A 125,792-nucleotide genomic window follows, 5' to 3' on the forward strand; every position below is an offset into this window, starting at 1 on the left:
AATCAATCAATCAATTAATCAATCGTTTGTTTACAATTCATTAATTCATGTAATTGCATTTTTAGAACAGCTCCAGAATACAATCAACACTTCCCTTAGGTTCTTTGAGGCATTTCTTCTCTTCCGTCTTGGCAATTGAATACATAAGAATATGAAAAACAGAAAACACATAGAAAAAATGAAAACACACACTCTAAGTACTAAACACCGCTAAGCTGAATAATGATAACAAACTCTACAATTTAACCTAGAGTAAAATTGAGGCGCTTGACAAATTTTTGGCCATAAATATGGGCCAACCAACCACAACCAGGTGACCCTATCTGGTGGGTCCCTAACATTCCTAAGGTTCAAGTATAGAGCATGGGAAATCCCCCACTCCCCCAGGTCAGCACAAGCGCACCATCCCAAGGCATCACACTAGTGAGAGGTAGCAGTTGAATTGTTAAAAGGTTTAACATTAGTAAGAAGCAGCAGCTGTGTGTTGGTGATGGTGCGCTGATGGTGGAATCTAATGGAGCACCACTATTACATCATGTACAGACTCTAAAAGTCTCAGTCATCGCACATGTTTATGTAAAGGCATTTACAAAATGCCGCAGGCGGGTGACCGCCAATAGATACTGCTGTCTGCGCTAATGCTTCAACCTCTGAACCTGTCCCTTGTTGTGAAGAATAAAACAGGGACATGTCTCTCGGATCTCCACAGATCAGCACCAAGCAGGAAATCTTCTCATCCTTCCAAATAGGCTTTTATGAAATAGATACCAGAATTGTCAAAGACCCCTTGATTTACAAATGGGAAGTAAAAGTGGGAGAAGGGCCGTCTTAACAGCATTGTAGTCCCTGAGCAAAGCAATGCATTTGGGCCCCTGAACATCCAGTGATTTGCTGTTGGCACTCTGATTGCTGCACAGCTTTAGCATTCCTCCAATCAGCAAGCTGAGAGCCATGCAGTGTCTTGCAGCAGACTGGAGGAAGGTAGAGGCGCTCATGAGAAACACACACCAAAATATCACAGGTTCAGTATCAGCCAAGGAATAATGCAGAAAATATAAAATATATATATTTATTAATAGTGATATAAAAATACTATTTCATAATGGATATTCACAATTGATATTCCTTATGATTTTAGCATGATATATAAGAAACAAAAGTTTAAAAATTACATGAATTTATCTGAATCTTAATAGTATATTAATATACTTGAGAAATCACTGAACTATACGATTCAAGAAATGTGTATCAGAATGTTGCAGTCTCTTATAGAAACACTGTTGCCACAGCTGTTAAACGTGATTCCTGAATGTGTCACATTGACTGCACGTATTAGTGATAGTCAGCATAAATTGATATGTGAAATACCTCTCCACAAGGGCTGGTGAACCCGAGCGTCCCCGGGTAAGTCCAAAAGTTGCCCAGTAGATAAAGAAGCTGGAGGGTACGTAGAATATCTGAATCTGTCGGCCGGCTGCACGGCTTGTTTGATTACCCTGCTTGTTTCACCTTGCAAGTGCTGTGCAGGTAAATTGTGAGCGGCAGATGTATAGCTGCTGGATCGGGTGGTATCTTAAGCCCGGGTATATGTGTGCGTTCCTTCCGAGCTACCTGGACGTGCACCGTCCGCCGGTAAAGACCGAGGTGGAGAACGCTGGAGATGATTGCCGTAGCCGTGCGGCGTCTGCAGCTGATCGTGTGGCCACGTAGAAAGCCGTCCGCGGCTGCTGTTGGTGAAGCCGGATGAAATGGCTGTGGCCTGAATGCGTCCTGAATACAGGTGTTTAGTGATTTGCAAAGAGGGGAGGAGTCCTGGCGCGTTTCGTCACGTGACCCGTGACTTTTTCAAAGAAAAAGTCACGGGTCACGTGACGAAACGCGCCAGGACTCCTCCCCTCTTTGCAAATCACTGAACACCTGTATTCAGGACGCATTCAGGCCACAGCCATTTCATCCGGCTTCACCAACAGCAGCCGCGGACGGCTTTCTACGTGGCCACACGATCAGCTGCAGACGCCGCACGGCTACGGCAATCATCTCCAGCGTTCTCCACCTCGGTCTTTACCGGCGGACGGTGCACGTCCAGGTAGCTCGGAAGGAACGCACACATATACCCGGGCTTAAGATACCACCCGATCCAGCAGCTATACATCTGCCGCTCACAATTTACCTGCACAGCACTTGCAAGGTGAAACAAGCAGGGTAATCAAACAAGCCGTGCAGCCGGCCGACAGATTCAGATATTCTACGTACCCTCCAGCTTCTTTATCTACTGGGCAACTTTTGGACTTACCCGGGGACGCTCGGGTTCACCAGCCCTTGTGGAGAGGTATTTCACATATCAATTTATGCTGACTATCACTAATACGTGCAGTCAATGTGACACATTCAGGAATCACGTTTAACAGCTGTGGCAACAGTGTTTCTATAAGAGACTGCAACATTCTGATACACATTTCTTGAATCGTATAGTTCAGTGATTTCTCAAGTATATTAATATACTATTAAGATTCAGATAAATTCATGTAATTTTTAAACTTTTGTTTCTTATATATCATGCTAAAATCATAAGGAATATCAATTGTGAATATCCATTATGAAATAGTATTTTTATATCACTATTAATAAATATATATATATTTTATATTTTCTGCATTATTCCTTGGCTGATACTGAACCTGTGATATTTTGGTGTGTGTTTCTCATGAGCGCCTCTATTTTCATTCTATAATTTGATTAACCACACAGGAGTACTGCACATCTCCTTATAGTGGCGTACGTGTTTTCCCACGCCATAAGATCCAGGTTCAATTTATATTTATTTATAATAGATCATTACATACAGGCGCAGCAAAAGAGTTTTTTCTTTTTGTTTGGAGGAAGGTAGAGATTGCAGCACTCTGATTGGTGGATAGCTCCAGTCATCCACCAATCAGCGTGCTGACAACTATTCGCTGCCTGGCTGCAGGCTTGAGGCAGATATAGAATGCTGCACTCTGATTGGTGTATAGCTCCAGCCATCCACCAATCAGCGTGCTGACAACTATTTGTTGCCTGGCTGCAGGCTTGAGGCAGGAAAGAATGCTGCACTCTGATTGGTGTATAGCTCTAGCCATCCTCCTGTCAGCAAGTTGGGATGCATTCTATACCTGCCTCCCATGAAGCTCCGGAGGTACCATATTGGGAGGCAGATGCCTTCTGGTCCATCCTATGCCTGCTGGGAAATCCCTAGAATTCTAGGGACCTGGGCACCTGCCCAGTGCCCCTATATGTTAAGATGACCCTAAGTGTGAAGGGCTTAGGTATCCCAACTATATGTGAATGCAATGTGACAATGACGTGACAAATATGTGACCCCCAGATGCCATTGCAGTGACAAAAACAAAACGATATAAAATTTTAAGTTCAGGAAAACATTATCTCTGCAACATCCATAGATATTCTTTATATTTATTGCAATAGTTAAACACTCATGTCATGTATTATTGGTTGCATAGATAGAATCCCTTTATTATTTCCACACTGAGCACAATGGGTAATATCTAATCTATGGATATTGAGCATTACTGTATAAATTCTACATAAAGTATCTGAATCTGTAACATTATAAAGATACAGTATATACACAGTAGCTTTAGTGGAAACATGGAAACTTTGTGTCAGTACTTGTACATTAAACCTAAGTATTGTGGCTCACAGTATGTGTCTAATGCAACAAATGCTGAACTTCGGCCCCCTCTAGTGGACATACAGTACTATGCATTATTTCATCTTTCCACTGTATGTTTAAACTATAAATTGTAACCTACAGTATAAGAAATAATGTCAAAATACAGCTTCACACTAGACAACGTTCAACCGTGTCTTTATTTTAGTGTTAACATAACATTTTTGTCACCACGTCATACACGTGCTGTATAGGAGATACATACTGTATACAGAGAAAGAGGTGTGCTGTACAATGTATTATGCATTGTGAGATATAATTATATCATTCATTGTGACTATGTATATTGATTACAGTATGTTGTGTTTAGTAGATATCGTGTTATGCTGTATGTCTGAATAGAACGTTGTTTTCTACTAACATTCATTTAAATGTTGCACCAGCACATTACAGTACCATGCACTTTGTATTGGGGGCACCGAATTTGAGGGGATGCAAGTTGTCCCCCTCCCCAGCACTGGGGCATCATCTCCTAGTCACCGGCATACATACAGCATGTGCCCACTCCCAGCATCACTGCTGCAGCCTGTGTGGGCACCGGCGCTCAGTCTCTCTTGGGCTGTGGAAACCTTGGGCAAGTTTTGTAGTGTCCCAGCCAGTCAGCAAGCTGGGACTTCTATACCGGGCTCTGCATGGCCCCGCCCATCACGGATCTCTTCTACATTACTGGCTTGCTCTGGGTGACGAGGACAGATATCATCTTAGAGAGCTTCAACTGCATCCAAGGTTCATATGTCTCCTGTTTAAACTGATATTTTCATGAAACTTATATAAACTGTAAATATGCTAATAACCTGCCGTAGAGACTTAATAGTGGAAAACATTTCTACCATAGAGACTTAATAGTGGAAAACATTTCCTTGCTTATATTTTACAAGGCTGTTAAGGCTAACAGCAGAAAAAAAGTTTTTTTGGCGCTGAGCAGAACTGTGTATGTTTACACCCTGGGATTAGCTGCCACCTGGTGAGGAGGTAGCCAGCCTCCTCAAACGACAAGACAAATACAGAAAAATACCAGGTCAGCGCTTAATACCAATGATTTACCCAAGAGTATATAAAACACTTTAATAAACAAAACTAAAAAAACATATACACAATTAAAAAATTGTTTGACCAAAGCATGATAGTCATACAAAACTGAGGTATATAATACCTCTAAATTAGCAATAGTATACACTAATTGTAAACAGTAGAAGGCAGTCGCAAAACCTTAAAAAGGAAAGACCCTGAATTTGATTTTATCCGTATTTAAATAATAGCCCACAATATAAGCACAGATGAATCCTACAAGACCATACGTATAGGTGTCCTCAATTGGTATGGGTTTGATCACAGCTGGAGAGTGTTCAGCAATTGAATAGTCCACTGAATAAATAGTCGGTGCAGAAATATAAAGTTATATAATGACTGCTACTCACAGTGTGTATAGAATTGTCCTTGCTGCACCACTGTTGTTGTATAGAGCCGCTCTATATCACCCCCTGCACGGGTGAGACATCCGTCAGCGACACGGTCCGTCAGCAGCACAATCAGGCAGGGAACCGCTCTCCACCGCACGGCACAATGTAAATACACTGGTCCGCCGTACAGCACACACGGCACAATTAAAGTGGTGCTCAGCAGGGCAGGATGTGAGGAGTTCCCAGTGCAGTGGAGGAAAGTAGATGGTGCAGTCTCGTTATAGATGAGCAATTGCCGGCAAATGCTATGAAACAATCAGCTGCTGTGAAAAGAAGACTTTGTTCTTGTGGGCAATGTGGGTGTTAGCGACCCCTTCTCTCTGTACCCTCAACGCGTTTCTCCGCACCACAGGCGGCTTCTTCAAGAGGCAGAGTGTTCAGGCAAACAGACTGTAACAGTGTTATAGAGTATAATCTGCAGCTGTCGGAATAAGAACATTGCACGGCTTACAGTATATGTCATTAAATTTAATTGCTAAACAAACTGTATTTCTAAAGCGTGCCAGCTTTCCTGGTTATGTTTTTAGGGAAGAAACCCCACGTCATTTTTAAATTTTGTCTAACTCTTCTTAACATTCACAGACAGAAGCATGTACGCAGGACTGCCATCAGAAATTCTGGGGCCCAGGACTCACAAAATGGGCAGCCCCCCAACCCCAAAAAATAAATAAATAAACATAAAAAATAATTATATATATATATATATATATATATATATATGACAAGAATTACTCTCCCACTGCGATATTTCAAATAAAACACTAAAATTTATTAATTATATGGCAGCCTGTATCCTCTAAGTTCCCTGTTAGGAGGAACTAAATGTGTGAAAATATGAAACAAAATAGAGGAGATGGCGCCAAGGGAGTTATATCAACGCCTACCTAAAAACGGACCCTTACAGTACTCTCCGGATAAATTACGTCAGATAACAAATACTAACATAAAAATTTATTAAAACAACATATAAACCCGACACAAATGTTCATAAGTATACAGAGTTGATACATTTACATTTGTCACACAATTTGAACAATCAGTTTGTAGTGATGAGGAAAAAGCGTAGATATATCACTAAGATTTCCTCCTTCTCCTTATTGTAGATTCGGACGTAACATCATATAATAGATAGCAGTGCAGTAGTGCAGTGCTGATAGCCAAGTCTCTGTATAATCAGAGACTTGGCTGTCAGCACTGCACTACTGGAGGGTCTACCACGTGTTCTAAATTGGTTAGACATTATACCCATTTGAATTGCCTTCACTCCTGAGTCTCTGAGTGTCAGGTTCAAGCTGCTGACCGATGAGGTTCCTTATGCTTGTGAACGAGTTAGATTCTATACACATATGAATCTTCCCCATATTCGAATATCTGAATGTCAGACTCAAGCTGATGATATATGAGGTATGGTCCTCGCTGTATCAATCAAGTTCCATTGAAATATTGAAACGTTGTTCATACATCTTTGAATGACCTTTTATGTGCTGACAATATGTTCTGAAATGAAGAGATTATACCCCTGATGAAGTCTTGGAACAAGACAAAACACGTTGGGGTTATTTATCTATCTATTATCTGATGTTACCTCCGAATCTACAATAAGGAGAAGGAGGAAATCGTAGTGATATATCTATGCTTCTTCCTCATCACTACAAACTGATTGTTCAAATTGTGCGACAAATGTAAATGTATCAACTCTGTATACTTATGAACATTTGTGTCGGGTTTATATGTTGTTTTAATAAATTTTTATGTTAGTATTTGTTATCTGACGTAATTTATCCAGAGAGTACTGTAAGGGTCCGTTTTTAGGTAGGGCGTTGATATAACTCCCTTGGTGCCATCTCCTCTATTTCTTTTTATATATATATATATATATATATTGTAACACTGTAGGGGAACCGGACCCCGTTTCTGGGGTAGATGGCAGCTGACAGCAGCTGAGAAGTCATACAAGTCCAGTTTTTAGGGTGCAACTGGCCACAACCAGTTTTATTAAACAGAAAACAAAACAAACATCAAAAGAAAATGCCTTGCCTGTCCGGCACTAACTAAACACAAGACGTCCGTAACTGTCTCTAAACAAAAAAACACAGAGTTTTCCAGTCAACACTGTTTGGCTCACTTGTATAATGAAGCGTGTTTCTCTCACAGAGATCCTGCAGTCTTCCCAGGCAGTCTGCACACACTAATCAGGCTAGCAGCCCTATAACCCACTTACACAGCTGAAACCCTGATTAGCCCTCTGTGAGGCCAAAGACCCAAACTGGGCCCAATGTCTGGAACTTGCCCTATCTCTCTTTCAGGGCCCTTATCCAGCTTTTCCAATAAACTAAGGAGGTTCTGACAAAACAAAACATTTTCCTAATACATGTAAGACAAGAACCTGGGACAAACATATCTGCCCTCAAACACTATTCCAGTGTTCTTGTCACAATATATATATAAATAAAAACATACAAAATAAATATACACACACACACACACACACACACACACACACACACTTTCTCTCTCCCACTCACTCTCCCTCAACTTACCTATCAGAGGCTGACCGGAGCTGTAACAGCCTGGTCACATGTAGCTCCACCCCCTCTGTTCATGTAGCCCCGCCCCCTTTTCACGACAAGATCTGGCACTGTCACAAAGGGGGGAGAGAATGCTGCAAGCTTCCATTGAAAAGTCTCTGCCAAAATGGCCGCAGACTCAGTGGAGACAGTTATTAAAGATACTAGAGGAGCCTCCTCTAGTATCTTTAAGAACTGTCTCCTCTGAGGCGGCGGCCATTTTTGGAGGGACGTTAACAATAGAAGCTTGCAGCGTCCTCTCCCCCTCCTTTGACAATACCAGAACTCGGTAATGAAAAGTGGGCGCAGCATCGGTGGCATGAGTAGTCCGGGACCTCTCTACTCTGTTAGAGAGGCCGGGCCCGGGACATCTGTGCCCGCAGCACCCCCCTGATGGAGGGCCTGCATGTATGGATCTCACTGATCTGAGCTGGTCTATTTTTGTGGAGGGGAGATTTTGTTAATGTTTACAACTCGTACCTAAGTATGCAGGCTTTGCAATTGCTGGTTGCAGAATAGCAGGAAACATGCGAGTTTATGTGTCCCCGCATCCTATTACATTGTGCGAGTTCTAAAAAAGTGCAAGGTTAGCGTTAAACTCACACTTGAAGAACTCGCACCCTTATTACATTTGGCTGCATGTGTCTCTATCACTGCTTACTCTGTGCACACGCAACGTGGGATGCATGCGCCATGGGAGGCACACCGTGGGGCGAATGCAATGTGCATCTTTTAGTGACTTAGATGTAAACGCAGTTGAAAAACATCGGCCAAATTGTGCCAAAATCCGCATTGCGTGTGAACTCAGAATCCCATAGCAGCACGAGATTAGACATTTTGTTGCAAAGGGATTGATGCCAAGGGGCCTGATTCACAGTTGTGCGCAAATGCATTCACAGCGTCGAATGTGTGGGCAGCAGCTGCGTGAAATTTTGCAAATGCCGCAGCTGCCTGGATTTGTACAGAGACGCCCACTGGCGCCTTTGCTGATACCAGCAGCTGCGAACACACACACAGCATCCGTCGCATATCAGTCTATTTTAAAAAATCTGAGTATCCCTATGGCTGCGCTGAACGGCCGCAGGAAGTAAGATGTCAGAGACGTTGCAGCTGCGTATGGATCAAAGCCTTAGGCATACCCCCAAATTGGTCGTGACACATCTGTATTATTGCCACCGCTCCCTATTACCATCTGGGAGCGCAAATCGTTAACGACATTGAGTGTACACACTGGACGAGATTGTAAAATATCTCGCTCGGATTGGCCCTTCCCAGGGTTTTGGTGTGAAAGGTGCAATAGAAGTTGGGACTAAACAGAAAGATTTTGTACAAGTAAAAAAAAAAAAATGTTCCCGTTATTTTTTTACTAAATGTTATTCGGAATAAAAGTTAAAATACAAACTCGCTGGGGGGGGTTGTTAATTGATTTTAACACCAGTAGGATGAGCAACTTCCTCTCTAAATTTCCCAGGCTTCCAGTCAGCTATGCGCATTGGGGGGAGAAAATGCTCGTATAAGCGCTTAGTAATATACAGATGGGTAATACATTCCTTATATGTCCACAATGATGTTCCTTATTCCTCTGTCTTCAGTGTGGTAGTGGAAGATGCTTCCGATCTAGTCCCAATGTATAAAACAGAGGAAAAACAAACAATGTGTAGAAATGCTTCAAGTCTGTTCTTAATGCATATAGCCCACTGGACCCACAAGACAGGGGAATTTCTTTAAGAAACTTATAGTCCGTACCCCAACTCACAATCGAGTATTATATATTGTGCATGTAGCAGTTTCTTTATCCTAGGACTCGTATACCCTTTACCACCAGGTCCCAGACTTGTAATAATATCTCCCAGAGTGTATATATAAAAATATGTGTGAGTAAGGGTACGCATCATCTTAAACAAGAGTAAAGAAACCTTTATTGAGAGTGATAATCCATGATTTAGAAGTGAGTTGGGTACGCACTCCCCTTCCTCATCTATTTCTTGTGGAGGATACACCGGGTTCTGCTATAGAAACCTTTTCACACTATTGGAGGGGTTTTGTGCTGTGAACTAGGGTACGCCCCACACACTTCCTACATTTTTGTTTGGGGTAGTAGGGGTTGACCAACATATGGTTACAAAACGTCTCCACACATTGTATGTTATTCTCTTTTTATATACCCACGTGATATTGAGAATTTTGTGAGGAATAAAAGAAGGGATTGAAGAACAGGAAGCATTTGGGCCCAAGTAAAGAAACCTTTTGAAGCTTGTCCTCTCCCTCCTCGGAAGTGAGTTGGGTACGCATTTTCTCACAAAATGCTGGGTTGATGTCCCATGTGATACTATTATTCGATATACACTCTGGGAGATATTATTACAAGTCTGGGACCTGGTGGTAAAGGGTATACGAGGCCTAGGATAAAGAAACTGCTACGTACACAATATATAATACTCGATTGTGAGTTGGGGTACGGACTATAAGTTTCTTAAAGAAATTCCCCTGTCTTGTGGGTCCAGTGGGCTATATGCATTAAGAACAGACTTGAAGGATTTCTACACATTGTTTGTTTTTCCTCTGTTTTATACATTGGGACTGGATCGGAAGCATCTTCCACTACCACACTGAAGACAGAGGAATAAGGAACATCATTGTGGACATATAAGGAATGTATTACCCATCTGTATATTACTAAGCGCTTATACGAGCATTTTCTCCCACCAATATTGTTGTATTTGTTTTGACTGGGTGTGGTGACACCCCTGAGGGGGATAATGGGGGTCATTCCGAGTTGTTTGCTCGCAAGCTGTTTTTAGCAGCTTTACACACGCTAAGCCGCCGCCTACTGGGAGTGACTCTTAGCATCTTAAAATTGCGAACGAAAGATTAGCAGAATTGCGAAAAGACTTCTCTGTGCAGTTTCTGAGTAGCTCGAGACTTACTCTGCCAGTGCGATCAGTTCAGTGCTTGTCGTTCCTGGTTTGACGTCATAAACACACCCAGCGTTCGCCCGGACACTCCTCCGTTTCTCCAGCCACTCCCGCGTTTTTCCCAGAAACGGTAGCGTTTTTTCACACACACCCATAAAACGGCCTGTTTCCGCCCAGTAACACCCACTTCCTGTCAATCACACTACGATCGCCTGAACGATGAAAAAGCCGTGAGTAAAATTCCTAACTTCATAGCAAATTTACTTTGCGCAGTCGCAGTGCGAACATTGCGCATGCGCACTAAGCGGAAAATCGCTGCGATGCGAAGAAATTTACTGAGCGAACAACTCGGAATGACCCCCTATATACGTTAAAGCTGCTTTTCTTTTGCGCACATCTCTAAGATAACTTCCCTTTGTTTTTCTGGTATGCGCATTTGGGGCCCCATAGCACAGTTAGTCAGCCCCCTTCCGCCCCACCCCACTCGACTGCAAATGGCACCCTCCCACCCTTGTGAATTGCTACGAGATCCCTTCCCCGACTACTTAAAGATCCCCCTCCCGCCCGTGGACTACCTGCAGCGGGTGGGCACTCACCAATGGGGCGCCGTTTTCTGCGGTCTGCTGCTGCCTGCAGAACTGCTGCCACATCTGTTGCTCTCTTGGCAGGCTCCATCTAGAGGATTTGGAGGTGGACGCTGAGAGGAGGAGTGGTGGACGCTGAGAGGAGGAGTGGTGCCCGTGGTCCAGTGATGTCCCTGCAGACTCGGCCACGCCTCCTCCCAGAATTAGTTAGGACTCAGGAGAGGCGGGGCCAACCGGGTGAGTAGCAGCACAGCACACTTCTAAGGTAAGAGCAGCCAGCGGGGCTCAGCAGCTAGGTGCAGGGGAAGGGCTGGGCCCCAAAGACGGCTCGGGCCCCATAGCAGCTGCATCCCCTGCACCTATGGTAGCTACACCCATGCTTCCAGTACGATGTTATCTCTGAGTAATTGGTCACCATAGACAATAGTGGATAATTGAGAATTTGCTACAATGTGAAAGAGGAACGTGATGTCACTGCTAAATATCTAACTTCTATGTTACTTCTTATAAATGAGCCCCTTCAATAATAATGACCTGTATGCTGTACGCTTACTTGGAGCTCACAAATCTCCCAGTTACACAAAACAAGTACGAGGATATAAAATATACGCTAAGCACTAGTACTGTACTAATGAGAAATGAGGATACAGTTATTCTAAGGACGGGTGTGGTATGAAAGGGCGACAGTGTCTAGGTTGACCAATATTGGTCGACAGTAACTAGGTCGACAGGGATTCTAGGGCAACAGGGTTTATAGGTCAACATGGTGTAGGTCAAAAGGTCAACATGAGTTTTTTTTTTGGGGGTGTCGTTTACTCCGTACAGTGGGCCTAATTCAGACCTGATCGCTGCTGCAAATTTGTTAGCAGTTGGGCAAAACCCCGTGCACTGCAGGTGGGGCAGATGTAACATGTGCAGAGAGAGTTAGATTTGGGTGGGTTATAGTGTTTCTGTGCAGGGTAAATACTGGCTGCTTTATTTTTACTCTGCAATTAAGATTGCAGATTGAACACCCCCCCCAAATCTAACTCTCTCTGCACATGTTACATCTGCCCCCCCCCCCCCCCCCCCTGCAGTGCACATGGTTTTGCCCATTAGCTTACAAATTTGCAGCAGCAATCAGGTCTGAATTAGGCCCAGTGACCGGGAACCCCAATTAGTGCACCGTGTTCCCTCGCATGCTTCGGGCAAGGTGACTCACTCTGCTACCGCTGCGCTCGGCACATGTTACTATTCCCAATCATAGTACATGTGGATCAATAAGTATGAAAAAGTTCAAAAAAAGAAAAAAAATTGTGAAAAACTTACGTCAACCTTTTGACCTGTCGACCTAGAGACCCTGTCGACCTAGTTACTGTTGACCAATAGTGGTCGACCTAAGTGTGGTTGACCTAGGGGGGATCCGGTCTGAAGATCGACAGTGTCTAGGTCGACAATGTTTACGTCGACCACTATAGGTCGACAGTCACTAGGTCGACATGGATGGAAGGTCGACATGGTTTATAGGTCGACATGTGCTAGGTCGACAGGTCTAAAGGTCGACATGAGTTTTTCACATTTTTTATTTTTTTTATTTTTTCATACTTAACGATCCACGTGGACTACGATTGGAATGGTAAAGTGTGCCGAGCGAAGCGGTAGCGGAGCTAAGGCACCATGCCCGAAGCATGGCGAGCGAAGCGAGCCATGCGTGGGGACGCGGTGCACTAATTAGGTTTCCCGGTCACTCTATGAAGAAAGCGACACCAAATTCCCCCCCCTCATGTCGACCTTTAGACCTGTCGACCTAGCACATGTCGACCTAGAAACCCTGTCGACCTTCCATCCATGTCGACCTAGTGACTGTCGACCTATAGTGGTCGACCTAAACATTGTTGACCTAGATACTGTCAATAAAACGGACCACACCCGACCTAGAGACCGTATACCTTAAGGACATGGTCGGTTTTTACTTTCTGTTGCTGGATGGGCTTACTCTGACACATGGCTTGTATACCACGGTGTATATACAGCTGTAGCCACATTCATCCAGCCTGCAACATGGCAACATGGCCGCTCAGGCAAACATGCCATGGGTGTAATTAAGGGCCTAATTCAGACCTGGACACTGCAGCGGCAGCAATCACACATTGAAGCCCAGTGAGGTGAGCGCACCCGCAGCAGGCACTCTCCTCGTGTGCAGACAGTGAGATGCCAAGGCATCTCACTTATGCGATCGTGTCTGCGTGATTGACAGGCAGAGGCGGTCGCGGGGCGGTTGGGGGCATGTCGGCGGCGTTGGGATGGCGTTGCAGCGGCATTTAAGTTGTGCGGTCCGGACAATGCAGGAATGTCCTGACACGCAGCAGCTGCGGCCAAAAACGTGGTGGTTAGTCACGTGCCTTCACCCTTTGCTGGGCGTCCCCTTGCATGTCCGAGATTTTTATCGTAGAGGTGCATTTTTTTCCGCACAAGTCTCAATCAGGCTCTTAGTACCCCGAGCTGCCACAAGTCACACCCACGGTCAGCTCTAAAGCCTATGGATCGCGGATGTGAATTAGTTGCATGCACACAGCAGCTAGTCGCAGCCATGGCAAGGTGCAGGCTGGATGAGCGTGGCTACATCTGATTGCTTCTTGCCACCTGTCATTGACTCCTATTGTGATGTAAGAAGTTTATCCTTTGCTGTGAGAATATCGGGTATATATGTTCTTTTCGGTTCCTAAACAGAAGATAGACACTATAAAGTCATTAGGTCTATAGTAAAAGTTCAACAGTCAAAAGGTCAACAGGGTCATAAGGTTGACAGTCAAAAGGTTATCAGGGTCACAAGGTCGACAGGGTCAAAAGGTCGACACACAAAAAATGTGGGTGTTGTTATGTGTTTTTAAACATTTTTACCCCAATTTGTTGAAATGCGTCCTCCTGCGGGCTCCTTTCGCTCGCCACAAGGTTACTAATGATGATAGTTTATGACATGGATAGTCAGTTTGATGAAGCGCGCCCCCTCACGGGCTCGCTTTGATTCGGGCTTGGTGGCTCGCACCGCTCCGCTTCGCTCACCACAAGGTTACTAATGGTAATGGTTTGTGAAATGGATAGTAAATGCAGCAAAAAGTTGTAAAAATGTTTAAAAAACACACAAAAAAACTGTTGACTTTTTGACCCTGTTTGACCTTTTGAACATGTCGACCCTTTGCCTTTCAACCTTTTGACTGTTGACCTTTTGACTGTCGACTTTTTGACCCTGTGGATCTTTTGATTGTCAACCTTTTAACCCTGTTGACCTAATGCATGTCGGCCATTAGTGGTCGACCTATTGACTGTAGACCATTTTATTGTTAATCTATAAACCAGATTCTTTTCCTACCTCCCAACTGTCCCAATTACAGCAGAACAGTCCAGCTGTCCCTCCCACAGGCAGCAATTTCCTGCAGGTGGAAAGGAGGGGGGGGGGGGGGTGGGGGCAGCTGCGGGAGGTTTTGATCACCACTACTCTGCTCTCCAAAGCAGCGAGTGATCTCTGAGCCGATGCCCTGCACATGCACATGGCATCTATTCAGTGCTGGGAAGGGAGCAGGGGGCTGTCATTCTACTCAGGAAACGCCCTAGAATGATGAAAAATTTGGTTAAGCTCACACGGATGAGGCCACGCCCTTCCTATTGGAGGCCACACACCCTTATTTGGTCGGACACAGCTATGCTGCGTGTACATCCCGACCTTCTAAAATGCAAAGTTGGGAGGTATGCCTTTCCACCTTGGCAAAGATGACCATTTAAAGCGCATGCTATATCTGGTACCATGAGAGTGCTGGGGAAGACTAGATGGGCCAAGTGGTTTGAAGAGCATATTGACTAGATAGGAAAGGAAAGGGTTAAACCTCAGAGGCTGGGGAAGGCCGTGTATGATATCAGGTGGTAGGTTTAATCCTATAGTGAAGCAAGGAGGAGTATAGTTTAAATCTTTATGGCTTGTTGGGAGGGAGTCAGGCTCTTTTACTTTTGTCTTGGACATCCCTGCAAGAAGAACATGGTAGTGATGATGAGGATTTGTTGTCGGTGGTGTAAGTGGATGATCAGGCAGGACGTCATGTGAGGCATCAGGGGTGACTGACTTTGATGGTTCAGGCTCCGCATCCTCTTTCTGCGAAGGGTAAGAAGTTCCTTCCTTTTCTTCTTCCTCCTCTTCGCTTGCATCTTCAGCCAGTAGCTGCTAAATATGCAAAGCAGGAAGCTGATCTGCAGTTGAGGAGAAGGCGGTTTGCTGTGAGTTATAGGAGGTGGAGGAAACACAGCAACTGGCTGGTTGTGGTGCACTATGACTATATTGCGATGTTGTGTGAACATTGCAACAGTTGTAGGAAAAGGATTTGGAATGGACACTATGTTGATATGTTCGTATTGACCAAAAAAGCCAAGAAACGATACATTTTTGGCTACAGTTTTTTTGGCGTCTTTGTGGCCTGGTATTTAGAGGATCAGACTGAGGAGCACCTGAATGTAATTAGGTGCATACACATGATCCACGACTTGAAAGGGGCAGATTGTAGGGTTTATGAAGAGCGGTTTAGGCTTAAGCAGGACTGGTGGTGGATTGACATTTCTAGGTCACACCAGGAGGAGAGAGAGGCCCAATGGGCAGGTCTGGGTACTACAGAGTAAGTTTCTAGTGCATTGTGAGCTAGTGTAGATGCTCCCCCAGCATGTAGGTTTGGGGGATCAGGGACACCTCCAGCACAGGTTCCTTCTAAGGGCAAATGTTTTGTGTTTCATAATTCCACATGCCCCCATGGGCAGAGGTGCCATTTTTGACACTTTTGCATGTGCTGCAGTGACTTCCATCCTGCACTGAACTGTTTTCATGGCGGTAGGCAAGTTATCCAGGCTGGGAAATACCGCAGCCAGCACACCCGCAGCTTCCACTGGAACTAAGTTGGGCTCTCAGCCTGGTCCGCGTCTTTGCTATGTCCAGATGGTTGGAGTGGTATCCAGATAGAGAGGTTTCAGAATCTCTGTTTAACGGTTTTCAGTTTGGTATTTGGTTGCCTGTTCAAGGGGAGGTTCTAGCGGATTCTCTAGGAATCTACAGTCCACTCGATCCTTCCCGGATGTTCTGCAGGACAAAGTTGAGAAAGAGATCCAGTTGTGGCAGATGGCGAGCAAGTTCGCTCAATCCCCGTTGGAGAATTTAATACTTTCTCTGGTGGGCGCCGTGCTTAAGAAGACTCGAGGCAATTTAGGCTTATCCAACATCTTTCTTATCCAACAACTAATGGTGATGAGCAGAGAAATTAAGCTAATTATCTACCAAAACAGAAAACAAGCAAAGGTCATCAGACGCAGCACTTATAAGCATTGGATTTCCAGTGCCCAAGAGCTTTAATCTCGGGCACTGAAAAACCCGCATGTTCAGAGAAAGTATTCACCAGTACCAACAGGGATGAATCCAAACTGGAAGTAGCCACTGGTTTGCTGACACAAAAAAAATCAAAAAGGCAAGCTGAAATAATAAATTCTAGTTATGAGAGTGGCAAACCAAGGAGAGAACCGAAACCAAATGAACCAACAAACTTAATGTAATGGGCCACCGCAGGTCATCAAAAATAGAAGCCAAAAAGCCCAACCTTTAATGGCTCTCTGCATCAAAAAATCTTCTTGTAAACTTCCAGTGACATTGCACTCACAAGAAAAATTACACACCAGTAATCACACTCCTTATGACCGCCATGGACTTACCAGAAATGTAAAGTCCCCAAACAAAGGACAAAAATATCTGATAAACTTGCTTACTTCTGCCACGTTTGAGTGAAAGCTTCCCTACACCTTCATGCAGAAAGGTAATGTATGCCCATCCTGGGGGCTAACGGCTGCTGAGCTAACCCCTCTATTCTGAACAAATAACCTGTCAACAATCAGCCGGGCAAATGTCACCAATCAATGCAGCAGAGGGTGCTAACTCCCTAAACTTACACCACTGGAAACGAGAAAGTGCATCCACAATGGAATTATCTATACCCAAGACATGACACTCCTCTGAGCAATTGTTGAATGGTTAACAATGCAACTCCATCTGTGTGAGGAGATGCAGAACCAGAGTTGACATAGTTTGCTACTGATTTCTACTGACCACAAACCTTCAAAGTAAGTGGCAATCCTAGTGGACTCCGCTACGTGGACCCAACCAAAAGCTCAAACCATTAAACTCAGCCAAAAACACATACCAAACCCTGAGATCCTCTGATTTTCAGAGGAGAACCAAATTAAATGGTGGAACTTACACACGCCAGTCGTTGCCCTATCAAGCTTACAGTATGTCAAAGATCTGATCCATGGGGATGACTCCACATGCAAAATTAAACAGACCCAACAAGTACAGTATTGTGCCTGCCGCAGGGTAACTTTCTCTTACACCAAAGCAAGCATGATAGCATCACAGAGTTTAACCACCTTCTCAGCAAAGAGATGGCAACAACTGTCCATTATGTCAATCTCAATGCCGAGATATGACAATTTCGTACTTATCCATTGCAATTGGGACACCAAATTTGATGAACAATGACTGGGAAAAAAAGAGATCTGCACAATGGGGGGACCCAGCTTATACACAGGAAGTCGTCAAGGTAGTGTGCAACCCCAGTCACCCCAGTGCCCATAGAAATGCTCCAGTACAAAAATGAACTAAAGGCCTCAAAAAATGCTCACAATATGGAGATACCCATGGGACGGCACTTGTCAATGTAGAATCCATTGTTGAGCCTGAAGCACATGAACAGAAATCAGTCAGGATGCACAGATAACAAGCAAAAGGGTGATTCCACATCATGGGGCCCAGGCAATCCCAAAAGAATGCCTGGGCCCCATAACCAAACAATTTCAAGAGCCTCAGAATGACTAATAGCACACAGATCCAAGGTCTCAGTTATGCCATCATTGACCGACCACCCAGCCAGGTGAGACAGATGCTGTATCTGCCGGTATTTCCTGGGAGCTTTTTGGGCATGATGCTGATTGGAAAATATAACAAATCAGGCAAAGGAAGAGCAGCAAAAGAATTGACCATAGCGTACATCCCAGCTGTACTTCTTTTTCCACCTTGTCCGTGAAAACGTCCATCAACTCATAGGCAGAACATAAAATCCTAGGGGAACTTCTAGCTACATCACCAAGCACTGAGAGTTGGAACCCCTCAAGAAACCTGATAGGCAAAAACTCAGCCACATCCTGAAGAGGGTACCAGTCCAGCCACTTCAATATGGCATCCTTAAGCCACAGGGAAGGGGCCCTATTGAACAGGAGCTGACCCAGGTGGCTTGGGGTCAGAGGAAAAGTCCACACAGCTGAGGGCATCATGGACAGGATCAGCGGCACCACGTCTTAACACTGGTGACTAAAATGACAGAGATGCTGACCCACAATAGCTGTTGTTATACGCAAATCATAGGCCCTTAGCAGGAGTGTGAGGGTTAGGTAGGTACAGTCCAGTTATACTGCCACATATGTCCAGTGGAACTGCCGTATAATTCCAGTGATTCTGCCTTATAATTCCAGTTGTACTGGCGTATAAATTCAGTCTAGTGATACTGCAGTATATGTACAGTGATATTGCCGTATATGTCCAGCGGTACTGCCGTATAAATCCAGCGATACTGCTGTATATGTCCAGTGATACTGCCGTATATGTCCAGTGATTCTGCCGTATATGTCCAGTGGTACTGCCATTTATGTCCAGTGGTACTGCCGTATAAATCCAGTGGTTCTGGCGTATAAATCCAGTCCAGTGATACTGCCGTATATATCCAGTGGTACTGCCATATAAATCCACTGATACTACCGTATGTATGTCCAGTGGTACTGCCGTATAAATCCAGTGGTACTGTCGTATAAATCCAGTCCAGTGGTACTGCCGTATAATTCCAGAGATACTGCCGTATATATCCAGTGGTACTGCTGTATAATTCCAGTGGTACTGTCATATAAATATAAACCAGTTATACTGCCGTATATGTCCAGTGATACTGCCGTATAATTCCAGTGCTACTGGCGTATATGTCCAGTGGTACTGGCGTATAAATCCAGTCCAGTGATACTCTGTATGTACAGTGATATTGCCGTATATGTCCAGTGGTTCTGCCGTATAAATCCAGTGATACTGCTGTATATGTCCAGTGGTACTGCCGTATAAATCCAGTGGTACTGTCGTATAAATCCAGTCCAGTTGTACTGCCGTATACAGTAATTCCAGAGATAATGCCGTATATGTCCAGTGATACTGCCGTATATGTCCAGTGATACTTCCATATATGTCCAGTGGTACTGACGTATAAATCCAGTGGTACTGCCGTATAAATCCAGTCCAGTGACACTGCTGTGTATGTTCAGTGGTACTGCCATATAAATCCAGTGATACTGCTGTTTATGTCCAGTGGTACAGCCGTATAAATCCAGTGGTACTGTCGTATAAATCCAGTCCAGTGGTACTGCCGTATAATTCCAGAGATACTGCCGTATATATCCAGTGGTACTGCTGTATAATTCCAGTGGTACTGTCATATAAATATAAACCAGTTATACTGCCGTATATGTCCAGTGATACTGCCGTATAATTCCAGTGCTACTGGCGTATATGTCCAGTGGTACTGGCGTATAAATCCAGTCCAGTGATACTCTGTATGTACAGTGATATTGCCGTATATGTCCAGTGGTTCTGCCGTATAAATCCAGTGATACTGCTGTATATGTCCAGTGGTACTGCCGTATAAATCCAGTGGTACTGTCGTATAAATCCAGTCCAGTTGTACTGCCGTATACAGTAATTCCAGAGATAATGCCGTATATGTCCAGTGATACTGCCGTATATGTCCAGTGATACTTCCATATATGTCCAGTGGTACTGACGTATAAATCCAGTGGTACTGCCGTATAAATCCAGTCCAGTGACACTGCTGTGTATGTTCAGTGGTACTGCCATATAAATCCAGTGATACTGCTGTATATGTCCAGTGGTACTGCCGTATAAATCCAGTGGTACTGTCGTATAAATCCAGTCCAGTGGTACTGCCGTATAATTCCAGAGATACTGCCGTATATATCCAGTGGTACTGCTGTATAATTCCAGTGGTACTGTCATATAAATATAAACCAGTTATACTGCCGTATATGTCCAGTGATACTGCCGTATAATTCCAGTGCTACTGGCGTATATGTCCAGTGGTACTGGCGTATAAATCCAGTCCAGTGATACTCTGTATGTACAGTGATATTGCCGTATATGTCCAGTGGTTCTGCCGTATAAATCCAGTGATACTGCTGTATATGTCCAGTGGTACTGCCGTATAAATCCAGTGGTACTGTCGTATAAATCCAGTCCAGTTGTACTGCCGTATACAGTAATTCCAGAGATAATGCCGTATATGTCCAGTGATACTGCCGTATATGTCCAGTGATACTTCCATATATGTCCAGTGGTACTGACGTATAAATCCAGTGGTACTGCCGTATAAATCCAGTCCAGTGACACTGCTGTGTATGTTCAGTGGTACTGCCATATAAATCCAGTGATACTGCTGTATATGTCCAGTGGTACTGCCGTATTAATCCAGTGGTACTGTCGTATAAATCCAGTCCAGTGGTACTGCTGTATAAGTCCAGTTGCACTGAAATATAATTCCAGTGATACTGCCGTATAATGCCAGTGATACTGCCGTATATGTCCAGTGGTACTGCAGTATGAGTCCAGTGGTACTGCCGTATAATTCCAGTGATACTGTCATATAATTCCATTGATACTGCCATATAAGTCCAGTGATACTGCCGTATATGTCCAGTGTTACTGCCGTATATGTCCAGTGGTACAGGCATATAAATCCAGTCCAGTGGTACTGCCGTATAAGTCCAGTCCAGTGGCGCTTCCATATAAATTCAGTGGTGCTGTCCAGTGCTGTATATTATTTACTCCAAATAAAGGGGTTATTAATATTTAATCCAAATAATTTAATAGGGTTTTCCCTGTGTGGTGTAGATTTACGCTCTCCTTTGCTGCATTTTGTTATATAACTCCAGAAAAACAATGGAGAACAAAAATTTGGAGGATAAAATAGGGAAAGATCAGGAACCACTTCCTCCTAGTGCTGCTGCTGCCTCTGCTGTTGTTGATCCTTGGAGTCGACCGTCATCCCAGAGGGGAAGTCGGAAGACCACTTGTACTACTTCCAGTAAGCAAATGACTGTCCAACAGTCCTTTGTGAGGAAGATGAAATATGACAGCAGACACCCTGTTGCAAAGCGGATAACTGAGGCCATAACAACTATGCTGGTGTTAGATGTGCATCCGGTATCCACCATTGGTGCAGTGGGATTTAGACAATTGATAGAGGGAGTGTGTCCCCAGTACCAAATCCCATTTAGTGTCCTCAAAAATGCGGTTGTACCCAGTGTCCACTTAACCACGGACATGTGGACAAGTGGAGCAGGGCAAACTAAGGACTACATGACTGTGACAGCCCACTGGGTAGTTGTATTGCCTCCCGCAGCAACAACAGCAGCAGCACCAGCAGCAGCATCTCACAAATGCCAAATTGTTCCTAGGCAGGCTACACTGTGTATCACCGGTTTCCGTAAGTCATCCTGTTGCAAAGTGGATAACTGAGGCCTTGACAGCTATGTTTGTGTTAGACGTACGTCCGGTAATCGCCATTAGTGCAGTGGGACTGCAGTGCCAACCCTAGATGGGCCAGGTGTTTGTGCTGCACACTTTTTGTTGCTTAGCTTAGCCATACAGCTACCTCATTGCACCTCTTTTGCTTCTTTGCATGATGTGCTTTTTGGGACCTAGTTTTTTTTAAGTGCCATCATGTCTGCCATTGCAGTGCCAACCCTAGATGGGCCAGGTGTTTGTGCTGCACACTTTTTGTTGCTTAGCTTAGCCATACAGCTACCTCATTGCACCTCTTTTGCTTCTTTGCATGATGTGCTTTTTGGGACCTAGTTTTTTTTAAGTGCCATCATGTCTGCCATTGCAGTGCCAACCCTAGATGGGCCAGGTGTTTGTGCCGCACATTTGTATCGCTTACCTTAGCCATAAAGCTACCTCCTTGTACCCCAACTTATTCTTCTTTGCATGATGTGTTGTTTGGGGACTATTTTCTTTTAAGTGCCATCCTGTCTGCCACTGCAGTGCCACTCCTAGATGGCCCAGGTGTTTGTGCCGCACACTTGTGTAGCTAAGCTTAGCCACACAGCTACCTCATTGTACCTCTTTTACTTCTTTGCATCATGTGCTGTTTGGGGACTATTTTCTTTTAAGTGCCATCCTGTCTGCCACTGCAGTGCCACTCCTAGATGGCCCAGGTGTTTGTGCCGCACACTTGTGTAGCTAAGCTTAGCCACACAGCTACCTCATTGCACCTCTTTTACTTCTTTGCATCATGTGCTGTTTGGGGACTATTTTCTTTTAAGTGCCATCCTGTCTGACACTGCAGTGCCACTCCTAGATGGGCCAGGTGTTTGTGCCGCACACTGGTGATGCTTAGCTTAGTCATACAGCCACCTCGGTGCAACCTTTTGGCCTAAAAACAGCATTGTGAGGTGTTCAGAATAGACTGGAAATGAGTGGAAATTAAAGTTATTGAGGTTAATAATACCGTAGGATCAAAATTACCCCCAAAATCTGTGATTTTATCAGTTTTTAGGTTTTTTTCAAAAATCATCCAGATCCAAAGCCAAAACCAAAACTCGAAAGGGTGGTTTTGGCAAAACCAATCCAGATCCAAAACACGAGCATGGAACCAGAACCAAAACACAAAACACAAAACACGCCGTCCTGCCCAGGCCCCGCCCACTGCCTAGAGCCTGCTTATACTGAAGAGGCCTTTCAGAGCCGACTGCAGAGATTGACTCACGAGATGATGATCATCTTGCTAGATCTTATCAGTGGGGTGACAGCTGGAAGTGGCTGCAGGGGATGTTTACGACATGGGACACACAGCCAGATGACACACACATACACCCCCCATCCCATTGCCCTGACCCGCCGCCTGCATGCCCGCCCGTTCAATGATTTATAATGTAAAAAAATGTTTTTACCAATACAAAATGGCTGCTGGTGTGCTCTGGTCTGAGCCCCCTGTCATGCCCGGGCCTGGGTAATATCTACCTACTCCCTCCCTCTCTTGGCACCACTGCACCCAGGAAGGACTCGTTTCCAATTCCTGGCTGTGACCCGGCATTGTGATGTGAAAGCTTAATTAATCAGTTCCTGTTCCCAGCATTATATTCTCCTGGCTTGTGTCTGTCCTAAGGGGGTCATTCCGAGTTGATCGTTCGCTATGGATTTTCGCAGCGCAGCGATCATGGCAAAACGGGGCTAATCTGCTCATGCGTATGCACCGCAATGCGCACGCGCGTCGTACAGGTACAACGGCCGACGTGCTTTTGCACAGGATCTAGCGACGCATTCAGTCGCTGTGCCGAATGCAAGGAGATTGACAAGAAGTGGGAGTTTCTGGGTGTCAACTGACCATTTTCTGGGAGTTTTTGGAAAAATGCAGGCGTGGACAGTTGTTTGCAGGGCGGGTATCTGACGTCAATACCACGTCACTCGTCGCAGCAATCATCGCACAGAGTAAGTAGCTACAGGGCTGGTCTTGTTTTGCACAAAATGTGTTTGCAGGCGCTCTGCTGCACAAGCGATCGCACTCCTGCTATGCTAAAACACACTCCCCCGTGGGCAGCGACTATGCGTTTGCACGTCTGCTAAAACTAGCTAGGGAGCGAACAACTCGGAATGAGGGCCTAAATCCTGTGTAGTTCCCACATTACTAAACATCTCCAGCTTGTAAAGCCTGTACAATAAACCACTGCTCATCAAAACACAGATCCTGAAGTTAGGCTGACCATCTTATCCCTCTTACCTGGGACGCTCATGGATTACACAACTTCTGTGGCTGATTTAAACCAGCTGAAATGTAGGCTTGAAGTCAGCCAGCCACAGAACCTGTGTAATCCATGAGCGTCCAAGGTGAAAGGGATAGTATGGTCACCCTACTGAAGTTCAAACTTGATTCTCCATATGACTGAGAGCTAGTGGAGTGTCTGACAGAGCATACATACACACGCTGACGGTCCGAGTACCTGGAGCCTACGCCCACCCCCCACCCCCCCTTGTACCCTTCAATCCATTGGCGCAGCTTACCGAATTCTTTAGATGAGCGAAGTGCAGGAAGAATGCTAGCTGAATGTAGGAGAGGGCGTGGATTCGTGGGACAGGGGCGTGGGTTCTTGTCCCGACACCCGTTTTTGACACATCATGGGTCCGGGAGATGCAGCCTGCACCCGGACACTGTAATTTCTTCAGTGCCAGCTTCTACATGGTGACAGAAGCCAGGTTGCTGCACCTGGCTTCTGTCACTGAGCAGGAGCCGGCACTTTGGTGTCACCCCTCGGCGGGTGACACCCGGGTGCCAGCCGCACCCCCCCCCCACCCTCCTTCTGACGCCACTACCCTGCAGGTGTGTGTTTCTGTGTCAGGGGTGCTAGCAGCCGCAGCTGGAGTGTGCGTGTGTGTGTGTGTGTGAGTGTGGGGGGGGGGGGGGGGGACTGGGGCAATATCTGATGTGACGGTAACCGCAGTAGAGAACTACAATAAATGATGGTGACTTATTTGATGGTGATGTCCTGCATGTGTGTGTATGCTCTGTGTGTGTTTATACGCGTGTTGTGTGTATGAGTGTGCATATGTGTATGCTGTGTGTGTGTATGTATGTATTCTACGTGTATGCCCTGTGTGTGTGTTTGCAAGTACGCTGTGCACATGCATGCTATGTGTGTGTGATAAAAATACATATATGCAGATGTGTGTGTTATTGTGAGATTATATATATATATATATATATATATATATATATATATATTAAACATTGCTATTTTTGTAGAAAAATAGGTTCAGGAACTCCCCAGGGTGGGCAGCGGTGGGGGGAGCTGTGAGTAGTTTGGGAGGAGCTACAGTGGGCGGGGCATCTTTGTAAGAAGAAAGACTTTTCCTGTGTAAGAAAAAAAGGGGTGTGGCCTTATTGTATGGTGCATGCCATTGCTTCAACAGGTATGGCCTTGCAGGAAAAGACTACCTTATACCCCAGTTTTGCAATCTGCCTGCCCAGACATTAGCCACCACAGGAAAAATAAAAATCCTGATCATGCTCCCTACATTATTTGGCATTTTTTATCCTTATATTAATGCCCCTTACACATTATTCCACACACCATAAAGCCTGTGTGGAAATGAGAGGTCTGTGACAATTAATATAGCTATGCCTCATTTCCCATGTCAAATATGTACTTTTTATACCCATATCCGTATTCATTCAATTTGTCTGTTTGTTCATTCTCCATTGCTGCTCACCTAATATTGTGTTAATCAATCTTAATATTGTTAATATATGCAATTGTGTTATATTATCTGTCACCCTTTAGATAATATATTCATGTTAGACCAAGTTTCCTATTGTTTACTAACACCACAGTGGACACTCAAAGGGTGAGTCATATTAGGTACTAATGTCCCTTCTTGTTTACTCCCTATTGTCCAACAGTGAGCTGACCAGACATGGTGGCTCTCTGGCTGATGTAATCACCTTGATAAGAATATGTATTGTATTCCAATACTATAAGATCCTACGACAAAGAAGTCACAGACATCCCTGCAATATGAAGCTTCTTGGGGAGGTTTAAGTAGAGCTAACTAGAGAGGTGTAGGAGAGACTCTCTGCTCCAAGTAATGTTCTGTTAGGAGTTTGTGGTGGGAATTGTCATGGGGAATTGGATTACAGAGGTGTGCTGTTTATAACCCATTCTGTTCAAAAAAACATTGTTTGTTTTTCATCTACCCCTGTGCCTCAGTAATTCGGAACCTGGTATCTTCACAGTGCCCATTACACATTATGCCGCACACTGCAATGCCCCTTACACAATATGCCACACACCGTAATGCCCATTACACAGTAACACACCATAATTGCCAAAACACAATTTGCTAAACACTGTATTGCCCATTACACAATATGCCACACACCGTAATGCCAATTACACATTATGCCACACACCGTAATGCCCATTACACAATATGCCACATACAGTTATGCCTCACACACAATAATGCCCCTTAAAAATTGTGCTCAACAGTAAGGCTTCTAATTACAGTACTTTTAAAATTACCTGCTCATCTCAGGGTTATCATGCTCGTTGCCAAGGGTTCCAGGCTCATTGCCAGGGCTTTCCCTGCTCACTGCCAGGGGTCTCATGCTCGTTGCCGAGGGGTTTCCATGCTCACTGCCAGGGGTCTCATGCTTATTGCCAAGAGGTTTCCGACTTGTTGCCAAGGGGTTATCTGCTGTTGCCAGTTTGTCATGCTTGATAACAAGGGGTATCCCTGCTCACTGCCAAGGGGTCTCATGCTCGTTTCCAAGGGGTTTTCCTGCTCGCTGCCAGGGGTGTCATGCTTGTTGCCAAGGGGTTTCCTGCTCATTGCCAAGAGTTTCATGCTTATTGTCAAGGGATTTCCTGCTCATTGCCATGGGGTATATCTGCTCGCTGCCAGGGGTCTCATGCTTGTTGCCAAGGGGTTGCTTTTTTTTAATGTAGATGGGCAAGTGCTGGTGGTTGTGGGGTTTGCATAAAAAAGCCCCCCTTAGTGGCTTGGGAGCATCGGGGCTGCAGGGGAGACTGCCGTGTAGAAAATGCCCACCCAAAATGGCCATCGCAGAGCAGGAGACAGATGCTAGAGGTCCTGGTGCAAATAGTTTATTTTTATCAATTAACAAAATTCAAAGTGAATGAACAGAAGATAAATTTGGTCTGCCCACCCTTTGTCTTCTGAACAGCATCAATTATTCTAGGTACACTTGCAGTGTTTTTGAACACAGTTTTTGAAGGAACTCGGCAGGGAGGTTGTTCCAAACATCTTGGAGAACTTACCACTTCTGTGAATGTAGGCTTGCTCAAATCCTTCTGTCTCTTCATGTAATCCCAGACAGACTCGATGATGTTGAGATCAGACCTCTGTGAGGGCCATATCATCAATTCCAGGGCTCCTTGTTCTACTTTACCCTGATGATAATTCTTAATGACATTGGTGGTATGTTTGGGGTCATTGTCTTGTTGATGCTGGAGTACAGGAGCTTAATACACTGGCACTTGAACAGTGCTCTGAGGCTTATTTTATAAGGTGGGAGTTTGAATTTGGCAAAAATTTGTGACATCATTTTTGGTGTACCTGTGCCCCACCAGCAGCAAGAAGTAGATATGTAGGGGGTGTCTATCAGCTGGGCAGAGGGTTGAGCGCTACAAAGTGTTCCAGCTGGACACAGACTAGGAGATGAGCAGGACTGAGAGAGATCTGTTTCTGAGATCCCAGTCAGACTGTCACCTGGAGTGTTGTATCACCTGGATAAAAGTGACACACCTACAGCAGGTAAGACAGGTACAGAAGCAAAGTGTAGTTATTTACACAGGATCCAGACCTGGAGAGAAGTGACACAGATGCATACAGAACAACGGTGTGTTATATTATACAATGGTGCATCGTAGGAAGCTCCTCCTGATCCTGATCACTGTGCTGGTGTGCTATGGCTTTTACAAGTATTTATGGATCCATGGAGAGGAGCGTCCTAGGTAAAGAATACTATTTACTATGGTAGCTAAATAAACGCTATATACTGTAGTGTGAAGTAGACAGAGCGGAGGTGAGACAGGGTGAGATTGGAGAGAGAGATAGAATAGTGATTAGGAGCGAAGGCTGATTAACAGAGACGTACAGATAGATTGTGAGATGTGTAGAGAGTGAATGATATAGAGGGAGAGAGAGAGAGAGAGAGAGAGAGAGAGAGAGAGAGACTAGAGAGAGACAGGAGAGACAGGAGATATAGGAGAGACAAGGCATACAGTAAATAAATGAAAGTTCTTTCTACGCAAAATATTTCTTATTGTATAAGGAATTTTCTGTTAAATGTTAAAGGACGAGGAAAACACAATTACCGATGTCAGCAGCTGAATGTGTGGACCTGAAGTCTTATATTTTAAATTCTACTATGAAAAAGTGAGTTATCTCTCTTATTTACTAAATATTTCGTTCCATTGGAATAATAACATAATGAAGTGCAATTTGTAATTCCTCATTATTGTGACACAGAACAGTGCAATTAACATCAGTATTTGGGGTTTTCCATGAGAAGGTAACCTGGTCAATCAATATCAGTTTTCAGTTATTTTGTTAGTAAATACCTAAAATCTAACGCTCCATTAAAGAAAAATAATTTTGACAGCACCAATTATTGTCTTACGACATATGCGTATGTTGATAGCTGACTCCTGAAGTCGTTTTGTTTCCACAGTTGCCCCCATTACATACAGTGTGTATCAGCTGCTTATGTTCTGCAAGTCCTTAGTGAGTCTGGATGCTATTTAAAGTGTCTACTTCAAGATGCATCTAAGAATTTGTTTGACATGGTAACTTTATGTACAGCATTTAACTTGCAAGAACAGAGCACTTTACTTGTCCAGCCCGTGACAAAAAATATACAGAGGTTTTCGTAGTGAGAGAAGGGTTCTGAGGTCCGAGGTACAGTTGGGTAGAAGTAAGCATTTGCTTAAGATCTTTAAACATCTTTTACTTTAAACATCATTTACTGGATTATACAGTTGCAATATCGGGATTTCAACCTTTTTTTATGCTGTCCCACCCGTGACAAACTGACCACCAAGATTGAGACCGACAGTTATAGAACCTGCACAGGCTAAATGTATTGTCATGAAAGGAGTTTGGCTTTACATTTATTGTTTCCAGTGAGTTAAAACTAAAATAAAGCCATAGTTAATTAAATATCAGTATTAGCAAACTTCAAACTTAATTGTCAATTGCTTTTAATAGTTAGATGGTCCAGATCGTTATTTCAATGTATGGAATGTAATATAGGTGTGCTGTGTGTATTGGGGGTAATATGGGGAGGGGGCTGTGTACAATGGAATGTAATATAGGTGTGTTGTGTGTATTGGGGGTAATATGGAGAGGGGTCTGTGTACAATGGAATGTAATATGGGGGTGTTGTGTGTATTGGGGGTAATATGGAGAGGGGGCTGTGTACAATGGAATGTAATATAGGTGTGTTGTGTGTATTGGGGTAATATGGGGAGGGGGCTGTGTACAATGGAATGTAATATAGGTGTGTTGTGTGTATTGGGGGTAATATGGGGAGGGGGCTGTGTACAATGGAATGTAATATAGGTGTGTTGTGTGTATTGGGGGTAATATGGAGAGGGGGCTGTGTACAATGGAATGTAATATGGGGGTGTTGTGTGTATTGGGGGTAATATGGGGAGGGGGCTGTGTACAATGGAATGTAATATAGGTGTGTTGTGTGTATTGGGGGTAATATGGGAAGAGGGCTGTGTACAATGGAATGTAATATAGGTGTGTTGTGTGTATTGGGGGTAATATGGAGAGGGGGCTGTGTACAATGGAATGTAATATAGGTGTGTTGTGTGTATTGGGGGTAATATGGAGAGGGGGCTGTGTACAATGGAATGTAATAAAGGTGTGTTGTGTGTATTGGAGGTAATATGGGGAGGGGGCTGTGTACAATGGAATGTAATATAGGTGTGTTGTGTGTATTGGGGGTAATATGGAGAGGGTGCTGTGTACAATGGAATTTAATATAGGTGTGTTGTGTGTATTGGGGGTAATATGGAGAGGGGGCTGTGTACAATGGAATGTAATATAGGTGTGTTGTGTGTATTGGGGGTAATATGGAGAGGGGGCTGTGTACAATGGAATGTAATATAGGTGTGTTGTGTGTATTGGGGGTAATATGGGGAGGGGGCTGTGTACAATGGAATGTAATATAGGTGTGTTGTGTGTATTGGGGGTAATATGGGGAGGGGGCTGTGTACAATGGAATGTAATATGGGGGTGTTGTGTGTATTGGGGGTAATATGGGGAGGGGGCTGTGTACAATGGAATGTAATATAGGTGTGTTGTGTGTATTGGGGGTAATATGGGGAGGGGGCTGTGTACAATGGAATGTAATATGGGTGTGTTGTGTGTATTGGGGGTAATATGGGGAGGAAGCTGTGTACAATGGAATGTAATATGGGGGTGTTGTGTGTATTGGGGGTAATATGGGGAGGGGGCTGTGTACAATGGAATGTATTATGGGGGTGTTGCTGGGACATGCATTGAGGTAAATGGCTGAGGAGACACTGGTTAGTACCAGAGCCAGAGTTACACACAATATATGAGCCAAAGGGTCAATGTGGGCATTATATACAAGTGCAACAGTATATACATGTGGGCATTATACACAGGAGCAGCAGTATATACATGTGGGCATTATACACAAGTGCAACAGTATATACATGTTGGCATTATACACAGGGGCAGCAGTATATACATATGGGCATTATACACAGGTGCAGCAGTATATACATGTGGACATTATACACAGGTGCAGCAGTATATACATGTAGGCATTATACACAGGTGCAGCAGTATATACATGTGGGCATTATACACAGGGGCAGCAGTATATACATGTGGGCATTATACACAGGTGCAACAGTATATACATGTGGACATTATACACAGGGGCAGCAGTATATACATGTGGGCATTATACACAAGTGCAACAGTATATACATGTGGGCATTATACACAGGGGCAGCAGTATATACATGTGGGCATTATACACAAGTGCAACAGTATATACATGTGGGCATTATACACAGGTGCAGCAGTATATACATGTAGGCATTATACACAGGTGAAGCAGTATATACATGTGGGCATTATACACAGGTGCAGCAGTATATACATGTGGGCATTATACACAGGTGCAGCAGTATATACATGTGGGGATTATACACAGGTGCAGCAGTATATACATGTGGGCATTATACACAAGTGCAACAGTATATACATGTGGGCATTATATACAGGGGCAGCAGTATATACATGTGGGCATTATACACAGGTGCAGCAGTATATACATGTGGGCAGTTTACACAGGTGCAGCAGTATATACAAGTGGGCAGTATACACAGGTGCAGCGGTATATACATGTGGGCATCATACACAGGTGCAGCAGTATATACATGTGGGCATTATACACAGATGCAGCGGTATATACACGTGGGCATTATACACAGAGGCAGCGGTATATACATGTGAGCATTATACACAGGTGCAGTGGTATATACATGTGGGCATTATACACAGGTGCAGCAGTATATACATGTAGGCATTATACACAGGTGCAGCAGTATATATATAGTTGGGAATTATACACAGATGCAGCGGTATATACATGTGGGCATTATACACAGATGCAGCGGTATATACATGTGGGCATTATACACAGGTGCAGTGGTATATACATGTGGGCATTATACACAGGTGCAGCAGTATATACATGTAGGCATTATACACAGGTGCAGCAGTATATATATAGTTGGGAATTATACACAGGTGCAGCAGTATATACATGTGGGCAGTATACACAGATGCAGCAGTATATAGTACATGTGGGCATTATACACAGGTGCATCAGTATATATATGTAGGCGTTATACACAGGTGCAGCAGTATATATATATAGTTGGGAATGATACACAGGTGCAGCAGTATATACATGTGGGCAGTATACACAGGTGCAGCAGTATATACTGCAGGAGATTTGGTGAGCTTTGAGAAGAGATAAGCCAAAAAGATTTGAGGGCGGGGGGGGGGGGGGGGGGGGGGGCATTGCCTAACCTGTCATAGACTTTTTGGTCCAGAGCTTTAACTATAAAAATTATTGGAATATTACAAATAAGATATTTCTAATATATTCTTTGCATTTTTTATATCCTTTATATATAGTCAAATATCTGCTTTATACGTTAGTATGACAGGGAACGCTCTGCCTCACCTGCCTCACCCCACCTAACTTCACTGGTGTGTTGTGTGTACTGGGGGTAATATGGGGAGGGGGCTGTGTATAATGGAATTTAATATGGGAGCTAGTATGGGAGAAGGGGGTCTGTGTATACTGGAATGAAATATGGGTGTACTGTGTGTTCTAAGAGGTAGTGTGGGGGATAGAGAGGGGGTGGGGTGTAAAATCAGGTTGCTGTATGCACTGATGGGTAGTGTGGGGGATGGAGAGGGGTGGAGTGTAAAATCAGGGTGCTGTGTGCACTGAGGGGTGTTATGGTGGAGGGCACTGTGTATAATGAAAGTATTATGGTGGTGTTGTGCATACTGAGTGGTATTATAAAGGCTTCTGTGTGTTTTAAGGGGTGATCAGGGACATACCTACTGTATAGTGGGGCCCGGGAGCTTCTAGACTTGCTATGAACCATTCCACTCAATCGCCTGGTGCCTACTTAGTGGCTGAGCGAGGTCTCTCTGCAGAACATCATTGACCTCTATGTGGTCCTTCATTCATTCCTTACTCCTTCTCTACTGCTTGGACTCATTCGCCTCTAATGATACTTGTTTCTGAGAGAGGTCCAACGCACAGCACAGGAGCATTCCTTCCATTACAGGTAAAGCTTTGGGACGTCCCATGGATTCCAGTGTCCCCATGGAAGAAAGATAAAATGGGATTTTTGTTCTTACCAGTAGAATTATTTTCTCTGAGTCCATGGGGGACACTGGACTCCCTCCCTTACACCCCTAGCTGGCTATGGGGTTATTCTATGGAACATATAGAAATACAGGTCTGCCAACCACTGTTTGGTGGATGGTTTCTTTGCACCTTGCTTTCTCCTCCTGTTCCCTGTCCATGGACTTTGTTAGTATTAACTGGCGGTTTACAGATACATCTTCCAGAAATACTCCTCACTACAGATAAACTTGCATTGCACAGAGCTCCTGTGAAGATTTTGGGTCCTGGAAAGTAATGCTTTTGATGGTTGTTAGTGAAAATAGAAAACTGTTCAAAACAAATTAAAATTCTATTCATTTTGTAAATGTTGATCAGATTCTTGCAGTGTTACCTGCACCAGGTCTTAAAAAAGTTAGAGACAGTTTTTTTATTGAGTTTTTTGCTATGGCAGATGTGTCTGACAGGGTTATTAGAGGAATGTAAAAGCAAAAAAATCTGTACTCAAAACAATAATATTTGTAATAAGATGAACATGTTAAATTACAAAAAAAATGATTATGTAACAATAGAAGGGCACTGTTTTTGTTTTACATACTGTGCATAAAATAAGTGTTACTGAAAATAATTTTGCACTGTGTCCCACCCATGACTTATAGTTGTCTCACCCATCACAAAATAAAACATCATGATTTTACATAAAACTAATACTTTTCTTCTTGTTTTCTCTAACATATTCTACACCAAGTTCTTACTACACAATGGGTAAATTATACATTTTATTCCACCTGCACATTCACAGAGATTGTATAAAGTTGCTCGCTATGGGAGAATGTGTGTCTACTTTCTTTCCCACCCATGACACAAGTTTGAAAAACAATAACGCCATACCAAACGATGCTCATAAAGAGCTACCATATACATCTACTTATACCATACACACTGTATGTATGCTACCATAATAATTAGAGATGAGCCGGTTTGGATCTCCAAGATCCGAACCCCCCTGAACTTCACGATCCAAGCCGAGAACCGAGTCCAGCTCAGGACTTCCCGCCAGACTCGGATCCCAGAATGAGGCAAAACGTCATCATCCCGCGGTCAGATTCTCCTGAGTTTTGGATTCCATATAATGAGCGGTGCATCGCCGCCATTTTCACTCCGGACTTGGAAAGTGTGGGAGATAGACCTCTGTCTCTCTGCTGGTGGTGGCATCTGGTGGGGTCAGTGTGTTCTCTCTAGGGGTGCTGTCCTGTCACTGTGGTGTCCTGTGCTGTTAGGGGTGCTGTCCTGTCACTGTGGTGTCCTGTGCTGTTAAGGGGTGCTGCAGCTGTACATGGGTTTTGCTGTCCTGTCAAGGTGCTGTACAGGGGCACTGTCCTGTATGCTGTAAAAATACAGGGGTGCTGTGAAAATACAGGGGTGCTGGTTATGTCCTATATGCTGTAAAAAATTCAGGGGTGTTGTAAAGGTACACTGGCCTTGTCTTGTATGCTGTAAAATTACAGGGGTGCTGTGAAAATAAATGAACACTGGCCCTGTCTTGTATGCTGTAAAAATACAGGGGTGATGTGAAAAGACAGGGGTGCTGGTCCTGTCCTGTATACTGTAAAATTACAAGGGTGCTGTTGTTAAAATAAAGGTATACTGGCCCTGTCTTGTATGCTGTAAAATTACAGAGGTGTTGTTAAAATACAGTGGTGCTGGCCCTGTACTGAATGCTGTAAAAATACAGGGGTGCTGTGAAAATACAGGGGTGCTGGTTCTTTCCTGTATGTTGTAAAAAAAAAATAGGGGTGTTGTAAAGGTATGCTGGCCCTGTCTTGTATGCTGTAAAATTACAGGGGTGCTGTGAAAATAAATGTACACTGTCCCTGTCTTGTATGCAGTAAACATACAGGGGTGCCGTGAACATAAAGGTACACTGGCCCTGTCCTGTATGCTGTAAAAATGCAGGGTTGCTAGGAAAATAAAGATACACTGGCCCTGTCTTGTATGCTGTAAAAATACAGGGGAGCTGTGAAAATACAGGGGTGCTGTAAAAAATAAAGTGGTGCTGGCCCTGTCCTGTATGATATAAAATTACAGGGATGCTGTTGTTAAAATAAAGGTACACTGGCCCTGTCTTGATGCTGTAAAATTACAGGGATGTTGTTAAAATACAGGGGTGCTGGCCCTGTCCTGTATGCTGTAAAAATACAGGGGTTGTGTGTAGATACAGGGGTGCTGGCCCTGTCCTGTATGATGTACAATTACAGGGGTGCTTTTGTTAAAATAAAGGTACAGTCTTGTATGCAGTAAAATTACAGGAATGTTGTTAAAATACAGGAGTGATGGCCCTGTCCTTTATGCTGTAAAGATATAGGGGTGTTTGTTCTGTTCTGTATGCTGTAAAAAATACAGGGGTATTGTAAATGTACACTGGCCCTGTCCTGTATGCTGTAAAAATACAGGGGTGCTGTTGTTAAAATAAAGGTACACTGGCCCTGTCCATATGCTGTAAAATTCAGGGGTGCTGTTATTTATTATTTATTTATTTATTTATTAACAGTTTTTTTATATAGCGCAACAAATTCTGTTGCGCATTACAATTGGAAATAACAATGATATAAAAAAACAATGATATAACAAAACTGGGTAATAACAAACAGTCATAGAAGTAGGAAGTCCCTGCTCGCAAGCTTACACTCTATAGGGAAATAGGCATGGATACACAAGGATAGGTGCTATCAATTGCTTAGTTGTCCACCAAATTGCAAAGGTTCTTGGTGGGCTGTATGATATTGTCATACAGCAATGATGAACCGGGGTCGAGAGGAAGGATGAGATGACATGTGAGGATATGTGTGGACTGTGCAGAGTGGATGCAATTTGATAGGAAGGTTTATGAAAGTTATGTGGGCGGTTCAGAAATTTGATACGCTTGCTTTAAGAGGTGAGTTTTCAGTGAACACTTGAAGGTTTGGAGACTAGAGGAGAGTCTTAATGTACGTGGTAGGGCATTCCACAGACTGAGTGCAGCCCGATGAAAGTCCTGCAATCGTGAGTGGGAGCGAGTAGTGAGTGTGGATGAGAGACACAGATCTTGTGAAGAGTGAAGAGGTCGGGTTGGGAGACATTTTTAGATAAGCAAAGTTTTGTACGTTGGTGTAGTTTGGTTAATGGCGTTCTGTGTGAGTAAAAGTATTTTATATTGAAGGGATGTTGTTAAAATAAAGGTACACAGGCCCTGTCTTGTGTGCTGTAAAATTACAGTGGTGCTGTGAAAATAAAGGGGAACTGTTCTGATCAGGAACCACTTCCAGTACCTAGTACTAGTGCTGAAGCTGCTGCTGCCAACAGTCATGACATTGACGATGCAATTCCATCAATGTTGTCTGCTAAGGCCGATGCCCAATGTCATAGAGGGCATGTAAAATCAAAGAAGCAAAAATTAATAACAATAAAAAAAAAGAAATTTTCTGATGAGAAATGTAAAATTGGCAATGTGACATTCACGACAAGAAGTGGCAAGGAAAGGCTAAGGCCTTGGCCTATGTTCATGACTGGTGACTCAGCTTCTCATGAAGATGAAAGCCCTCCTCCAACTAGAAAAATGTAAAAAAATTAAGCTTGTCAAAGCACATGAAAAAAACAAAGGGGTTCAGAGATATCACAAATCCCCAAGGAGAGTCCAAGTTTGTCCGCCGTTGCGATGTCAAGGCCTGACCATCCCAAGACTGTATGGGAAGAGGAGGCTCCTACCACCATTTGCACGCCCTCTGCAAGTGCTGGGAGGAGCACCGCCAGTTCAGTTGCTGATATTGAGATTGAGGATGTCACTGTAGAAGTACCCCAGGATGAGGAGGATATTGGTGTAGCTGGCGCTGAGGAGTAAGTTGGCGATGAGGATTCTGATGGTGATGTTGTATTGTTTGAATAAGGCACCAGTGGAGACAGTTGTTGGCAATGGGATGAAAAAGCCCATTGTCATGCCTGGGCAAAATACCAAAAAAGCCACCTCTTCGGTGTGGAATTATTTCTCTACAAATCCGGACAACAGGTGTCAAGCCATGTGTTTCCTTTGTCAATCCATAAAAAGTAGGGGTAAGGACATTAACCACCTAGGAACATGCTCCCCTATACGTCACCCGCAGTGCATTTATCATAAGTCATAGTCAAGTTCAGAAACTTTGGGTAAGAGCCTAAGCGGTCCACTGACACCTAATTCCCTTCTTCCTGTTGTATCCAAGCTCCTGCAATCCACACCACCAACTTCCTCAAAGTCAATTTCCTCCTCAGTCAGGAACGGAAGTAGTTTTGCAGGCCATGTCACTGGCATGACTGACGAGTCCTCTCTTATCCAGGATTCCTCCGGGTGATCCTTGAGTGGTATGCCTACTGTAGCTGCCGCTGCTGTTGTTGTTACTGGGAATCGATCGTCTCCCCATAGAGGAAGTCAGAAGACCACTTGTACTACTTTAACTAAGCAATTGACTGTGCAACAGTCCTTTGCGAGGAAGATGAAATAAGACAGCAGTCACCCTGTTGCAAAGCGGATTACTGAGGCCATAACAACTATGCTGGTGTTAGATGTGCATCCGGTATCCACCATTGGTGCAGTGGGATTTAGACAATTGATAGAGGGAGTGTGTCCCCGGTACCAAATCCCATCTAGTGTCCTCAAAAATGTGGTTGTACCCACTGTCCACTTAACCACGGACATGTGGACAAGTGGAGCAGGGCAGACTAAGGACTATATGACTGTGACAGCCCATTGGGTAGTTGTATTGCCTTCCGCAGCAACAATGGCAGCAGCACCAGCAGCAGCATCTCACAAATGCCAAATTGTTCCTAGGCAGGCTACACTGTGTATCACCGGTTTCCGTAAGAGGCACACAGCTGACAACCTCTTACGGAAACTGAGGGACATCATCGCACAATGGCTTACCCTACTTAGACTCTCCGTGGGCTTGTGATATTTGACAATGCCACCAATATTGTACGTGCATTACATCTGGGCAAATTCCAGCACGCCCCATGTTTTGCACTTACAAAAAATGTGGTGGTGCAAAATTATTTGAAAAACGACAGGGGTGTGCAGGAGATGCTGTTGGTGGCCCGAAAAATTGCAGGCCACTTTTGACATTCCACAACTGTGTGCCGAAGACTGGAGTGTCAGCAAACACTCTTGAACATGCCCTGCCATCACCTGATGCAAGAGGTAGTAACGAGGTGGAATTCAACCCTCTATATGTTTCAGATTATGGACTCTCCTGGGGACTTGTGATATATTCAGGCACGTGGAGGCCACACACACTACTGAGCCTCATTTTGACTTGTTTTAAGGACATTACATCAAAGTTGGATCAGCCTGTAGTGTGTTTTTCCACTTTAATTTTGAGCGTGACTCCAAATCCAGACCTCCATGGGTTAATAAATTTGATTTCCATTGATAATTTTTGTGTGATTTTGTTGTCAGCACATTCAACTATGTAAAGAACAAAGTATTTAATAAGAATATTTCATTCATTCAGATCTAGAATGTGTTATTTTAGTGTTCCCTTTATTTTTTTGAGCAGTGTATATACTGTATATAAAAGAAAAAATGACAGCACTCAAAACAATGGTCATAAATGAGTAGATGGTGCAAGGCAGTAAAATAACATAGAGGCACTCACTTTTCCAGCTCATTGGAAAAAGCAAAACAAGCCAGCACTCACGATTTTGATGAAGAATGCGTTTCTGTTATATTGTTTCTGTGCAGGGTAAGTACTGGCTGCTTTATTTTTACACTGCAATTTAGATTTCAGTTTGAACACACCGCATCCAAATCTAACTCTCTCTGCACATGTTATATCTGCCCACGCTGCAGTGCAACATGGTTTTACCCAATTGCTAACTTTTTGGGTTTGCTAATAACTCTAAATAACTCCCTGTGTACTGTAGCATGTGCTCCACAACAGATCCTGACCTCCTGATCTGACAGTTGCAGGATCCTTTGAAGTGGTTGCTCAGCTAACGATAGGGGTGGACTGGGTTGGGAAACCAGCCTGGGGAATTTCTGTAAGCAGCCCTAATGTAGGTGTGGTCTGTTGAGGGGGCGTGGTCTAGTGAGGGGACAGGGTTCATTTGTTCTACGTAATAAAATAGCATTGGCGAATCAAACCAGAATGAATTATATATATATATAGCAGCATGGTGGCGGCACTCTGCAAGTAACAACACAGTACACATACAGGTGTATTCGACATTTTGAAGAAAGTTACTTCGTCATCCTCATGATGAAGTAAATATCTTCGAAACGTTGATTACACCTGCATGTGTACTGTGTTGTTCTTTGCTGAGTTCTGCCACCACGCTGCGATGAGTTGGACACGCTGAGGTACCTAGGAGGGCACCGGACTTTATCCATGTATTGGGAGTGCTGCTTGAAAATTTGCACTATACATGGCGGCGCTGGTAATTTCCTTTTCTACGATCAATTACTCTGTATATCTATTACCAGCTGCCACTTGTGAGCTAGAGGAGTGCTTGTATAGTTCTCTTCCTTCTATGTACAAGCACTAAACATTTCTTACTTGTACGTCAACACACTGTAATTTAATTAGTGATGTGCACCGGAAATTTTTCGGGGTTTTGTGTTTTGGTTTTAGGTTCGGTTCCGCGGCCGTGTTTTGGATTCGGACGCGTTTTGGCAAAACCTCCCTGAAATTTTTTTGTCGGATTCGGGTGTGTTTTGGATTCGGGTGCTTTTTTACAAAAAACCCTCAAAAACAGCTTAAATCATAGAATTTGGGGGTCATTTTGATCCCATGGTATTATTAACTTCAATAACCATAATTTCCACTCATTTTCAGTATATTCTGAACACCTCACACCTCACAATATTATTTTTAGTCCTAAAATTTGCACCGAGGTCGCTGGATGGCTAAGCTAAGAGACACAAGTGGCCGACACAAACACCTGGCCCATCTAGGAGTGGCACTGCAGTGTCAGACAGGATGGCACTTCAAAAAATAGTCCCCAAACAGCACATGACGCAAAGAAAAAAAGAGTCGCACCAAGGTCGCTGTGTGACTAAGCTAAGCGACCCAAGTGGCCGACACAAACACCTGGCCCATCTAGGAGTGGCACTGCAGTGTCAGGCAGGATGGCACTTCAAAAAAATTGTCCCCAAGCAGCACATGAAGCAAAGAAAAAAAGAGGCGCACCAAGGTCGCTGTGTGACTAAGCTAAGCGACACAAGTGGCCGACACAAACACCTGGCCCATCTAGGAGTGGCACTGCAGTGTCAGGCAGGATGGCACTTCAAAAAAATTGTTCCCAAACAGCACATGATGCAAAGAAAAAAAGAGTCGCACCAAGGTCGCTGTGTGACTAAGCTAAGCGACACAAGTGGCCGACACAAACACCTGGCCCATCTAGGAGTGGCACTGCAGTGTCAGACAGGATGGCACTTCAAAAAAATTGTCCCCAAACAGCACATGATGCAAAGAAAAAAAGAGTCGCACCAAGGTCGCTGTGTGATTAAGCTAAGCGACACAAGTGGCCGACACAAACACCTGGCCCATCTAGGAGTGGCACTGCAGTGTCAGGCAGGATGGCACTTCAAAAAAATTGTCCCCAAGCAGCACATGAAGCAAAGAAAAAAAGAGGCGCACCAAGGTAGCTGTGTGACTAAGCTAAGCGACACAAGTGGCCGACACAAACACCTGGCCCATCTAGGAGTGGCATTGCAGTGTCAGGCAGGATGGCACTTCAAAAAAATTGTCCTAAAACAGCACATGATGCAAAGAAAAAAAGAGGTGCACCAAGGTCGCTGTGTGACTAAGCTAAGCGACACAAGTGGCCGACAAACACCTGGCCCATCTAGGGGTGGCACTGCAGTTTTCTAGCGAGAGGATAAGTGCTTCCATCCTCATGTGAATCTGAACCACTAGCCATGAACATAGGCCAGGGCCTCAGCCATTCCTTGCCACTCCGTGCCGTAAATGGCATATTGAACAGGTTTACGCTTCTTATGAGACGCTTTCAATTTTGATTTTTGGGACATTTTACTGAACTTTTGTTTTTTGGATTTTACATGCTCTCTACTATGACATTGGGCATCGGCCTTGGCAGACGACGTTGATGGCATTTCATCGTCTCGGCCATGACTAGTGGCAGCAGCTTCAGCACGAGGTGGAAGTGGAACTTGATCTTTCCCTATTTTAACCTCCACATTTTTGTTCTCCATTTTCTAATGTGTGTAATTATATGCCAGTATCAATAGCAATGGCCTACTACTATATATACGGCGCACAACTGAAATGCACCACAGGTATGGATGGATAGTATACTTGACGACACAGAGGTAGGTAGAGCAGTGGCCTTCCGTACCGTACTGCTATATATTATATACTGGTGGTCACTGTCATCAAAACTCTGCACTGTACTCCTCCTATATAATACTGCTGGTCCCCAGTCCCCACAATAAAGCAGTGTGAGCACAGATATATGCAGCACACTGAGCACAGATATGGAGTGTTTTTCAGGCAGACAACGTATACTGGTGGTCACTGTCAGCAAAACTCTGCACTGTACTCCTCCTATATAATACAGCTGCTCCCCAGTCCCCACAATTAAGCAATAAGCACAAATATTATTAATAAACGGAGAGGACGCCAGCCACGTCCTTTCCCTAACATTTCCAATGCACGAGTGAAAATGGCGGCGACGCGCGGCTGCTTAAATAGAATCCGAATCTCGCGAGAATCCGACAGCGGGATGATGACGTTCGGGCGCGCTCGGGTTAACCGAGCCATACGGGAGAATCCGAGTATGCCTCGGACCCGTGTAAAATGGGTGAAGTTGGGGGGGTTCGGTTTCCGAGGAACCGAACCCGCTCATCACTAAATTTAATAGCTGTGCTCATACTATTATATTTACCAGATATATATATGTATATAAAGTATATATAGTAGAGCTTGTTAGTGAGAGTACACGCTGAATACATGCAGCCACTCAACATGCGTCATGTACTGTATGTAGTGGGAAGTGCAGTGTATAAGTAACCATTGCACTTTGCACAATTTCCTAATAAGAAGGCAGCAGATACAGATAAATGGTCGGTAAAAAAAATATCAGCATATAGAGCTTCATATTTAAACAAAGAATATTGCGTTGTCGTGGTAAACATGGAGACTTGCCCAGTTTTTGTGATGGGATGTAGTTAATTGGTAGAGCAAATAGATTTGATTTAGCTTTTTCTTTGCTTGGAGATGAACTGTGAGGAACAACCAAATTCCCCCAGCACGCTGCAACTTACCAGCAAATTAAAGTCTCATGTTACATGATAATAACAATTCAGAGATCTCAGTTACATAGACTTGCACGTGGTAAGTCATCAAGTCACAGCAAGGCCTCTATGTTTAGGAGGTACTAACGCCACATGATATCAGCAGCCACTTTTGGGTTATAAATGAATGTTGTTTTAATGCTATATAATAATAGCACATACAGTACATTTATATTTATAGCTGAGAGCTAAGACACTAATTACTTTCAGCCAATGAGCACATTCCTCCCACTTGTACTGACATCACATATAGAGGGAAGCGCAGTCTAAAAGTCATGTTTGCACTTTGCTGAAAGATGCACAACCTAAGCAGAACGGAAGACATACACTTCATACAATAATTAAACAAAGGACAGTGTAGGGAAGCTTGGATTCTTGCCCAGACCTTGTGATGAGCTGCAGTTACTGTCATTTACAGAGCAAATAGACTTATTTGCTTCTTTCCCTTGCTGAGGTAAACTAAGCTAGACAACTAACTGTATGTGGCTGCAGAGGGTGTACGTGAGCAGAGCCGCCCATAGGCATAGACAAACTAGGCAATTGCCTAGGGCATTTGATATGCCTAGGGGCATCAGCAGCTTCTGATTAAAATGATATGCAGCATGCCTATATTCTGTGTGTAGCATTTCATATGCAGACACAGCCACAGTCTCACACAGTATATAGGCATGCTGCATTTCAGGTTAATCAGCAGAAGCTGCTTGTGCATCCCAGCCACATTGCAATGCAAATAAGATGCATTTTCATAAAAAAGGTGCCCGACGTTATCATTGAGGCAATATTTATGAGGACACATCTGTATCCAAGCAGAGGCAGAGGTCACAGTGTTAGTGGCAGTGTGAGTGCTGTGTGCATGTGAGTGGGTTGGTTGTGCAGTAGTGTTCGGAATATGTGTAAGGAGCATTATGTGTGTCATGTAAAAATGCATTAATAATGTGCAACATATGTGTAAGGGGCACTATGTGTGTCATTATGTGTATAAGGGCTTTAATAATGTGCGGCATATGTGTAACAGGGTACTACTGTGTGTGTGTCATTATGTGTATAGGGGCACTAATAATGTGCAGCAAATGTGTAAGTGGCACTATGTGTGTCATTATGTGCATAAGGGCATTAGTAATGTGCGGCATATGTTTAAGGGACATTATGTGTAAAAGGGCATTAATAAGGGTTGTCATAATGTGTAAGGTGCATTATGTTTATAAGGACATTAATAATGTCTCATATGTGTAAGAGGCATTACTCTGTGGCATTATGTGTATAAGGTGCTCTACCCTGTGGCATTGCATATAGAAAGGGCACTACTGTGTCGTCTAATGTGAATAAAGAGCAATAGGGTGTGGTGTAATGTGAATAAGGAGCAATTCAGTGTGATGTAATGTGAATAAGGGGCTCTACTGTGAGGAGTAATGTTTATAAGGTAAAGTGATACTACTGTGGGATGTAATATGAATTATGGACACTATCGCATGATCAAATGTGAATAAAGTTGCAGTACTGTGTGGCGTAATTGGAATTGGGGTTACTATTGTGTGGCCATGCCCCTTTCCAGCAAAAACACACCCCTTTTTGGGCTGAGCACCAAATGTGCGAACTGCTCCTATTTAAAATATAGGGGGTACAAACACCAAAATAAGGACTGCTATGGGTGAGGGGTAATGGTGCTGGGAAAGAGGTGGAACCAATGGTGGTGCTAGGGGGCACCAGCCAAAATTTTGCCTCGGGCATCATATTGGTTAGGGCCGGCTCTGTACGTGAGTGGGACGCCCAATCACAAGCTGTGAACTCTTTATTGCAGCGTAGGCTTGGTCTTCCTATTACTCACCCTTCACTAGGTTTTGGCCAGTGCTGTAAGAGGAAGGCAGGGCCACGGGAGACCGGCTGCGTGCAGTGGCAAATGCAGGTTTTGCATGGGGCGGTTTCCAGAACTGGGTGGAGCCAAAGACGGGGGTGGGGACTGAGGTGACCCAGTATATGTGCTGGGTCCGTAAAACTAGTGTGTCTGTGTGTGTATATATATATATATCTACACATATATATATATATATACTGTATATACACATACATATATATATATATATATATATACATACACATATACACATAGCATATTAAACATGCATACATATATATATATATATATATATGTATGTATATACATGCAGTACACGTATATATACACATTGTGTGTGTGTGTGTTTATATGTATGTATATGCATGTATATATGTATGCACATGGATATATATGTCCTATAATTAAAATAAAGTAAACTTTTATTAAGCACTTACAAGTGCCACCAGGAAGACAGCAGGCTGCAGAGGATGCTAGATAGCCATTAATAATACTTGGCTCGCAAAATGCAGCAAAAAAAAAAAAAACAACAAAAAAACTTTTTTGTGTGAAGGGGGGTTTCTGGGTGCTCGGAAACCCCCCCTGCATGCGCCACTGGCTGCGTGGTATATTTCTCTGTCTAGGAAGGGGAAAGGGGGGGAGGGCTTAGAACAAATATGTTACTAGCTGGTAGTGCAGTTTTTGATATGGACACATCTGTGTATTACTTCCCTTGAAAAAAAGTTAAAATAGTTACATTGGCCAGATGCTCACTTTATATATTGGTTACTGCATCAATTACTCACACATGTAGTCCCATCCTAGTCCACCTAAGCTCACAGAGTACAGTCAGTCCCCGTGGACATCATATATTTTTTGCTGACCATCACACTGTGTCTGTGTGACACAGTCAGTTTTTAAGGTGTGTTTGTTTTTTACAGATGAAGCAGACTTTGTTGCAGCAAGCAGCACACTACAGCACAGACTGTAGTATGCAAGTTATTCCCAGATCCCAGGCTACCTATATCTTAACTGTGATTCGAGATATCAAAGGTTTTGCTGTGACTAAACATTCACTGCACTAAAACCTGCCCCATCTGTAAAGAAGAGGACAAAACTACATACTCTTCAGCAGTAAACACAGATACCTCTTGTAGTCAGTTATTAGGTGCCCATGAAGTTGATCACAATCTCTTTCTCATAAAAATTATACCTGCTGCCCCTTTAATTTTAGCATCCCGATTTTCCTATTCATGTAACAGCACTGGATGTGGATATTCATATCTAGTTTCCCACCCTTAATGTTCTAAAGTTAACCATGCATGATAGAGGGAACTGCTGCATTTTCCATCTGAAAGTAGTAATTGCCCCCTCCCCAGGCACATGGCGATTGCTTTATTGCTAGGAACATAATATGAGGCTAGGTACTGTACTTGCCATCTGCAGAGAAGAGAGATCTGAAGATCATTGATATGAGGATGAATGACATACCTGAGTCCCTCAGGTATGTTAGGGTGGATATAGGGATTTAGGGAATCTGACAGCAGAAAAGAAGCTAGAGAAGGTCACTGAGGGTAACACAGGGCTATGTAGGGTAAGACTGAGGACATATGACTCTGAGGAAACAGGAGTATGAGGATTGGAGTGGAGGTCTGAGACACAGGCAGTCTAGGAGATTGCTACTGTAAACTAGGTGATGCTATGGGTGTGAGTGGGTCTCCGGATGAATGGAAAGGGTTTAGGGATGAGGATTTCTGCATGAAGAGACAGGATGTGGGGATGAGGGTACCTAGATGAAGGAACAGGGTGCAGATGTGAGGGCATCTGGAAGAAGGTTCAGAGTGTAGGGTGAGGCTCCCTGGATGAATGTGTAGAGTGTAGGGGGGTGAGGCTCTCTGGATTTGGGGACAGGGAGCAAAGGTGAGGGTATTTGGTTGACAAAACAAGGTTCTTAGGGTAAGGATAACTGGATGAAGGTACTGGCTGAAGGGGTTCTTGGATAAAGGGACATAAACTAATGTTGAGGGTCTCTGGATGAAGAAACAGAGTGAAGGGTAAGAAGGTCTCTGGATGAAAGGACAGGGTGCAGGGGTGATGGTATTTGGATGACATGACAAGAGTCTATGGGGAAAGATTTCCTGGATGAAGGGACAGAGTGTAGAGTGTGAGAGTACAGATGTGTCCTCAAACACCTTTCCCTTTTTGCTTCATTTGTCACAAAATGCATAGCATGGCTAAGACCATCCACCATGAGTAGCAATTAGATGGATTTCCCACTTTTTTTTACCTTCAAAATAATTTATTTAAAGTAGCAGAATAAAGTAGCATATTTTAAGAAAGATCACAAGGCATGGCTAATTTGCAGATTATATTGCACGATTAATTTGGCTTTATGGCTAAATTGGGAAAAGGTGTATATGGACACATCTGTATCTTGATGAAGAGCAGAGATGAGGGCCTCTGAATGAAGGTACATGGTGTAGGGGTTAGGCTCTCTGGATTTAGGGATAAGGTAAAGGGGTATAGTATACCTGAGTGAAGAGACAGGGTGTGGGGGGAGGCTCCCTGAATGATGGGTGTAGGGGTTAGTGATACCTGGTAAAAGATCAGGGTGTTGGGGAGATGGTCTCTGGATGTAGGCACAGGATGTAGAGGTGGCAGTCTCTGGATGATGGACAGGGTCAAAGAGTATAGGGGTGAGGTTCATTGGATGAAGGGACACGGTGTAGGGGTTAGGCTCCTTGGATGAAGACACAGGTGTAGGTGATGAGGATCCCTGGATAACTGGACTGGTGTAGGGGTGAGGTTATCTGAATGAATTGATAGAGTGTAGGGATAAGGCTTCCTGCAGGGTATAAGGGTGGGTTATTTAATTTTAGGGACAATATAGAGCTCCTATAGATTACCCTGCTAAGTGCCATAGGCTGTGGCCATCTGCACAGTATGTGATCAATTATATCAGACCAATATGTGAGAGGTTCCCTGGATGAAGAGTTAATAGGGATGGAACACCTCTAATGATTGGGCTTTGACTCACTCTGCCAGTCGCAGCAGTCCTTTATGAAAGCTCAGTATTTATCTACTGGAATTATGGCTCTGATGGTGGACTGCATTGTTCAGTGCTGCTTCTCTGCTTTGGGGTCATCCCTGGTCGGAGAGGTAAGCATCAATTTCGGACAGTCCAGGGGGCTGTGCTTCAGATGGTTTGGGGGCAACACTTCTGATGGGTCTGTGGGTGGAGCTAGTGATGGGTCCATGGGCTTTCACTGGCTGTGGGTGGGGATGAATGGGTGATGCTACTTCAGGTGGCTGGGAGGTGAATGAGCTGGGCTTTTGTAAAACATTTTACTCCAACTTTACTTTGACACTTTACATATAGAAACAAAAGAAGCCCCCCATTGTTAACACCTTCCCTCAGGAAGCTGCAACCTCCAGGTGTGAGTACACTTGCTCATATCAAAAGCTTTGTCATTCACCAGTCCTCCTGTTCTGTAATCTTCATTTCCTAAGCATCCCATCTCCTAGTCACAGAAGATGGTGAAGCCTTATCCAATCATATACAGGTGAGGTGCATTTTTCCCTTTAAAATACATTCAAACACATCTTAAATATAAATACATGTAAAACGTGCACTAAGGCCCCCATTTATCAAGTCTTGGAGAGTGATAAATAGCACTGTGATAAAAGTAACAGCCAATCAGCATCTGTCATTTTTCAAACAAAGCCTGTAACATGACAATTAGGAGCTGATTGGCTGGTACTTTATCTCCATGCAATTTATCACTCTCCAGGGCTTCATAAATAGGGACCTAAATATAACATGTTACATGGTGCCTAGTGCCGATTTGTCCATTTATTTTTTTAGCAGTTATTTATATATTTAGATAATGGCGAACACACCACAAGTTGATCATGTGCCACGGGTCTCCTGCCACACATACTGTGACATGGCTTATTAAAACTTCAAATGCATTCCAGTCCACAGTTTTGTAGACAGACATATAGTACATGTGACGTCAGAACTTTGGTCAACATATTTCCTCCAACATCTGGTTCCAATTTATAATTTCACTTCCATCCAAGATTTACCATTTACCTATATGAGAATATGAATATAGGAGGCTGAGGATATAGCTCATACACCAGTCATCCACACATTTGCTTGAAAAAATAAAAATTATAGTGAAAGTGTAGTGGGAGTCAATTCCAGCCAATGGACCATTGACTTGGTTACCCATTTTTGAAGAATTTTCTACAAATGTTTAAGTCACACAAAAAAATCTTTTGACATAACTTCACATGAATATTTCATTTTTAAAGTACAGTGGTCAACGAAGTATTTCAGAATTGTTTGTCTTGCTTTTTTCTTTTCTAGATTTGAGGTCAATTTTTCAGGGACTTTTTTAAAGATGATGAATGCACTTCAGGGGTGTCCATGGATAGAAAACCGGACTGAACGCAACCTGTTACAGTGAGTATAAAAGCTTTCACACACATTCTGTGTTAGGGGTGCTGTTTATCCGCCCGACATAAGTTGTGGGGCAGATTACACTTTTCAAGTGCATTGATTAGCAGAATACTCAGTATTTAATACACTTTATGTTACTGAGATAACGAAGGGACCGATTCAGAAATGTGGGTAAGTGCTGTCAGCCTGTCACACCTGGGATTTAGCAAGGTGTGAAAATATGCAAATGTCAGACACAAGGCTGGGTACAGGGCAAATGAGCTGTCAGACACAGGACTGGAAACAGGAGAAGCTGAAGGACAAGCTGAAGGATGAGCCCTAAGCCAATTCAGTCTTCAACTAATTTAAGCATCTATCATTTGCAGGCTCTAATATAACACATTTCTGAGTGTTGTCATCAACTGTGGAACCTCATTTGGAATTTGTGGGGTCTTTAATACCTGTTAATTTTGTACCATTTTGAGACTTATTTCTAAACAGCCCCTCATCCAGTGCTAATAAGGTTTTTCAGCTGGCCTACTCCCAACATCTCACACACACCCTTTCTTTAGACATCAGTAAAGGCTGCCATCCATCACCAGGAGATGACGGGTGTGATACGCTTTACCGGCGTACGGAATGCCGGCGGTTAGAAGACTGACCACGGCATTCTGATGGAGAGAATTCTGACAGAGGGTAAGTAAGTATACTTACCCTCCCTGAATACTGACCTACCCCTAACCCTACCTTCCTGCAGCCTAAACCTAACCATACTCTCCCCCACGCAGCCTAAACATAATCCTCCCCAGTTGTGCCTCAACCTAACTCTACCTCCCCACACCCTAAACCTAACCCTCTCTGTTCCGTAGCCTAACCCTAACCATCCCTGTGGGTGGATAAACCTTAACACCCCCCCACCATCGGCTAACACCACAGTGGGATGAATACTTATGATCGGTATGCTGGGTATTGGGTTTCCCACATCAGCATTTCTACTTACATCAGGGTTCCAGCACAGCATTCTGGCACCAGGATTTTGACTGCTGGGATCCCAACCGCCGCCATCATGACCGCATCCTGGACATGACAACGGTTATTTTGCTAAACATAGACAAGGTATAAATAAACAAAAGGAAGTTTTTCTAGTCTACACAAGAGTGAAAGATGCAGTCATAACAAAAAAGAACAAATTAGTACTGGAGCTTCCATCAGTTCTTCTCCTTGCTGACTTGTTGCACTTTTACTGGAGTTCTCCTTGGTGACTTGTTGCACTTTATATGAAGCTCATAATAACTCAACTAGGAGATTAGAGTGTTTAATATCCTCTTCTCTGGACATACACACATTTTTGGGATGCAGAATCCCACTTTAGAAGATAAGCCTTTGTTGATTTTTGTTGACTACTTTCTATTCCATACACTGCGATTGGCATGGTTCTCCAGTACACTTTATTTATTGACCGCTATGTTGGGCATCTGAAAACCATATTTCGCCCATTTCTAGCTATCAGAGTTGGGGTAACACGGACGGTGTAATTATTATCATTACTGCCTCACAGCACTGAGGTCATGGGTTCAATTACCAATATGGTCCTAACTGTGCAGAGTTTTGATATTCTCCCTGTACTTGAGTGGGTTTTCCTCTGCGTACTCCAGTTTCCTCCCATAATCCAAAAATACACTGGTACTGTAGGTTAATTGAATCCCTACAAAAAGTAATCCTAGCATTTGCTTATATATGGACAGACTAGATGGTCCAAGTGGTTCTTGCCTGCCATAAAATTCTTTATTTCTGTGACACAACAATAACTGGTCTAGATTTGTAAAACACGTCCGCCGCTGGCCTTATGCACTTAATGGGCTTTCCAACTTTTTTTTAACTAGCTTACTAATTGTACTGTAAGTCATTAATTCATATAACTGAAGTTAACTTGTAGCAGGAGGATTCATGCTGTCACTGTCTGCTTCCACCATGAGGAAGTCATGAATCAAATATATGAGATGGAAAAAGCCCGGATGTTGGGGGTTGCATTGCTGGAATAGACACGCTTTCATCCTACAGATGTGTCCTCCTCATACACATATATTTATTTCTGCCATATGGCGCAAGACTACTGGTGCAACTTAGACTTTCCACCACGGGTAGCTACAGTATATGGCAGTATAATAGGATAGCTGTAAGAGGATACATTTGTGTATATAACTGCTGTTAATTTAACTCTATTCTAATATCCAGATCACAGCTCAATAATTGCTGCAATGCATCCTATTCCATGATTGTGACTCAGGAGAATAGTCCGGTCGGACACACAATTCACTATGATGCAGAGATGAAGGTACAAAAAGTAACCGAGAGTCTTTATGACATGTTCCCAAAGGTAAGTTTATAAGGTAAGACACTACTTATTGTTTCCTTGTGTTTCAGTGTAAGCATGAATAGGATCAGAGTTCCATTTTATTATCAATATGCATGGCAGGATAGAATAATCACAAATACACTCATCACCTCCCGCATTGGCTACTGTAACCACCCCCTCTATAGACTCCCCTGTTTTTACATAAATTATAAGAATTCGCTGGTGTATCCTAGTTAAAATGTATCTATATAAATAATAGTCCAGTAGATTATATAAACACATTCATTAAATAACATCTAAAATATTCACAATTGGGTTTGATGACATGAATACATAACAATAATAATAATAATAATAATAATAATAATAATACAAAATAATGTGTCAGTCACCTGAAAGCAACAGTGTAACAGCAGAATATTTTCTCTGTAGGAAAAATAATTAAAATGTATCTGCTCAGTTTGTTCAAATTCTAAAAACCAGATGAAGCCGAAGGAAGTCAATATGTATGTGGTCAATATGTATGTGGTATCTGTACAAACAATTCAGGTCACCGGAATAATGTTCCAGAATATGGTCCAGCTGCAATAATGTCCATCGGCAATTGCAGTAATAGAGAACATTAGTAGGGCAGGCCCTTAAATTGATTATTGGCTAGGTGTCACGTCCAAGGGTCGGAATGGTTGGGAGAGGCGTGAGTGGCTGAAACTGAGGTGGTAATAGTGGGCTGGAAGCTGGAAGGCCTAATCCAGTTACTACTGATGGAATAGATGACTTAGATAGCAATGGGAGGCAGTAAGTGGTTGCTATGTGACTAGTTACATACTTGGTCTTTGTGAGGACAGCCCGAAGGTGGGATCATATAGCACTAGAGATATATGAACTTATTAGACTGGATTTTGCTGGTGATTAGCTTGAGCTGAGATTAATGAAGATGGAAACTGGCACCAGGCTGATGGTTGAATAGTGTAGGCAGCAATGAGACTGAACTCAGGTAGATGCACAGACTGGAACTGGAATGGTGACTGAACTGGAGCCAAAATGGTGACCAGAATAGAACCAGAATGATGGCTAGAATGGAACTGGAATGATGACTGGACTGGACCCGGTGAGGTGACCAGACTGGAGCAAAAGAGGCAACCGGACTGGACCCGGAAAGATAATCGGACTGGAGTCAGAAGGCAACTGGACTGGGACTAGCAACTGGAACTGGAGAGGCAGCCAGACTGGCCAGTAAAGCTAGCCAAACTGGAGCCAGAGAGGCAAACAGACTGGACCCAGACAGGCAACCAGTCTGGAGCCGAAGAGGCAACTGGACTATACCTGGAGAACCAACCGGACTGGAGATAACTAGACAAGATGAGAGGCAAACAGTAACCAGAGCAGCTACCAGCATATAAATAGGTAGGCGTCTGGTAAATCAATGCTCTGTCCCCTTACTATGGACCTCACTTTGTTGACAAGTCAGGCTTTCTACCAGTCTTGCCAGCTTCAAATGTGCACTGAAAACAAACATTTGCAATATATCCTACTAGCACTCCATCTAATCTGAACTTACCTCTATCAAAACCTTAACAGCCTCTGTACTACATAAATACTGGGATGGGACTCAGGAGGACTCAGTGTGTGTCTCTCTCTAGACCCTCATTAGATAATAGGTTACACAGGACTCAGATACCCAGGCAGGGATGAAGAGAAGCTGAGATCTCTGTGTCACTTACATCTCCCCCCCATCCTCCTATCTATCCTCTGGTTGGGATTCGCCATTGTTAGCTCATGAAGCCTGATTCTCCTGTGTCTCTGCCTGCAAGGCACACTGTTCTGCTTGCATTCTGGCTGCCTGGTTTTGCTGTTGCACAAGATGGAGAGCTAGTGATGCCAGCGTGCTCAGGCTGGGGGGCCCCCTGACAGAGGGGGCCAGGGGTACAGTATCCCCTGCCCCCTACCACCTTAATCTGCTATATTATGGATCCCTAATTTGATAAACTTTTATACATCTCTCTCTCTCCTTCTCAATCTTACACACACACACACACACACACACACACACACACACACACACACACACACACACACACACACACACACCTTGTCAATCTCTCCCACCTGCTTCTCCTTTTCAATCCATCTTTCCATTTCTCACTCTCTCTATTTTTTACTTCTCTCAGTCTATTTGCAGTCTCCCCCTATCTTTTTTTTTTTTCCTTCCAACTTCTTATCCCTTTCTCTCATTCCAGAGTACCCCATTCCGGAAGCCCATTAGAAGCTGTGCTGTGGTCGGAAATGGGGGCATTTTAAAAAACAGCTTCTGTGGTGCTGAAATTGACCTTGCTGATTTTGTGTTCAGGTAAGGATAGAGAGCTCTATGGTAAGGCTGCTTGTCCATAGCCAAGTCTCAACACAAGGAATAACAACAGTGTACCTGCAGTATACTGTAGGTCTACTAAATAATTGAACTGTATTTATTATTGCACTGATTATTATTAGGGAATTTGCCCACCAAGACGACAGCAGAATTACAGTGAAGAAGACTGCTGAGAAGATTTACCCTAGCATGTGACGGGATGTGACAGCAAACTGTCAAGCGCTAACATCTTCACCAAGAAGTAAATGTTTGCTGCTCATGCTATTTTTGAAGATATGGTAGTTTTTTTAGTTGGATATATCCCGATTGGGGTTTGTCTACTCCATATCAGTTCTTATTTAGAGTTTCCATTCTTAGAGTATACACAGACTGGTGACATATATTTAAAAGTTATAATATCTCTTACCAGAACTAGAGGTTGATGCACTGTATCAAGCAGTAAAAAGTTTGCAGAAGTGAACCACCGGAGAAATTACCCATAACAACCAATCAGCTGCTACATATCATTTTATAGAATGCACTTGATAAATGTTATCTAAAAGCTTATTGGTTGCGGTGGCCAACTTCTTCACACCCCTATTAATATAATTACTGAACCTAGTTCGGGGTTAGTGTAGAAGTGCACAGATCTTTGTTCTGAGACAAATACTCAAGCAGTATCAGTGACACGTTGGTCAGAAGCGTGAATCCATAACTATCCAATCAAAACACAATGTGCCACACAAGCTGTGGACTCAAGATTCCATATTACCCCATTTTAAAAAGTTTCTTAAAGTATGCACTGATTCTACCCCTAACTGCTTCCTCATAATTACATATTTTAATTATTTTACCACACAACAACTGGGACTTCCACTGTGCCTAGGTATATATTATATACCACATTGGGACCACATCTAGAAATACTGTATGAAGAGATCCAGTAGAACCCGAGACAGCAGAGTCTCTATACATCCCCAGTAGGGAGCGCGGCCGACCATACCCGCAACACTTATAAGAAGGGAACGGTACAACCCCAGCCAATGAGCTCATTCTGTTTTCTTTAATAATATATTAGCTACTGTAGCATTTCAGTATTAAAGTAGCATATAATTACTAGCTATTAGATGGTAATGATGTTAATTTTAGTTTGCCATTTTATTTTGAGAACTCATGGAGAGGACAATTTTCAGTTAGCAAGGTGATACTTGAGCAACTCAAATCACAGTACACATTAAGGGGTTGGTGACGCTAGAATATGAGGAAAGACTAGGCATGTTTACACTGGAAAAAGGAGATTAAGGACATTTACAAATATATAAGGGGACACAACACAGAGCTAGCTGTGGATTTGTTTTTGGTAAGATCATCACAAAGGACACGCGGAGACCCGCTTAGGTTAGAGGAGAGGAGATTTCGCACCCAGAGACAGAAAGGTTTCTTCACAGTAAGGACAAAATGTATTTGGAATTCCATGCCTGAATCAGTAGTAATGGCGGACTCGATCATTACTTTAAAGAATGGGCTAGATAAATTCCTAACGGACAAAGATATACAGGGTTATGGTGGGTAAATCATGCAAAAAATAGATGAATAGACATAACGGCTAAACATTCACCACAATTAAAAATTAGTTTTAAAATATTACAGTGTAGGAGATCAAATAAAGGTTTAACTCAATGGACAATTGTCTTCTTTCAACCTCAGAAACAATATATATAAAAAGGTTTTTTTATGTGCGTGATAAGCTCAAGCTGAAATGTTATTTGAGATCCTTCAAGTCACATAGGCTATAAATCATCTCACTACATGCACACAGCACATAAATACTGTATACACACACCACACATATACAAAAAATGCAAAATCATGCACTTGAGTCTCAAAAACCCTAAGGCTAAATATAGTATCAATGATACTGTAATGGAAACTACTGAGGAGGAAAGGGATTTAAGAGTCACTATTTCAAGTGACTTAAAGGCAGGAAAGCAATGTAACAAAGCGATGAGGAAGGCTAGTCAGATGCTTGGTTGCATAGCGAGAGGAATCAGTAGCAGGAAAAGAGAAGTAATAATGCCACTGTATAGGTCATTGGTACCGCCCCATCTGGAATACTGTGTCCAGTTCTGGAGACCATATCTCCAGAAAGATATATATACATTAGAGAGTGTACAAAGAAGGGCAACTAAAATGGTGCACGACCTACATCACAAAACTTACCCGGAAAGGCTGAAAGATCTTAACATGTATAGCTTGAAGGAGAGAAGGGAAAGGGGGGACATGATAGAAACTTTCAAATATACCAAGGGTTTTAACAAAGTTCAGTAGGGAAACATTCTTCAAAGGTATAGAAGTATTAGAACTCGAGGATATACACTGAGACTGGAGGGAGGGAGGTTCAGGGGAAATTTAATGAAAAAAAAAAAACTTCATAGAAAGGGTAGTGGATAAGTGGAATAACCTCCCATCAGAGGTGGTAGAGGCTAAGACTGTAGAGCAATTTAAACATGCTTGGGATAGGCATATGAAAATCCTTACACAGAATTAAGGTTCAAAAAGGGTTGAGATTACCTAAAGGATAAAAAAAGGGGGCAGACTAGATGGGCCAAGTGGTTCTTATCTGCCATCAAATTCTATGTTTCTATACATACACCACACACATTAGCTGTTCTACCCGTTCTTCATTTCTGATTTTCACGGTTGTACATATAAATGAGTGTTAAAAATCTGTTAAATCTATAGAGATGTAAATTTGAGACATCTTCATGTAAGTAAATATTAATCCATGGTTCTTGGTGTTACACGAGGAGCACCAGTAGCAGATACGGTAAAAAGTGATGGGACCATTTTTGTAGTTTCTACACACTGGAGGTGCAATCCAAATTTTGATCCGATTGTCCATTTGTGTATTATCGTTCATGCAACGCAAGCCACGCATCGGTAATGACGTCATTATGTCAACCCCCTGTTCATCCCCTTAGGGGAGGTTTATTAAAATTATAATTACGTTGATTTCCTATTTCCCACCTGCAGAATACCTATGTTACATTTCATCTTCCTAACATATCGGGAAGTAAGAAAATTAGTGATGAGTAAGTGATTGAGTGAGTGAGGGCTGTTGCATTTATCGCACAGATTTATAGCACAGATACCCGGCACTCCTGGACAGTAGTTAGCAGCTTGTTCTGGTGCTTGATACCACGGACAAAAGATTGGCACACAAACCAACACAGGAAACTTAAATGAAAGTCAAAGTTTCTGAGGCCTTTACTCTCTTTCGTCAGGACAATAAGGCAATAAAACAATGACATACCTCTATAGATTCTGTACACTACATGTATAAAGGTATGTCACATCTATAAAGGTATATCATTGTATTATTGCCCTGTTGTCCTGGGCAGCTCCATCAGCCCTATTGTTAATCCACCCCTACCTGCTGCAAAGTTAACTTGTTACTTTTTTGCTTTGCTCTCTATTCAAAATAAGCCCCAGTGTACATCTGTATTATTAATAGTTGGGTCATTGTAACGATTGGGCTCTAGCGATCACTGAGTACTCCACATTCACAGATCGGAAGAGAACAATGCACTCACAGCCCGGTATCGCCCCTATTTTTTTATTTCCAGGTTGAATTTACCTCCGTTGAATGTTACAGATGATGTCGGCACAAAGACAGATCTTGTTTCTGCAAACCCCACTATCCTAATAGACAGGTAAGTGTGCTAGGTTTCTTCCTATACTGTATATACAATGTACAAACTTGTATTTAATTATTAATTGACATTCTGTATACATTCAATATGCGTGAGATAGGAGAATTGTAGCACTAAGGATAGGCAGTTAAAAGACACCTTAAGTGTGCCATGATCTGTCTGGTTGAGCATTCTGGGAATTAAGGTTTGACGGTTAAAGAACCAGAGCATAGGCCTGGAATATATACAGTAGTTTTCACTGATCTCCCGTTGCAATTTAAAAACATACCGACAGTGTGGCGAGCGCAAATGAGCCCGGTGGTGCGCTACACGCGCCATGCTAATTTATTCTCCCTCCAGGGGGGGTCGTGGACCCCCACAAGGGAGAATAAGTGTCGGTATGCTGGCTGTCGGGATGCCAGCGCCGGTATACTGTGCGCCGGGATCCCAAGAGCCGGCATACTGAAGACCACCCGCTACATCTGTACGCACAATCTGATCTATGCAGTAATTGCAATCTTAGAGATGTCACTGTTACAAGGGGAGGAAGTGAATTTGCTGATTGTCAGGATACCGGCTGTCAGGAGATCGACAAATACCGGCAGTTGGAATGCCGACCGCCGGCCAAAATCCGCACTTGGGTAGTGGTCCACGCCACCACCGGAGGGGGAATATAACTCTATGGCTACCTAAAGTTGCCACTGGGCCCAAAGCATGGTCAGCGCAATGAGCCTGTGAGGGTACACACTGCGTTCGCCACCGGTATTCCATCTGTTGGGATCCCGGCGTCGCTCTCCTGACTGCCGGGATCCCAACAGATGGGATCTCATTCTGATCTCGTTACAAGTTTTCTGCTCTTCTATTAAATGACCCTGGAGACTAGAGCAACATTGTCAGGCCCTTACCCGGATATTTAGCCAACATTTTTGATGTAGGAATGGGCGGAAGTAATCAGTAGGAAGGAGAGTCGGCGTGCATCAGTGGAGTGGAGAGTATGGGTTGGAGTGTAAAGATAGATAAGGTCAGAGGTGTAAATAGTAGAGGAATGAGTGAGGGATTTGTAAGTGACTGTGAAAAGCTTGAAGTGGATATAGAAGGGGAAGGGGAGCCAGTGAAGGGATAGTAAGAGAGGGGAGGTGGATGTAGAGCGCTTGGTGAGGACGATGAGCCGGGCAGGACCATAGATTGGAGAGGACAGAGGTGGTAGTCAGGGAGGACAGATAGGAGAAGATTACAGTTTAATCTGTAGGTGATCAGTGAGTAGATGAGGGTCTTAGTAGCAAATTACACAGTGATAACCTTCTGTAACTAGGAACACTAAACTGGTATATTGTTGACACTTGCAGTTGTTGAGAGCCTTGGTTAGCATAATGGTGGCACTAATGAAACAGAGGCAGTTTAAGAGAGGAGAGCGCCCATGTGCAGGCTTCGATCAGGCCTCTTTCTCTCTGGCGGTGCAGTAGACCCTGGCATTGTGCCTGAGTCCACTGCACAAGCGCAGGTCTCCAGGTACATGGCACCCGCATGTTGTTCCTGGAGGACAAGGCCGGACTACCCATCTGGATCTTCTGGGCTGGTCTGGTCACACAAAGAGCCGGAAAGGCCGTGGGCAGCGCAGCTTCTGGCTCTCTATTTTGTCCTCCCACCACCCAAAGTGCCTGTTCCAAAAGAAAGTTGGAGGTGTACGCGCTCTCCCTTTCACATGCACATTAATGGCAGGGCTGAAAAGTGGCCCAAATCCATCCCTGCCGGAGGACATGTCTATTGTGAATATGCAATTCACCAGGGAAATAGCCACGGCAGCCATTTTTCCAGAGATTTCTGCAGCATCGGGCTGATTGGTGGAAATTATAATAATATGGGTACAAGATGTGCCGAGTGTGGGGCCCATGGACACCTTGCACCCATTATCCATATGCCAGTGTAATGAAACTCTACATGGCTGCCATATAATAGTGCCCTAGATAATATTTTGCCCCATAGTAGTGCCCTAATTTATTATATGAATGTCACAACTGAGGGCCTGAGCTGACGGAAGGCAGCCTCAGTTGTAGGGGCTGAGATGTACCGGAACCTGGGAGGTTGTATCAGACCCCTGGACATGTAAGTAACATGAAGAGAAACCGCCCGAAGGCGTGACCACGACAACTTGAGTAAAAGTCAATGATATTTATTTATGACAAACTCCATGCATCACAGTAGCAGTAAAAAGAAACATAAAACTCAGCAGAGAAATAATAATACAGTTCCTGGGTACTACAGGGTGGCAGGGGCCACAGAGCTCTGGTGGTATGAGACAGTTCTTATTATCTGCAAGTTGGAAAGTCCTTACCAGGCTCAACTGTAGCAATGAGGAAAGCCCAGGGTCGTACCAGCTGGTGTTCCAGGGAAAGCTGGACTGCTGTAGATAAAATACTGCTGTGGGTACTGGTTAGAACCAGACAGGTGTTGGCACAGAGTGGATACTGGCTGGAACCAGTTAAATAATAAATAAAGCTTGAGAGCGATGCAATATAGATGAAATGTAGAATTTGAGAGCGGAGAAATAATAATACCTGTGGAGAGTGGTAAACTGCAGAAAGGACACCGGCCATTTAAGAGAAGCTGTACACTGCTGGAAGCTGAGCTGGAAGCAGGTGATGTAGCTGGAAACAGGTGAGTCCAGAATGGATCGGAGAGTCAGGCTACACCGCAGATGGAATGCTGGTGCGGGTCTCTGTAGTGGAAGGATTGACATAGGAGCTGGAACCTGGAAGACAATCACAGGAGAGAGACAAACTGGAACTAGGTTTGACAACCAAAGCACTGACGCCTTCCTTGCTCAGGCACAACCTATTTATACCTGCAGCAAGGAAGGCATTGGCTAGGCAATTATGCAAATTAATACTACTGACAACGGATTGGTAGGAAAGATCAGCTGACAGAATCCAAGATGGCTGCGCCCATGCAGACACTTGGAGGGAAGTTTGGATTGTAATCCATGTGGTCTGGAAAACAGTAATGGCGGTGCCGGCCACCGGAGACAGGAGACGTCAGGCTGACAGATGCACATCCGACCATGCGGACACAGCGAAGGCCGCGGCAGACGTAATCGCCACTCTGAATGCAGAAGCTCTGGGATGGCGGCGGAGGCCGCGGGAGACGCCATGCCAGATGTATAAGGCGTTACTGTGACTGCGTCCAGAGAGACAGGAGAGGATGCGGGAATGTGCACATCAGGATGACAGATGGGATCCGGTCCTGGAGCGCTGAGCCAGCCTTAGAAGGCATCTGATAGGTAAGAAATGGCGTCCAGATACCCGGATCGTGACAGCACCCCCCCCCCCCCTTTAGGAGTGGCCCCAGGACACTTCTTTGGCTTTTGAGGAAACTTGGAATGGAATCTCCGGACCAAGGCAGGAGCATGGACATCAGAAGCATTGGTCCAAGAACGTTCCTCAGGGCCATATCCCTTCCAGTCAATAAGATACTGAAGTTGACCGTAACGGTGACGTGAGTCCAGGATCTTGGCTACTTCATACTCAACGCCTCGTTGAGTTTGGACTTTCGGAGTTGGAGGAAGTGAGGAATGAAACCGATTCAAGATTAGCGGTTTCAACAGGGAAACATGGAATGTCCTGGGTATTTTTAAGAAGGGAGGCAACTGGAGTCTGTAAGCAACAGGATTGATGACTTGATCAATTTTAAAAGGACCGATGTAGCGAGGTGCAAACTTCATACTGGGAACTCTTAACCTCAAATTCTTCGTGGATAACCATACCCGATCACCCACCTTGAGAGCAGGAACTGCTCGACGCTTCATATCCGCAAACTTCTTGTACCTGAACGATGCCTTGAGCAGAGCAGATCGTACGCTCTTCCAGATATTGGCAAACTGATGCAAGGTGATATCCACTGCGGGAACAGAAGTTGCTGGAAGCGGTTGGAACTCAGGGACTTTAGGGTGGAATCCAAAGTTGGTGAAGAATGGTGTTGAAGAAGATGAAGAATGATACTGGTTGTTATGACAGAACTCGGCCCAGGGAAGTAATTGAACCCAGTCATCTTGAGAGGAGGACACATAGATGCGGAGGAAGGACTCCAAGTCCTGATTCACCCTCTCAGTTTGACCATTGGTCTGAGGATGGTAAGCCGTGGAAAACTTTAGCTTGACTTGGAGGACTTGACATAAACTTCGCCAGAATTTGGCTGTGAATTAAACTCCTCGATCTGAGATAATTTCTTCTGGAAGACCGTGGAGTCGAAAGATCTCTTGTATGAATACTTGAGCCAACTTGGAAGCTGACGGAAGACCGGTGAGAGGAATGAAGTGTGCCATCTTGGTGAACCGGTCAACTACCACCCAGTTGGTATTAAACTTGTTGCACATGGGTAGGTCTGTTATGAAATCCATCGACAAATGGGTCCATGGTCGACGGGGAACAGATAGTGGAACCAGTTGCCCCGCAGGCGACTGGCGGGATACTTTATGTTGAGCACACTTTGGGCAAGATGCAATAAACTCCAAAACGTCCTTTTTCAGAGTTGGCCACCAATAGGACCTAGAGATAAACTCCAGGGTTTTTTGGATACCTGTATGTCCGGCAAAGCGGGAAGCATGGGCCCAATGCATGAGCTTCTTCCTTAGTGTCGGCTTCACAAAACTTTTCCCTGATGGGGGCGTAGAGTCCATCCCTACCGTGGAGAATGCCAACGGATTTATAATAGGATGCTTGTCTGAAGACTCTGACTCATTTTCTTGCTCCCATGAGCGGGAAAGGGCATCGGCCTTGCGATTCTGAGAACCCGGACAGAACTGGAGTTTAAAGTCGAACCTGGAAAAGAAAAGTGCCCATCTGGCCTGACGAGGGTTGAGACATTGTGCGCCTTTCAGATATAGAAGGTTCTTGTGGTCTGTAAGGATGGTGATTGAATGAGAAGCTCCCTCCAACAGATATCTCCACTCCTCTAGAGCGAGCTTGATGGCTAGCAACTCCTGGTCGCCAATGGCATAGTTGCGCTCCGCTGGGCAGAACTTCCGTGAGAAGAAACTGCAAGGATGTAAATGGCCATCTTTAGCCCTCTGAGATAACACCGCTCCTACTCCAACGGAGGAGGCATCCACCTCTAAGATGAAAGGAGAGTCGATGTCAGGCTGTTTCAGGACAGGCGCAGAGACGAACCTCTGTTTTAAAAGATGAAAAGCTTGCATGGCTTCGTCAGACCACTTGGACGGGTTAGCACCCTTCTTGGTGAAAGCAGTAATAGGCGCCACAATGGTGGAAAAGTCTCGTATAAACTTTCGGTAATAATTGGCGAACCCTAAGAACCTCTGGACCCCTTTGAGGGTTAAGGGTACCGGCCAATTCTGGATTGCTTGTAGTTTCTCAGGATCCATCTCTAGTCCGGAACCGGACACAATGTACCCTAGAAACGGAATGGACTTGACTTCAAAGACGCATTTCTCTAATTTGCAATAGAGATGATTGACACGGAGACGGGACAGAACCTCCTTTACCCAAAAACGATGTTCCTCCAAATTGTTGGCAAAAATGAGGATATCATCTAGATAGACCACGACATGACGGTATAGAATGTCTCTGAAAATCTCATTGACGAAATGCTGGAAGACAGCTGGAGCATTGCTCAATCCGAAGGGCATGACGAGGTACTCATAATGTCCGTCACGGGTGTTAAATGCGGTCTTCCACTCGTCACCCTCACGGATCCGGATGAGATTGTATGCACCTCTCAAGTCCAGCTTTGTAAAGATGGTAGCTCCGCTAACTCTGTCAAAGAGCTCAGTAATCAGGGGTAAAGGATAACGGTTCTTGATGGTAATGTCGTTCAAACCTCTGTAGTCGATGCACGGCCGCAGACCACCATCTTTCTTTTTTACAAAAAAGAAGCCTGCGCCGGCTGGAGAAGAAGAAGGTCGAATGAACCCCTTTGCTAGGTTCTCTTTAATGTATTCCTCCATAGAATGCGTCTCAGGCAGAGACAACGGATAAGTTCGGCCTCGAGGTGGAACCTTCCCTGGAACGAGATCAATCGGGCAGTCCCATTCTCTATGAGGAGGAAGGATATCAGCAGAAGCTTTACTGAACACATCCGTGAAATCTTGATATGGAGGAGGTGGAACATCAGACGACCTGGGGGAGGAAGAACAGACAGGCAACACTTTAAACAAACATGTCTCAGCACAGGAGGGACCCCATGCCAGAATTTGCGTAGTCGTCCAATCAATTGTAGGATTGTGAAGACGGAGCCATGGATGGCCCAGGACCACAGGATGTGTGGCTCTTGGAATCACTAAAAGTGAAATAAGTTCGGAATGAAGAACTCCCACTCTCAGACGAACTGGTAGAGTCCTTAGAGCAATAACAGTATCAAAAATTTTACTGCCATCCACGGCAGTTAAGGAAAAGGAGGAAGGAAGTCTCTCGGTGGGTAGGGACCACCGTTTAACATAGGCTTCAGTAATAAAGTTCCCAGCTGCTCCGGAATCCAGGAGGGCAATGACGTTCTGATAACGTTGAGCAACTTGAAGCGAGACTGGGAGATTACAATCTTGAGGAGATGGAGAGGAGATCATTACTCCTAGCCGGCCCTCTCCTTGGCGAGCTAGGATTTGGAGTTTCCCGGACGTTTGGGACAGGCATTAATAGTGTGAGACGGAGCTGCACAATACAGACAAAGAGACTCAGAGAGACGTCTTCGGCGCTCAGCAGGAGTTAAACGGGAACGGCCAATTTGCATGGGTTCATCTTTAGTTGGTGACAGTTGGCGAGGAGGAGGAGCAGAAGATTTTGGAGCAGATGATCTTCCACGCTCAGTTGCTCTCTCTCTGAAACGTAAGTCAACTTTCGTACAAAGTGAGATTAGCTCATCTAACTTGGAGGGTAAGTCTCTGGTAGCTAACTCCTCTTTAATACGCTCGGATAAACCATGCCAGAATGCAGCATACAGGGCCTCGTCGTTCCATGCCAGTTCAGATGCCAGGATCTGGAACTGTATAAGATATTGTCCTACAGTACGTGATCCCTGGCGTAAACGGAGAATCTCAGACGAAGCTGAAGTTACCCGGCCTGGCTCGTCGAAGATGCGCCTGAATGTTGACACGAATGCTGTGTAAGAAGATAGCAGGGTGTCGGACCTCTCCCATAACGGTGATGCCCAGTCAAGGGCTGAGCCACTGAGAAGAGAGATGATGTAGGCAATTTTTGTATGGTCACTGGGGAAATTGCCAGGTTGTAGCTCAAACTGAATCTCACACTGGTTGAGAAATCCCCTGCAGAATCTTGGAGATACGTCAAATTTTGCTGGCGTTGGAAGATGAAGACGTGGAGCAGAAACGGGTAAGGTGGGTGGGGTTATAGTTGGAGTCACTGTGGTTGACGCCCCAGATGCGTCTGATCCACGGAGAGTTGTCTGAATCCCATCCAGCCGAGTAGAGAGATCCTGGAGACAGCGGATGATGTGGCCCTGTGCAGCCTCCTGATGTTCAAGTCGGGCTGCCAGTTCTTGCATCGGCCTGGCCGCTTGATCCTGGTCTCCGGCTGGATTCATTTGGTCAGTGCTTACTGTCACAACTGAGGGCCTGAGCTGACGGAAGGCAGCCTCAGTTGTAGGGGCTGAGATGTACCGAAACCTGGGAGGTTGTATCAGACCCCTGGACATGTAAGTAACATGAAGAGAAACCGCCCGAAGGCGTGACCACGACAACTTGAGTAAAAGTCAATGATATTTATTTATGACAAACTCCATGCATCACAGTAGCAGTAAAAAGAAACATAAAACTAAGCAGAGAAATAATAATACAGTTCCTTGGTACTACAGGGTGGCAGGGGCCACAGAGCTCTGGTGGTATGAGATAGTTCTAATTATCTGCAAGTTGGAAAGTCCTTACCAGGCTCAACTGTAGCAATGAGGAAAGCCCAGGGTCGTACCAGCTGGTGTTCCAGGGAAAGCTGGACTGCTGTAGATAAAATGCTGCTGTGGGTACTGGTTAGAACCAGACAGGTGTTGGCACGGAGTGGATACTGGCTGGAACCAGTTAAATAATAAATAAAGCTTGAGAGCGATGCAATATAGATGAAATGTAGAATTTGAGAGCGGAGAAATAATAATACCGGTGGAGAGTGGTAAACTGCAGAAAGGACACCGGCCCTTTAAGAGAAGCTGTACACTGCTGGAAGCTGAGCTGGAAGCAGGTGATGTAGCTGGAAACAGGTGAGTCCAGAATGGATCGGAGAGTCAGGCTACACCGCAGATGGAATGCTGGTGCGGGTCTCTGTAGTGGAAGGATTGACACAGGAGCTGGAACCTGGAAGACAATCGCAGGAGAGAGACAAACTGGAACTAGGTTTGACAACCAAAGCACTGACGCCTTCCTTGCTCAGGCACAACCTATTTATACCTGCAGCAAGGAAGGCATTGGCTAGGCAATTATGCAAATTAATACTACTGACAACGGATTGGTAGGAAAGATCAGCTGACAGAATCCAAGATGGCTACGCCCATGCAGACACTTGGAGGGAAGTTTGCATTGTAATCCATGTGGTCTGGAAAACAGTAATGGTGGCGCCGGCCACCGGAGACAGGAGACGTCAGGCTGACAGATGCACATCCGACCACGCGGACACAGCGGAGGCCGCGGCTGACGTAATCGCCACTCTGAATGCAGAAGCTCAGGGACGGCGGCGGAGGCCGCGGGAGACGCCATGCCAGATGTATAAGGCGTTACTGTGACTGCGTCCAGAGAGACAGGAGAGGATGCGGGAATGTGCACATCAGGATGACAGATGGGATCCGGTCCTGGAGCGCTGAGCCAGCCTTAGAAGGCATCTGATAGGTAAGAAATGGCGTCCTGATACCCGGATCGTGACAATGAACCATTGTAGTTCCCTAGTCTACATGATGTCACACTATATGTCTGCCATTACTCACTATACCACACAGTACCTCCAACTCACATCATGACATGCAGTGTCCCCAGTTCATATTATGCCACATTACAGTGCCCTCTGTTCATACTGTGCCACATTACAGTGCCCTTCAGATCAAATTGTCATGTTAGAGTGCCCTAGCTTATATTATGCCACATTAAAGTGCCCCAGTCCTTATTACATTATATTATAATGCCCTCCACATTACTATGAGCAGATCAGATTATGACACATTACAGTGCCCTCTTACCATTATAACAGCCACTACTCTCTTCTAACTGAACATGTAATGTCACACAATACAGACGGGGCAATTGATCAGACCCAATTGCTTATCAGGCAAATGTGGGAAACTGGTATCCAACTATATAACCTGGGTCCAGGCCCCCGAAACCTCTTGGCCCCATAGCAATGCACCCCTTGCATTCACTATAGCTACTAGTGATAAGCGGGTTCGGTTTTTGAGAAACCGACCCCCCCCCCAACTTCACTCTTTTTACACGGGTCCGAACCATACTCGGATTCTCCCGTATGGCTCGGTTAACCCGAGCGCGCCCGAACGTTATCATCCCGCTGTCGGATTCTCGCGAGATTCGTATTCTATATAAGCAGCCGCGCGTCACCGCCATTTTCACACGTGCATTGAGATTGATAGGGAGAGGACGTGGCTGGCGTCCTCTCTGTACTAATACGAGACAGTTGGTTGATCTGATTGCTTTTTTTATTTTACTATAATTGTGGGGAGGATTGGGGAGCAGCTGATAGGAGGAGTACAGTGCAGAGTTTTGCTGATAAGTGACCACCAGTTTTTTATCCGTTCTCTACCTGAAAAAAACGCTCCATACCATATCTGTGCTCAGTGTGCTGCATGATATATCTGACTGTGCTGAGTGCTCACACTGCTTAATTGTGGGGACTGGGGAGCAGCTATAGCAGGAGTACAGTGCACAGTTTTGCTGACAGTGACCACCAGTATACGTTTGTCTGCCTGAAAAACACTCCTGTGTTGGCTTTTTTTAATACTAGTAGTTTAGCAGTTTGCTGACAGTGTCCACGAGGTCCATTATACTGTATATAACAGTACGGTAGGACACTGCTGTACCTACCTCTGTGTCATCACTCGTCATCCATTAATACGTATACTATCCATCCATCTACATTGTATACCTGTGGTGGCTTTTTTTTATACTAGTTTAGCAGTTTGCTGACAGTGTCCACAAGGTCCATTATACTGTATATAGCAGTACGGTAGGCCACTGCTGTACCTACCTCTGTGTCGTCACTCGTCATCCATTAATAATAATAAGTATACTATCCATCCATCTACATTGTATACCTGTGGTGGCTTTTTTTTATACTAGTATAGCAGTTTTCTGACAGTGTCCACCAGGTCCATTTATTATACTGTATATAGCAGTACGGTAGGCCAATGCTGTACCTACCTCTGTGTCATCACTCGTCATCCATTAATAAGTATACTATCCATCCATCTACATTGTATACCTGTGGTGGCTTTTTTTCTTTATACTAGTTTAGCAGTTTGCTGACAGTGTCCACCAGGTCCATTATACTGTATATAGCAGTACGGTAGGCCACTGCTGTACCTACCACTGTATCGTCACTTGTCATCCATAAGTATACTATCCATCCATCTACATTGTATACCTGTGGTGGCTTTTTTTTTATACTAGTGGCAAAGAATGGCTGAGGCCCTGGCCTATGTTCATGGCTAGTGGTTCAGCTTCACATGAGGGTGGAAGCACTCATCCTCTCGCAAGAAAAACTTAAGCTGGCAAAAGCACAGCAAAGAACTGTGCGTTCTTCTAAATCACAAATCCCCAAGGAGAGTCCAATTGTATCGGTTGCGATGCCTGACCTTCCCAACACTGGACGGGAAGAGCTTGCGCCTTCCACCATTTGCACGCCCCCTGCAAGTGCTGGAAGGAGCACCCGCAGTCCAGTACCTGATAGTGAAATTGAAGATGTCAGTGTTTAAGTACACCAGGATGAGGATATGGGTTTTGCTGGTGTTGGGGAGGAAATTGACAAGGAGGATTCTGATGGTGTGGTGGTTTGTTTAAGTCAGGCACCCGGGGAGACACCTGTTGTCCGTGGGAGGAATATGGCCATTGACATGCCTGGTCAAAATACAAAAAAAAATCAGCTCTTCGGTGTGGAATTATTTCAACACAAATGCAGACAACAGGTGTCAAGCCGTGTGTTGCCTTTGTCAAGCTGTAATAAGTAAGGGTAAGGACGATAACCACCTCGGAACATCCTTCCTTATACGTCACCTGCAGCGCATTCATCATAAGTCAGTGACAAGTTCAAAAACTTTGGGTGACAGCGGAAGCAGTCCACTGACCAGTAAATCCCTTCCGCTTGTAACCAAGCTCCTGCAAACCACACCACCAACTCCCTCAGTGTCAATTTCCTCCTTACCCAGAAAAGCCAATAGTCCTGCAGGCCATGTCACTGGCAAGTCTGACGAGTCCTCTCCTGCCTGGGATTCCTCCGATGCATCCTTGAGTGTAGCGCCTACTGCTGCTGGCGCTGCTGTTGTTGCTGCTGGGAGTCGATCGTCATCCCAGAGGGGAAGTCGGAAGACCACTTGTACTACTGTCCAACAGTTCTTTGCGAGGAAGATGAAATATCACAGCAGTCATCCTGCTGCAAAGCAGATAACTGAGGCCTTGGCAGCCTGGGCGGTGAGAAACATGGTTCCGGTATCCATCGTTAATGCAGAGCCAACTATAGACTTGATTGAGGTACTGTGTCCCCGGTACCAAATACCATCTAGGTTCCATTTCTCTAGGCAGGCGATACCGAAAATGTACACAGACCTCAGAAAAAGACTCACCAGTGTCCTAAAAAATTCAGTTGTACCCAATGTCCACTTAACCATGGACATGTGGACAAGTGGAGCAGGGCAGACTCAGGACTATATGACTGTGACAGCCCACTGGGTAGATGTATTGCCTCCCGCTGCAAGAACAGCAGCGGCGGCACCAGTAGCAGGATCTCGCAAACGCCAACTCATTCCTAGGCAGGCTACGCTTTGTATCACCGCTTTCCAGAATACCCACACAGCTGAAAACCTCTTCCGGCAACTTAGGAAGATCATCGCAGAATGGCTTACCCCAATTGGACTCTCCTGGGGATTTGTGACATCGGACAACGCCATCAATAATGTGCGTGCATTACATCTGGGCAAATTCCAGCACGTCCCATGTTTTGCACATACCTTGAATTTGGTGGGGCGGAATTATTTAAAAAACGACAGGAGTGTGTAAGAGATGCTGTCTGTGGCCCAAAGAATTGCGGGCCACTTTCGGCATACAGGCACCGCGTACAGAAGACTGGAGCACCAACAAAAATACCTGAAGCAAGAGGTGGTAACGAGGTGGAATTCAACCCTCTATATGGTTCAGAGGATGGAGGAGCAGCAAAAGGCCATTCAAGCCTATACATCTGGCCACGATATAGGCAAAGGAGGTGGAATGCACCTGTCTCAAGCGCAGTGGAGCATGAATTTAACAATGTGCAAGGTTCTGCAACCCTTTAAACTTGCCACACGTGAAGTCAGTTCAGACACTGCCAGCCTGAGTCAGGTCATTCCCCTCATCAGGCTTTTGCAGAAGAAGCTGGAGACATTGAAGGAGGAGCTAAAACAGAGCGATTCCGCTAGGCATGTGGGACTTGTGGATGGAGCCCTTCATTCGCTTAACCAGGATTCACGGGGGGTCAATCTGTTGAAATCAGAGCACTACATTTTGGCCACCGTGCTCGATCCTAGATTTCAAACCTATATTGTATCTCTCTTTCCGGCAGACACAAGTCTACAGGGGTTCAAAGACCTGCTGGTGAGAAAATTGTCAAGTCAACCGGAATGTGACCCATCAACAGCTCCTCCATCACATTCTCCCGCAACTGGGGGTACGAGGAAAAGGCTAAGAATTCCGAGCCCACCCGCTGGCGGTGATGCAGGGCAGTCTGGAGAGAGTGCTGACACCTGGTCCGGACTGAAGGACCTGCCAACGATTACTGGCATGTCGTCTACTGCCACTGCATATGATTCTCTCACCATTGAAAGAATGGTGGAGGATTATATGAGTGACCGCATCCAAGTAGGCCCGTCAGACAGTCCGTACGTATACTGGCAGGAAAAAGAGGCAATTTGGAGGCCCTTGCAGAAACTGGCTTTATTCTACCTAAGTTGCCCTCCCTCCAGTGTGTACTGCGAAAGAGTGTTTAGTGCAGCGGCTCACCTTGTCAGCAATCGGCGTACGAGGTTACTTCCAGAAAATGTGGAGAAGATGATTTTCATTAAAATGAATTTAAATCAGTTCCTCTGTGGAGACATTCACCAGCAGCAATTGCCTTCAGAAAGTACAGGGGGACCTGAGATGGTGGATTCCAGTGGGGACAAATTAATAATCTGTGAGGAGGGGGATGTACACAGTGAAAGGGGTGATGAATCGGACGATGATGATGAGGTGGACATCTTTCCTCTGTAGAGCCAGTTTGTGCAAGGAGAGATTGATTGGTTCCTTTTTGGTGGAGGCTCAAATCAACCAGTCATTTCAGTCACAGTCGTGTGGCAGACCCTGTCGCTGAAATGATGGGTTCGTTAAAGTGCGCATGTCCTGTTTATACAACATAAGGGTGGGTGGGAGGGCCCAAGGACAATTCCATCTTGCACCTCTTTTTTCTTTCATTTTTCTTTGCATCATGTGCTGTTTGGGGAGTATTTTTTTGAAGAGCCATCCTGCCTGACACTGCAGTGTCACTCCTAGATGGGCCAGGTGTTTGTGTCGGCCACTTGTGTCGCTGAGCTTAGTCACACAGCTACCTCATTGCGCCTCTTTTTTTCTTTGCATCATGTGCTGTTTGGGGACTATTTTTTTCAAGTGCCATCCTGTCTGACACTGCAATGCCACTCCTAGATGGGCCAGGTGTTTGTGTCGGCCACTAGGGTCGCTTAGCTTAGTCACACAGCTACCTTATTGCGCCTCTTTTTTTCTTTGCATCATGTGCTGTTTGGGGACTATTTTTTTGAAGTGCCATCCTGTCTGACACTGCAATGCCACTCCTAGATGGGCAAGGTGTTTGTGTTGGCCACTAGGGTCGCTTAGCTTAGTCACACAGCTACCTTATTGCGCCTCTTTTTTTCTTTGCATCATGTGCTGTTTGGGGACTATTTTTTTCAAGTGCCATCCTGTCTGACACTGCAGTGCCATTCCTAGATGGGCCAGGTGTTTGTGTCAGCCAATAGGGTTGCTTAGCTTAGTCACACAGCTACCTCATTGCGCCTCTTTTTTTCTATGCATAATGTGTTGTTTGGGGACTATTTTTTTCAAGTGCCATCCTGTCTGACACTGCAGTGCCACTCCTAGATGGGCCATGTGTTTGTGTCGGCCACTAGGGTCGCTTAGCTTATTCACACAGCTACCTCATTGCGCCTCTTTTTTTCTTTGCATCATGTGCTGTTTGGGGACTATTTTTTTGAAGTGCCATCCTGCCTGACACTGCAGTGCCACTCCTAGATGGGCCAGGTGTTTGTGTCGGCCACTTGTGGCCCTTAGCTTAGCCATCCAGCGAGCTTGGTGCAAATTTTAGGACTAAAAATAATATTGTGAGGTGTGAGGTGTTCAGAATAGACTGGAAATGAGTGGAAATTATGGTTATTGAGGTTAATAATACGATAGGATCAAAATGACCCCAAATTCTATGATTTAAGCTGTTTTTTACTGTTTTTTAAAAAAAACACCTGAATCCAAAACACACCCGAATCCGACAAAAAATTTCCGGTGAGGTTTTGCCAAAACGCGTCCGAACCCAAAACACGGCCGCGGAATCGAACCTAAAACCAAAACACAAAACCCGAAAAATTTCCGGTGCACATCACTAATAGCTACGCCCATGTTCTTAGCTCTTGCAAATATAGTAAAGTTATCTGTAAATGGATAGTCTAGATACAAAATAATAGGGATCATTCCGAGTTGATTGCTTGCTGTCATTTTTCACAGCGCAGTGATCAGGTAACTACTGCGCAGGTGTATGTACCGCAATGGCTACAAAGCAGATCATTGCCGAGTGATGGATTTATCAAAGAATCCATTCGCACGGCCATTCGCAAGGAGATTGACAGGAAGAAGGCATTTGTTGGTGGCAACTGACCGTTTTCTGGGAGTGTTTGGAAAAAAGCAGGCGTGTCCAAGCGTTTGCAGGGCGGGTGTCTGACGTCAATTCCGGGACCAAAAAGACTGAAATGATCGCAGCGGCTGAGTAAGTCCAGACCTACTCAGAAACGGCACAAACTGTTTTTGCAGAGCTCGGCTGCAAAGCCGCTCGCACGCTTGCAAAGCGAAAATATACTCCCCTGTGGGCGGCGACTATGCGTTTGCACGGCTGCTAAAAGTAGCTAACGAGCAATCAACTCGGAATGAGGGCCAGTGTCTTCTGAATGTACTGAGAGAAGAATAAAAATGGATGCAGTTGCATTTTTAGATAGTTTTCCCATGCAGCTGATTAACATAAATATGCTAATTATGCAGGTGCTGTTATGTGCACAGAGACACCCACTCTCTGATTCAATGGTTGTGTACCAAGATGCACCATTGGTTGCATATCGGTCACACACCATCGATAGTCTGAGCAAACCAACGGTTGCTAAAGAATGTCTGTCGGAAGTAAGGCAGTGAAGCCATTGTAATTGATTAAACCAGAGGTTCTCAAATGCTGTCCTCAGTGCACCTCAATGGTCCAGGTTTTAAGTTCATCCATGCTAGGTCACAGGTGACTTAAGGTTCCGATCCGATCTGGGCATTTTTGCAGCAGTCTACGATCAGATAGCCGCCGTCCATGGAGAGTGAACATCCTCCCCGTGCAAGTGTGCTATTGCATGTGTACGGTGTGCGAAAATTCCACCACACAGCGGACAGCTGCAAATCCGTTCACAACTCACTCCATACTGTGCAGTCTGTGTGTATTCCAGGCCTTACTCCTTCAAAACAATACACACAGGGTGTTCGGGCTGGAGCTGACGTCACCCACCCACCCTGAAAGCGCTTGGGAATGCCTGCATTTTTCCTGACAGTCCCAGAAAACGGGCAGTTACCACCCACAAACTGTCAATCCTGTCCATCAGCTTGCGAACGCCAGTGCGATCGAAATTTTTGCACCATCCCGCCACTGTTTGGCGATGCGACCGCACTTTGCAGTCATTCGATATTCGCCCGGTGTGTGATTTCGCACAACAGAGATCAGGTCTGAATCGGCCCTTAATTAGCACACAGAAAAAAGAAACGGGGTGCTTCCCCCCCCCCCCCCCCCCCGGTATACCCCTGCACACTAAATAGTACTTGCAACAATACTTGAAAACTGTATGGTAATATAAATTCAGAGACATTAGTTGCATATATTTGCAAATACATGGTAAACTGCCCAGCTTAATTAGCACCTCAGTCAATTTGTTTTAAACATGTGTGCTGAGCCATGGATAAATCTAAAACCGGGACCGTTGGGGTGCTTTGAGGACTGTGTTTTTTGCCTCTGAAATGGTATCCACCCCCTGTTACCTCCCATAAATGCTCATTGAATATCAATCACTATGCACATACATTCTCACCAGACCATCACAAGACCGTCTTAACATCTATGCATTGCTGCTCGGATGCATAGGCAGTACACAAAAAATGCTCAACTGCACAAGATTTAACTACGTAAGACCTACCTACTCAAGTAATATTCTCATTGTAGACTGAGTTATATTTCCTAATTGACCTACAGAATCTCACATTAACATTATATTCCCTTTGCCTCAGAAGCTCTCAAATAACAAGGCTTTGGGAACTTATATTTACGTACCTAGGATACTAAATGTTAAATAGCTGAACCTTCAGTAGCTACAACTAATATATAATACAGATCCCAATCACTATATCTGCAACCAGGGCCAGATTAACCATGGGGTGGATGGAGCTACAGCTCCAGGACTTCACCTAAAAATAGGCCCATCATGCTGGCAGCAGGATCATGTCCAGGTGCACAGCTGGCCAAACAATCATAAGTCATAAGTATTAAAATAGTTTTTCAGCTCCAGGCCCATGTTGCCCTTAATCCGGCCCTGTCTGCAACCAGGGTCGGACTACTGAGTGACTGGGCTGGCAAAGCAGTGCAGTCTCCCGGGGCTCTGCCTGGCTGCCCGCTTCTCACAGACAGAGCAGCCATTAGAAATTGTGTGGCCCAGGACTGACAAAATAGACCAGGCCCCCCACCCAGAGCAAAATAGACTGAGGTGCACCACAACACTAATCGGCACGTGCGCAGTAGCACAGCTGGGGGAGCAAAGGAGTTAGTAATGTGCCAGTCACCCCCAGCTAGCCAGCCCCCCTTGTCTCTCTAGCTGGACCCCCTTCTGTCTCTCCCTTCTGTTTCTCCAGTCAGCCCCCTTATTTCTGGTCAGCCCCCCTACACTTCTGTATCATCAGCACCCCTTTCTGTCTCACAAGTGTTGGGTTCACGCAGCGAGGAAGGGTGAGTTAGTGTTACACATCACCGTGGAGGGTTAAGGTTAGGCATGGTGGCTTAGCGTACTCTTTTTTTGTTTAGATTGTGATGGTAGGGATCCCGCTGTCGGTAGTCTGACCACCGGCAACTCATCCATCGGGTTATCATACTGAATCCCTACAGCCCTACTCTTCTTTTTCTACCTCCCAGAACTTCATTAAGAATGACAAAAAAAGTTGCAATAGATAAGGTGCAAATGCTTTATTCTGACTGCTGACTGCTTTTGCAAGTAGCCCACAAATGCTGTACAGCTCTAGCTTAGTGGGATATTCTCCACTGATTACACTGATCACCAGAAAATAAATACTAAGTTGGCACTCTTTAAATCAGTTCATAACTTTCAAGATGAGAGAGAGAGAGACAGAGACCACTTTAGGTGCGCTTCCCAATTTTCCATTGGGCTTAATTTGTAGTTGCCCAAGGGCCCCAGAATTCTAAGGGCAATGGACTGATAGATGAGGGTCCCCTTTTTCCAGGGTTACCAGATTTTAGAAAATTGGCCCTGGGAAACCAGAGATATCCGACTTCAAAGCAGCGGTCTTCATCCGAGCCTGTCAATTGCTCTTCCTAGCTGGGTATCTCCGATTTTCTATGACATAGAGATCTGGGACTCTCCCTTTATGGTGGACACTGGCAGCTTGTCTCTACTATGCCCAGAACCCGATATATCAGGCTTCCAGCAGCTGGTCCCTGCTCCAGCTCCATTGCTTGGGATGCGGTGATATATATGTGTTGGTGGATTTCTCCACCTCCTGAACCTGTATCACCAAGTCCCTGGCACCATACTTGAAAGGTGGAAGTCCCTAGTTTTTTTTATCCCATTGAAATCCAAAAAATCCACATGCAGGAACCATAGATTTCCATGGTCAAGCAAGCTGATCTCCCACCGTAAAATTACGAATATTAAGCCCACTCCACCATACACCCCTCCTCCGCTTATGAAACACCCACTACCATCCTGGAAGTCGTGTACCAGGCCACTCATCCATTCAGCCTAAAGCTCCCCTTCTAGAGTTTAGTGTCCTCCCTCCCCCTGCCCCATCTCATTACCCCCCCTCCCCATCTGTGCCGAAAAGGAGTAATTAACTAAAATCACTGCTCCAGGTCCTACTGGCTGAGCGGAAGATACAACACTCCCTACCATGAACGGGACATCACAGTTGCCATCGATAGCACCCCTCACCCCTACCACTGGAGGATTGGTAGGGGCCCCAGGGTTATAAATCAATATGTTGACCTGAACAAGGTCGACAGTGTCTAGGTCAATCACAAAGGTTGACAGGCAAAAGGTTGACATAGGGGAAAGGTCAACATTTACATAATGTCGACATGGTAAAGGTTGACTCGTTTTTTGTGTGTCATTTTCTCCGGAAAATGACTGGGAACCCCAATTTGTGCACTGCGTCCCTTGGCATGGCTGCAAACAAGGTGCCTCACTCTGCTGCTATTGCACTCGACACAGGTTACTATTCCCAATCGTAGTCCACGTGGATGGTAAAGTATGAAAAAAATAGTAAAAAAACATGTTGACTGCCCTGTTCACTAACCCTGGCCCTCATTCCGAGTTGTTCGCTCGCAAGCTGCTTTTAGCAGCTTTGCACACGCTAAGCCGCCGCCTACTGGGAGTGAATCTTAGCTTATCAAAATTGCGAACGAAAGATTAGCAGAATTGCGAATAGACACTTCTTAGCAGTTTCTGAGTAGCTCCAGACTTACTCGGCATCTGCGATCAGTTCAGTGCTTGTCGTTCCTGGTTTGACGTCACAAACACACCCAGCGTTTGTCCAGACTAGAGATGAGCGCCTGAAATTTTTCGGGTTTTGTGTTTTGGTTTTGGGTTCGGTTCCGCGGCCGTGTTTTGGGTTCGAACGCGTTTTGGCAAAACCTCACCGAATTTTTTTTGTCGGATTCGGGTGTGTTTTGGATTCGGGTGTTTTTTTCCAAAAACACTAAAAAACAGCTTAAATCATAGAATTTGGGGGTCATTTTGATCCCAAAGTATTATTAACCTCAAAAACCATAATTTCCACTCATTTTCAGTCTATTCTGAATACCTCACACCTCACAATATTATTTTTAGTCCTAAAATTTGCACCGAGGTCGCTGTGTGAGTAAGATAAGCGACCCTAGTGGCCGACACAAACACCGGGCCCATCTAGGAGTGGCACTGCAGTGTCACGCAGGATGTCCCTTCCAAAAAACCCTCCCCAAACAGCACATGACGCAAAGAAAAAAAGAGGCGCAATGAGGTAGCTGTGTGAGTAAGATTAGCGACCCTAGTGGCCGACACAAACACCGGGCCCATCTAGGAGTGGCACTGCAGTGTCACGCAGGATGTCCCTTCCAAAAAACCCTCCCCAAACAGCACATGACGCAAAGAAAAAAAGAGGCGCAATGAGGTAGCTGACTGTGTGAGTAAGATTAGCGACCCTAGTGGCCGTCACAAACACCGGGCCCATCTAGGAGTGGCACTGCAGTGTCACGCAGGATGTCCCTTCCAAAAAAACCCTCCCCAATCAGCACATGATGCAAAGAAAAAGAAAAGAAAAAAGAGGTGCAAGATGGAATTGTCCTTGGGCCCTCCCACCCACCCTTATGTTGTATAAACAAAACAGGACATGCACACTTTAACCAACCCATCATTTCAGTGACAGGGTCTGCCACACGACTGTGACTGATATGACGGGTTGGTTTGGACCCCCCCCAAAAAAGAAGCAATTAATCTCTCCTTGCACAAACTGGCTCTACAGAGGCAAGATGTCCACCTCATCTTCACCCTCCGATATATCACCGTGTACATCCCCCTCCTCACAGATTATCAATTCGTCCCCACTGGAATCCACCATCTCAGCTCCCTGTGTACTTTGTGGAGGCAATTGCTGCTGGTCAATGTCTCCGCGGAGGAATTGATTATAATTCATTTTAATGAACATCATCTTCTCCACATTTTCTGGATGTAACCTCGTACGCCGATTGCTGACAAGGTGAGCGGCGGCACTAAACACTCTTTCGGAGTACACACTTGTGGGAGGGCAACTTAGGTAGAATAAAGCCAGTTTGTGCAAGGGCCTCCAAATTGCCTCTTTTTCCTGCCAGTATAAGTACGGACTGTGTGACGTGCCTACTTGGATGCGGTCACTCATATAATCCTCCACCATTCTTTCAATGGTGAGAGAATCATATGCAGTGACAGTAGACGACATGTCCGTAATCGTTGTCAGGTCCTTCAGTCCGGACCAGATGTCAGCATCAGCAGTCGCTCCAGACTGCCCTGCATCACCGCCAGCGGGTGGGCTCGGAATTCTGAGCCTTTTCCTCGCACCCCCAGTTGCGGGAGAATGTGAAGGAGGAGATGTTGACAGGTCGCGTTCCGCTTGACTTGACAATTTTGTCACCAGCAGGTCTTTCAACCCCAGCAGACCTGTGTCTGCCGGAAAGAGAGATCCAAGGTAGGCTTTAAATCTAGGATCGAGCACGGTGGCCAAAATGTAGTGCTCTGATTTCAACAGATTGACCACCCGTGAATCCTTGTTAAGCGAATTAAGGGCTGCATCCACAAGTCCCACATGCCTAGCGGAATCGCTCCCTTTTAGATCCTTCTTCAATGCCTCCAGCTTCTTCTGCAAAAGCCTGATGAGGGGAATGACCTGACTCAGGCTGGCAGTGTCTGAACTGACTTCACGTGTGGCAAGTTCAAAGGGCATCAGAACCTTGCACAACGTTGAAATCATTCTCCACTGCACTTGAGACAGGTGCATTCCATCTCCTATATCGTGCTCAATTGTATAGGCTTGAATGGCCTTTTGCTGCTCCTCCAACCTCTGAAGCATATAGAGGGTTGAATTCCACCTCGTTACCACTTCTTGCTTCAGATGATGGCAGGGCAGGTTCAGTAGTTTTTGGTGGTGCTCCAGTCTTCTGTACGTGGTGCCTGTACGCCGAAAGTGTCCCGCAATTTTTCTGGCCACCGACAGCATCTCTTGCACGCCCCTGTCGTTTTTTAAAAAATTCTGCACCACCAAATTCAAGGTATGTGCAAAACATGGGACGTGCTGGAATTTGCCCATATTTAATGCACACACAATATTGCTGGCGTTGTCCGATGCCACAAATCCACAGGAGAGTCCAATTGGGGTAAGCCATTCCGCGATGATCTTCCTCAGTTGCCGTAAGAGGTTTTCAGCTGTGTGCGTATTCTGGAAAGCGGTGATACAAAGCGTAGCCTGCCTAGGAAAGAGTTGGCGTTTGCGAGATGCTGCTACTGGTGCCGCCGCTGCTGTTCTTGCGGCGGGAGTCCATACATCTACCCAGTGGGCTGTCACAGTCATATAGTCCTGACCCTGCCCTGCTCCACTTGTCCACATGTCCGTGGTTAAGTGGACATTGGGTACAACTGCATTTTTTAGGAGACTGGTGAGTCTTTTTCTGACGTCCGTGTACATTCTCGGTATCGCCTGCCTAGAGAAGTGGAACCTAGATGGTATTTGGTAACGGGGGCACACTGCCTCAATAAATTGTCTAGTTCCCTGTGAACTAACGGCGGATACCGGACGCACGTCTAACACCAACATAGTTGTCAAGGACTCAGTTATCCGCTTTGCAGTAGGATGACTGCTGTGATATTTCATCTTCCTCGCAAAGGACTGTTGAACAGTCAATTGCTTACTGGAAGTAGTACAAGTGGGCTTACGACTTCCCCTCTGGGATGACCATCGACTCCCAGCGGCAACAACAGCAGCGCCAGCAGCAGTAGGCGTTACACGCAAGGATGCATCGGAGGAATCCCAGGCAGGAGAGGACTCGTCAGACTTGCCAGTGACATGGCCTGCAGGACTATTGGCATTCCTGGGGAAGGAGGAAATTGACACTGAGGGAGTTGGTGGGGTGGTTTGCGTGAGCTTGGTTACAAGAGGAAGGGATTTACTGGTCAGTGGACTGCTTCCGCTGTCACCCAAAGTTTTTGAACTTGTCACTGACTTATTATGAATGCGCTGCAGGTGACGTATAAGGGAGGATGTTCCGAGGTGGTTAACGTCCTTACCCCTACTTATTACAGCATGACAAAGGGAACACACGGCTTGACACCTGTTGTCCGCATTTCTGGTGAAATACCTCCACACCGAAGAGCTGATTTTTTTGGTATTTTCACCTGGCATGTCAACGGCCATATTCCTCCCACGGACAACAGGTGTCTCCCCGGGTGCCTGACTTAAACAAACCACCTCACCATCAGAATCCTCCTGGTCAATTTCCTCCCCAGCGCCAGCAACACCCATATCCTCCTCATCCTGGTGTACTTCAACACTGACATCTTCAATCTGACTATCAGGAACTGGACTGCGGGTGCTCCTTCCAGCACTTGCAGGGGGCGTGCAAATGGTGGAAGGCGCATGCTCTTCACGTCCAGTGTTGGGAAGGTCAGGCATCGCAACCGACACAATTGGACTCTCCTTGTGGATTTGGGATTTCAAAGAACGCACAGTTCTTTGCGGTGCTTTTGCCAGCTTGAGTCTTTTCAGTTTTCTAGCGAGAGGCTGAGTGCTTCCATCCTCATGTGAAGCTGAACCACTAGCCATGAACATAGGCCAGGGCCTCAGCCGTTCCTTGCCACTCCGTGTGGTAAATGGCATATTGGCAAGTTTACGCTTCTCCTCCGACAATTTTATTTTAGGTTTTGGAGTCCTTTTTTTACTGATATTTGGTGTTTTGGTTTTGACATGCTCTGTACTATGCCATTGGGCATCGGCCTTGGCAGACGACGTTGCTGGCATTTCATCGTCTCGGCCATGACTAGTGGCAGCAGCTTCAGCACGAGGTGGAAGTGGATCTTGATCTTTCCCTAATTTTGGAACCTCAACATTTTTGTTCTCCATATTTTAATAGGCACAACTAAAAGGCACCTCAGGTAAACAATGGAGATGGATGGATTGGATACTAGTATACAATTATGGACGGGCTGCCGAGTGCCGACACAGAGGTAGCCACAGCCGTGAACTACCGCACTGTACTGTGTCTGCTGCTAATATATAGACTGGTTGATAAAGAGATAGTATACTCGTAACTAGTATGTATGTATAAAGAAAGAAAAAAAAACCACGGTTAGGTGGTATATACAATTATGGACGGGCTGCCGAGTGCCGACACAGAGGTAGCCACAGCCGTGAACTACCGCACTGTACTGTGTCTGCTGCTAATATATAGACTGGTTGATAAAGAGATAGTATACTCGTAACTAGTATGTATGTATAAAGAAAGAAAAAAAAACCACGGTTAGGTCACTGGTATATACAATTATGGACGGGCTGCCGAGTGCCGACACAGAGGTAGCCACAGCCGTGAACTACCGCACTGTACTGTGTCTGCTGCTAATATATAGACTGGTTGATAAAGAGATAGTATACTCGTAACTAGTATGTATGTATAAAGAAAGAAAAAAAAAACACGGTTAGGTGGTATATACAATTATGGACGGGCTGCCGAGTGCCGACACAGAGGTAGCCACAGCCGTGAACTACCGCACTGTACTGTGTCTGCTGCTAATATATAGACTGGTTGATAAAGAGATAGTATACTCGTAACTAGTATGTATGTATAAAGAAAGAAAAAAAAACCACGGTTAGGTGGTATATACAATTATGGACGGGCTGCCGAGTGCCGACACAGAGGTAGCCACAGCCGTGATCTACCGCACTGTACTGTGTCTGCTGCTAATATATAGACTGGTTGATAAAGAGATAGTATACTCGTAACTAGTATGTATGTATAAAGAAAGAAAAAAAAACCACGGTTAGGTGGTATATACAATTATGGACGGGCTGCCGAGTGCCGACACAGAGGTAGCCACAGCCGTGAACTACCGCACTGTACTGTGTCTGCTGCTAATATATAGACTGGTTGATAAAGAGATAGTATACTCGTAACTAGTATGTATGTATAAAGAAAGAAAAAAAAACCACGGTTAGGTGGTATATACAATTATGGACGGGCTGCCGAGTGCTGACACAGAGGTAGCCACAGCCGTGAACAACCGCACTGTACTGTGTCTGCTGCTAATATATAGACTGGTTGATAAAGAGATAGTATACTCGTAACTAGTATGTATGTATAAAGAAAGAAAAAAAAACCACGGTTAGGTGGTATATACAATTATGGACGGGCTGCCGAGTGCCGACACAGAGGTAGCCACAGCCGTGAACTACCGCACTGTACTGTGTCTGCTGCTAATATATAGACTGGTTGATAAAGAGATAGTATACTCGTAACTAGTATGTATGTATAAAGAAAGAAAAAAAAACCACGGTTAGGTGGTATATACAATTATGGACGGGCTGCCGAGTGCCGACACAGAGGTAGCCACAGCCATGAACTACCGCACTGTACTGTGTCTGCTGCTAATATATAGACTGGTTGATAAAGAGATAGTATACTCGTAACTAGTATGTATGTATAAAGAAAGAAAAAAAAACCACGGTTAGGTGGTATATACAATTATGGACGGGCTGCCGAGTGCCGACACAGAGGTAGCCACAGCCGTGAACTACCGCACTGTACTGTGTCTGCTGCTAATATATAGACTGGTTGATAAAGAGATAGTATACTCGTAACTAGTATGTATGTATAAAGAAAGAAAAAAAAACCACGGTTAGGTGGTATATACAATTATGGACGGGCTGCCGAGTGCCGACACAGAGGTAGCCACAGCCGTGAACTACCGCACTGTACTGTGTCTGCTGCTAATATATAGACTGGTTGATAAAGAGATAGTATACTCGTAACTAGTATGTATGTATAAAGAAAGATAAAAAAACCACGGTTAGGTGGTATATACAATTATGGACGGGCTGCCGAGTGCCGACACAGAGGTAGCCACAGCCGTGAACTACCGCACTGTACTGTGTCTGCTGCTAATATATAGACTGGTTGATAAAGAGATAGTATACTCGTAACTAGTATGTATGTATAAAGAAAGAAAAAAAAACCACGGTTAGGTGGTATATACAATTATGGACGGGCTGCCGAGTGCCGACACAGAGGTAGCCACAGCCGTGAACTACCGCACTGTACTGTGTCTGCTGCTAATATATAGACTGGTTGATAAAGAGATAGTATACTCGTAACTAGTATGTATGTATAAAGAAAGAAAAAAAAACCACGGTTAGGTCACTGGTATATACAATTATGGACGGGCTGCCGAGTGCCGACACAGAGGTAGCCACAGCCGTGAACTACCGCACTGTACTGTGTCTGCTGCTAATATATAGACTGGTTGATAAAGAGATAGTATACTCGTAACTAGTATGTATGTATAAAGAAAGAAAAAAAACCACGGTTAGGTGGTATATACAATTATGGACGGGCTGCCGAGTGCCGACACAGAGGTAGCCACAGCCGTGAACTACCGCACTGTACTGTGTCTGCTGCTAATATATAGACTGGTTGATAAAGAGATAGTATACTCGTAACTAGTATGTATGTATAAAGAAAGAAAAAAAAACCACGGTTAGGTCACTGGTATATACAATTATGGACGGGCTGCCGAGTGCCGACACAGAGGTAGCCACAGCCGTGAACTACCGCACTGTACTGTGTCTGCTGCTAATATAGACTGGTTGATAAAGAGATAGTATACTACTAATATTATATACTGGTGGTCAGGTCACTGGTCACTAGTCACACTGGCAATGGCACTCCTGCAGCAAAAGTGTGCACTGTTTAATTTTAATATAATATTATGTACTCCTGGCTCCTGCTATAACCTATAACTGGCACTGCAGTAGTGCTCCCCAGTCTCCCCCACAATTATAAGCTGTGTGAGCTGAGCAGTCAGACAGATATATAATATATATAGATGATGCAGCACACTGGCCTGAGCCTGAGCAGTGCACACAGATATGGTATGTGACTGAGTCACTGTGTGCTGTGTATCGCTTTTTTCAGGCAGAGAACGGATTATAAATAAAAGTGGTGGTCACTGGTCACTATCAGCAAAACTCTGCACTGTACACTACTGAGTACTCCTAATGCTCCCCAAAATTAGTAAATCAAGTGTCTAAACGGAGAGGACGCCAGCCACGTCCTCTCCCTATCAATCTCAATGCACGTGTGAAAATGGCGGCGACGCGCGGCTCCTTATATAGAATCCGAGTCTCGCGATTGAATCCGAGCCTCGCGAGAATCCGACAGCGTCATGATGACGTTCGGGCGCGCTCGGGTTAACCGAGCAAGGCGGGAAGATCCGAGTCGCTCGGACCCGTGAAAAAAAACATGAAGTTCTGGCGGGTTCGGATTCAGAGAAACCGAACCCGCTCATCTCTAGTCCAGACACTCCTCCGTTTCTCCAGCCACTCCCGCCTTTTTCCCAGAAACGGTAGCTTTTTTTCGCACACACCCATAAAACGGCCAGTTTCCGCCCAGAAACACCCACTTCCTGTCAATCACACTACGATCACCAGAACGAAGAAAAAACCTCGTAATGCCGTGAGTAAAATACCTAACTGCATAGCAAATTTACTTGGCGCAGTCGCACTGCGGACATTGCGCATGCGCATTAGCGACTAATCGCTCCGTTGCGAAAGAAAAATAACGAGCGAACAACTCGGAATGACCACATCTGTTTTTTTTCACTGTTTTCTGTAGTACTGTACCATGAGATAAGTTATATTTTGCAGCCACACAATGAGATTACAATTCTACCCTCTCTCCCCAGTCCACACCAGCAGAAACTATTGTTATTCTATTCACTAAAGGTCGATTTTAATTAAATTTTTTGTGATTTAAAAATAGATGGGTTTCAAATCTAAATCAATGGTAGGTTTCATGGGCTAAAACACACATTTACTAAGAATTATTTTTTTTATATTATTCTATAAATGTTAGCAAATGTGTGATTTAGCCCTGGAAACCCTAATCGATCTAGGATCTTATTCAATAGGGATTGCAATTACTGCTAAGTAGCAATTGCTGCGGTCAACTAGTTGCCACCCATAAACTGAGAAAAAATGGCCATTGCAGAAATTGTGAATGCATCGCAATATGTGGGCTGATCACAAAACCATACGCAATTACCGGAACATCAGATATTTTTCTTATTTGATCCAGTCAAGGTTGTCCAATACTCTTACGACACAAGAGGCTGGAAGTGTTCATAGCTGACATCGGAGGCCCTCCTTTAAAATGCCTGCTTCCAGTCAGTCAAACAGCGGCTAAATTGCGATCATGACGTGTCCGCAATTTCTGTTGCTAATTTTACTCACGCATGTGCATTCGTTCGATAACCGGTCAGATTGCGACTCGCAAATTTTGCAATCCTTTCTAAATGAGGACCTTAGATCAATATCCATCGATTTAGTTGTTGGAAATTGAGATAAAGCAAATACAGCCCCTACAGTGCTAAGAATGAGTGGGACTTATCCTTAGCTCTTAAGAAGTTCATAATTTCAAAGAAAGACTGATGTACAGTCATGCCTTGGGATTTTGTATTTATTAAATCACCTTCTCTTACTGAGCTGCCTCAAAACCTCAACAGTTATCTATTGATACCTGTGCTGCATGATGGATCTGTATTGGAATCTTAGGGGCCAATTCAACAAGGAATGCAAAACCGCAAAAATCGCGAAAATTGTGAAAATACGTAAAATCTGAGACAAAAAATGCAAAATATGAGACAAAAAATACAACTTCTGAGACGTAGCAAAAACTGCGTATGCACTACGAAAACTAGGCATGTAGGGGGCATACTAAAGGGCTGTATTCGCAAAACCTACGAGCAGGGGCGTGTTGTGGGGCATGTTGTGGGCGTATGCTGATGATCGGTGGGCGGTGCATATGCAATTTTTGCAACTGAACACACATTTATGATGAGCAGTTTCTGAGTGGCTACAGGTCTACCTTAAAATCTGCACAAGCTGACCTCAGTTGTAGAATGTTTGCTGTATACTGCAATCATTGCTTCATTACCCCCAGCTGAAGCAGCTCACACTGCTGACCACAATTCAGTTTATTCGGCTGCATTGAAACTTAACAACATGTAAGGAGCTTTAAATTGTGTGTATTACACTAAAAGATATGTTAGTAGTAACCCATACCTCCCAACTGTCCCGATTTTCGCGGGACAGTACCGTTTTTTGGGGACTGTCCCGCTGTCCCACCCGCGGGCCGCAGTGTCCCGCGGTGGGGGGGGGGGGCAGTTGGGAGTCTCTGTCACCCGCTGCCCTGCTTAGCAGAGCAGCGGTGAATAGACGCTGTGCGCATGCGCACAGCGTCTATTCAGTGCAGACAGAGGGAGAGGAGGCATGCCAGCGGCTCACAGAGCGCTGGGCATGCCCCCTCAGTGACGAAAACGGGGGCGTGACTCGCGATTGCGGGTCCTCCCGTGAAACCACGCCCCCTTTTCGTAGGCCACACCCCCTTTTCGGGAGCGCGCGCGGCTTCGCCGCGCGAGGGTCCCGCCTCCCCGAACAAGAAAGTTGGGAGGTATGGTAACCTAATAATTCTTTAAGTTAATATCAATGCAGGTTTGTCAAGAACACACTTGTTTTCCTACAAACATGTACAGTAACATTTACAAGCAATTTTTTTTTTTTTTTTTTTTTTTGGTTAATGGCATTTTGTTTAAAAGCTGAGTTTTTTCTTATTTAAAGCAACAATTATTATCTTCAAAAACCATACCCACATACATGTGTAAGGTTTTTTTTTTCCCCTTTACAAAGAAACATATGTTCAATAACATCACCACAATAATTGTGATTTTGTGGACATTTTAATTATGCATTACTTTTTTTTTTTTTATAAATATTTCTCTAACGTCCTAGTAGATGCTGGGAACTCCGTAAGGACCATGGGGATAGACGGGCTCCGCAGGAGACATGGGCACTTTAAGAAAGAATGTAGGTTCTGGTGTGCACTGGCTCCTCCCTCTATGCCCCTCCTCCAGACCTCAGTTTGATACTGTGCCCAGACGAGCTGGGTGCTTTTCAGTGAGCTCTCCTGAGCTTGCTGAGAGAAAGTATTTTGTTAGGTTTTTTTATTTTCAGGGAGCTCTGCTGGCAAAAGACTCCCTGCATCGAGGGACTGAGGGGAGAGAAGCAGCCCTACTCTCTGAGTGCAGGTCCTGCTTCTTAGGCTACTGGACACCATTAGCTCCAGTCCAGAGGGATCGGTACGCAGGATCTCACCCTCGCCGTCCGGTCCCAGAGCCGCGCCGCCGTCCCACTTGCAGAGTCGGAAGACAGAAGCCGGGTGAGTATGAAAAGCAAAGAAGAATTCATAGGCGGCAGAAGTCTCCGTGATCTTCACTGAGGTAACGCACAGCACTGCAGCTGGGCGCCATTCCTCCACACACCTACACATACTCCGGTCACTGTAAGGGTGCAGGGCGTGGGGGGGGGGCGCCCTGGGAAGCATTAGGGGCCTCTTTTGGCAAAAGGTAAACATATATACAGCTGGGCACTGTATATATGTATGAGCCCCCACCAAAAATTGCATATTTAAGCGGGACAGAAGCCCGCCGCCGAGGGGGCGGGGCTTCTCCCTCAGCACTCACCAGCGCAATTTTTTCTCCACAGCTCCGCTGAGTGGAAGCTCCCCAGGCTCTCCCCTGCAGACACACGGTAGAAGAGGGTAAAAAAGATAGGGGGGGGGGCACATAATAGGCGCAAAACACAACATAAACAGCAGCTACTGGGTTAACATTAAGTTACTGTGTTATTCCTGGGTTATATAGCGCTGGGGTGTGTGCTGGCATACTCTCTCTCTGTCTCTCCAAAGGGCCTTGTGGGAGAACTGTCTTCAAAAAAGAGCATCCCCTGTGTGTGTGGTGTGTCGGTACGCTTGTGTCAAAATGTCTGATGTGGAAGGCTATGTGGAAGCAGAGCGGGAAAAAATGAATGTGGTGTCTCCGCCGACGGCTCCGACACCTGATTGGATGGATATGTGGAAGGTTTTAAATGATAATGTTAATTCCTTGCATAAAAGGTTAGACAATACTGAAGCCTCGGGACAGTCAGGGTCTCAACCCGTGCCTGATCCTATGTCGCAGAGGCCGTCAGGGTCTCAGAAGCGCCAACTATCCCAAATTGTTGACACAGATACCGACATGGATTCTGACTCCAGTGTCAATTACGATGATGCAAAGTTACAGCCAAAATTGGCTAAATCCATCCGTTATATGATTATAGCAATAAAGGATGTGTTGTACATCACAGAGGAAACCCCAGTCCCTGACAAGAGGGTGCATATGTATGGGGAAAAGAAGCCGTAGGTAACCTTTCCCCCCTCACACGAGCTGAATGAGTTATGTGAAAAGGCTTGGGAATCTCCAGATAGAAACTGCAGATTTCCAAAAGGATTCTTATGGCGTATCCTTTCCCGCCAACGGACAGGTTACGCTGGGAATCCTCCCCTAGGGTAGACAAAGCTTTAATACGCTTATCCAAGAAGGTAGCCCTGCCGTCACAGGATACGGTTACTCTCAAAGATGCTGCGGATCGCAAACTGGAGGTTACCCTGAAGTCCATTTATACACATTCAGGTACCTTACTGAGGCCGGCAATCACGTCGGCCTGGGTGTGTAGTGCTGTAGCAGCATGGATGGATACCTTATCTGAGGAAATTGATACCTTAGACAAGGATACTATGTTGTTGACCCTGGGGCATATTAAAGACGCTGTCCTATATATGAGACATGCTCAAAGAGACATTAGTCTACTGGGTTCTAGAATAAATGCTATGTCGATTTTTGCCAGAAGGGTCCTGTGGACTCGGCAAAGGTCAGGTGATGCCGACTCAAAAAAGCATATGGAGGTTTTATCTTAAAACGGTGAGGAATTGTTTGGGGAGGGTCTTTCGGACCTTGTTTCCTCAGCTACAGCTGGAAAGTCAAAATTTTTGCCTTATATACCCTCACAGCCTAAGAGAGCACCGCATTATCAAATGCAGTCCTTTCGTTCACAAAGGAACAAGAAAGTCTGAGGTGCGTCCTTTCTTGCCAGAGGCAGGGGCAGAGGAAAGAAGCTGCACAACACAGCTAGTTCCCAGGAACAGAAGTCCTCGCCAGCCTCTACAAAATCCACTGCATGACACTGGGGCTCCACAGGCGGAGCTAGGCCCGGTGGAGGCACGTCTTCGAAATTTCAGCCACAAGTGGGTTTACTCCCAGGTGGATCCCTGAGCAATAGAAATTGTGTCTCAGGGATACAAGCTGGAATTCAAAGAGATGCCCCCTTACGATACCTCAAATCGGCCCTACCAGCTTCCACCCGCGACAGGGAATTAGTGTTATATGCAATTCACAAATTGTATCTTCAACAGGTGGGGGTAAAAGTTCCCCTCCTGCAACAGGGAAGGGGTTATTATTCGACCATGTTTGTAGTCCCGAAACTGGATGGTTTGGTCAGACCCATATTGAATTTAAAATCCCTGAACATATACCTGAAAAGGTTCAAGTTCAAGATGGAATCGCTGAGAGTGGTCATCGCAAGCCTGGAAGGGAGGGATTTTATGGTGTCTCTGGACATAAAGGATGCATACCTTCATGTCCCCATCTATCCACCTCATCAGGCGTACCTCAGATTTGTGGTACAGGATTGTCATTACCAATTTCAGACGTTGCCGTTTGGTCTCTCCACAGCACCGAGAAAATTTACCAAGGTAATTGCAGAAATGATGGTACTCCTAAGGAAGCAAGGGGTCACAATTATCACGTACTTGGACGATCTCCTCATAAAAGCGAGATCAAGAGAGCAGTTGCCGAACAGCGTATCACTTTCTCTGGAAGTGTTACGGCAACACGGCTGGATTCTAAATATTCCAAAGTAGCAGCTGGTTTCTACGACTCGGTTGCCTTTCCTGGGCATGATTCTGGACACAGACCAGAAAAGGGTTTATCTCCCGATAGAGAAAGCTCAGGAACTCATGACACTGGTCAGGAACCTATTAAAACCAAAACAGGTGTCAGTGCATCAATGCACTCGAGTCCTGGGAAAGATGGTGGCATCATACGAGGCCATTCCCTTCGGCAGGTTCCATGCGAGGACCTTTCAATGGGACTTACTGGACAAGTGGTCTGGATCACATCTTCAGATGCTTCGGTTAATCACCCTATCCCCCAGGGCCAGGGTGTCACAGGGTGTGGTGGCTGCAGAGTGCTCACCTTCTGGAGGGCCACAGATTCGACATTCAGGACTGGGTCCTGGTGACCACGGACGCAAGCCTCCGAGGTTGGGGAGCAGTCACACAGGGAAGAAATTTCCAAGGGCTGTGGTCAAGTCAAGAGACTTGCCTTCACATCAACATCCTGGAATTAAGGGCCATATACAACACCCTGCGTCAAGTGGAGAACTTGCTTCCTGACCAACCGGTTCTGATTCAGTCGGACAACATCACTGCAGTGGCTCATGTAAACCGACAAGGCTGCACAAGGGGCAGAGTGGCGATGGCGGAAGCCTCCAGAATTATTAGCTGGGCGGATAATCACGTAAGCGCACTGTCGGCAGTGTTCATCCCGGGAGTGGACAACTGGGAAGCAGACTTCCTCAGCAGACACGACTTCCACCCAGGAGAGTGGGGACTTCATCAGGAAGTCTTCGCACAGATTACAAGTCGGTGGGAACAGCCACAGGTGGACATGATGGCATCCCGCCTCAACAAAAAGCTACAGATATTGCGCCAGGTCAAGAGACACTCTGGCAGTAGCTGTGGACGCCCTGGTGACACCGTGGGTGTTCCATTCGTTTTATGCATTTCCTCCTGTTCCTCTCATACCCAAGGTGCTGAGGATAATAAGAAAAAGGGGAGTGAGAACAATCCTCATTGCTCCAGATTGGCCACGAAGGACTTGGTATCCAGATCTGCAAGAAATGCTCACAGAGGACCCGTGGGCTCTTCCTCTAAGACAGGACTTGTTGCAACAGGGGCCCTGTCTGTTCCAAGACTTACCGCGGCTGCGTTTGACGGCATGGCAGTTGAACGCCGGATCCTAGCAGAAAAGAGCATTCCGAATGAGGTCAATCCTGCGCTGATAAAGGCTAGAAAGGACGTGATAGTTAAACATTATCACTGAATATGGTGAAAATATATTTGTTGGTGTGAGGCCAGGAATGCCCCTATTGAGGAATTCCAGCTGGGCCGTTTCCTTCACCTCCTACAGTCCGGAGTGAATTTGGGCCTAAAATTGGGCTCCATTAAAGTCCAGATTTCGGCCCTATACATTTTCATTCAAAAGGATTTGGCTTCTCTACCAGAAGTTCAGACGTTTGTAAAGGGAGTGCTGCATATTTAGCCCCCTTTTGTACCTCCAGTGGCACCTTAACGTGGTGTTAGGCTTCCCGAAATGCCGCTGTTTTGAACCACTTAAAACGGTGGAGTTGAAATATCTCACAAGGAAAGTGGTCATGCTATTAGCCTTGGCTTCGGCTAGGCGTGTGTCAGAGTTGGCGGCTTTGTCACATAAAAGCCCCTATCTGGTTTTCCATATGGATAGAGCAGAATTGCAGACCCGTCCACAATTTCTACCAAAAGTGGTATCATCTTTTCATTTGAACCAACCTATTGTGGTGCCTGTGGCTACTACTGACTTGGAGGATTCCGAGCCACTGGATGTAGTCGGGGCTTTGAAGGTTTATGTAGCCAGAATGGTTAGGGTCAGGAATACAGAGTCGTTGTTTATCCTGTATGCTTCCAACAAGCTTGGTGCTCCTGCTTAAAAGCAAACTATTGCTCACTGAATCTGTAACACGATTCAGCAGGCTCATTCGGCGGCTGGATTGCCACATCCAAAATCAGTTAAGGCCCATTCCACTAGGAAGGTGGGCTCTTCTTGGGCGGCTGCCCGAGGGGTCTCTGCATTACAACTTTGCCGAGCGGCTAATTGGTCAGGTTCAAACACTTTTGCAAAGTTCTACAAGTTTGATACCCTGGATGAGGATGACCTTTTGTTTACTCAATCGGTGCTGCAGAGTCATCCGCACTCTTCCGGCCGTTAGGGAGCTTTGGTATAATCCCCATGGTCCTTACGGAGTCCCCAGCATCCACTAGGATGTTAGAGAAAATAAGATTTTACTTACCGGTAAATCTATTTCTCGTAGTCGATAGTGGATGCTGGGCGCCCGTCCCAAGTGCGGACTTCTTCTGCAATACTTGTATATAGTTATTTCTTCAATAAGGGTTATGTTATGGTTGCATCGGGGTTTGCCCTGATGCTCTGTTATTTGTCATACTGTTAACTGGTTGTTATCACATGTTATACGGTGTGATTGGTGTGGCTGGAATGAATCTTGCCCTGGATTTCCAAAATCCTTTCCTTGTACTGTCAGCTCTTCTGGGCACAGTTTCTCTAACTGAGGTCTGGAGGAGGGGCATAGAGCGAGGAGCCAGTGCACACCAGAACCTAAATTCTTTCTTAAAGTGTCCATGTCTCCTGCGGAGCCCGTCTATCTCCATGGTCCTTACGCAGTGTCGGACTGAGGCATGAAGGGCCCACCGGGGGGATGCAGTGTTAGGGGCCCATACTTAAGTGTTTGGCCAGCCTACAAAGGGGGTGTGGCCAGCATCCATAGAGGCTTGAAATACACAATAGTCTAGTGAAATGTAATACAACATATCTACCATGTATAATACAAGTGCACAGTCTGGAACCTGATACCTAGAGGAAGGAGTGGGCACTCAGGCAGTGGGGCCTACCGGTGGTTTCCCTGGTACCCCTGTGGGCCAGTCCAACCCTGTCCTTACGGAGACCCCAGCATCCACTACGGACTACGAGAAATAGATTTACTGGTAAGTAAAATCTTATTTTTCCCATTTTCCTTTTTCTGCCTGCATTTGTGTGTTCACCAGCGGAAGTAGCTCGTCTTGTTGTTCGACACATCCTGTCAGTAGGCATGGTTGGCTCAATGTTATGTGTGGCTGATGTTAATTTGTGACATCAGAAACCTTTACGCAAAAAATGTGACTAAGTGTAAGTTTTTTAGCAAAAAATGCGGAATTTTAAATCTCATTGCAAAATTTGCAAATTTGACAAGTCCACCTTTTTTTTTGTAATATTAAATTAGTGTTGCAGATTTTCCGTTTGGGCGTGCTTTCGCAAGTTCGTGATTGGTCGCAGTTTTTGCTAATTTGTACATTTTACAAGCCTTACTGAATTAGCCCCTGAGTACAGTATATTAGGTACAGTAAAATATTGTTCATTGTCTTCTATAGGTTTGGCAGTCTGCGAGAGAAGAGGAAGCCATTTATAAACATGATGCGGGCATTTGGCTCTGCCCTCGTTCTCATGCCAGCTTTCTCATACTTGTTTTGCACTGACATCTCCATCAGGACGCTCTACACTCTGGAAGATTTTGACATGAGTAGCAGAGTCGTCTTCTTCAACCCACACTACATTGCAAACCTGACTCTTTACTGGAGGAACATGAAGCTCCAGTTCGGACGGATGTCATCCGGGCTTATGTTGGCAAGCGCCGCCATTGAGATTTGCGAGAAAGTGACACTATATGGATTCTGGCCATTTTCTCAAGATCTTAATGGAACCTCCGTCCCTCACCACTACTATGATAACGTTCCCCCTAATAAAGGGGCCCACTCTATGCCAGATGAATTCTTCCGCTACGTACAGATGCACAGTAAAGGATCTCTGCAACTGAAACTGGGACCTTGTTAAGACCTTCTATAATTACGTGTCATCGCTTGAGTCAGTTTATCGCACTCACATGCAGAGAAAACACAGTAAAGTTAGACGGCAGCATTCTCAGACACAGAAAGAGGAGTGTATTAGATATTTTAATTTAAAGAGGCAACTAAATCTCCAACACTTCAATGTTTTGATGTGAATCAGGACGGTAAAACACATTCGGTAAGCCCAACATCCCACTGCTGAAAAGAAAAAGAATGGTAGAATTTTATATGGTGGTACTGTATACTATGCTGACACTTTTCCCACTGCTATGATGTAAGACTAATAAATTATATTTACTTACATTTTCCAAACTCTCACTGCCCAGTGAGCACTGCATATCATGAATGTCGGAAATCTATATCTATAGGCAGGGACTGGTTAAGAGAGGATGGGGTCCATGTGCACAATCTGTGTGGTCCCCCTCCTCTCTGTGTTGATGTTGACTCTGGAAAAATGGAACCCACCATGTTCCCAGTGGCTAATCACTATTGTGCATGCGCTGGTCTCAGGAAACATGGTGCCCACCATTTTCCCAGCGACAAATCTCACGAATCATTTCAAGAAAACCAAAACCCAAGATTTGGATCTTTACTCTGATTTTTGAACCAAAACACTTGAGGGTGGTTTTGCAAAACCAAATCCCAAACCAAAACACGACAATGAAATTAGAACCAAACCCAAACACAAGAATCCATGCACATATCTAGTCCTTGGGTAATTAAAATGAAGAAACTGAAACAGCGCTGCATTTAATAATCTACTTGCTACAAAGGATAGGTAATGCTGTAGCCATGTATTAAAATATGAAAATATTCAGTAATGACATAATGTAAGAAGGATTATAAACATTGGTTAAATCATCTCTAGTATGAGTGAAGGATGCAAAGAAGTAAAAGTTTCTATAAACAAAATCATAGTACCCTCAAAAAACATATTTATTTGAAAAACTTGAATAAATGTCATAAAATTAGACCAATGGTCTTGGATACAGTAGGTGGAATCAAGACTATTGCATTAAAACTTCAAAAGTTATATGCATGGGTCATTTGTCATAAGGTTGGTGCATTTCTATCTGAGAACCCTTTTTCAGCTTGTGTGTTCAGTGTGGCTAAGACAAATAAAGCAAATGTTTGGACTACATCACCAACAGGGTGATCCTGACACCATTGCTTCATCTAGCCAGTTGGAGTAATTGGTGGCAACACATCAGGTTTGCTTTCCATAAAGGCAATTCACATGCCTGCTTTTTACAAGCCTGATATTTTGGTATGCACACAGTCAGCTGGATCAGTTAATGGTTCCAAGTCACCACTGTTCTCTATCACAGTTGTGTACCTTCCACACTTCACACAGCAACGATACAGTGGTCTCCAGTTTAAACATCAAGCAAACTATACTGTCAACACCTCCACTGTGCTGTTTTTTACATTTGATTTTATTTACTCATGGATATAACTGTTGAAGGTACAATAGAGTAGTCTTAGTTCCATCTACCAAGACCATTGTCTAATTTCTAGACATTCATTCAAGTTTTTATTTATTCTATCTGTTATTATTGCATTGGACTATCAGACTTAGCATCACCTTCATATACAGAACCCTCATCTCAACAAATTCCAAAAACCCACATCCCTTGCCAGAGGTGGGGTCACCCACGTGGAGGTCCAGGCTCAGTTGTTGCAGTGAGCTAGTTTTACGGCACCACTCACCATTCTAATACATGGGTCTCTCTCCCAGTTAGTCAGTGTGGCTACTGCTTTGGCCTTGGTGGATTTCCTAGCTCAAACTATTATGGCTCTATGACATGGTGATATTGAATAGCTACTCTATGAGCATCCAACCCAAATCTCAATGCCTTACTACAGATGGAGGGATTTGACAGATTTTTTAATCTGATTAGTCTCCAATGGGGACTGGTTTGGTTGTTAGTACTTCAGGAAGTCTTTCAGGTGTGTGTTTTTGTTTTTTGTTTTTGCATCAGGTTAAGTTTTCTTTATTCTCTCTCCCCTGCCTAGTTTTAAGGTTTTGGTTCTTAAGTTGTTCTCAAAGTGATATTTTATGATTACGTTTTGTTATAGTTATAATATTTTTTCCATTTTGCAGTAGATTGACCTCTTGCCCTTTGAATGGTTGGATATTTATTTGTGTTCTTGGCTGATAAGTTACCTTTGGCCTCAGATATGTTCCTTTTCATTAGGGCTCATGATTTGAGTTATTTGAGTTTTAATGACCCTTGCTTTGGATATTTAAAGAACAAGCTTTTTATTATTCTTATTATTCTTACTATTCTTATTCTTATTATTATTATCCTTTATTTATATGGCGCCACAAGGGTTCCACAGTGCCCAATTACAGAGTACATAAATAATCAAACAGGAAAACAGCAACTTACAGTTGATGACAGTATAGGACAAGTACAGGGTAAATAAACATAGTTACATCAGCAGATGACACTGGAGTAACTATCAGGTGGCAGAAGACTGCTGGATTTGGTGCAGTTGAAGATTATTAAAGTAAGAAAGGATAAACACACGAGGGAAGAGGACCCTGCTCGTGAGAGCTTACATTCTAATGGGGAGGGGTAGACAGACATGCTTTGAGTGGCCTTCTCAGTCTTTGACTTCCCAATGTTCTTCTAGTACATCTTGACAGGAACAACCTTACTATGAGGATGTTTCTTGAATTACTGTACATCATACCATAATCAGAGTCAAGGGCTTGCTTTTGGCTGGGTGGTATGCAAGTCTGGCCTGAAATTGTCCCTTGCTACTTTTTTAACTGTAGTCAGGGTAAGGTAGCTATTTATGAGGCCAGAAAAAAATGTAAATGCTACTGTCTCATGATTTGTTTTTGGACTTTGCTAATTCAGCATGTTTCATGAATTTTTTGGGATGCCCAACTTTACTGCCAAGAAGGACTTTCCCTCTTTTTGGAGGATCTTTTTAGGGTTTTGGGTAGTTCTTTTTGGAGGATCTTTTTGGAGTTTTGGTTAGTTGTTACAGAATTTATTTTTATGGTGGTAGTGCTTGTTTTAGGAATCTTTTTGTGGATGGTAAGTTTGGCTAACTAGTTGAGGTACAGACTTCTGGTTCCGAGTGCATGGAGTGAGCTGCTTCATCTCACAGCTCCGCTCCGTGCCCAGACAAATTGCCACTTTACAAGGCCTTACCTCCTCCAAACCTCACCACTTTAAACCTCCCCACCTGCTGTCCATCTGGGATGGACAAATTTGTGACCACCATGCAGCCGACGCGCTCGCATCAGCAGGCACTGTGACAAGTGAAGAGAGGAGCGGACCCTGTCATGGCGCCGGATGACGTCTCCCTCGAGCACACCTCGGCGTCCAAGAAGTCTGTGGCGGATGCGCAGAACTCTGACCCGGCTTTCTCTCCCAGGCACCGTGACAGCCCTCTTCTTTATGGGGATCTAGTGGATGCCATCTCATCCACCATGGGCCCGCTGCTGACCAAGGTGGTGAGTGATATCACAGCACAGCTGCAGCAATTAAACACACGAGTCTCCACAGCTGAGAACAGGATAGGCTCTATGGCTCACAATATCGCTGATATGCAGTTTTAAATTAAACCTCTTGAAAAAGATAACTATGCCTTTATTAATAAGCTGGAGGAAATCAAAAATCGTTCCAGACGGTATAACATTAGGCTCGTGGGTTTGCCTGAATCCTTAAAAGGGGCCTCCCTGGAGATTTTTGTCACTCACACATTACCCACCCTCCTTGGCATTCAAGATGCCTGTAAAGATATGGTCATAGAATGGGTGCATTGTATTGGTCCCCCTCCCCGTCCGACTGACACCCTCCCCAGAGTGACCATCTTTAAATGTCTGAGTTACAAACATAAGTTGGAAATATGATGCGACTCCAGGAAACAGCCTGTCCTGAATTGGGAAAGCAAAAATCTCAGACTTTTTCACGACTTTTCTGCTGAATTGATGAAAGCACGCTGTGCTTTCTCTCCTATCTACTCCCATCTCATTGCCGACAAGAGAAAATTTGCATTGATATATCCCGCTAAATTATGCATCTTCGACAAGGACAGAAATTATGACTTTACCACTCCGGATGACGCTGCTGACTTCCTCTGTGAAGGTCGCTCTCGCTCAGATTCGGACATCTCTGACCCTAATTGACACTGCGGAACTCTCCAGTTTTCATCCTCCATTGTTGTTGCTAACCGCATGCAAGCTGCTCTGTCTCAACGTTTTTGGCTCATGTCATTGAGATTACTGGGGCAAATGTATTAACCTGGAGAAGGCATAAGGAAGAGATAAACCAGTGATATGTGCAAGGTGATAGGCACACCAGCCAATCAGATCCCATATGTAAATGAACAGTTAGGAGCAGATTGGCTGGTGCCTTTATCACCTTGCACATATCACTGGTTTATCACTTCCTTATGCCTTCTCCAGGTTAATACATCTGCCCCTATGTTCTTTATGCTCATACTTAGCTTCTGCTCCACTACATGTTGTCCCTCCTTGAGATGAGGATTCACGATCTCACTTCTGCCCGGGCACGGAGGGAGTAATGCTCCGGGTTTATGTTGTTTTGGTCTCTGTACCTGTTGGTTCTCCATATTTTTCTGGTCATCCGGAAGTAATGTGATTGTTTCATATCTGTCCTGAACACGCTAGTCATGTTCTTTAGTGTTTTGTCTCTGTCTTTGTGTCCCCCCCTTTCCGTTTTTCCCCCAGTGTCTATCCCCTCCCATGCCCCTCTATGGGCTCTACTAGTTCTCCACTTTTCCACTCTGGATACCTTACAATTCAGATTACAATGCATGTTTGTACATTATGGCTGAAATTAAGATTGGGTCCTTCAATGTGGGGGGCTTCAACTCCCCAGCGAAGCAGAGGAAAAATTTGCTGTACTGTAATAGATTACGTTTGGATATTGTTTTTATTCAGGAGGCACATTTGGTTCCCGCAGAAATGCTGAAATTACAAATGTTGGGGTGGAAATTATTAGCTAGCGCTTCTTTTAATTCCAGGTCCCGTGGAGTAGCCATATTGATTAAATGCCAGCTTCCCTGTGAGCTTCTAAAAATGATCCCTGACACGGAAGGCAGGCTTGTTATCGCACACATTATACTACACTCCAAACGATACACCTTATGTAATGTATATGCCCCGACAGTGTACAAAAGACTCTTTTTTATGAAACTGATTACCTTATTGACACCTTATATGAATGAAGGTCTGATGGTCATCAGTGATTTTAACCTCATCTCAGATATTTACCTGGACAGGTATTCTGCCCCCTCACACTCTTTCTCACTTCCCAAGTACGGTATCCCCCATTTTGCCACACAATTGTCCCTAGTGGACATCTGGAGAATTATTAATCCCACTGTCAAAATGTATACATGTATGTCTGCCGCCTATCACACTCTGTCCCGCATAGACTACCTGTTGCTGTCTCTGGCCTTGTTCACAAGAGTCTCGTCCGTGGAGATTGAGCCGATATCTGTCTCTGATCATTCTCTGCAGTGGTTCTCTTTGCACATTTCTGATGAACCCCCTAACAAAATCATATGGCGTTTCCCATCCCACCTTTTGACCTCCTTGGAATTTAAAACAATACTTCAAACTAGTTGGGAAGAATACTACGCAAATAATCGGTCCCACGCGATTGATAATTCCCCTCTATTTTGGCAAGCAGCTAAGTCGGTCTTAGGGGAAAACATTTTGTCATATGTGGCCCATCTCAACAAATCATATGCTGCCACGTATTTATCATTGCAGAGTTTGCTTTCCACTGCCTACTCAGCTTATTGCCAAAGCCCTAATATGACTAATAAGCAGGTATACCTCACTGCTAAGACTCACTTCAATGAATACTTAAGTAGTAGAGGTAATAAATCCTTATATGCAGTAAATTATCGTTACCACTGGTTTGGGAACAAGTCCGGTAAACTGCTAACTAATATGTTAAATGGCACTAGACCCTCTTCTTTAGTTCACCCCCTAAGGAAACCAGACGGATCCCTAACAGCCTCCAATATCCAGATTGTCTCAGTCCTCAAGGACTTCTATGCATCCCTTTACTCGTCTGTCCCTTCTCTCTCCCCTGAGAATGACGCATCCACCTCCTCTACGTCTCTCCCTGAATCTGGGTACGATCCCCCTAGATTATCCTCTGATTTAGATACAGATTTGACTGCCCTCATAAGCCCAGCGGAAGTCTCCTGCGTGATTAAGTCCTTAAAACAAGGTACAGGCCCAGTTCCCGATGGGTTTGGTGGTAGCTTCTACAAGTTGATGCTTCCGTACATTCAGGACACATTGGTGCTCGTTTTTTAATCACATATTGCGGTCGGACCAGGCCCTCTATATTTTAATGCCGCTTATATCAGAGTTTTACCTAAGCCAGGGCGGGATCTGACCTTGCCTGCCTCTTATAGGCAGATTTCCTTGTTGAACTCGGATTATAATATTCTTACTAAGATTTTGTCTGAAAGGCTTAAAAAGATTTTACTTTCTATTATTCACCTTGATCAAACCGGATTTATTTCGGGCAGGCACTCAGTGCCGAACGTGCGGAAGGTCATATCGGCAGTACAGCACTTGCAACACTCCTCAGGCATTTCCCCACCGGGCATCATCCTATCACTAGATGCAGAAAAGGCCTTTGACCTTGTTCTGGGGCCACACGGTTTTAATACCATGTCTAATTTCGGGTTTTCCCCTACCTTCATCTCTTATATTAAACTTTTATACTCCAATCCCATCTCACAGATACTATGTAACGGCCAGATTTCGGACCGCTTCTCCTTATACAGGGGTACGCGACAGGGGTGCCCTCTTTCCCCCCTCCTCTTTGCAATTGCCATTGAGCCGCTTGCCATCCTATTGCATAACTCGCCTTGATTTAAGGGTATAAATATATCCAACTGTGTATTAAAAGTTTCCCTCTATGCAGATGATATGCTGCTCTTCATCACTGACCCACTTACCTCGATCCCACACATTATAGCCCTGATCGAAGCCTTCAGCTCGGTTTCCGGCTATAAGATAAATGAAGAAAAATCGGAGTTGATGCCGATAGGTTCATACTCTTTAGATCTGACCTCTGTTCCCGCTTTCTCCCGTTTTCAGATTAATTTGTCCCAGATTAAATATCTTGGTGTCCATGTCACCAGCAAGGTAGAAGACTTGTATAAGGTGAATTTCTCCCACATTATTCAAAAAGTGTCTGCCTTGATGCTGTCATGGAGCCATCTGCCTCTGTCTCTATTGGGGAGGGCGTCGGCGGTGAAGACCGTTATCTTCCTTAAAATATTTTACATGGTTCAAATGTTGCCTGTTGTCCTCATCAATGGTGATATTCTTTCCATCAACTCCGCCATCTCCTCGTTTCTGTGGAATGGAAGGCGTCCCCGAATCGCTCTGGCCAAACTTATGCTCCCTAAAAGATTGGGAGTTCCTGGGGATACCTGATTTCAAGTCATATATCACCTCTGTTTTCTTCCGTTATGCTGGGGACTGGTTGTTAGATGACTCTACCTTCACGGACGTTGCCCTTGACAATGCCATTTTTTCTCATTTCTTCCCCTCTGCCCTATTGCACCTCAAATCCTCTAGTATCCCTCACTCAGTTTACTCCAATATCTTGTTCCACGACACTTACATCAACTGGATAAATCTACACAAAAAACTGAGAAGGGATTTTCGATTCTCCCCGTATCTCCCTCTCTGGGGTAACCCTGACTTCTCTCCCTCCCTGAACAATCCTTCGTTCCGGGTTTGGAGATGGAAGGGTGTGGATCTTGTGAATAAGGTCTTTGACCCAGGTGGCAATGTCCTCCCCTTCGCGGATTTCCAGCAACAGTTCTCTCTTCCCAATAGCCTGTTTTTCCTATACCTCCATAGTCAGACATTATGTGCAATCACCCCCCCCACACATTATTCTCCACCTCTTACAGTCCCGTTCAACCATAGGATACAGACTTCATCACCTCTATCCCCGACTAATTTCAGCCAAACCAGTGGCCACCCTATTTTCGAAGAAAATACTCTGCAGCAGTGTTGCGGATATACCTTCCCTCACTACATGCTCCGGTCTTTTGTTCTCCCGGTACTTCTCATACTCTAAACACTTGCAATCTGCCTACTTACAAGAGACCCACTTTAGATTTATTCATAGGGCCTACATCTCTCCTGCGCAGAGGAAACACATGTCCGGTAATGAACTAGGTGTCTGTATGAAATGCTCTATGTCTAATGCAAAGTTTTTTCACTGTTATTGGGGTTGCCCCAAAATATGCAGATTCTGGTGTAAGGTAATAGGTTATATCAATGAAATTCTTAATGTCTCGCTCTCTCCCTCACCTGAAGCATGTTTATTACTTTGGTTTGACAGTCAGGAGTTGGTTCCTCGTCCCCATACACGAATTCCCTTCCTTGTCATTATTTTAACTCTGGCAAAAAAGTTAATACTACTCCATCGGATTAAAAAAACGGCTCCCACTATACAAGAGTTGAAATCTCGTCTTCTCCAGTTAATGTATTTTGACATAAGAGCTTTACTTCTCAATGAACCATTGTCCGTATCCTCATGTCACAATAAATGGGATTTGCTTCTGTGCTCTCTGGACGCTCAATCAAAACGAACATTTTTGCTATACTTTGGGAACCAGGACTGGTCCAGAATAAAATCCCACTTTGTTTGCTGAGGGACTCCTGTTGTGCCACCTCTTTGCTTTGTACCATTATCCTGAACCTGATACATTGTTATGAACATATGTAATCCTGCAAATGCTTCCTCTCCTCTACGCATTTAGAATGTATTTATCTGTTGCTCATTTTCCCATAATACACTGTACTCTGGTATACCCAGTCTAACCCCCCCCCCTTTCCCCCCCTCCCATTCTATCTTAGTTACCCCTCACACTCCACCAGTTCTACGTCCTTTTGTTCCTGTCTCGTTTCCTGGTTTGTCTGTATTGTCTTGGCAACACCGCAGTTTGAAGGGTATATGGTACTCTCTCTCACTCCATGATTATATAATCTGATGATTTATCTACTCTTACCTATTGCAGGGAGTGTCTCCCAATGTGATTGTATAATTTGTTCACCTTTTGAAATACAATAAAATGTGTTTACAAAAAAAAAATAGTTGAGGTCATTATTATTTGGGATAGCTATCTTTCGAGTAAGTGGGTTACTGATACCAACTTTCTGTACAGTATTTTAGCTGCTCTTACTATACACACCCCACCAGTCCTCATTCTACCCCTGTAAGTGCATGCTGTTAGCACAACATGCATCTATGCTTGCTTGACTAAGGATACATCTGAATTATAATCAGGAGTGGCTCTTGCCACGGGCAAGCAGGATTCTTGCCCTGGGTGCCGCATCAAGAAGGGCGCCGCCACGTTGCACCGCCAACCCTCTTGAGTCCCGGCTCCCCGAGTCCCAGCTCAGTTTGTACGCTCCCTCTCCTCCCCATCATCAGTACTCCACTTAGGGGCTGATTTTTGTGCAATGACACATTTGCATTGTGACGTCCGAGCGGAGTACTGATGATGGGGAGGAGGGGGAGCTGCCTGGGAAGCCAGCAAGCTAGTAGGTGGAAGGAGAGGCGGGCCGGCATGGGCTGATCAGTGGGAAGTGGGATAGAAGAGGACCGCTGCAAACGTAAGTATAACTTACTCTCTCTTACTCTCTCTTTCTTTGCAGAAGGGGACACTGCCTGCTATAATGTGTACAATGGGGACACTTGCCTGCTGTAATGTGTAAAATGGGGACACTTGCCTGCCGTAATGTGTAAAATGGGGACACTTGCCTGCTGTAATGTGTAAAATGGGGACACTTGCCTGCTGTAATGTGTAAAATGGGGACTATTGCTTGCTGTAATGTGTAAAATGGGGACTCTTGCCTGCCGTAATGTGTAAAATGGGGACTCTTGCCTGCCGTAATGTGTCAAATGGAGACTTTTGCCTGCTGTAATGTGTAAAATGGGGACTCTTGCCTGCCGTAATGTATAAAATGCGGAAACTTGCCTGCCGTAATGTGTAAAATGGGGATTTAATGCATCAAGGGCATTGCGGTGTGTGGCATAATATGGTGCAGGGGGCATTACTGTGTGGGGCTTAATATGGTTAAAAAAAAATTCCTGTGGTGGCCGTGATCTGTTGGTGCAGGGTCAAAAACTGAGGTGTAAGGTAGTCTTTTCAGACGAGGAAACTTTCGCCCTTGCCACCACAAGACCTAGAACCGACCCTGATTAAAATTACAAATATGCAACTGACAAAAATGCAATTTGTTGTGAAGAAAGTTGTGTTTTATACTTTTTTGAGCCCTTTTAAAAAATGTTCCAGTGATCTATACAGGCATACAGTACTTTATCAAAGTAACACGGAAATGTTTTGTAGCTACAGTTGGAATTGGTAGTTTTTTTTTCATCAGCTTTTCAGTAACTTTCAACTAGTTTTACAAAACTTTCCATAAAATGCATTGGGGTTTAAATTAAAACTAACTTAAATATTTTTCAACTCTCTTCGTGTTGTTGTTACCCAAGGGATGTGACCTTAGTTAGCTCCTGTTTGAAAGCTTTGATGACACTTCTTCAATTATAAAATCTGACGGCTTCACATTAGTCTGATACAGCAACATGTGCTTATGTTGTTGTGTACTGTGATCTATTATTATTTGCATGTAGATTCCAAGTAAACAACATGGTGTGTCTCTGTTTCCATATGGTAAAAATGTCATTCACATTCTGAGAAGTATTTCTAAAAGTATTGATTTTACTATTTTCTAAGTGTGTAGACTGTGCTTCAATTCTAAACATTACAGCCCTGGAGCCATGAGTTCTATTCCGACCAGGGTGCTATATGTGTGGTGTTTGTATGGTCTCCCATATCCACATGGTTTTCCACTAGATGATTCAGTCCAACCACACACTAGTAGTAATGAATGTGGATTAAATGGATAATAGTTAGTGTGGCAGAAAGTTACGATCCACAAAAAAATTATAGGAAATCGTATGATCAAAAGGAGACTTTAACATCAACTGTATCTTATATTAGTACTAAAATTCATATTTTACTAATTAATAAAATTATATTGATTACAAAATAAAAGTGACTGTGATTCATGAAAAGATAGACTCCAAACCTCCAAATCTTTTTGTACACACACACACACACACACACACACACACACACACACACACACACACACACACACACACACACACACACACACACACACATCAAGATTACTAAAATAGATTGTGATATGATAGTTTTTCACTGACTATTGATAGAAAGTAGATTTATGGTTTAGGTTAGTAGTACTGTATATTAGAGATGAGCAGGTTCGGCTGTAATGCCAGAATTAACGCTAGTTAAGTTTTATCTGGATTTTTCTGATTGGCTATCCAAAACATGGGACATCCGTGAGCCAATAAGATGCCATTTTGAGAATCGAGTAAATCCGAGTAAAACCGAACCCGCTCATCTCTACTGTATATATATATATATATATATATATATATTGGATTACATTAGCAAGAGGAATTCATATATAGTATTAAAATATAGTATATTTAATGAAAAAATACTATATTTTAATTTCACTTGGCTTGTTAAAATCAACGTTTATCATCCAACCGGAGGATTAAAGCACCTTCTGTGATAAACTCTCACGTTACACTTACTGCTAACTAAATAAGTTGTGTTTCAGTACAAAAAGTGACTTAATCAAATAATACACTGACTTTAATTACACAATGAGTTAACTAATCAGTATCTAAAATGATATTTGAAGTTAGGAATTTTAAGTCACAGCTTCAGAAATTATGACTTTGTTTCACAGAGCAGAATGGGGAGAGGAGGGACCATGCAAGAATAATATTTACAGAACTTATAGAACAATGTGTTTTGTCAAGGATCAACCTTGATCTTGTTTAATGCTACAATAAATGTTCCCACACCTTAAAGGGCCTGAGCTATATTCTGTGTACAGTGAATCATGTAACACTAACATAATACTAAATACTGTATCTCCCAGAAACATATTATTGTTATTGTCAAATTCTTGTACTTACTGCAGTAAATCAGGATTTTACAGCTGAATCAGTGAACAGATAATATCTGGAAAAGTATAAAAGTAGGGGTTTGTGAAGACTGCACTTTCACCTGGTGGTATATAAGGAGTAGCTGCTATAGAGAGGAATAAGGTTGCCACAGACCTTAGATACAGATGTGTCCTCATATATCGTTGCTGTGTACCGCATAGTGGGCGCCATGAAACTCGCGCCAGCTACTTGCACTATAACTCCAGTTATAAGTTGCATTGTAAATGTGACGTCACGTTATAATTGTAACATGCATTCTACTTTCTGTCCACCAGATGTCGCGTTTCCTAAACTCTACAGCGAATGCCTCAAATAGCCAACGGACCCTTTGTAGCGCCACCTGCTGATTGGCTGACGGGTTCGAATCCTAGCAGGACCAGAATTATTTTTTTGTGGATTTATTTATATATATTTTTAATGAAATAAAGTTATTTGGTCTGTTTATTCTTTCCTGCTGAGTTCATTGTAACAAAGCTCTAACCCCAACCACGGTGCACCCGTTCACTATCAATATTGTCGTTACATTGTGGAAAATATCTTTTATTGGTGAAGCATAAACAGCATTTACATTTCGGACATCATTTCCGGTTCATTTGCTTCAAATGGTCCTAAATATGTAATGCACAATGCCACTGGATCTCTATGTCATTAAGCCACCCATGACTTTATTCTGACGTACTTAACCTTTATAATTAGCTAGCTTAACACTAAGAAATAACCACACAGACACCAACTGCTAGATTTAAAGGTCAAACAGATATTTATTGTTTGATGACCTGTCGTTTCAACTAAGAAATATTGGAGGATGGCGAGAAAAGGCGCTACCAACTCACCAGCACCAGTCAACTATAATAACAATAAAACTAGGAGGGGCCTCACAACCGCCTCCTTAACATAACCCGCACTGCGCAGGACTCACCCCCCTTACTTTAGCAGAGCCGTGGACGAACCCGCACGGGAACATCCGTAGTCCACCCGCAAGGGGAGGGCACACTCGCTGTTCAATCAAAAGGGGGTGCCCCACAGTGACCACTTATGTAACTTTTGACCGCTGGCTGGTAGCGACTTTCCGCCCATCTGGCTATCAAAGCCTGCTTTGAATGAAAAAGAGGTCCGAAAAGCGAGCCTCAAGCAACCTTATAGGGAGGGTGGGAGGGCATCCAAGGAAACTGGCAAGAGGAAGATGGCTGCCTGATCCCAGCACTATATACCCCTATGTATGCTCCTCCTACATATCCCTAATAGGCACCCATCGATCACCTGACCACAACTGTCCATCACAATGGCTAGCCCTGCCTATCCTCAACACATGTCACAAAAAGTCAGGGTGCTTATGTGGCTTCGAGCCTATGCGGATCTCTGCCTGCCTAAGCCACCCATGACTTTATTCTGACGTACTTAACCTTTATAATTAGCTAGCTTAACACTAAGAAATAACCACACAGACACCAACTGCTAGATTTAAAGGTCAAACAGATATTTATTGTTTGATGACCTGTCGTTTAAACTAAAAAATATTGGAGGATGGCGAGAAAAGGCGCTACCAACTCACCAGCACCAGTCAACTATAATAACAATAAAACTAGGAGGGGCCTCACAACCGCCTCCTTAACATAACCTGCACTGCGCAGGACACCCCCCCCTTACTTTAGCAGAGCCGTGGACGAACCCGCACGGGAACATCCGTAGTCCACATGCAAGGGGAGGGCACACTCGCTGTTCAATCAAAAGGGGGTGCCCCACAGTGACCACTTATGTAACTTTTGACCGCTGGCTGGTAGCGACTTTCCGCCACAACAAGGATTTTAACAAAAACCGCAGACCGCCATCCAACCACAACAAAAGAAGGACTCTACCAGACAGTACTCTAAAGATACTTTCCAAAAACACACCAATTCCCGCAGGGGAAAGGTGAACACCGTCTTCCCTATAAAACTGTACATTGCGCAGAACCAAGAGCGGGTGCCTAACTACTAAACCCCCTATCGCCTGCACGTACACTGACACTGCGGAATTCACTTTCTTCCTCGCTTTCTCATTGCAGAAAAACGAACGGCACCCCGCCAGTGAAAACGGGGCACCATGTCAGACCACACAACTATCACCTGGGGCCAGGATGCCCGCAACGCCACTAAGTCCGCTTTGATACTCAGAATGAGATCGATGCCTTTGACCCGCCCCATATCATTCCCCCCGAGGTGAATGACAATCCAGCCTGGCCGCCCCCACCTTCGCTCATGGCGAAACAGCAAGCGAAGTAAACCCATCCAACGCAAACCTCTAACTCCTAACCATCTAACTACCTTGTCCCCAAAAAATTCGCCTGTTCGCCCTGCCATAGGATGCCTCTCCGCCCAAAAAATAAAAGAATGGCCAATAAGCCAAATCTGATCCGAGACGTCCAAAGTAGCTGCAAAAGAAAATTCCTACCGTCAGACACCATAACATACCAAAAACAATAACGAAACATGCATTTAAAGAACCCGAGTGAAGGAGAAAACTCAAAAAAACTCCCGTGAACCATGAGTGATGCCAATTGTAATTCGATCCCCTCGGAGGAAAATTTAAAAATTCACTTCACACCCTCCATTCCTGAACGCTAGCCGTTCAAGAACCGACGGGTAAAACACGTTTCCGGGTTCGTGCAACAGGTGCAATAATAAAACACTTATCACATTCCATAAACCAGGCGCAAGCCTAGCCAACTGAAACCGGGCTTCCCTACCCAAGATGGTATCCAGCCCGCATAGGCAAGACCCACTCACCGGGGCGGGCCTTAGTCAGCGATTTTCCACAGGAAGGGCGGTACCGATAGACCCCCAATCGTAGCATCAGGAACCAGCTCCCTAAACTTACCGAACTCAAAACGCGACAGTGCGTCAGCAATTCTATTGTCAACCCCCGGGACATGCGCAGCCGTGAAATGAATGTTATGCTTCAAGCACTTAAGCACCAAATAACGCAACAAGCGCAGAGCCTCCGGAGAGGACGAGTGCTGGTTATTAACAGAGTGCACGACGCCCAGATTGTCGCAGCGGAACACAATGCTCCTATCCGACAAGCTGGGCGCCCACAATTCGACAGCCACTATCAAGGGGAACAACTCCAAAAGCAGCAAGTTCTTTGTAAAACCTCGGGCAACCCATGTTGAAGGCCAGGGCGCGGCGCACCACTCTGTCCTGAAAAAAGCCCCAAAGCCCGAACCCCCAGCGGCATCGGTAAAAAGTTGCAACGCAGCGTTGGAACAACGCTCTGTTGGCCACAATACCTCCCGATTAAAAGAAACCAAAAAAGTGGACCAGACTCTCAAATCTTCCCTAATCTCGCGTGAAATGTAAACCGTATGGTGCGGTTTCCGAACCCTTGACATGGATCTCTCAAGTTTACGGCAGAAAACACGACCCATGGGTATGATACTGCACGCAAAATTAAAAGACCCAAGTAACGACTGAACCCGTTGTAATCTTACCCTACGACTGAGGAGGCACTGTTCTATGAGACCCAGCAACTTGTGCACCTTATCGGCAGGCAATCGGCAGCAACCGGCCTCCGAATCGATTTCAATGCCCAAATAGCTGAGACACACCGTGGGCCCCTCGGTCTTATCCGAGGCCACGGGCACGCCTAGGCACCCGAACAAACTCTGGGCTAAACCCAGAACATCTCCGCAAACTGATCCATCCCTTGGGCCCACGAAGAGAAAATCGTCTAGATAGTGGGCAACCCCCGGGTGGCCGGAGGCTGACACCACGCACCAATGTAAAAACGAACTGAATTTCTCAAAGTAGGCACAAGAAATGGAACACCCCATCGGCAAACACCTGTCTACGTAAAACCCCCTTCCTAACCTGAACCCGAGGAAACGAAGGGAATCGGGGTGGATGGGCAGAAGGCGGAAAGCGGACTCAATGTCCAGCTTGGCCATGAGGGCGCCGGGACCCGCCCTTTGGACTAACCGCAGGGCCTCATCAAAGGATTGATAACGCACCCTGCAAGATTCCTCCGGGATGGCTTCGTTGACCGAGCCGCCACGGGGGTGTGACAAATGCTGAATGAGGCGGAATTGCCCCTGAGCTTTCTTGGGGACCACCCCTAACGGTGAGACGCACAGCCGGGGCAGTGGGGGGGGGACGGGAAAGGGCAGCACATGCGCCCCAAATCGATTTCCGCCTGGACCTTACGGGCGACCACGGAGGGGAAATCGCGTGCGGATTTTAAATTGCGCCTGGAGACCACGAGGACCGAATCCGGGATGGGGAGCCTGAAACCGCTACGGAAACCGTCTAACAAAAACAACCCCGAAGTGACGTCGGGATAAACGCCCAACCATTTAGTCAATTCGGGGACGTTGATAGGGGAAAATGCCTTACTTTCCACTTCCGGGCACCTCGGCAGCATCAGAGGGCTGAACTCGGAAGGGGACTGGCAATCCTTGGCCGGGTGCCCCCCGCCGCACACCTTGCAGGAGTGGCGAAAACGGCAGTTAGCACCCCAGGAACACTTGCCCTCGTTGAAAGCGAAGCATTTCCCTTTATTCCCCAGAGGCGGGCTCGGCCGGACACTTAAACCCGGCTTGCCGCCTTGGGTATCATAAAGGGGCTTATTATGTTGCGTGACCTCTAACCAGACTTCAACGTCTTTGAACCCCAAGGGTAGTGTAGGTTTACCGTCTTGGTTACGACGGAATTTCTCATCGTAGTCCCGCCACGCGTAACCCTTGGAGGTCAAATACATTTCGTGCACCAAGAACAAATACTTGACCGTGTTGTGATATTCCGTCTCGTCTCGGCGTAGCACGCTGTGAACACTAAAAACCCTCGGAGCCACTGGTGAAAATTGCGAAATGCATTCTCACCACTGCCCCCGACCTTCTTGGCCTTATCGAACGCCTTCCGCATGTCGTCCGTAAGGGTGAACATGTCGACATATTTACCCTTCCTAATCTTCTCCCTCATCCGTTTACGTAAACCCCTGGTGACCGCAGTGTTTGCGCAGTGCACCATTTCCGTAAAACGCGGAGGGTCCTGTGTGACCGCCGCAACCGGGCCCTTAGCCTTCCTATCTTTTTGTGTAAGCGATGCGCAATGAGCCTGGCTAGTTTACGCGGGCGCCTGGGGGACCCGGAAGACCTAGTATCCGAAGAAGAGCTGGAAGAAGAACTATCGGAAGAAGGATTAACTGTCTCACCCGTTCCAGCAGGACCGTCCACTTCTCTCGCCGCGGCGGCGGGGCCGGACGGCACCTCTTCAGGGACCCGAAATCCCCCTGCTGCGCCCGATCCCACTTGTTCCGCTTGCTTCGCCCCTCCTGGCTGTGGTGCACTGGATGTTGCTGCCCCCATGGCTCCAGACGATCCGCCCGGGGGAGAGACCCCCTCGACATCCCGGCACCTGATGGGGAAACAGAAGGGGGGGGAGGCACAAAACCAGCATCCGCCGGAGGGGGAACTGGCGGCAATGGAGGGGGGGAAGCAGAAAGAGGGGGCTGGGAACATGGGGCAGGCATGCCTAACACCGCAGCGCCCGCCATTTCACTGGCTGCGCCAGCAGCTGGAGGCCAAGCGGCTGGACCAGCAAAACCAGCGTGCCAATTGGACGAAGCCCGAGAAAACGGCGCCGACCAGTAAGGCATCTGTGTAAGAGCCCCGGGGGTAAAACCGCCGGCGTAAGAACCCCCCCACGGAGCAAACCCCGGACCATTCGGTGTGGGCCAGGATGTCACCGTGCCCTGCGCGTGCGCAAACGCAGCTGGCAAATAAGTGGACGAGAAAGGGGCCCGACCCCCTCGGAAATCGGGTGAAGCCCCAGAGGTCATGACCGGGAACTGCAACGCCCCCGACCAGGCCACCGACACCGAAGCAGCCGGCAGTAGACTCACGGGCGCAGCCTGATATGCGCCACCCCCGGACGAAAACGACGCTGCCATGGAGCTGTGCTCTGACCCCATTTGCTGTATTATGACCTGGCCAGCAGATGGCGTCGCCGCACTAGGCCACAGGCCACTAACCGGCGGCAGCAGGATCTGGGATACCGGGAGCGCCCCCGGGTGAATCCCCGATGTCTGCAGGCCGACGCCCGACACCCCCCCGTGCACCGCGGCAGTGGAAACCACGGGCACAGCGGGGGGAAACAGGGTATCTAATCCACCCCCATATGCCTGCTTAAACCGAGGCCCCGCCCCCCGGACCACCCCTGTACGCGACTGCAAGGACACTACGTCATGTACCAGCCAGGCACCCGCAGGGGAGCTGGCTGGTGAGGGACCCCGAAATACACTACTCAGCGCGGCATCGCGGGACCCGCTCGACGGGTCGCCGGACCCGGTTGCTGCGGCCGCGGGGCGCAAGACCCGCCCACCCATGGAGGCCGGAGCCCCGGTGCGCGCGGCTCTACCGCTGTGCCGGGCTCCGAGAGCGGCCGTGGCAGGCGAACAACCGCCGCCCGAGGAAAGCAGCACACTGTCTCCAGCGGGCGGCGAAGTGGCGGGGGGGACCAAGCGCACACGCGGCCGGCGGTAGCCAGCCGCTGTGAGCGTACGGGCGCCCTCAGCCAGCCGGTGGGGAGGGTGAGCAGATATCTTAGGACGAGGCATCATGCAGGGCCAGCAGCTGAATTAATAACTGGCACAGCTTGTAAAAGCAGTAGTAGGGGAAAAGGCAAATTGTAAATGGCTAATATAGTTCAACCTTACCACATCCAAGGAAACTGGCAAGAGGAAGATGGCTGCCTGATCCCAGAACTATATACCCCTATGTATACTCCTCCTACATATCCCTAATAGGCACCCATCGATCACCTGACCACAACTGTCCATCACAACGGCTAGCCCTGCCTATCCTCAACACATGTCACAAAAAGTCAGGGTGCTTATGTGGCTTCGAGCCTATGCGGATCTCTGCCTGCCTAATGTGACATCTTGGAAGGCTCCATTATGGTTTGTACACAGACACCGGACAAAATCCATTAATAGTACAACACATCACTACACATCATATATTTACCTGGAGTTCCCACTCATAGCATGGTCAGCGGTGGCGTAATGGTTGCAGTGTCTGCCTGCTATGCGTGCATCCCGTGTTCAAATCCTGGTGAGACCAGAATTTTTTTTGTTGTTGATTTATTTATATATATATTTTTAATTAATGAAATAAACTTATTTGGTCTGTTTATTCTTTCCTGCTGAGCTCGTTGTAACAAAGCTCTAACCCCAACCACGGTGCACCCGTTCACTATCAATATTGTCGTTACATTGGGGAAAATATATTTTATTGGTGAAGCATAAACAGCATGTACATTTCGGGCATCATTTCCGGTTCATTTGCTTCAAATAACCCTCAATATGTAATGCACAATGCCACTGGATCTCTATGTCATTAATGTGACATCTTGGAAGGCTCCATTATGGTTTGTACACAGACACCGGACAAAATCCGTTAATAGTACAACACATCACAACACATCATATATTACTGCGGCTGTCCCTGAGTAGCAAGTACAGTCCAGTACTGCACATTATTACTACTGTATTTAAGTAATGTACATTTCTGTAATGTCCTAGAAGATTCTGGGGTCCATTTAGTACCATGAGGTATAGACAGGTCTGTAAGAGCCATCGGCACTAAATGACTTTAAACGTGTGGGCTGGCCCCTCCCTCAATGCCTCTCCTCCAGACCTCAGTTTAGAAATTGTGCCCGGAGGAATCCGTTTGGATGGGCGACCATGTTAAGGTCGACAGTAATTAGGTCGACCACTACTGGTCGACAGTGACATGGTCGACATGTACTCATGATTGACACATGAAAATGGTCGACATGACAGGTCAGCATATGAAAAGGTCTACATGGCTTTTTTTTTTTTAGGTTTTTACATTTTTCATGCTTTACCATCCACGTGGACTACGATTGGGAATAGTAAACTGTGCCGTGCGCAGCGGTAGTAGAGTGAGGCACCTTGCCCGCAGCATGGCGAGCGAAGCGAGCTATGCAAGGAGACGCGGTACACTAATTTGGGTTACCCGTCACTTTACGAAGAAAACGACACCAAAAACAGTCCAAAAATCCATGTTGACCTTTTCATGTGTCGACCATTTTCATGTCTCGACCATGAGTGCATGTCGACCATGTCACTGTCGACCAATAGTGGTCGACCTAATGATTGTTGAACTTAACATGGTCAACCATTCATACCGGAACCATGCCCGGACGCCACACACCAAAATGCCTGAGACACATACCGCAATGCTCTTTGTACCCTATGCCACACACCGCAATGCCCCTTATACATTATGCCACACACTACAATCCCTTGAAACATTATACCACATACCACAATGCCCGTGATACAGGTGTGGATCATAGAATCGACAGTAACTAGGTCAACAATGTTTAGGTCGACCACTATCGGTCGACAGTACCTAGGTTGACAGGGTTGGAAGTTTGACAAGAGTTTTGTTTTTGGTGTTGTTTTGTTCGTAAAGTGACGGGGAACCCCAATTAGTGCACCGTGTCCCCTCGCAGTAGAGGGCTCAGACTCTACTGCGCATGCGCAGATCTCTGGGAAAATGGTGCAGCGATTATTTTCCCAGTGATTTCTCTACTGCGCATGCGCAGAACTCCGTGAAAATGTAAACAATCCTAAAGCAAAAAGACCTGGCTCCCAGGTAAGTGCGCAAAACAATAAGGAGCAGCCTATATCCAAAACACAACAGGGGTGTTCCCTCCACCCCCAAAAATAGTACAAGAAGAGAAAAGTGAGTGAATTGGACAATGGCGCCCTTCTATCTCCACATATACGTAGATGTAATCTCAGTAAATATAAGAGAATAGATCAGCAATATACGTTCCTGTATGTAGCTTGTATCATCAGCATGTGATAGATCAATCTCCCCGTTTTCCACACAGTATTCTTCCTTTTGTTCCGTTTCCTCTCCAAATACCCATAAAATAGAGGGAAATGGGCAGACAATAGTATAATACCATTTTATTTTTTGACAAACATAAAAACTTCAATCCAAATGTTTAAAAAATGACACACAAGTGACAAGGAAAATCCCAGAGAATAGAGGTAATGTAATTACCGGATGGTAAGAGAACCTGAATAAGTTCTCAAACTCGCATGGATGTAACAGCAATCTCAGGCAGCCACCCGGGTTAACAGCTCCCTGGAACCGGTAATCACTTTCGCCCACAGTCGTCTGGATGATCCCTTTCACAGCACTGACGCGTTTCAGGTCTATTCCAGACCCTTTTTCAAGGTAAGTGTGTCAGTATCTGTTCAACCTGCCTATTTATATGAACATCCCCCAATCAGAATAAATATACAAATTCCTAAAAGATAACACCTGTTGTAAAATGGCAGCTTCCATACAGTTTATTTCTGTAACCCTGGTAACCTTCTCTATCCACCTATCATATGGTGCCACATATTTAGTCACATGACATTAAATCATGTGACTACCATAGTTGTAATCCCAACACCAGTACTGTAGAGTGGGCACTTCCGCCCTTAATTGACGTCACATCCACCCTCAAAACATCAAAATAAACCCACAGTCTTAGCTGCTGCTTAGGAGACCTCTCCATATATCAACAGTCCCCCCTCTGTGGCGGCCAGTTGCCTGCGATTTCAATATAACACTGTCCCAATCGCGGCAGTTCACTGGCACTTCCGCCCTTACTCGACGGCGGTCCGTACATCATATCCGGTCCCAGTTATCAACCTGTGTAGTCATTTACGGCGGAGGACTGGCACTTACGCCCTTACTTCTTTTAGGCGAGTGTGTCATATCCGCCCACATTCTTCTCTTGATTATGTAGTGACGGCGGGTTCGTACTTCCGCCCTCACTGAATCCTACTGTGTGTGTCATATCCGCCCTGAGTTGATTGTTAAAACATCCTGATATCTTGACAGGGTAAAATCATAGCAGCTTTCATATCTATTTGGGCGACAGAGAAACCTATCAGAAATTAAGAACGGATCCCACATTAAAAATTCAAACGAAACTAGAGGATCTGAGTAAAAAATATGGGGACATGAACGTGCTTACCAAAAAGGAACAGGATTTTATTGTGAATAAGGATCCGATAGTCCCGGTGATCTATCTTCTGCCAAAGGTTCATAAGGATGCACAGCATCCACCCGGCAGACCTATTGTATCCGGGATTGGATCAGTATCTGCAAATCTTTCAGAAATGATTGATTTCCACTTACAACCTTTGGTAATGAAAAATAGATCGCATTTACGGGACACAAAAGATCTTTTGAATTGGTTACAGACATTAACATGGGAAAACGATATGTATATGGTAACGGCGGACGTTAAGTCCCTATATACCATTATTGACCATCAGATCGGTCTAATGGCCGTGGCAGACTCTCTTAGTAGAAGTAACATTGAGAGTAATACTCAGGATTTCATTATTGAAAGTGTTCGTTTTATTCTGGAGAACAATTATTTCATGTTTAATGGAGATTTTTTTGCACAGAGAGTGGGCACGGCCATGGGCACCAGGTTCGCTCCAAGTTATGCTAATATTTTTATGGGTAAATGGGAAACCGACTTTATATGGGGCTCCCACCCATTTGGGGCGAACCTGGTGTCCTGGAAGCGCTATATAGACTATGTCCTCTTTCTATGGAAGGGAGAGAGGGAAGATCTTGAGAAATTCTGTACTTATCTTAATGATAATCCCTGTCATATTGAATTCACTTTTAATGTGAGTAACATTGAGGTTAATTTCTTAGACATTAGCCTATATATAAAGGATGGCACTCTATGCACTAAGACATTTACAAAACCCACTGATTCACAGACTTATATTGATAGTAACAGTTGCCATCACAGAAATTGGCTTAATTCCATCCCCAACAGCCAATTCAAATGAGTTAAACGGAACTGTTCGGATGAAGCCGTCTGTAGTGAACAATTAAAACAGTTGGAAGATAGATTTAAAAGTAGTGGATATGAAGCAGCCTCACTAAAAGAGGTTAAGGACAATGTCACCCATCTGGAACGTAAAACTCTTCTTGAGGATAAAAATAAGACAGAAACATCAAATAAGTTTGAATATGCTTTTATTACACAGTATAATGTCCAACATAAAATGTTAGAAAAATCTTTTAAAAAACACAGGTTGATAACTGGGACCGGATATGATGTACGGACCGCCGTCGAGTAAGGGCGGAAGTGCCAGTGAACTGCCGCGATTGGGACAGTGTTATATTGAAATCGCAGGCGACTGGCCGCCACAGAGGGTGGACTGTTGATATATGGAGAGGTCTCCTAAGCAGCAGCTAAGACTGTGGGTTTATTTTGATGCTTTGAGGGTGGATGTGACGTCAATTAAGGGCGGAAGTGCCCACTCTACAGTACTGGTGTTGGGATTACAACTATGGTAGTCACATGATTTAATGTCATGTGACTAAATATGTGGCACCATATGATAGGTGGATAGAGAAGGTTACCAGGGTTACAGAAATAAACTGTATGGAAGCTGCCATTTTACAACAGGTGTTATCTTTTAGGAATTTGTATATTTATTCTGATTGGGGGATGTTCATATAAATAGGCAGGTTGAACAGATACTGACACACTTACCTTGAAAAAGGGTCTGGAATAGACCTGAAACGCGTCGGTGCTGTGAAAGGGATCATCCAGACGACTGTGGGCGAAAGTGATTACCGGTTCCAGGGAGCTGTTAACCCGGGTGGCTGCCTGAGATTGCTGTTACATCCATGCGAGTTTGAGAACTTATTCAGGTTCTCTTACCATCCGGTAATTACATTACCTCTATTCTCTGGGATTTTCCTTGTCACTTGTGTGTCATTTTTTAAACATTTGGATTGAAGTTTTTATGTTTGTCAAAAAATAAAACGGTATTATACTATTGTCTGCCCATTTCCCTCTATTTTATGGGTATTTGGAGAGGAAACGGAACAAAAGGAAGAATACTGTGTGGAAAACGGGGAGATTGATCTATCACATGCTGATGATACAAGCTACATACAGGAACGTATATTGCTGATCTATTCTCTTATATTTACTGAGATTACATCTACGTATATGTGGAGATAGAAGGGCGCCATTGTCCAATTCACTCACTTTTCTCTCCGTGAAAATGGCCGCTGGGCCATTTCAGCACTGGTGACGTCAGCGTGGGACTACGGAGAGGTGAGTATTACCCAAATGGGTGCACTGTGCGCGGTGGGGGCCCCCTCTGGACTCAGGGGCCCATGTGCACCGCACACATTGCACCCATTTTAGAAACACCAGATATAAGCAACTAATATCTCTGTATTATCTAATTATTATGTAGTGTTATTTCTCACTCAGTGTGCATTAGGGATAGCAAAATGTTTTTCTTTTACACAGAATTACCCCTCCCTTTTAGCACCTGAGTGACATCACCATCTGATTGAGCAGCTTGCCAATATATGTGTATTGTATTTAGAGAGGCATAGACGGGTCAGCATTAGGAGGTATTGCTGACTCCAGAGTGCCATTGGAGAAGTTAGAGGTATCTCCAGGTATTCTGGCTCTCAGATGCTGTAGGAGACTTTATCATGTGGCCTTAAACTGGGCCATTAGACCCAGACATATGTGTAATTATTTATGGGGTGGGTTTGGGGCGCAATTTCCCCTGTGTTGATATGGCTGGGCAGCTTCAGGTTGGCACACCCTAACACTTTATTAACACTTATGCATTTTGCTATCACATTGTATATATATTTTTGTATTATTTAAATCACACCACTTACATAGCACTTCTGTGCTTCTTATTAATCCTTATTAATTTTCATCTGTGTGCTGACCTGGGGTAGCCGGCCTGTGCTTACATGATAGGGTCCCGCACCCCGGACCCACACCTGGTATTAGGGACCCCCAGTGACAGAGATTCCTTGCCGTTCGGCCTGGGGCTTAACCCTATATCTGCAGATATACGCAACTTAGATCTCTGCATTAACTGATTGTTATGTAGTGTTATTTATCACTCAGTGTGCATTAGGGATAGCTATATGTTTTTCTCTTACCCAGAATAACCTCTCCCTTTTAGCACCTGAGTGACATCACAATCTGATTGAGCAGCTTGACAATAAATGTGCATCCCACTGCCTTTCCCTGTCACCCTCTACCTCTCTCTCCCTCATGCTGTTACCGTCTGCCTCTCTCTGTCACTCATTGCCATGTGGCATATTGTGAACTTGGGTTGGGATGGAGAAGGTGGACCCAAATAATTTTTTTGCACCTGGGTTCACTACACACATGTTCCGCCACTGGTGTCATGCCTTGATGCAGCTTCCTGTATCTGCATTTTCTTGCTAAGCATCTGGGGCCTAATTCAGACCTGATTGCTCCTCTGTGGATTTGCAGAGGTTACGATCAGATAGTTGCAGCCCAAATAGAGTGAATATCCGCCCCATGCAAGTCTGCTTACACCGTGCAAAAATCTCTGCGAATGCCGGTCAGCTGCAAATACGTTTGCACATCACTCACCATCGAATGATTTTTCCAGTCTGTGTAGTCTGGGCCTAATTAAGATCTGATCGCTGTTGTGCGAAATCACACTGCGGCAACATTTTTGAATGACTGTGCATGTGTACGGATCATAATGCACAGGTGCGAGGCCAAATTGCTATGCGTATGCAGATTGATTGACAGGAAGGCGACATTTGTGGGTGGTAACCTGCCATTTTCTGTGAATGTCAGGAAAAAATGCATCCGTTCCCAAGAGCTTCGGCTGATTATTTCACACTGCCATTGATTTGAGAGGTAAATGTTGGCTACGAAGGTGAGTGAGGGCCTACCGACATGATACAGTGGAGCAGCTCACCATCATAATGAACCTTGGGCAACCAGACGTGTCTAAAATGAACCATGCTGCGTATGGGGCTCCGAAGCAAATGGATGGTCGCTGCACGAAGATGCATTGGTTGAAAAAGCTTCAATTTGCAGTTCTGTATCGGAATTGGACCTCAGCTGATTGGAGAAGGGTTGTCTTCCCTGAGTCACATTTTCTGCTTGATTGAACGGATGGACGTTGACATGTCAGATGAGAAACATCGGAGAATGAGCACCTTGCAACAATAGTTGTATTCACTCTGTGGATCCCCTGCCACTTACTAGAAAGGAGCTATGGGATGCACTGCAGTCAGCATGGCCCCAGATATCTGTGCCAACCTACATATACCTTATTGAATTACTCCCAGCCCGTCTAGCTTCTGTCCGTGCTGCACACGGCAGTTACTCAGACTATTAGCTGGTGGTCTTAATAATATGACTGCACCGTGTAATAATATAACATTAGACAAAGAGGAAGGGGGGTGCAAATCCCCACCCCTAAATTCCCTTCCACACACTGAAAATTACCTGTAACCATCCCTGAACCTGGTAATAAAATTCAGAGAATTAGTCACAAATGTTTGCAAACACATGTTTAGCTGCTGAGCACTTCACGGCTTCCCTAACACTACTTGATAGCAGTGCCCACATAGGGCCATGTAATTTGTCACAGTAGGCCTCATGATAAAGGCTATTACTAAAACACTTCCTGACAGAGAGCTAACTTACCCGGGAGCCACCCCCAGGATCTCCCATTGGCACTACAAGGAACAGCATGCCTTCCAAATGCTGCTCCCATTCAATGCCTCTTGCACATAAGCAGACAAACAATTTGGAAGCTGCTCAATCATACCTGTAGGTAATTATATATCAGGTGCTGGAAGGGGGAGGGGTCACAGACAAACAATAGACAAAGAGGAAGGGGGGTGCAAATCCCCACCCCTAAATTCCCTTCCGCACACTGAAAATTACCTGTAACCATCCCTGAACCTATCTGGTAATAAAATTCAGAGAATTAGTCACAAATGTTTGCAAATACATGTTTAGCTGCTGAGTCACTTCACGGCTTCTCTGATACAGCAGTCCTAATACTACTTGATAGCAGTGCTCACACAGGGCCATGTAATTTGTCACAGTAGGCCTCATGATAAAGGCTATTACTAAAACACTTCCAGACAGAGAGCTAACTTACCCGGGAGCCACCCCCAGGATCTCCCATTGGCACTACAAGGAACAGCATGCCTTCCAAATGCTGCTCCCATTCAATGCCTCTTGCACACAAGCAGACAAACAATTTGGAAGCTGCTCAATCATACCTGGAGGTAATTATATATCAGGTGCTGGAAGGGGGAGGGGGTCACAGACAAACAACAGACAAAAATGAAGGGGGGTGCAAATCCCCACCCCTAAATTTTATTACCAGATAGGTTCAGGGATGGTTACAGGTAATTTTCAGTGTGCGGAAGGGAATTTAGGGGTTAGGATTTGCACCCCCCTTCCTCTTTGTCTGTTGTTTGTCTGTGACCCCTCCCCCTTCCAGCACCTGATATATAATTACCTCCAGGTATGATTGAGCAGCTTCCAAATTGTATGTCTAATAGTATAACATTGTAAGGTACATACCCTTTCAAGCATGCTTGTTCAGTCTGAAATGTGATTTATATGGCAGAGGTCGCATACAATAGAATAGCATCTTAGTGATCACCTCACAGAGAGCATCTTAGTGACTGTGATTTTCTTATAAGCAGAACACTGCGGGTAATTCCAACCCGTTCGCATGCAGCGGTTTATCGCTGCGGTGTGAATGGGTACGGATGCACATGCGTGGCGGCCGCAGTGCGCGTGCACGACGTTGCCCAGCAACAGGGGTAGCCGGGTTACATTGCGGCTAATGAAGGAAGCGGTCGCAGACCCGACCGCAAAGAAGATTGACAGGAAGAAGGCGTTCCAGGGCGGATCCGGACTGTTGGCTGCCGTTTTCGGGGAATGGTAAGGAAAACGGAGGGCAGATGTCTGACATCAAAGCCGGCTCCAGCATCACAGGGATCGTCGCACAGGGTAAGTATGTCCAGGCCTAGTCTTCTTTTGCTTGAATTTTTTTTAGCTTAGCAGGGCTGCACAAGCGATCGCAGTCCTGCTATGCTAAAATACACTCCCCCATAGGCGTGGACTAGTTGATCACAGCAGCAGCAAAAAGTTGCTGGCTGCGATCAACTCGGAATGACCACCACTGTTATTAGCAAAATCAGAACAATGTAAACAGGTTAACACAGAAAATCTGTCCAAAAATACCTGATGTGTTGATACATTTTAAATTACTTTAACTTTGCAGAATACAAATTGAAGATGATAACTTATAAAAAGTTACAAATATTTTATTCATTTTAAATAAAAGTTTGAAATTTAAAAAAAACAACAGCTTGTCATACTCTCATAAAAACTTACATGACAATCTGTAAAATACATCTTTTTGGCACTGGACATAAGTTTTTAAACATTGGCCCTCATTCCGAGTTGTTCGCTCGGAGATTTTCATCGCATCGCAGTGAGAATTCTCTTAGTGCGCATGCGCAATGTTCGCACTGCGACTGCGCCAAGTAACTTTACTATGAAGAAAGTAAGTTTACTCACGGCTTTTTCATCGCTCCGACGTTCGCATTGTGATTGACAGGAAATGGGTGTTACTGGGCGGATGCACGGCGTTTTAGGGGCGTGTGGCTGAAAACGCTACCGTTTCCGGGAAAAACGCAGGAGTGGCCGGGGAAACGGTGGGTGTGCCTGGGCGAACGCTGGGTGTGTTTATGACGTCAGCCAGGAACGAAAAGCACTGAACTGATCGCACAGGCAGAGTAAGTCTGAAGCTACTCAAAAACTGCTAACTCGTTTGTGATAGCAATATTGCGAATACATCGGTCGCACATTTAAGAAGCTAAGATTCACTCCCAGTAGGCGGCGGCTTAGCGTGTGTAACTCTGCTACATTCGCCTTGCGAGCGAACAACTCGGAATGAGGGCCATTGTAGCCACACAATTGTAATGTGGATGTACTTTGACTCTTGGGGACATATCCAATTAGGTAAAAAATTACTTCAACTGTTGTGACCAACTTTATATTATAAAATGTAAAATTATAAATTATACAAAGCAATTATTTTTCATTTGAATAAATACTTTGATTAAATTTGGGGTGCATAAAAATACAAAAAAGTCGATTTGGGGGTAATTGGAAGCAATTTTGTTTGTACTTATTGGCCCAATTTAGCTAATTGATAACTTCCAATTGCCTAATTAGTTATGGGAGATGAGGGGGTATCTCAGGGGTTCTGAAGCAAGTCCTGACATTTTTAAGATTTTCCCTGACTTTGCACCTGGGTTTAAGATGCGAGCAGAAAAATTAAGGTGGAAGTAATTCCTACAGCCGAATTGAATAGGAACAACTTATGACTGCAGGAAGAATTTCAGTTTTGCTTGTAACTGAATATGCCCCTAGGTTTCCATTTGCTAGGAAAAATAAGATAAAAAACAGGCCTTCATTTCCTGATTTCTCAGGCTGTAAATAATAGGATTAAGTAGCGGAGTCACAATTGTATATAATAGAGAGATGATCTTGTTTAATTTTAATGAGTTCTGTTGAGAAGGCACCAAGTAAATGATAAATATTGTCCCAAAGTATGCACAGACAGATGCGAGATGGGCGATGCAAGTGGATAACATTTTCTGTCTCCCAGTCTTGAGGTCACTTTCAGGATAGTACAAAATATGGACACATAGCTAAGAATAATCAACACAAATGGAAAAACACTCACAATAATAGCTATCAGAATGGCTTCCATTTCTACCAGGGCAGTATCTGTAGAAGACAATTGTAAAAGTGGAGCTAGATCACAAAACAGATAATCAATAGTGTTTGAATCACAAAACTGTAACTTGCAGACTGTAGCTGTTGGGATGATCATCACTATAAGTCCAAAGAGCCAAACCCAAACCACGAGGTGGTTACGAGTCCTGATGTTCATAATTGAGGAATATCTCAAAGGGTTGCAGATGGCCAGGTATCTGTCATATGCCATAACTGTAAGGAGAAGACACTCAGCACATCCAGTTGACGGTCCCAAGTAGAGCTGAGAGATGCAACCATAGAAGGACATGGATCCACCATTCCACCACACAATATAAAGTATGTTTGGCATAATAATGGAGATGAAAATCATTTCAGATGCAGACAAATTACAGAGAAAGTAGTACATTGGAGAATGGAGCCTTGGGCTATAAGTTATCATAATAATAATAAGCATATTTCCAGAAAGAGAGGTAAGATAAACTATAAGAAATAACTCAAACACCAAATTCTTATAATGTTGGAGATTTCCAAAACCCAGAAGAACGAACTCCATCACCATGGTCTTGTTCATTCCACATGAATCCTGGAAAAAATAAAATAAAATAATTTAATATTAATTACTGTATATTGCAGAATGACTTTATATAGTAAGAAGTTATTATTATTATTATTATTATTATTATTATTATTATTATTATTATTATTATTATTATTCTTGCAGACAAGCATGATTGGGATGCCAGAAAAGTATGATACTAGTAGTGGGGTAAAGAATGACATAAATTCTTCTCAACTAGGAAATGTGCTCGATGGTGTTGAGGTCAGGGATCTGTGTGGGCCAGTCAAATTCTTCCACAATAAACTCATCAAACCATGTCTTTATAGTCCTTGCTTTGTGCACTGGTGCACAGTCATATTGGAATAGAAAAGGCCTACCCCAAACTGCTGCAACAAAGTTGGAAGCATTGCATTGTCCAAAATATCTTGGTATGCTTAAGCATTAAGTTTGCCCTACATTGGAGATAAGGGGCGTAGTCCAAGCCCTGAAAAACTGCCCCATACCATTATCCCTCCTCCACCAAACTTCACAATTAGCACAATGCAGTCAAGCAGGGGGATCAGTACTAAATCCCGCTGGACGGGATCCCGGTGGTCAAAATCCCGACGCCGGAATCCCGACCACTCAAACCCGACAGAGGTGGTGAGCGGAACGCGGCCCCTTATGGGCTCGCTTCACTAGCCACGCTGCAGGCACGGTGCCCTGCTATGCTTGGCACACTATTATATTCTCCCTCTATGGGTGTTGTGGACACCCACGGAGGGAGAACATGTCAGGATTGTGCTGGTCGGGATTCCGGCGTCAGTATTTTGACCGTCGGGATCCCGTCCAGCGGGATCTTGACCGCCTCCCCAAGCAGGTAACGTTCTACCAAACATCTGACTGCCAAAAAGAGAAGCATGCTTTGTCAGTGCACAGAACATGTTTCCACTGCTCCACAGTCCAGTGTCAGTCTGCTTTACACCACTCCATCTGACTCCTGGCATTGGACTTGATGATGTGAGGCTTTCACGCAGCTGCTCGGCCATGAAAACCCTTTCCATTAAGCGGCCACTTCACCATTTGTGATTACAATCATGCTATTGGAAATTTCAGAACTCTTCAGAATGGAATCAGCAGAGCGTTGGTGACTTTTACGCACCATGCGCCTTAGCAGACATTGACCCTCTGTGTGATTTTACATGTTCTTCTGTTTCGTGGTTGAGTTGTTGTTCCTAAATGTTTCCACTTTCGAATAATATCACTTACATGTGACCGTGGAATATCCAGCAGGGATGAAATTTCATGAATCATCTTATTGCAAAGGAGGCATCCTATCACAGTACCATGCCTGTAGTCACTGAGCACCTCAGAATCCAGGATCCATTTTGTATCACAAATGTTGACTGCATGGCTAGGTGCTTGATTTTATACACCTGTGGCAATAGGTCTGATTGAAACACCTGAATTCAGTAATTAACAAGTGTCATCAAACACTTTGGTCCATATAGTGTAACATCCATCTAGGGCCATCAATATATTTTGGTGACAATGCATAAAGCTAACAGATATCCGGAAATGATACCATTGCACAATTCATCAACAAAGACCATTGCTAGAGAACTAGAACATGTCTTCAGCAGGTTGGGAGTACCTAAGGAAATCCTGACTGACCAGTGTACCTCATTTATGTCAAAAATCGTGAAAGAATTACGCCGTCTTTTTAAAACTACTCAGTTAAGAAACTCTGTGTATCACCCCCAGACTGATGAGTTAGTGGAGAGGTTTAACAAAACTTTAAAAAACATGCAAAAGAAAGTGGTGGATAAAGATGGCAGGGATTGTGATTATTTACTACCTTATGTATTGATGGCCATATGAGAGGTTCACCAATCCTCTACATGATTTTCAACTTGTGATTTGTTGTACGGGAGACACCAAAGGGTATAGCTAGACATTGCGAGAGAGACATGGGAGGGACAATACAGTCCTTATAAAGCTGTTATTGAGCATGAGCCTTAGATGCAGGAAAGGATTGCTGCAGTGGTGCCAATAGTGGGAGATCACCTGGAACAGGCCCAACAGGCACAGCAGTGGGTGTACAATCACAATGCCCAGTTAAACGTCTTTGCTCCTCGGGACAGCCTGCTTGTTTTGGTTCCCACAGTAGAAAGTAAACCTTTGACTAAGTGGTAAGGACCCTTTGGAATCCTAAAAAAGTGGGGGAGGTTAATTATAAAGCAGGGATGAGTGGGTTTTGTTCCCTGGGATCCCAACCCAGCCGAACATTGCGTTCCAAGGTGGGATCCATGTGCGGCTTGGGACATCGCGCCTTACTCGGATCCCAAAGTGAGGCCGAAAATCATCTTCCTGCTGTTGGATTCTCGCTGGTTTTGGTTTCTATATACCGGTAAGTACCCGTGCATAGATGCCATCTTCACTCTGGCTGTGGAGAGTG

At 44.8% G+C, this 125,792-nt stretch overlaps 1 protein-coding gene across 1 annotated transcript; it reads left to right on the top strand.

Annotated features, from left to right (window-relative positions):
- The first annotated feature begins 27,749 nt into the window (after positions 1–27,749).
- Positions 27,750–93,313, top strand: LOC134934764 (alpha-2,8-sialyltransferase 8F-like). Its single transcript, XM_063930129.1, has 7 exons — positions 27,750–27,894; positions 28,238–28,318; positions 48,387–48,482; positions 50,694–50,835; positions 53,052–53,161; positions 56,785–56,871; positions 92,541–93,313. The coding sequence occupies exons 1-7, from the start codon at positions 27,797–27,799 to the stop codon at positions 92,998–93,000; spliced, it is 1,074 nt and encodes a 357-aa protein (XP_063786199.1). The 5' UTR covers positions 27,750–27,796; the 3' UTR covers positions 93,001–93,313.
- Positions 93,314–125,792: the final 32,479 nt, after the last annotated feature.

Source organism: Pseudophryne corroboree, chromosome 6, assembly GCF_028390025.1.
Source record: "Pseudophryne corroboree isolate aPseCor3 chromosome 6, aPseCor3.hap2, whole genome shotgun sequence".
Lineage (NCBI taxonomy): Eukaryota > Metazoa > Chordata > Amphibia > Anura > Myobatrachidae > Pseudophryne > Pseudophryne corroboree.

What these genes read in the sequence shown, in the direction of transcription:
- LOC134934764 (XM_063930129.1), top strand. Translation starts at nt 27,797, where the DNA reads ATGGTGCATCGTAGGAAGCTCCTCCTGATCCTGATCACTGTGCTGGTG. An exon ending in TTAAATTCTACTATGAAAAA is followed by an intron (nt 28,319 to 48,386) that starts GTGAGTTATCTC and finishes TTTCTTTTCTAG; the next exon opens with ATTTGAGGTCAATTTTTCAG. An exon ending in ACTGAACGCAACCTGTTACA is followed by an intron (nt 48,483 to 50,693) that starts GTGAGTATAAAA and finishes TCTAATATCCAG; the next exon opens with ATCACAGCTCAATAATTGCT.